The sequence below is a fragment of the Mustela putorius genome, unplaced genomic scaffold (assembly GCF_011764305.1).
Source record: "Mustela putorius furo isolate JIRA1106 unplaced genomic scaffold, ASM1176430v1.1 tig00000095_pilon_pilon_pilon, whole genome shotgun sequence".
In the NCBI taxonomy this organism is placed as follows: Eukaryota; Metazoa; Chordata; class Mammalia; order Carnivora; family Mustelidae; genus Mustela; species Mustela putorius.
This window is the reverse complement of record NW_025421280.1, coordinates 38,107,303-38,211,238: the sequence shown is the minus strand read 5'-3', so window position 1 is coordinate 38,211,238 and position 103,936 is coordinate 38,107,303. Positions and strand designations below refer to the sequence as shown.

Genomic DNA, 103,936 nt, shown 5'->3' with positions numbered 1-103,936 from the left:
ACACAGGCCACATCCAGCCTCGTGTACTCCCCACAGTAGAGACATTTAGGAGCGCCTGGCATTAAAAAGGTTTAGATAAAGGGACACTGCCAAGAACAGCAGTGGGGATAGAATAGCACCATTTTCCTGAGCATCGAGAGCGACTTTTCTATCCCACCCTGGTGCCTCCCACTCCCACCTTCAAGCAGGCCACTGTCCCTCAGCCCCAGGGGGGATGCCAGGCACGAGGAGGCTGGAGACACCTTCCACCTGCCATGCCAAGGTCTCTGGCCACATCATCTTTCCTTCCATTGCATCCTTGCACACACCGTTCTACGTCACCGCAGGACCTTTGCACATCCCCCCGCCCCACCCAGATCTCTCCTGCTTCACTCCCCCTTGTTGAACCCACACATCAGATGAATCTCAGCTTTAGCGCTGCCTTCCCTCCACACCTGTCTCCTCATCCCCGCCCACATCGGCTCTCCCTGTCAAAAGCCCTTGCCGTTCCTCGTTCTTCATCTTTTTCCTCTCTTTGGGCATAATTTTAGATTTATGGAGAAGTCACACAGGCAGCACAAAGAGCTCTCTGCTCTTCACCCAGCTTCCCCTAATGTTAGAACCTTACACAACCACAGTACATTTGTCCAGATTAAGAAACCAACCCCGGGCACGATCTTGAACTGAAATTCCAGAGCTCATGGGGATTTCTCCCATTTCCCACTAAAACCCCAGCACGGGACCTTGCGTGGCCCGAGCCCTCACTGCCTTTGGGATCATTATAATCGTAATGATTATGAGATCATTACATACAATCGTATTGATTACATGCTACAGCATTATAATTTGTAAATGATTGCAGCGGTCCTGTTTCATGGCCCCACCATGAAGGTGGTGAATTTTGTCCATTTTGCTCCCTGGTGAGGCAAAGCGTGTGCTCAGTAAACCTGTGTAGAATGCATGAAGGCCCCCCAAAGATGCCTTGGGGCATCTTTTGAGGGTGGGAGAGCCAGGAGCCCCAGCTTCTCTTTCGGGGTTCCCATTGACACCTGGTGACTTTTTTTTTTTTTAAGATTTTATTTATTTATTTGACAGGATAGAGATCACAAGTAGGCAGAGAGGCAGGCAGAGAGAGAGAGGAAGGGAAGCAGGCTCCTTATCGACCAGCAAGCCTGATGTGGGGCTCGATCCCAGGACCCTGGGATCATGATCTGAGCCCAAGGCAGAGGCTTTAACCCACTGAGCCACCCAGGCGCCCCCCCTGGTGACTTTCTATAGGGTACAGAAACAGTCCTCATGGGTGGACCCAGCCAGTCCTCTGATTCTGCACAATTCAGCGTGGAAGGGACCTCAATAGACCCGGCTGATGGAGAGAAGGAACAGACGGACAGACAGAGTCCCTCAGCCCAAGCCGGAAATGGTTCTGGGTGTGTGTGCTGGGGAGCGGAACCCGGTCCTTCACGGAGCCGTCTTGCCACCAAGTTGAGGAGGGCGAGGTGGGTTCTGCTGGCAGAGGATATGGAGGAGCCGAAAGTGTGCCAGTGCCTCCTTGAGAACCTACGAGAACACTTTGTCGGTGTGGGGGGGAGGGGAGGTCAGGCACAGGGCACCCCGCTCAGGTCTGGGGGAGCCTGTTGGAACCGCTGCAGATTTTGGAGCAGACGCTTATCTGAGCAAGGGGCTGGGACCTTGGGGGTTTCCCAGCCTCTTCCTGAGTGGGGTCAGTCTGGGCTCCGGGGGAGGGCAGCTCCTTTGGTGGGGGAGAGGGTGGTGACACAGCCCTGTAGGGAAGCAGGTGGCCTGAGGGGACCTGCCTGCAGAGACAAGGCTGCGGGTTCCCAGGGGGCCCGGTGTGAGGAGGGAGGTGGGAGAGTCACAGCTGAATCTGGCTCAACACCAGCCTTGTCCCCAACTCTGACCTTGACCCTTCTTTGCCCGTAACTTGTCCTCAACTCTGGCCATCTCCCCAGACTGCCGGCTCCCCTATCTTCCCAATGAACCCCCATGACTGTCTCCACCCCCACTACCTCTCCCAGGGAAAGGCTCCTCAGCCAGGTCATCCACACGCGGGCTCCGCCTGCTGTCCACTCTTCTCAGAACGCCAACACTTCCTGCCCCATCCTATGGGGTACAGTTGGGGCAGGGAGTCACAGGGTACCCCCTCTTTCCCTACAGCCCCTCCTCCCTGGCCTAGCGGCTCCAGTCTGGCCCACTGCTGTCCACTCCACGCTGGCTACTAGATTAATTTCCCAATACCTGAATCTCTCTCGGACTCTAACACCCTCCAAGGCTCCCCACTGCCCTCAGGATGAAGTCCGGGATTTTATCCCAGACTTTGATGTCCCGAGGGTCCCTGTGGTCTGATCAGGACACACATACTTTGCCTCCAAAACTTCCCAACCCCAGTCCCCTTGCTCAGGAGACTTCCCTTTCTGGGGAGCCTTCCGTCCATCAACACGTCTCCATCCATTCCACAATGTCTTTACGCCTCCTCCCGGCAGCCTGGCCGCTGTGGGCCAGAGCTAAACCCCTCCCCCAAACAATAATTGCTGTCCTGACGCTGGGCGCGCCCTACAGGTTAAACACTTTCCTGCAACCTCTCTGCCAACCTCTGCAACTGCCCCCAGAAGACGGATATCGTGGGTCTGACTTACAGACGAGGAAACAGAGGCTCAGAGAGGACCTGCGATTCGCCCGCAGTCTGCAAGGCAAGACTAAAACGGGCCTTCCTTCCCACCTCTCCCCCGTGGCGAACTCCCGCTCTTAAAAGTCTCAGCCTCCCCCGATCCCCAGTGGCGTCAGGTGACCAGTATGGGCTCCCCCAGCTGCCTGTGTGCTCCCCGTCACAGCCGTGTCGCTGCTGCCTGGCCTGTGGCGGAGGCACCCGGGGTGTGCACGCGTGGTGGGGGGCTCCGCGGAGCGGCCACGCGGTGTCCCCTGAGTTTTACCAACGTCTGAACCTGACGCTGCGACCGCACCCATCTTCCAGATGAAGCCCCCGAGGCCCCGAGGGCTGAAGGTTCCCCCCGCCGGGAATGACGGAGGGGCTCTCGACCCGCAGAGGCAGCGGCGGCTCAGGCCGCCCGCTTCGGGACCGCACGCACCTGCCGGCACCCGCCGTGGGTCTCCGCACCCGCGCGCCTCCCACGCGCCGGCGGCTGCCACTTGCAGATCTGGCGGCCCAGGCGCTCGCTCCTCCGCTCGGCTGCCGGCGAGGGGGCGACGCAGGCAGAGGGCTGGGATTCCTGCGGCAGCCTCCAGCCCCGCCTTCCTTCTGCCTCGGGGGAGCGGGCGCCGTGACCCCGCGCCTAGGCTGAGCCCGAGACCCGGGAGGAAGGCAGCCCCCGCCCCCGCCGCTAAGTGCCCTCGGGAAGGGTCCCAGAGACCCCCAGGCTTGGGCCGCGGTGGGGGAACCGGCAAGGGTCGCCCCCTCCTGCCCTGCCCTCCTAGGCCTGCCCACTCTGTGGGAGGGGGTCTTGCCAGGCTGGGGGCACCGATGGATCGCGGCAGGTGGGGGTAGCCTGGGCTTGGGGCGTGGGGGGCGGGGCTCCTGGTCCCCGGGTCCGGTCTCCCAAGGCACCTGGAGTTGGTGCAGAAGCCGCCAGGGGGGCGAGGAAGGCCTCCAGGAGGTTCCAGGAGCGCGGGCTCCCCCCACTCATCTCCCACGCCCCGCCACCGCGGTCCCATTGCGCAGACGTGAGACCGAGGCCCGGAGAAGCGCTTCGCTTGTTCTGGGTCACACAGCCCAGCGGGGCGTGAGTCCTGGTCTCGGGGTGCAGGTGATTCTGGTTGCGTCTAGGGAGACTTGGACCTGAGGACCCTGCCCCTGCACGCGGATGTCGCGCGCTCCGGCCACCCGTTCCCGGGAAAGGGACGGTTCGGCGGCCCGAACTGCGCGCAGAACACGCCCCCTGGCGGGCAAGGCCGGAATCTGCGCAGCCGAGACCCCGCTCCGGGACCGGCGACCGAGCGCCTCATCCCCGCTGAGCCCCCCTCCCTCCGGAGCCCGCAGCTCCGGGCGGAGCTCCGACACCCGCTGAGCGCCCGCGATCCCGGCTGAGGCCCCAGCCCCGGATGTAGCCCTTTATCCCCGGTCGAGCCTCAATTCCGAGTGGAGTCCCTGACTCCAGATAGGGCCCTTGGTTTAGTCTCTACTGGCACAGCCGCTGCTGGGGAGACCTCAGGGCTGTTGGGGCCACCCAGAGGAGCTGTACATATTACAGAAAGTTCAGACTGCCCCCGGTTCTGATCCCACTTCTGCCACGACCTGGGACAGGTCACTTGCTTCCTCTGAGCCTCAGTTTCATCATCTGTGAAATGGGATTCTTGTATCACCGGCTGGATTTGAGGTTTTGGTGAAGTGATCTATGAAGAGTGCTCAACAGGGGCGCCTGGGTGGCTCAGTCCTTAAGCATCTGCCTTGGGCTCAGGTCTTGATCCCAGGGTCCTGGGATCCAGCCCCACATTGGTCTTCTGGCTCAGCGGGGAGCCTGTTTCTCCCCCTCCTACTCCCCCTGCTTGTGTTTCCTCTCTTGCTGTCTCTCTCTCTCTCTGTCAAATAAATAAATAAATAAATAAATATATTTTTTTAAGTGATCAGGGCTCCTGGGTGGCTCAGTGGGTTAAGCCTCTGCCTTCGGCTCAGGTCATGATCCCAGGGTCCTGGGACCGAGCCTTGCATCAGGCTCTCTGCTCAGCAGGGAGCCTGCTTCCCCCCCTCTCTCTGCCTGCCTCTCTGCCTTCTAGTGATCTTTCTCTCTGTCAAATAAATAAATAAAATCTTTTTTTAAAAAGTGATCAATAAAACCCAGCTCTAATAATGTTATTACCAGGTGTGCTGTGAGGCACTTGGGAAAAAAAAAATAGTTTTAGGGGCCCCTGGCTGGCTCAGCAGGTAGAGTGTGCAACTCTTGATCTCAGGGTTGTGAGTTTGAGTCCCACTTGGGATATAGAGATTACTTAAAAATAAAATCTTTTAAAAAAATTTAAAGGGGCACATGGGTGGCTCAGTTGGTTAAGCATTGGACTCGGTCTCAGCTCAGGTCTTGATCTCAGGGTCCTGAGTTTACCCACATTGGGCTCTGCACTGGGCATGGAGCCTACTTTTTAAAAAATGAAAAATAAAATAAAATAAACCCAGATTTATGAAAAACACGTGTAATTCATATACCACACAATTCACCCATTTAAAACATACAATTCAGGGCACCTGGGGGGCTCAGTGGGTTAAGCTTCTGCCTTCAGCTCAGGATATGCTCTCAGGATCCTGGGATCGAGTCCCGCATCAGGCTCTCTGCTCAGCAGGCAGCCTGCTTCCCCCCACCTCTCTGTCTGCCTCTTTGCCTACTTGTGATCTCTCTGTCAAATAAATAAAATCTTTTAAAAAAAATAAAACATACAATTTGGCGACTTGGGTATATTACATTATTCATTTTCTCAAACTGTGATAAACATATACCATAATGTTTACCATTATAATCATTTTTTAAAAGATTTTATTTATTTATTTGAGAGAGAAAGTGAGAGAGAGCATGAGAGGGTAGAAGGTCAGAGGGAGAAGCAGACTCCCTGAGGAGCTGGAAGCCGCATGCAGGACTTGATCCTGGGACTCTGGGATCATGACCCCAGCCGAAGGCAGTGGCTTAATCAACTGAGCCACTCAGGTGTACCATTATAAACACTTCTACGTTTACAACTCAGGGGGCGTTAAGCACGCTAACATTGTCGCAAACATCCTCACCACCAACCTCAACACAACTCTGTCTGCATGAAACACTGACTAACGATTCTCCTTCCCCCAGGCCCCTGGTCACCTCTTTTCCACATTCTGTCTACAGAGTCCCCTTTTCTAGGTCCCTCAAGAAAGTGGAATCAGACAATACTTGTCCTCTTATGACTGGTGACTTAAGCTCATGTTTGCAAGGTTCATCCAGGTGGTTTGAATCAGAACTTCCCTCCTTTGGCGGCTGAATTATATTCAGTGTGTGGATGGACCACGTTTTGTTCATCTGTTTCTCTGTTGATGGACATTCGCATTGTCCCACCCCCCCTTCGGCTGCTGTGGGCAATGCTGTTATAGACATTGTGCAAATATCCGTCCAAGTCCCTGCTTTCAACCTCTCTGGGTCGGCACCTAGGAGGGGAATTGCAGGGTCACAAGGTAATTTTCCTTTCGGAGGACCCACCAAACTTCTCCACAGTGGCTGCACCTTCTTATGATCCCACGGACAATGTACAACTGGTCCAATGTCTTCGCATCCCTGTGGCCACTTTTTGTCCTCTCTGCGGACCCATAGGCCTTCCTGTTCCCATGTCAAAGATTCGGACGACTGAGGCTCAGAGAGGTGAACACTGGCGGGGAGATCAGGAAAAAGCTGGTTTTGAACCCAGCTTGGGTCACAGTCCACCCATGCCCACCCTGCACTCACGGAAACAGTCTGCTGTGGTTTGATGAGATGCTAGAAACAGTTCCCCTGCCTCTTTGGCCTCATTAGCTACCCTGACCCAAAGAAGGGTTCCTCACAGTTTGGGGCGGAGGCATGAAGAGATGGATCTCTAACAGTGGGTCTCAAAGGGCTGATTCTGCCCCCTAGGGGACACTTGGCAATGATTAGAGTTTTTTTTTTTTTTTTTTTTTTTAAGATTTTATTCATCTATCAGCAGAGGGAGAGGGAGACATTGTTGGGACCAGGAGGGGGGTGGGGGGCTGCTGGCGTCCAGTAGGTGGGGGGCCAGATATACTGCTCAACACCCCGCAGGGCCCAGGATGTGCCCCACAGCCAGAATGCAGGATCTGGATGGCAATCACGCAGAGGATAGCAGCCCTGGACTAAGAAGAGGGCAGGACTTGGCTGAAGGCGAGTACTGGGACCAGTACTCCTGGGTTTGAATCCTGGCCCTGCCACCCATGTTTGTGTGTCCTCAGCCAAGTCACTGCCCCTCTCTGGGCCTGTTTCCCTCTCCAAAATGAGATAAAGGGACATTTCATTTCTCTTTGCCTCAGGAGCAGAACTCTGTGCTGGGGCTGTGGGTGTCCCAAGTGCACACAGGAGGAATGCCACAAACACTTGTCTGGTCTGCTCTGGCCTCCCTGGGCCCCAGCTAAAACTGGGACCTAGAGCTGGGTTGCAGGGAGGAAACCGAGCAGCAGGGGAGCTGGGAGCCGCTCCTGGGCCCAGTTCCCAGGACTCACAGCTGCATCCTCCTGGGGGGGCCCCAGCTGGCCCAGCCACCTCACCCGCTGGCGGCCAGGAGGCTCCTGCGTGTTCTGCCGGCTCATTCCCACGGAAATCGAGGCTGGATCTGCGCGTCGCCCGGGGGGGGGGGGCGGAGAGTTGTCCAGGGTCTGTCCACCCAGCGACCGCCCCAAACCTCACCTGAGGATTTACCTGAGCTCAGGGAGATTTATCTTCAACCTGGCGTCAGCTCAGCCCATCGAGGGCTGCAGGACTCTGCATTTTTTAAGGGGCTCTCAGGTGATTCTGATATAAAGGGTTCCTAGGGGCTGTGCTTTAGGAAACGTGCTTCGGCCCCAGTTTCTAACACGCAGGTGGGTAAAGTGAGTCCCCGAGGGAGGAAGGGGCTTGCCGGGGCGAGTTGGTCTGTTTTCCTTTCGGGCTCTCCGTCTTTCTCCCTGCCCCCCTCCCCACCGGGTCTCTCTCTGTTTTTGATTCTGGATCTCCTTCCTCCCCTTTCTTTGGCAAACCACCCCCCTCGCCAGCCGCTCAACTCCGCATCCGGCGCGTTTCACGATTCCGGAGGAATCCCCCGGAGCCGTTCGGCCCCGCCCCAGACACCGCCCCCTTCCTGATAACTTGCTTTCATTGGGCTCTTCGTACACCGCCCGCACTGCCATTGGCTGATTCCACACCCTCGGCCCGCCCCTCCGTCGCGGGCCTTTCCGCGAGGGCGGGGGAGGGGCGGGGCCGCCGTGGTGGGCGGGGCTATGGGAGGGCGTGACCGAGCTTCCCCGCCCGCCCCGTCCAGTCCCTTCTCAGTCCTCCCGCGCGAGTCCCGCGGCAGCCCCAACGGCCCCTCAGAGGCGGCTGTACGGAGCCCCAACGGTCGGACCGACGGACAGGCCCCGGAGAGCAGGTGAGGGAGCGATGCCGGGGCGCCTCCCCATCTCGGCGCACCTCGGGGGCCACCTGGACGCCCCGTCTCTCTCGCCCCCACGCCCTTGCACTCCCTGCCTACCCCCTGCCTATCGGTATCCCTGCCTGAGTTTCCCCCTGTTTCTCCCTTTCGCTCTGGGTCCCGTCACTCTCCTGCTGTATGGGAGAAGGGGAAGACAGATCGGGTCTGAACTGCCCTCCCAAGCGTGGGGCTGTGCTCTGGGACCAGCGTCCCCGCACCCCCATGGGGACTCTGATGGACTCTGCCCCTTTCGCTGTGCAGGGTGCCAGGTGCTAGGGCCGGATTCCCAGATTCCAAAGTCGGGAGGGCATTTCAGGTAGTGGGCAGCCTGGCCAAACAAAGGTGCGGTGATGGGAATGTGTGTGGCTTCTGGCTAGTCCAGGCAGCCGGAAGAGCCATGGCCAGGCCCACCCAGACTGGCCACCTGGGAGCTTCCCAGTGGCCTGAAGCCTTGGCCTCAGTTTTGTCAGCTGTGAACTGGGACTGTAGCTGCCGAGGTAATTGGCAGGTGGCCTGACCTAGATCTGCGAGCATCACCGCCTCCTCTATCCTGGGGGGGCTCTCCTGGAGGAGGGACAGCCCCAGCTGTAAATGGGCCTCCAAGGTTGCTTCCGGAGCATATCTGCGGCCAGCTGCCGGAGCTGGATGCCCTGGGGAGGCCCACGGAGAAGTGCGGGCAGTTCAGCCTAGTGGTCGTGGAGTTCAGACCCTGGAATCAGACCGATAGGCTCCTGTTCTGCCACTCACCATGCTACCCAGCACAAGCGATTGGATTCTCTGAGCCTCAGTTTCCCGTCTGTAGAATGGGAAGGGACCAAAATCCCTGGGGAAGAGGGCTGCTTCCAGGGTCAGTGCAGGAATGTGGGCCCTGCATGTCTCCTTCTGGTCCTCTCTCTCTCCCCTTCACTTACTCTGCTCCAACCAGACCAACCTCCACGTTCCTCCAAACTCCAGACGCGGTCCTGCCCCGGGGCCTCTGCGTGGGCTGTTCCTTCAACTGCCCTGCCAGGTCCATGGGCACCGACTTTAAAACATAACAAGTTGCCTAGATGGGCTGGGCCAAGAGACTGCCAGGCGAGGGCTGGGCAGCTGGGAGGAGCAGAGCGGGGCGGCCCTGGGACGCGGTACCTATGGAAACCAGAACAAAGACTTGTCGCCCCAGCCACACAAACACCTGGGCTGTGCTTCTCCCACTTGGCAGGCCTGGTGGCCTGGGATGCTGGTAGTAGGTGAGTGCCCGGACCACTGGGGGGCTGCTAGTGGGGGGCTTGAACCCCTCTCTGATGAGGGTGGGAGGTCCCTAACTGAATAGACGAGTCAGACAGGTGCAGATTGGGAGCCCTATGGGGTCCCCTGCTGCTGCATGGATGCTCAGATGCTCTCTGAACCTGTTTCCTCATCTGAGGCCTGGGTAGGACAGGGGCCTTTTGGTTGCTTGGTGATCTGATATGGTGGGTTTAAGAGGCTTCAGTGTCCCTGTCTGTCGAATGGGGCCAGGAGACAGTGCCTGAGGACAAAGCTCCAGCTGTTGTGGCCGAAATGTCCCCGCCCAGAGTCAGAGGTTGAATAATGGCTGAGGCTCATCCAGGTACAGCCCCAGGTGTTAGAGACTTAGGGGAAGGGGTCCACAATCCCAGGTGTTAGAGACGGAGGTGGTTGTCCACGGCCCCCTGTGTTAGAGACAGGGGGTTGTCCATAGCGCCAGGTGTTAGAGATTGGGGGCTGTCCACTACCCCTGGTATTAGAGATGTAGAGGCGGGGGTCCACAGCTCCAGGTGTTAGAGACATAGAGGGGGCCGGGTCCATGGCCCCAGGTGTTAGAGACTGGGGGAGTGGGCTGTCGACGGCCCCCGGTGTAAGAGACTTAGATGTGGGGGTCCACAGCCCCAGGTGTTAGAGATGTAGGGGGGGCAGGATTGGGCCACTTACACAGCATGTGCACCTCCCCTGGGCAGCCCTTACCCCCACCCCTCCCCCACCAGATAACTCTCTGGGATCCCCCACCTGAGCTTTCCCGGAAGTTCCTCTGTCCCAGTCCTTGGGATCATCTAACACTGTTCTCCAGACCTCGACTTCCACTTCTGTCCAATGGGGTAGTGGAAGTTGGGGAGCATTTACCTGGGAGAGCCCCCACTCCACAGGAGGTTACGCAGCACTCCTATGTGACCTTGGGTTATCTCTGTCTCTCTCTGGGCCTCAGTTTCCCTGGCTGGACTGTGGGGCCTTTGGAGGAGCTCTCAGATCCTAGACCCCTCTAGAGCTGGGAGGTCATTTATTCACTCAACAGATTCTGAGCCCCTCTGTGAGCCGAAGCCTGGTACAGGGCGCCCACGGACATGGCACTGGCCAAGGCCGAGTCGGTGTCGTCCCTCACTTGGCTCACAGATGGGACTTGGGAAACACAGGTGATCATCCAGAAATCTCATTCCGCTTCCCTGTAACTGCATGAACTCAATGGAGACAGAGGGATGTGGAAGTTAGTTTAAATGGGGCATCTGAGAGGGACCCCTGAGAAGGGGACATCTGAGCTGAGGCCTGAATCCTAAGAAAAAAACAGCCACGTGGAGACCTGAGAGCCTTCCAGTTAGAGGACGCAGCCCGTGCAAAGGCCCTAGGGCAGGCCTGGACCGGGAGTGTTGGAGGGACAGTGAGGAGACCCATGGGACTGGAACAGAGCGAGTGAGGGGAAGAGAGGGGGGGAAGGGGGTGAGGTCATGGTCCTGTGGACTATGGGAAGAACTGGGGCTTTTACCTCCAAAAGGGGAGCTGTGGAGGGCTGTGGGCAGAGGAAGTGGGTCCCGATTCTGGCGATCACCGGCGCCCTCTGGTGGCCTCTTTGGGGAGGACGGATGGGGAGGCGAGAGAGTTTGAGCCCGAAGGAGGGCCCAGGGTTCAGGGAACTAGGATTCAGGCAGCAGAGAGGGGAGAGGTGGGTGGAGCTGGGACTCCCCTAGGGGCTGCAGACACACTGGTGCCCCATGCGGGCCTCCTCCACTTGCTGTGAAACATCTTTTGCTGGGCCTGAGCCGCCGCCTGGCCTGGTCTTTTCTGTAGGGGGTGGGCTGTGCTCTCCTGTCATTCCTGCTCGGTGCCCAAGCTCTGCTTCCGTGGAAGTCTGACCATCGCTGGCAGTGTCCCGGCTCCCCCGGCCGCCCGGCAGGTGGCCAGACCCGGCTCATCCTTGGGAGGAGCCCTGCCAGGGCTCTAGAGAACCTGTTTGAGAACCACTGAGGCCCCCAAGCCCCTCAGATGAGCAGATTTCTCTCTTCCTTTTGCCATATCCAAATTGGGCATCAACTGTGAGTTCTGAGCGGTGATTGGTAACAGCCCGACACCGCGGGGCCCTGGTGTCTCATGCGGCACAAGGACAGTGGGGGCATTTGCTGCTGTGGACGGAGGCCCTCCCGGGCCACCGCAGCCAGGGCTCGGAGAGGTGAGATGGAGAGGCCGGCCCGGCCCTGCTGAGCTGGTCCATCAATTATTGATGCCCTTTGTGTGGGACATGAAGAATTCATGCGGCAGGGATGGGCTCCCCGTGGCCCCGGGGCCTGCTGTCCTGGCCCAGCCTGGCTCACAAGAGCCCCTGCTGTCTCATCTTGCGGATTTTTTATGGCTGGGTTGTTAAACACAACCATTATTAAAAATGACAGACTATGAGCTTACATTGTATTTAAAATGAGGGTATAGAATAGTATTTGGCAATAAAAAGGAGGGAAGCGTTGACATGCGCAGCCCCGTGGACGGACCCCGAGCCCACAACACGCAGGGAGGGAACCAGACAGGAGGCCACACAGGGAGTGAGTCCATGCGTGTGACACGTCCAGACCAGGCTCCTCCACGGACGGGAAGGGGGTTCGTGGGGGCCAGGGGCTGGGGAGTGACCGCTGATGGGGGCAGGGTTGATTTTTGGGGTGGCGGAATGTTCTGGAGCTAGATAATGGCAATAGTTGCACAACTCTGTGTATATATGTAAAAACCACTGAGTTGTACACTTGAAAGGACGTGTTTTATGGTGTGTGAATCATAGGTTGATAAAAGTCATAAAAAAGCAAATGTTATAGTCAAAAATCATAACTTCCTACTTATTCTACCGTATTTTACTACGATCTGTACTCTTGAGGTCGTTTTTGTCTCTCGGATGTGGCTGGTGGAAATGGTGAGCAGCTCTTCCCAGTTCCACCTTTGCTGACATCAAGTTGGAAGCTTGAAATTGGCCCCTGCGGGGGGAGCACGTACACCGTGGAAATTGGCAACTACTACACATCGGGGTTTGCTTTATTGTCCTGTTGATGGTCTAGACCAGGGGCTGGCATACTTTTTCTATGAAGGCCCGAGAATAAATGTTTTCAGCTCTGTTAAGCCACACAGTCTCTGTTCCATCTACCCAAGGCTGCCCTTATGGTACGGAAACGGCCCTAGATGGTATAGAAGGATTGGCTGCGGCCATGTGCCAATAAAACTTTATTTACAAAAATGAGCAGTGGGCCATGGTTTGCCAGCTCCTGGCAGAACTCAAGAAAGTGATGAAGAGAATGCCAGGGATGAGAATTAAACTCAACAGTGTGTCGGGTCCACAGTGGTTTCCTTGTGAAAAGCACAAGAGACTTGAGGAGACGCTCTCCGGCCCCAGGGTCGCCTGCCATCTGGCTCGGCACGGACTGTTGCTCTCGTTGCTGATGAATGCAGTTTTCGTTCCCCTTGTTTCACGTTTGTCTGGATTGTTCCCATAAAGGAGAATGTCAGGTGACACCCCATGCCCAGAACTGCACATGTTTGTCAACCGCATCTGAAAGCCCAACGATGGATCCCAGTTTGGCGAAACTTACGGAGAGCGTTTTGCGAGAATCGATTTGGCCGTGGGACTCAACCCGGGGTTGCAGTGTGCTCAGTCCCAGTAGGATAGGGGAGGGCCGGGAGGAGTCTCCCCACTCCCAACCTCCAGGGCCTCCCAGCAAGCAGGGCCCGGGCAGCTTTCCAACCTCATTTCCCGCCCGTATTACCTGGGCTTCGGTTTGCATTCATTCATCAGTTAGTCATTCAACAATCCTCTGATGACGATCCACTGCCTGCCCAGGGCTCGGTACTGGGGACCCTGCCAGGACTAAGACAGACCCATTACCCACCCTCATGGCCTCGAGCCTAGCATAGGAACCCTGAGTCATGAATCCAGTACAATGAACTGTCACAAATAAGCAGGGTGAGGTAGAGACCGGGGGTGAATGATTCAGGAAAGCCTCTCTGAGCAGCGGGACCCTTATGCTGAGAACGCCCCCCGCTCCCCAGCCCTGGGAGAGGCACAGCGTGTGCACGGAGGGGATGGGTGAGGCTGGAGCCCACTGAGCAATGGAGAGACAGAGGGGGTTGTGGCTGTAACGGGATAGACACTGGCCTGGGTTTGGAAACTGAAGGGACTGGAGGGAACAGGGTCCACTGGGAGGACGCCATTCCCCGGTGTGTGCCCCTCACCTCTCGGGAGGCTCAGGGACAGTCCTGCCTCCTGTCTTTGCCTCTGCAGGTAAGCGATGTTAGAGCAGCCCAGAGGTTCAAGATCAGGGTCCATGGCCAGTTTGCAGGGTGTTTGGGAGCTGGAGTGCCCAAACTGGGGAACAGGACAAAGTTCCGAGTCCAGAAGGCCTTTGCCTGGGGTTGGCAGGAGAGGTATGGGCTGGACTCCACAGCTCTGGGGAAGAATGTGGACCAAGGACTCTGAACATGGACACCCATTTCATAGATGGGAAAGCTGCCCCCAAGGCCATGGGGCCTGTCTGGGGTCCCTGTGGGGAGATATCAGGGCTGTGGGAGGACCCAGACAGCGGCCTTCACTATCGTCACCGCTCCTCTAATCCACCAGGCACAGTCCTGCCCCAGGGCCTTTGCAACAGCTGTTTCCTCTGCCGGGCTCACCTTTCCGCCAGACCTTGTCTTTCCATTCCCAGCTTTGGCAGCTCCACCGCAGAGAGGCCTTCCTGACCGTCCTGGCCAAGGTCACCTGCGGTCCCCAGCCACCGCTTCCCTGTCGTCCTCGCCTCTTATCTCTCCCTGAGATGTCCCTGTTTGTATTTGTGTTCACTGGTTACTGCTGTCTCCTTTCAGCAAGGTCCCCCTCTTAGGGGACTATTTTGGAAATTTGGAGGGCTTTCTTGTTGCTTGCGGGGCTAACAGGACATTCTGGCTTTGGGGGGCAGGGAGCCGTGTGCCTTGAGTAGCCCCCTGACGCTCACAGCTTCCTCATGTTCTGCTGGAACCAGACCGGTAAGTGGGCTTTTGCAAGGTTTTAGTCCTCAGTGACTGTCCCCGAATTGCAGCTCCTGGGTAAATTTAGGGTAGGGTGGAGCTCGTTTCGAGAGGAATCTGTAGCTACAAGTTCACTGCCGTGCCCCGTAGGCAGATCTCCGAGAGATGTGCTCTATCCTCAAGCGTGGAGGGCCTGAGTTTCAAAGGTGGGGAATTCTTGTTGGGCAGCCCTGCGGTGCTAGCTGCCTACTGTGTGCCCGGCAAGGCAGAAGCGACTTACAAACCTTAACTCGTGTGACCCTTTTATTTCTCTTTGTACTACACTATGGGCCAAATACTGATTTTTCTTTTCTTTTTAATTATGGCTTTTTATTTTTTAAAATTTTTTTATTTTTTTAAGATTTGATTTATTGATTTGACAGAGAGAGAGAGACAGCGAGAGAGAGAACACAAGCAGATGGATGGGAGAGGGAGAGGCAGGCTTTCCGCAGAGCAGAGAGCCCGATGTGGGATTCGATCCCAGGACCCCAGGATCGTGACCTGAACCGGAGGCAGGTGCCCAATGACTGAACCACCCAGGCACCCCAAACCCTGATTTGTCAAATGTTCAATTTATTTAACATTTTAAACATGAGGCATAAAACATACATAGTAAGGGGCAGAGAGCTATAAAATATATATACTTGGTTTTTGTGTTTTTTTTTTTTTTAAGATTTTATTTATTTATTTGTCAGAGAGACCATAGGCAGAGTGGCAGGCAGAGGCAGAGGGAGATGCAGGCTTCCCACCAAGGAAGGAGCCCAATGTGAGACTCGATCTCAGGATGTTGGGATCATGACCTGAGCCAAAGGCAGCTGCTTAACTGACTGAGCCACCCAGGTGTCCCTAAAATATACACACTTAATATATATAGTAAGTGTTCAGTTTGATGAGGTATAACCCACATACCATAAAATTCACCACTTTAAAGTGCTCAACTTCCAGAACATTCCCTCTCCCCAAAAAGAAACCCCATCCCCATCAATAGTCACACATACCCCTGCCCCACTGACCATTGTCTGCCTTCAGCTCCTGTCCCCACAAGCCCCCTTCCGGTCCATGGAGGAGCCTGTTCTGGGCGTGTCACATGCGTGGACTCACACCCCATGTGGCCCTCTATGTCTGGTTGCCTCCCTACGGGTTGTGAGTTTGCGATCCATCCCTGGGGCTGCACATGGGGGCGTCTTGCTCCTTCTCGTGGCTGTGGGACATGCACGTAGGGGGTGCACATGCTGTGTGTGTCCTTTCACCCATTGAGGGACACGTGATTGGCCCCACTGTTTGGCTGTATGAATCATGCTGCTGTGCACGGGCGCGTGCAAGCTTGCGTGTTTCATATGTTCTCATTGCTTTTGGGGAGCTACCTAGGAGCGGAATTGCTGGGTCGCTTGGTAAGGCTGTGTTTGAGGAGCAGCCAAAACGTGGGTTTTCACAGCAGCCGCCCCATTTCTCACTGCCCCCAGCCTTAGTTTCTCATGACGGCCTGTTGCTGTAGTCACAGCCCCCCCACCGGCGGGGGGGGTGGGAGGCGGTGACAATTTTGACAGGCATCTCCCTAGCAGCCAGTGAGGTTGAGCAACTTTCCAGCTGCTGGTTGGCCATTGATGTTTCTTCTTTAGAGTAAGACTAGATTTTTTTTTTTATTGAGATATAAATTCACATGCCATAACCCATCCCTGGAAAGTGTACACTTAGATGCGTGTTAACAAAATCACAGAGTTTTATGACCATCAAGCTTGATGGCTTTTTAAAGACCATCTGTAAAGACCCAGATGGAGGTCCTAGACCCTTCCCCAATCAGTCTGACTCAGAATACCACCTTTAGGGGCACCCGGGTGGCTCAGTAGGCTAAGCCTCTGCCTTCAGCTCGGGTCATGATCTCAGGGTCCTGGGATGGAGCCCCACATTGGGCTCTCTGCTCAGCAGGGAGCCTGCTGACCCCTGCCCCCTCCTGCCTCTCTGCCTACTTGTGATCTCTGTCTGTCAAATAAATAAATAAATCTTAAAAAAAAAAAAAGAATACCACCTTTATACCATCAGTTTATGTTTTTAAAGATTTAATTTTTTAAAGATTTTATTTATTTTTGAGAGAGAGAGAGAGAAAGGGTATGCATGAGTTTCGGGGAGGGGCAGAGGGAGAAGGAGAAGCAGGCTCCCGCTGAGAAAGGAGCCCAATGCAGGGCTTGATCCCAGGACCCTGAACTGAAGGTAGATGCTTAACTGACTGAGCCAGCCAGGCGCCCCCTATTTTGTTTTTAAGCTGGCAGGTACAGGTAGGGAGTGGTGTCTGCAGACTCCATTCCAGGGAAATGGGGGACCTGAATTATTTTGTAATAAGGTGGCCAGCATCTTAAAAGCTGGAGTCCCCCAGAAGGCAGGGACGAGATCTCATTTGGTCGTCCCGATATCCCCAGTGCCTGGCACACAGTTGGTGCTCCCTAAATGCTCGCTGGCGACTGAATGAGTGTTCAGCCGAGCCCTCCATCCTCTAGCAGGCTTATTTAGCTTTAACAAAAATGGAATGCTCGGGCCCTTGGTGGCCAGACCAGGCACACTGACCATCTGGCCCTGGAGCCCCTCGGTAGTTCCTGGGAAGGCATTGCCCCAGAAGGGCCGAAATGGCTCAGCCTGGCCGCCTCCTGGCTTGCCCGCCCGCGGACCTGGGGGAGTGTGCAGGAAGGAAGGAAGGCCGGGGTTTATTTTCGTCCGTGGCCTGCTCCCCTGGGATTGTAGTCATCTCCTTGTCTGCCTGCTTGGATCGGGGGTTTCTAGCAGAACAATGGGTCAGGGAGAAGGGGTCACGCAGCTGGGCTGGCCCAGGTGTGAGCAGGTCTGGGGGCTGGCTGGAGGGGTTAGGAGTGTGGAGGCCCGGATGGAGACTGCAGCTGCCTCGGCCCACCCCCTTTTCCTTCTGAGCTTAGGAGGAAGGTCCTGCTCGGGGGCCCAACTCCCCTCCAGAACCAACACGCTCAACCAGCACGTGCAGATTGGACCAGAGAGGGACAGAGCCCCTCCACCCTGCCCCCGAGGGTCACACAGCAACCAATAGGCAGCAAGGCCTGGGCTCCAGGTGCCTGGGCCTCCTCCCTGGACTCAGGGAAAGTCCTTTCCCTCTCTGAGCCTGTTTGTCCATCAGTAAGCTGGGGAGACTGAACCCAAGGCCTTAGGGGTCCCTTCTCATTTCTGATGTTCATGGATGTCCTTTCCTTCATGCATTCAGTAAACACTTATGGGGTGCCTGCTGTGTACCAGGCCCTGGGCTGAGCATGGGAGGTACTGTGTGAACAAGGGAGTGCTGGCCCCTGGCTGCACTGTCAGGCCAGGGAGACGAACTGTGAAATCAAGGTGTGCAAGGCCAAAATGGGAGCATGCCTGGGGTGCTATGGGAGGCTTCCAGGAGGAGGTGACTCTGACACTGAGACTTAGCTGAGCAGTTTACAGGATGAGTAACAGGGAGAGGAGTGGTCCCGGTGCAGGGAACGGAATAGAACATTCTAGAGAAACCAGTGGGAGGGCATCTGGGAGGCACAGGTACTCCTTTGGCAGCCTGAAGCTGCTGGGGTCCTTTTCCCAGAGAATGTCACAGATAAGTGGGGCTACGCCTTCAGGGAGCTGAATGGCAGAATTCTAGCCAGTGGCATCCAGCCCCTGGCCCAGGGGAAGCTCACAGCCTGGGGTGGGCATTGGGGTTGGCCACAATCTTCTGCCCTAGGACAGAGTTAGTTCAGTCTTTCCCATTTTGCAGATGGGAAACTGAGGCACAAGGCAGTTATGTTGCTTGACTACACAGTCAGATCTGGGAGCAGGTCCTAAATAGTGGGGCTAGATTTGTCAGTAAAACAGCTCCTGGCCCTTGAAAACTCGAGGTGATCTGCAGGCACCAAGTGGGGAAGGTGGAAAAGAGTAGGCCTGCAGAGGCGGTCATTTGCTGTATTGCTGTGTGGCCTCGAGGAAGTGGCTAAGCCTCTCTGAGCCTGTGTAATTTCTTCAGCAAACTGGCAACCAGCCTACTGCCTGGTGGAAATGATGAAACGGGCACATGCTGTGGGCTCAGGGCCCACCACGTGGTGCTGAGTCTGCAGCGCCCCCCCCCCCGCCCGCTCTGGCCCAGGCCTGCGTAACCCCACATGCTGGGGACGCTGTGGGGGGCAGGGAAGGCAGTCCTGCCATTCCCTGTGCCCACCCTGACCTCTGAGGGCAGGCGAGGGGGCAGCCCAGGGGGTGGGACTTCTCTCAGGGTGTGAGCTCACACAAAGACAGGCTTTGTGGGGGCTCTGGGGGCTGAGCAAGCACCCCCGCAGCCTCCCTGGTCTGGCCGCCTGGGGCCAGGGTGGAAGTGCATTTCTATCAGGGTCTGGGACACTGGGTGAGGGCTGGGGGTGGGTCTCCGGCTCGCCTCATTCATTTTTCTGGAGTCTCCAAAGACACAGCGGGTAAGGAAGCAAGCCCCTCGCCTCCCCTGTTGGTTGGGGTGAGGCTGGCCAGCTGGGGAGTGAAGGCAGGCGGGGTGGGGCAGGGCAGTGTTGGAGGAGTCCCTGGGGCACTGCGTGGCCCAGAGGAGGTGCCTCACCATCAGTGTGGTTGTTCGGGGATGGCTTCCAAGCTGAGCTGAGGGATGAAACTTCAGGAAGGCGGGGGCCTGGGAGCCAGGGCTCCAGGGGCATGAATAGGAGTTCACTGGGGAGGGTACAGCACCTGAGGCGTGGGGCCGGGTCTCGGGAGCCATGGGAGCTGCTGGCTGGTCCTCGGAAGGGAAGGGTCATGCCCAGATATTCAGGTTGGGAAGAACTCTGGCCCCCAGAGCTTCAGAGCTCAGGGCATCTGGAAGTCAGCCATGGGAACAGGTGTGAGGAACAGACAGAGATTGTAGTCAGAGGCCTGGTCACTGTGCCCTAAGCGCTGGCCTGCCATTCTTCTTGGCCATTGTCCCGGCCCTTTCCTGAGTGGAAGTGGTCTCAAGTCAGTGTGTCTAGATCAGAGGTGTCACTAGAACAATGTGTTTCTAGAAACCTCACACATGGCCCTCACCCCTGGTCCCAGAGCCCAGGCTGCTGTCCACCTGACTCATTCCTCGCTGGAGGAGGGCCTCAGGGCTGTCTGCTGTAAACATGCCAGGACAGTAAGGCTGGGGAATTGGTAGTAACTGGGCTCCTCCACCCTAAACAGCCCAGGGCTTGGGGCCTGGGGCCGCCATCCTACTGAACTGCAGGATAGGGTGGGGAATGACAAGCTGGACTGGGGGAGAGGGGATGGAATCGGCCTGTGATAACTCACCTTGAGCCTCTCCTCAGCCCACAGGGAGGATATGTTGAGTCTGTGGACTGGAGAACATCCTGTCCAGATTTCACCATTATGCATTCACTCTTTTGACTTTACCCTTCCTTCCTCCTCCTCCCTCCCTCTTGTCCTTCCTTCCTTTATTTTTATTTATTTTTAGATTTTATTTATTTGAGAGAGAGAGCACAAGCAGGGGGAGTGGCAGAGGAAGAAGCAGACTCCCCAAAGAGTAGGGAGCCCTATGCGGGGGCTCGATCCCAGGACTCTGTGATCATGACCCAAGCCAAAGGCAGACACCTAACCAACAGAGCCACCCAGGTGCCCCTCTTTCTCTTTTTAGAAACGAATTCCCTTAGATCCCTTAGTGTCCTCTGGGTCCCCATCTTTTCAGTGTGACTGCTTGTTTTCAAGGGCTTTTCTGTGTAGGTATCCTGCCTGTTCTTGTGCTCTATGCTCTAGCTCCTCTGGGCTGCAGAGTGTGAGGTCTGCCGTCCCTCTGCCCACCTTCTCACCTGTCCCTCCCTCCTCCAGGAGGCCTGCCTGCATCCCTGCCTCTCAGGGGAGCCCCCACAATGGCATCTTGTAGCTCCTGAGGGTGGGAAGGGCCACGTGTCCCTGACTTGCCTCCACCCCGCACCCAGCCCTGGCGCCCAGCAGGTGCTTCTGGCTGGTGTGCCAAACCGCAGGCTCCCGTGGGTGGGGCTCCCTGGGGCTGGGCCGCCCGCATGCGCCCATTTCACAGACCAGCACACCGTGGCAGCAAACACAAGGGGCCTTCCGGGAAGGTCCTGGAAGGGCTGGGGGCCATGGGGACTGACATCCGTGTGCCTCTCCTCCCAGCAGGGCTGATGGACGCCTTCAGCACCAAGAGCCTGGCCCTGCAGGCCCAGAAGAAGCTCCTGAGCAAGATGGCGTCCAAGGCCACGGTGGCCGTGTTCATCGACGACACGAGCAGCGAGGTGCTGGACGAGCTGTACCGCGCCACCAAGGAGTTCACCCGCAGCCGCAAGGAGGCCCAGAAGGTGCTCAAGAACCTGGTCAAGGTGGCGGTGAAGCTGGGCGTGTTGCTGCGCGGCGGCCGGCTGGGCGGCGAGGAGCTGGCGCTGCTGCAGCGCTTCCGCCAGAGGGCGCGCTGCGCGGCCATGACCGCCGTCAGCTTCCGCCAGGTGGAGTTCACCTTTGACCGGCGCGTGCTGGCCGCCGCCCTGCACGAGTGCCGGGACCTGCTGCACCAGGCCGTGGGCGCGCACCTGACCGCCAAGTCCCACGGCCGCATCAACCACGTCTTCGGCCACTTGGCCGACTGCGACTTCCTGGCGGCGCTCTACGGCCCCGCCGAGCCCTACCGCTCGCACCTGCGCCGCATCTGCGAGGGCCTCACCAGGATGCTGGACGAGGGCAGCATATGACCTATGACCTCAGCGCTGGGTTTCCTGCGGGGCGACGCCAGAACCTCCTTTCTCCCATCCAGTTCTGGCCAAACCGCCCCTTTGGAGAGGATGCTAATCTGTGGGAGGCAGTGGCTTTAAGGACTCTTGTCGCCTCCCCATCCACCCCGTCTCCGTCTCCGGGGGAGAAAAGCTCAGCCAGCCAGCCTGCGGCCTCCCCGGGCACCCCAAGACTGCTGCCTGCCGTAACCCACCTGACCTGACCTGACTGGCACCACCCCTCCAGCCACCAAAGGCCCCAGAAGTTGGCACTTGTCACTTAATGACATGAAGGGTCGTGGGGAACCAGAAGGGAGTGTTACAGGGTGAGTGGCATCTCCCCACATTCTTTGAAGTTGTAGCCCCCAGGACCTTTGAATGGGACCTTCCTGAGGAATAGGGTCATTGCAGATATCATTAGTCAAGATGAGGTCACACTGGTATATGGCTGGGCCCCCGGTCCTTGTAGGAAGGGGAACTTTTGAAACTCGGGGGGGGGGCCGCCTGGAACGGCCCAGCTGACACCCAGATCACAGGCTTCTGGCCTCCAGAACAAGAGGGAACACCTTGCCGTTGCTGCCACAGCTGGGCCGGGGGGCCCTCAGTTCCAGCAGCCCCAGGAGCACCAGGAGCCCAGGAGACTGTTGAGGGGGGTCTGCTGTCAGCAAGGATGCCTTGATGGGGCTGGAATCGCAGCCCAGACTCCCACGTGGGAGGGGACAGTGCATGTCCCTGACTCGGGGATCCAGGGTAAAGCCATCTGTGACGCATGCCCATTTGAAGACGATTATCTCACATGTTTGGCAGACCAGCGGCAGCTGTGACCAGACCTCATAGGCAACGCTCAACGGATTTGGGCTTTGGCGACACCGAGAGGATGCAGTGATGCTTCGCTCAGGGTGCAGATGGACGGGGGGTTGGGGGGTGAGGGGGCGTGGGAGTGTAGCGGCGTCCTAGCGGGCAGCAGGTGCGCCCTGGCAGGCCTGGGGAGGGGGACGAGGCCTGCACACCTGAGAAGACCAGTGTGGTGGGCCCCATCCGTTGTTCGAGACACCAGGCATTAAGGAAAGTGCACGTAACCATCTAGACGTGCGATTTTAACCCCGACACTTGCCTGAGCCCGCACTGGCCGTGGGTGCGCTGCGTCAACCTCGCCCCTCCGCCCGCCAGTCCCCACCACGCCCTTCCACCTCCCCCTGGCCCCCTGCCCGGGCTAACAGAGCACCATTGCTCCAGGTGCGCCACAGCCTTTCTCTGGTTGGGTGTCTGCTTCCCTGAGAAAGCCAAGGTTCTCCCGCCGGGACCCAGCTGTTCCCACCCCTACCCCACCCCCTAAGGCAAACTGGTACTCCCATCTTCCGTTCGAGACCAAACGTGTGTCCTGAGCACCCGAGAAGCCCCAGCAGAAGGCAAGCCTTTGTCCTGGGCTTTGCACCCTGAATGCATCCACGTGCACACCGCTTTGTGACTGGTGCCCCGCGGGGCTGTCCGGCCTGTCCTGACTCTTTGTAAAATTTTGAGGTTTAATTTAGAAAAACCAAAGAGCACTACAGAACTGTTTCAATAAAAGCACGCAACTGTTTGCATTATGTGGGACTAGCGAGTAAATTGCTGTTGCTAACAGCTTGCTTTTGCCCTCCAAGGGCTCCTGCTTTTCAAACCGCGCACGCGTGTAACGTCACACGCGTCACAGGCGGAGGTCCTTGCTGAGAGGTTCAAGGTCCACTCCCCCGGGGCCTGGGAGGGAGGAAGTGTGGGCCTGCAGAGCTTGGCACGCAAACGAGGGAGGGTTTGGCTTAGCTCAGTGAACAAAGACCCCAAGGCCAGGGTGGGTTCCCTTTTGAGTCCAGCAGAAAGATCTAGAAAGATGCCTGCAAATGGCTGGTGGGGGCGAGGATGACTAGTTTGCATCCGGATGTCCTGCCGTGTCCCAGGACCCAGGAGCCACCGCTATGCAACCTCGATGAGTCCCCGGGATTCAGAAGCGGTCAGTGATTCCAGGCTGACCGTGGTGGACGTATCCGTCTCTCCTGCCGGGGTCAGGCCCACAGGACTTGCAGGGATCCCAGGGGCCATGTCACTCCTGCCAGTTTCCTGCTGCCTTGTTTCTGCAGGTGGCCCTGGGCAGCCCGCCATCTACGGTGTGCTGTGGTGACACACCCTTCGGTTTTCCGTCCACTGAACCCCAAAACCGGAGTGACAAAGGCTTCAGACCCTCCCTGAGGTCCCCATACCTGCCAGACCTCAAAGTACATCCGTTCTTGAGTGGGGCGAACCCCCTGTGGATGCATGTGCCCTTGAGCTGGACAGTGAGTGATGGGGGGGGGTCTTCCTCCCGAGTATCTCCGGGGCTTCGGGGGCCCCTGCCACTGCCACACGCTGTGATCACCGCTGTCCTTCACGCTCCCGTGCACGTCTACGGGACACAGTCCCACTCTGCTCCCCACAGGTGTGCGAACTGGGGCAGGAACCCTCACACCTGCTTCTCTGGCAAGTGGGGTCATGCCGCGCCCAGGTCCTCGTGCTGGCATGAAGGAGGTGGCCAGGCGAGTGAAAGGGGAGGGGCCCCTCCGTCGATCCCAAGTTGTGATTCCGATGAGCCAGGATTCCGATTCGCAGCCCACGGCTTCTTTTCCGTCCGTTTGCTTGCGAGAAGGCTTGGTCGGAGGGCAGGCGGAGGGGCAAGCTGGGGTCAGGCTCCCAGGCCCCGCTGCTGGGGGGGCAGGACCTTCTGAGCAGCTGGGGCATCTCGGGGTTTTATCTGTTTGCCCGTGGGTGTTTGTGGTTGCTGCTGTTTTAAGTTGCAACCTGCAATCCGACTTCAGAAAGAGAAAACCAAGCAGCCGGGTGCAGGAGAGGTCTGTCCCCCGCACTCCCCGCCCCCCATGGGGGGTGACCTGCGGGGTGGGGCTAGGGCTGCCCCATGAGCTTGGGGAGATCCAGGTTCACAGCCAACCGCCTTGGGACCCCGTGCATTTGCGCCTTCAGAGGCATCGTGCCTGGAGATTCCAGGGGCCTGTGGCGACATCCGTCACCGTCCCCAGCAGGGCACGCGGCTGCGGATGGCCAGACCCTGCTGCTGCCTCCGGGCCCCAGCCCCAAGCACGCAGACAGGCTGGCACCAGTGCCAGTTGCCACGGTGGCTGCTTTTCAACCATCTGATTTATTTAAATACGAAGAACATTTCATTTCTCCCCAGTTAGCCTGGAAGAAGGTCCCCTGGGAAAACTGTAAGAAAACAGCTGGTTCGGGCTCAGGGCAGCAGGATCGCTGTCCCTGGGAGTGATCCAGAGCCCGGCCTGACCCATGGAGAGACCCGCACAGGCTTCAGGAAAGCCGCGATTCCCCGGGGGACCCCTTCACGTTCCCCAGTGCCTTTTTTGATAAGAAAGACGGGCAGAGGGTCTCAGACCCCCGCTCCATGTTCAGAGGACATCACCCAACAGCCCCCCTAGAGAACCAGTAATGCGCCAGCTCTCCCAGAGCCCAGCTCCTTCAGCAGAAACGAGGAAAAGCCGCCCCCACGATGGGGCTCCTGGTCACAGCTCACTGCGGGATGCCTTGGCCACAATCACCAGCTTGGACAGCTCGGCCTTGAACGCCCCGGGCCTGTGGGACACTGCAAGAGAAGCACGTGGTTGGGCCCCACCACTCCAGACACTTTGCATCCTGGGCGGGGTAGGAGCACAGCCCCCGGAAGTGAACTCGACATGGAAAGGCCCCCAGCCCTGAAAGTGTTATGGGTGAGGAACCAAAGAAAGGAGAGAGAGGCTGGTGGGCTAGTCCTGAGGGCAGCAGGAGGCCTCAGGAACATTCAGGGTGGGAAGAGCCATGGTCATTTCTGCCACAGCCAGGATGGATGGGGGTCGGGGGTGGGCTGCGTCACCTCCCGCTGGCACTGGTGAACTTGTCTAAGGCCCAATGGTACCTTTCAAGCAGGACCTGGGACTGTGGCCTCCACCGGCTCGTCCCCAGTGGCTCAGCCCTGCCCTTCTGCTGTGTACCCAGAGGTCAACGTTCTGCTGGCCGCCCCGTCTCCTGTCCTGGACCTCTACCTGGAACTGGCCCACACCCTCCAGGACCTGCAGGTGGGGCAGGGCTCCTTCCAGACCCAAGGCCCCTCCTCTGAAAGCCCCACTCTCCGCGCCCCCCGCCACTCCCATGCCTGGTGATCCCCACAACTGTAAGGATCCTTCTCCTCACCTCTGGTGTCCCTCGGGACACTCAGGGCTCCCTACGACACGGTTCTACTCCCGCGTCCTTTGTCATCATCGCTCACCCCCGTGTTCTCACACACGGAGCCCCAACTCCGGAGCTTCCCTCCCCTCTTTCTGCTCAGCATCTGCCCCTGAGGGCTGAACACAGCTCAGGACACCCAGGGGCCCCCCCGCCAGACCTTAGGGGTTCCTAACCCCACTGCCCAGGCATCGAAGCTGTTCCTAGTCACAGAACCCAGGACAGGTTGTGGGGATGTCGCAGGGGTCCCCTTCTGCGCAGCAATCTCACTGAACGTCCTCAAAGGCCCCAGTAGATTTTCAGGCCCCAAGTAGGGCTCGGCCTGTCCCATGAGCTAAGGCTGGTTTTTACGTTTACGTAGCGTCAGCCGAAATCAAAGGAAAATGGTGTTTTGTGATCTGTAATTCACATTTCCGTGTTCTTAAGTCGAGTTTTATTAGGACGCAGCCGTGCCCGTTCGGTGCCCTGTGGCTCATGGCTCCGCTCACCCGGGTTGAGTGGTCTCCGCAGAGCCCTTTACAGAAACGGGGTGCAGACACTGGGCCGTCACCTGTTCCTCTGATGGGGGTGCTGCCCCCCCTTCTGTGCCTGAACCCGGGCTCCATCTCCACAAACCACCTTACGTACCTGCCGTCTTGGTCACTTCAAATTCCTCGCTTTTCAGGGGGACGTCGCTTTCTCGCTCAAATGCAGCCTTCGACTGAAAGAGCAAACGGAAGCGTCCCCACCGGGAAGGCAGGCCACTCCTCTGGCTCCTCCCGCTCCCGAGGGCAGTGCGGACTAAAGCACTAGCACCGGGCTCTGCCGCTGACTGCAGGGCCGCGGGCACCGCTCTCTGAAGCACGTGAGAGAAGCCCCAGGGGCGGCAGTTAATCCGCTTAAGAGATGGTCAAGCGGCTTCAAACTTGTGCCTTTGCTGCCGATCGGAGGAAGGTACTTTCCCCTTTGGGGAACAGAGGCAAACCCGGAAGTGGCACAGCCTCCCGACTGCAACTGCACAATCAGACTCTTTCTCTCTTTCTCTGGGCTCAGTGAGTTTCCCGGCCCGGCGGGAGCTCGGGCGCGCAGCGAACAGCGCTCCGCGGTGGGACAGCTGACAGCGGCCCGCTCCGTGCGCCCCGTGTGCCACCAACCACAAGGCACCTGAGCCGCGGCGCACCAGGCCCTCCCCACACAGGCAAGCAGGCTGCCCCTGCCTCGGGTGCTCCTGACCTTGCTGTCCCCTCAAGGGTCTGGGCCCCTCCCTGCTGGCTTCCCCGGGCCGCGCCAGCAGGGGCACTGGCGGGAGATGGCGGGGGAGGGGTGCTAGGAGAGGGAGGCCCGGCGGCCGGTTCCCGCGGAGGGTCTCTAGGGGTCAGCAGGGTCCCACTCTGGGCCCCGCGCCCCGTCCCTGGCACGTCCGGGCCCGGGGGTCTGCGTGGTGTCCCACACCTCACGGCCCGTGCCTGTCCCCGCACTGCCCCGCAGCCCCGGCGGGACGCCCCGGGACGCGGCCCCGCGCGGTACTCACGTAGGCCATGCCGTACTCGATCTCGGCGCCCCGCACCTCTGCCCTGAACTGTGTGAAGTATAAGTAGGACTTGCCCTGGGGCCTGCAAAGGAAGGGCAGGCAAGGGGGTCAGCCCCGGCCTCCTCAACGTCATCTCTTCGTTCCTGTTTACTAGAACATTCTTTTGGCTCATTTACTGACAAGTCTGGCTCTCCTTCTGGGTCCAAGCTGTTTTACGACAGAACGAGCGCTTTTTCATCGAGTGCCAGGAACCAGGGCGTGGCGACATCCCGGGCAACAAGCAGCACAGGAGTTAACTGGGCAGAGGAGGGAGCGAGCAGAGGGCAGGGGTCCCGGTGGGTGCAAACGGGGGCATTTCTAGAACGACCAGGTCAGCATGGCCAGAGCAGAGAGGAGCTGCAAGGGGGGATGCGGGCAGCGAGGGGGCCACAGGGTAGAGCCCCGCGTCGCCGCGGACAGGGATGGGGTGAGGGGCAGCGGTGGGGGGGCCAGGAGAGTCCTGCTGGGGGCGCGTCAGCAGGGAGCCTCCCGCACCCTCCACGCCCCAGCAGCTGCGCCAGGCCTGCTCCGCTGCCGTGTGAAGCTGGAACAACAGCCCGTTCAGCAGGTCCTCTCGCCAAGCGGGCGGCCCCCCAGTCAGGGGGGCCCAGTTAACTCCCAGTTAACTTCTGGGGCCGAGCGTATCCACAGGCCTCTGTGGCTCGGCGCCGGTGCCCACACGCCATCATCAGGATGGCCCCGGGGGGCTCCTCTGCCTGCTGCCAACAGGGGCCGGTCCACAGAGTGGGTGAGACCGTCTCCAGCACTGCCTAGAAGCTCCTGCTTCAGACAGCAGCAGGCAGGGGACTGTGGGGTGCTACCCGCAAGCAGAACTCGAACACGGGTGTTCTGCCACGGCCTTCCATGTGATCTGCGCCCCTCTGCCGACCCCCAGGGGGCAGGACTAGGGCTTAGACGTCTGTGAGTCTCCCAGAATTCATGCACTACACCAGCCCTACAAGCATCGCTGGCAGAACCGGATCCAGGCCACAGAGACCCGGGGAGCAGGGCCAGGATGTTATGCCTCTCCAGCACCCGCCCCCACAGGGCTGAGCACCCCGTTCCCTCTGTCCCTTCTCAGGGCCACCGCTCACTCATGTTGTAGTACAGGGCAGGGAGACAGAGGGGGACGGTGTGGGGAAGCCTGGCCCCAGCCTCCCCACCCCCTCTGGGCCCCGTGTCCACGAGCTTCCCTGGGGGGCCGTCCCCAGCAGTGTCACCACGCCTCTCCTGCCTGCACGTGGGTGACCACTGCCCCCAGTCCACGCCCCGCAGGGGTGACAGCTCCTGCACCTAGAGTCACCGCAGGCACCCACCCTCTGCAGCCCCAGAGAGGCGCCTCCTGCAGGGGAGACACACATACACCCCCCACAGGGACCCCGGGCTCACCTCCAGATGGTGCAGGTGAAGTGCTGGTGGTCCTCGCTGATCCCCAGGCTCATCTGCCACTTCTGGGGAGAGAGGGAAGACACAGGTCAGTCCAGGACGCCCTCCAGTTCTGCAAAGGCAGCCAACCTTCCCTGGGCCTCCTGGCTGCCGCCTGGCTCGGGGGCAGGCAGACGCCTCCGGGCGAGACCACAGGGGTGGGTACGTGTCCTCAGGCGCCTGTCCACACCCACAGGAGATGCAGCACTGAGCCTGAGCTGGACTGTCAGCTACGGGCCGGGGTGGGCTCAGCAACGGTCACAAGCGTCCCATTCTCAGTGGCAGCCATCAATGACCGGGGAGGCCATCGGTGGGGGGGAGCCGGAGGCACAAATCTGTGCCTTGGGCTCACTTTTGCTATGAACCTAAAAGGCTCTAAAAAATAAAGCCTATCAAAAAAAAAAACCAAACCCTAAAGTAAAAGGAGACCCTATATCCATGCTTGCTGGATCGGGACCAAGTCCTCGGAGCAGACACGAGACTGCAGTGCTCACGGGGTGGGACCCGGTGACTTGAGGCACCAGGAAGCTTTCTACGCAATCTTCTTTTGGAAGGGTGTGAAAGTGTTAGCTTTTTTAAAAAAAAATCAAGAAAGATTAAGAGTCAGACACTCAGCTGACTGAGCAACCCCAGCGTCCCTGAAAATTCGAATTTTTAAATGACTCTCAAACACACCACTACCAGCTTTTTCTGATTTTCATGGCGCCTGCAAACCTGGCGGGTGGACACGGGCAGTCCCTGTGGGCTCTGGGGTGCCAAAGGCGCCTGTATGTTTTGCTAGTAAAATGGGACTTTGCGGTCCCCTGCCTGGAGTACTAAGATACTGGTACTCCTGGTTCAACATCAGAGTTTCTTCACAAACAAAAAAGACCATTTTTAGGTTCATTATGACTGGAATAAACAGTCCCCCAGATGCCGTCTGCCCACAGCAGGGAAACGGGAACCAGGGACTCTGGCTCGGCAAAGGGACGGCTGCCGGCCACACCTACGGACGTGGCGATTTTTCTCCCTCCTATCTAAAAACACCTGTCTATGGCTCGAAGGCCTGTGAGCACCTGCAAACGGTTTTTAAAGATTTTATTTATTTATTTATTTATTTGAGAGACAGAGATCACAACTAGGCAGAGAGGCAGGCAGAGAGAGAGAGAGAGGAGAAAGCAGGCTCCCCAGGAACGGAGAGCCCGATGTGGGGCTCGATCCCAGGACCCTGGGATCCTGACCTGAGTCAAAGGCAGAGGCTTTAACCCACTGAGCCACCCAGGTGCCCCTGGAAACGGTTTTATGCAATGAAATAGATCTGAGAGGTTTTCCACAGCTCTGAAAAAGCTCTTGAAGAAGAGACAAATGTTGAAACACTGGTTAAAAAATTACAAATGCAAACAAATTTAAAACCCAGAGTTTCTTAGCAAGAGGGTCGACATCCCTCTGAGCGGCCTCCCAGTTCCATGAGCCTCGCCGCCGTCTCGGGGCTGCAGGGTGCGGTGCGCAGATGGTGAGGCTCGGGTTTGGGCGTGGAGTCATTCCTGCAAGTGTGTGTTCCGGGGACAGCCTGAGCCCCTGGGGAAGTCGGCCCAGGAGTGGCCGGGTATGACAGATGACACTTAATTGGCGGTTGTGATTAGTTTTTATTAAGATATAAACGACATATGGAGAAATGCACCCCTTTTGGTGACAGTTCTAGAAGCTCTGACAAATGCTTCCAGCTCTGTATCCACCATTAATGAAGATACAGACCAGATCTGTGTCCCTGGGTCCCCGCCCCTTCCCTCTGCAGTTAACTCACTCCCACAAATTCTTGGTAACTGCTGGCCCCATCTCAGAGTTGTGCCTCTGCAAGACCGTCCCCAGCCAAACTGGGCAGTGCGCAGTCTGACGTGGTTTCACTTAGCGTGGGACAGTGGAGAGCCTTCCACACCACCGGCCGTGTCCACGGGTCCTTTATTCAATAGCTCGACTGAGAAATATGGACACGCTACACAATTCACCCTCGGATGGTGAACGATTCTGCATTTTCTAGCACGTGCAGAGATCTGCAACCATCCCCATGATCTAGAACATTCCATCACCCCAGAAAGAAGCTCTATCCCTTCCCCGCCCACCTGAGTCCCCTTCCCATTCGTGGATGGGCCTGTTCTGGACATGTCACACACGTGGGCTCAGGGTCTGTCCCCAGGGCAGTGTGTGGGTGCCGCGCCCCTGTATACAGCAGTGACACTCCCGTGCGTGGTAGACAGACGGTGTGCCTCCGTTCATCCACGGACGGACACCATGGTTGTTTCCGCCTGTGGGCCACCGTGAACCCTGCTGCTGTGAAGGGTCGTGTACAGGGTTTTGCGTGGGTGAGTTTTCATTCCTGGAGGGCAGAGAGCTCACAGTGGGAGTGTGGGGTTCTATAGTGAGTGCACGTCGAACTCTCTAAGAGATGGCCTGTTTGTGTCCCCACCAAACACAGCCAAGCTCCCCGGCTAGACATCCTGTGCCTGCTGTCACCTGCCAGCACAGCCCTGGCCTCCCAGGTGACCCCCTGCTGAAGCCAACCATCACCGAAGGAGCAGGCGCGGGCTGTGCTCCCTCAGAGGCCCTAGCTCCACGCTCCGTGCACCCGGCGCCCCCACACACCCCCAGCCCGGCCACGGGTCCTCCCGGGCACCAACCAGACGCTGGGGCTTCCTCTCTCTGATGAGGCCTCTGCAGGAACGCCCCCGGGGCCATCCGCGGTGTCCCGCGAAAGCTACAGAACATCTAACCATGCCTGCACCTTTGCTGAGAATCCGGCCGCCATTCACTTGGGAGGCGGCCGCAGGACAGCCACCAAAGAGCCACCCCTCCGGCTCATGCAGCACCACCTGCCCAGGCGCTCGGCTCCCTGTGGTCCTGTCACCGCTCTAGATGGCCTGCAGCTGGGACAAGTCTGAGCCACGACACGTCTGCTCTGCGTAGAGCTGATTTCCTGCGGGATGTACCCCGTCTTCAAAAACGAATTCCAGCCGACTGCTGAAGTATAGTTTGTGAGCCAACCGCTACTCCAGGACAGGGCTCCGGTCTGCGGCGGCCCCGGCCAGTGTGTGTGAACTTGGCTCGCTCACCCAACGCGGCAGCGGGCTGTCCACATCTGAGAGTTTAAGTTCAGTCGGAGGAGGCAGGGCGGGGGTCCACGCACTTGATCTCTTCCAAGCTTCTGGTGACCCTGGGTCAGGAGCACAGAGCAGTGTATGGGGTCTGTGCCCCAGGGACCTCGGTCACTTCACAGCTGGGGGAGCCTGGGTCTCTGTGTCCTCGAGTGTGAAACGGGGTAACGCCAGAGCACCGCGGCCTCCTGGAGCAGTGGAGAGGGAGAAACGGGATGTGCGTGTGGCTTAGCACCGCACAGACGCCACGGGAGAGCCACTGCTTTGGGTCTAATGGGTTTTGGCTCACGATGAGGAGGAACATTCTACCACTTGGCTTCATCCCACAGTGGAGAAGACCATCTGGAGAAGCAGTGAGGCCTGGAGGTGAGGTGGGAAGGGGCGGACGATTGCAGGAAGCCTGGTGGCCGGGGGGTCACCGCTTGTTTGCTGCATTTTGTTAAAATAATGTCACCGGGAATCATTTACTTACAAACAAGACCTATCCGGAGCACCAGAAGTCGCTCTTGCCCAATGGGTTCCAACGAGGGGGAATTCTGTCCTTCACGGAACACTGGGCAATGTCTGGACATGTTTCTGGAAGTCAGGGCTGGGGGCTGGGGTGCTCCTGGGGAGGCTGCTCGGGGCCCCCGGTGCCTGGGAAAGCTCCCTCAGAGAGCGACCTGGCCCTGAATCCCAGACGTTAGCGGTGCTGTGGGGGGACAGAGCCGCCCCTGCCCATTTCAACGTGCTGTCCCGAGGGGAAGGAGAGAGGGGCTGCGAACCGGCCTGCCGTGAGTGACGCGCACAAGAGCGGCTCCCAAGCAGCCCCCATCTCTCCAACTCTGCGCTGTCAGGTGACCCAGCGCCACACACTGTTCCAGAACGACAGTACTTCCTAAAATCTGGTTGCCGGGGAGGAAAGCACAATTAGGGACAGAACGATGGAGGGGCGCCTGGGTGGCTCAGTCAGTTAAGCATCTGCCTTCAGATCAGGTCCTGATCCCAGGGTCCTGGGACTGAGCCCCGCATCGGGCTCCCTGCTCAAGGGGGAACCTGCTTCTCCCTCTGCCTCTTAACCCCGCTCGTGCTGTCTATCTCTCTATGAAATGGACAAAATCTCCAAAAAAAAGAGAAGATAGTTTTTACTGATTTTTATAGTGATGCTGAGTTCTTCCTTTTCATTTTTCTTTTATTCTTTCCAACGACATTGAGCAGAAAGTCTGTGTCTTCCCGAATACCTGCGGCTCTCCGGCCCGACAAGACCAAGCAGCGGCATGCAGACAGCACTCCAGGCCAACACTTTATTCTCGGGGTGCCTTCTGACAGCACGTCACTGCTAGTCTGTGGCTGCGGCCACTGCTGCACGCCAACCTCACCACCTTACAACCACTACCATTTCTTCTCTGCCGGTTCTGGAGGCCGGAAGTTCAAATCAAGGTGTCCCCAGGCTAGGCTCCCTCTGAGGGCCCTGGGGCAGGAACCTTCCTGTCTCTTCCGGTTTTTGGTGGCTCCAGGTGTCCCCTGGCTTGTGGCTGCACCTCCGTCTTCACACGGCCTTTTTCTGTGTGTCTTCTCTTCTATCAAATCTCCCCTGAGTGTCTCTTGTCAGAGGAGCTGCCGCTGGATCTAGGCCCCCCTGTATAAACCAGGATGATCTCTTCATTGCAAAATCCTGAATTTACTGTGCAAATATTTTTTTTCTAATTAAAGTTACATCCATAGGTTCCAGGAATTAGGATGTGAATGTATATTTGGGGTGGGGGGTTATTCAAGTCACTACCCTGGGTGATAAATGACCACAAATTTAACAGCTTGACTGCACTCCCCACTGCTCAGCTCTCCGTCCCCGAGGCAAAGGGTGGCCACGGCGGGCCCTCTGCTCAGAGCCTCCCCAGACTGGACTCACGGTACCAGCAGACTGTACCCCTGACTGAGGCTCAGAGTCCTCTTCAAACTCATGTGCTTATGGTGGAATTGAGTTCCTGCAGAGGTAAAACTGCTGTCATGCCGCCTGCCAGGGGCTGCCCTCAGCTCCTAAGGGCCACCTGCCCTCCCGGCCCTGCGCTCCCCTCACAGCCAGCAATGGTGAGTCACTTTCTTCTTACGCTTCAGATCTCTTATTATTTCTCGGCTGCCAGCTGCTGGAGAAAACAGCCACCAAGAAATGGGGACCTCAGTCCTACATGGCAAGGAACTAAATTCTACCAACAGCTTGAACGAGCCTGTAGATAAGACCCCGCCAGCTGACAACTTGATTTGGGCTTTATGAAGCACCCAGCTGAGCTGACCGTGGCTTCTGACCTCCAGAATTATGAGATAATAAATGGGTGTTGTTTTAAGTTGCTAAGTCTGTCATGATTTGTCACGCAGCACAGAAGGCAAATAAAATACTCCTAAGAGAGGCTCATGGGCACGGCATGTCCATATCTCCCAGGCCTATTTCTACCCTGACACTTGTTCACTCTGGAATTACAGGGGCAATCTGCCATCACTTGTTACCTTGAGCATTATCTTTTATTGGTGAGACAAGCATAGTTCAATGAGTGTAAGTTAATTAAGGTATGACCCAATCCCACTGCTTCTTGGAGAGCATCTCTCCGTGACAGTGGATACTGCCGTACAAAAGCACGTGGAGTTTTGAACAACTCACCTCGTTGGTCCCTCCTTGAGAAGCGTAGGTGAACGCACAAGTGTATTTGTCCTGGAAAATGGAAGGTGGAGAAAAGCTTGTTAGGAGGTGATCCTTAGTGCTTATGATGCAGGATGCCCTTCTGAGATCCAAAGTCAAGACAATCCGTCTTTTAAGCATCTGCACCAAGCGAAAGGAGGCAGCGCAAGATTCCTGGCTGATGTCCCAGGAGGCCCGCCCCGCAAGTCCTCCAGTGTCTACCGACATAGAACTCCCCTACCTGCTCCCCTGTTCGGGCGCTCCTGAGTCAGGACAAACAACTCAGGTGGCTTCTGGGGGATGAAGAACAGGAAAAGGGGTAGGGGGAGGTCCTACACCCTCCAAGCACCCACCCATCTAGACACATGGACTTTGGAAGCAGGTTGTGGACACCAGAAAACCCATCTCTGCCCTGTTGTGGGCCTCAGACAAGGGAAAGCTTTTCTGAGCCTGTTTCCCTCAACCGTGAAATGGTCCTAGCAAATCAAACACTTGGCACAGTATCTGGCTATAAGGAAGTACTCAATGAACAGCATCAGTGGGCATCCCTTACAGACAGGGAACGCGGAGGTGGGAGGGGAAGCTAGGGGGAGGGCGGGGCTAGACCCAGGCCCGCAGACCTCCAGATGAGGTCTTGCCTCACCCCTCACTGAAAGAGAGGGAGGGCCTCGTGCAATGGAGAAAAAGAGCAACGTCCGTCCACTTCCTCCCTCGTCAGAGCTGCAGCGGGACTGACCTTCGGCAGAGCCTGGAGGCGAACTACCCCTCGGCCTCCTCTCTCCCCACCTCGGGGAGCGGCTCAGCCCTCCAGTGGCCGGGGGATCGCCTGGTCTGGGAGCGAGGGCTGCCTGGGCACGCTGGGCATGGGAGAGGAAACAGGCACAGAGGCTGGGGACCCACCCCCTCCGAGTCCCCGCACACCAGGACTGCCGGCTCCCCTAAGCTCAGACGCGCCACAGTGGTGACCGCGCCCTCCAGACCCCCTTCTCAAGTCAGTCTCCGCCCCCCGAACGTCCGGGTCCCCTTCTCAGGACCCGCCCCCACGGGCGCCACCGCTCAAGCCCCCGGGGCGGCAGCGCTACGTACCCCCGGGCCGACGTTCTGGGAAAAGGAGTGCACGACGCCGCCGGGCCGCACGTCAAACGCTACCGTCGTGGGCTCGGACACCGCCTCCGCCGGCCTCAACGCAGCGGCCGCCAGCAGCAACGCAGCCCACAAGCTCGCGCCTCCGCCGTTCCTCCTTTCGCTGGGCGCCGCCATCTTGGGATCGGGTCCGCAGGGCTGGGGCGGCGACGGGACGCCGCGAGGGACACGTGGGGCATCCGCTCGAGGCCACGTCGGCGGCGTCGCAGCCACGTGACCTGGCGCGCCCCGCCTCCCCCTCCCCCCGGACCGGGCCTGCCATGTTGGGGCGGGGCTTGGACTTCTGGGAGGAGACCCTGGGGTGAGTGGGCCTGGAGACCAACCGTGCTGCAGACTGAGCCCACAGCTCTTCCACTTAGTAAATGTAGTAAGTTCCATCTGGAATGAGGGAAATGGACGATGACCTCAGTTGTTGCCCCCAAGATCCCTGGGTGGATCTGAAAATTAGAGGAACCCTCGTTTAGGATGGAGTGGAGAGGCCGGCAGGGAAAGCTCTGCACCCTGTGAGTCAGTTACAGATCCAACAGGAAGGCCAGCCCCTTGCAAGTCCATAGTATGTTAACCACTACCTTACGGCCCTTGCAGGAGGAAGGGAATTTTCCCCTGCCCTGGCAACAACCCAGCCAATGAGAGACAGCCACAGCCCAGCCAATTAGAGGCAGCCAATGAGAGAGAATCACAGCACTGCTAATGAAACACAACCAGAGCCCAGCCAATGAAAGACAGCCACAGCCTAGCCAATGAGAGATAGTGACAGTACAGCCAATAAGAGACGGCCACAGCACAGCCAATGATAGGCAGCCACAGCCCAGCCCCGCCCAGCCCAGCCAATGAGAAGTCACCACTCCTGGCACTGAGGGCAGGGGACTTTTTGATTATAATAGCCCCTCCCCACTTGCTCTTTCTTCCGTTTAAGAGTAGTCGTTTCTTTTGTTCTGCAGATTTGCCTCCTGTTTTCGCTGTAGCTCGCTGGTCGTGGGTTGCAATTCCTTACTATTCCTGAATAACCCTATTTTTACTGGTAAACTAACTGGCAGTTTTATTTTTTTAAGGTTAACAGATCTAAGAGCTGGTGGGGGAAAGGATGATGAAAAACGGGATTTTTCTATAGGCTCAAAGTATTTCTCCCCAAGGTGCTTATTAGTTATAAATGGAAAAATAAGTCATTTTATAATGAAGACACCATCTTTAACCCAGTGTCACCAATGAGACTTCAACAACTGAAAAGACATTTTCAGCTGCAGCTCTAGACTTCCTGCCCCAAGTGCATGAATGACTTCAATCTAATTATAAGCAAATATCCTACAGGATCCCAAGCTGAGGGACATCCCGCAAGATAACAGGGCAGTACTCTTCGAAAACATCATGAAAGACGCTTGAGGCACCATCACAGAGTGAAGAGACCAAGACAAGAAAACACAGTATGGGATCCTGGATAGGGTCCTTGTCTGAGTTCAGTCTGTTGTAACAAAAGTACAGCAGACCGGGACAAACAAACACAGATCTAATTTCTCATAGTTCTGGAAGCTGGGAGTTCAAGATCAAGGCGAGTATCTAGCAGGCATGGTGTTTATAGGCATCCCTATGCTCCTCTTCCCACTGTCCTCACGGGGTGGAAGGGATGGGAAGCCCTCTAGGGCCTCTCTCGCGAAGGCACTCATCCCATTCGTGGGGGTCCACCCTCATGAGCTAACCCCTCCCAAAGGCCCCACCTCTCCATGCCATCACATTGGGTGTTAGCTTTCAACATACGTATTTCGGATGGACGTGTTCGGTCCGCAACAATCCTGGACCAGAAAAATGGCCTCTACGTAGTAGAAAATAGGATTGTATTGATGCTAATTTTCTAGCCAGAAAATTAGCATCAATACAATCCTATTATCTATTATCCTTAACCTGATTGCACCATGGTTATGTGGTGATGTGACCATTAGGGGAGGCTGGGTGAAGGGTCTCCAGGAGCTCCGCACTATTTCTGCAGCTTTTCTGTGAGCCTAAAATTGTTTCAAAATAAACTAAAAAGAAAATAATCCGTACATTGGGGGTTGTCAGGAAAATTAGCTGAGGAAATGCAGGTGAAATTTCTAAAAATAAGAATTCTTAATACAAGCTCCCTCCTGCCCAGACACATAACTTTTTTGTCACAAATTGCTTAAATTTTCAAGAATACAAGAATGATGAGGTCTGTAGTGTCTGGAATTAAGCTTGTTTTCTTAGTCCTTCGTTTTTTGTTTTTTGTTTTTTTTTTTAAAGATTTATTTATTTATTTGACACACAGAGAGAGATCACAAGTAGGCAGAGAGGCAGGCAGAGAGAGAGGCAAAAGCAAGCTCCCTGCTGAGCAGAGAGCCCGATGCGGGGCTCAATCCCAGGACCCTGAGATCATGACCTGAGCTGAAGGCAGAGGTTTAACCCACTGAGCCACCCAGGTGCCCCTTTCCTCATCCTTCTTGACTTGAAAAGATAGAATCCAGAAAGAAATTAGCAGAGGTAACCCCTAAGCATGGCTCTATCAAAAAACCTTTCAGGTTCTCAAATCCCTTTAACTCCCTCAGACACAGAATGAAGGTCAGTTTCAGGGAGGTCTGGAGGGTCTTCCAGCAGGCTAACGGCTCCGCAGCTAACACTAATTCCAATACTGATGTCCTTCTGGTATGGGCAGCCTGTCCTAAATTGGCCTATCTGCTCACATTAAGGAATTTCTTTCTCCTTGCAACTGCCTGCTCTGGACCCATTAGAAAATGGCTCCATAAACTGGATGATGACAGTCTTATTCTGTGTTTCACACAGCATGGTCCTGTTGGATGTCTTTCCCATTACCTCACCTGCTGTGTTTGACCTTCAGTCCATCACTCTGAAGGATTCAGTTAGTGGCCAAGAGCTGTTACTAACAAGATACTTCAGTTGTGAGCTGTATGAGTCTCCCACTGAAGATAGGGAGGGCTGTGTGTGCATGTTTTCTTTTCAGAAAGACTGAGCCCAAACCTCTTTTGTTTTTCGTTTTTTGCCTCAAAGGGAAAAAAAATCACAATGGAGAGATTAAAAGTAAAAAAAGTACAACTGCAACAACAAACAAAAACCACAAACCATTATTCCAAAGACCCTGCTTTTTAATCATGACATGAAAACTAGCAGTCCTTAAGGAAACCATTCAGGGACACAAATATCCATGGACATCTCTCTCTGTGTTCAGGGCACCATAAGTGGGATAGGTGTGGATATAACGGGATTGCACGGAGGAACTCCTTTCTTGAGAATAAACGGTTCTATATTATGTCTGTGGTGTTGGTTACAGGAATCTATACAGGTGACAAAAAGGAACAGACACACAGTCACCAGTGAGCACATGCAAATGCTGGTAAAATCCATATAAGGTATGGAGTCTAGTTAATTGCACTGCACTCGTGTTGGTTTCCTGATATTGACAACATACTGTGCTTAGGTAAGATGTAAGATGTAAGATGTAAGCTGCGTGAAGGGTCCGTGGGACTCTTTACTATTCTGCAACCTCCTACATGTCCACAGTTTTTGTTTGTTTGTGCTGAAATACCATAAACATGTTGGCAGACAAAGGCCAAACTGGGAAGTCTCTGCATCCAATATGACACAGGCTTTGATGTCCATCACATATGGGTTCTTGCCAATTATGGAAGAGATGAGCTTTTCCAATAGGAAAGCATATGCACAGGCAGCCTCAAACAGTGCCGGGGACCCCCCCACCACTGACGAATCAGATTCCCCCACCAGTGGAGGAGAAAAGTGGCCCACAAAATAGTCTGGAAGAATCAAATGTCTCTACCTGCCACCTCTGAGACCTTGACCTTCTGCCAAAGGACACTTGTCCTTTTGTAGCTGCCCATTATCCATCGTCCTTCCTGTTGGCGCCCCACTTCCTTTTCCAGACCCCTTGTCAGGTAGGAAGGTGAATGACTGAAGCTATGCCAACAGGTGCTGTTTCATGGCAATCTGAATACCGACTGAGTGAGGCAGAAGTAGAAGGTTCTCAGGAAGAGTTCCTGCTTGGAAACAAGTGCAGGTTTCCAGCTGCCAAGGCTCCTGAAGCAAGCCCAGTGCCCTTTGCCACAGGTTTCTGTCCTTCTGTGATTTGTGACCAGTCCCCTCCTCCACTTTGTTGCACAGAGGTTTAAGCGAAAGGCATCTTATTCTCAAGACTGGGATTTTAGGCATGCCTGAGTGGCTCAATTGGTTAAGCAGTTGCCTTTGGCTCAGGTCATGATCCCTGCGTCCTGGGATTGAGTCCCACATCGGGCTCCTTGCTCAGCAGGAAGCCTGCTTCTCCCTCTGCCTCTGCCTGCCACTCTGTCTGCCTGTGCTCACTCTCTCTGACCAAAAAAAAAAAAAGTTTAAAAGACTGGGATTTTAAACATTTCATTGGCTGAGCTCCCTACCCATAAAACACATTGAGATTGACAACATTGTTGTTTCCAATATGGATGACAAGGGACTGATTTCCTTCATATGTAAAGAGAGTCCACAAATCAATGAATCCAATAGATCAAACGATCTATTGATCTATAGCAATGATTGCTAGTCAACAAGTGTCTTAAAACATGAAAACATCCCCACACTTAAAAGAAAGGTGAGTTCAGATTACAGCGAGATACCACGTTTCACTCCTAAGATCAGTGAAGATAAAAATATCTGATAGCAGGTACTACTGGCGAAGGAGTGGGGAAGAGGCACACTTCACCCTTCTTGGAGCGGTTTACATTGAGGTGTTCTCTTTGGAAGGCAGCCTGGCAGTACTCTGTCAAACTAAAGAGTATGCCTTTTGATAATTCTAGGAATTTACCCTATGAACTCAAACATATGCCCAAAATATGTGCAAGACTATTTGTTACAGTATCACCTATACTGGGGGTTGATCAATAACAGCCTGTGGGTTAGATCTGGTCTGCTGCCTGGTTTTGTAAATAGTTTTATTGGCACCAGCCAAACACTCCTTTACAGATCATTGGAGGCTGCTTTTGAACTAGGAGGGCAGAGTTGAGTAGTTGTACCCCAGGCTGTCTGGCCCACAAGGCCTAAAATATTTACTCTCTGGCCTTTTGCAGAGTAAGTCCACTGACCCCTAAATCAGACCAGAATAACTGATTATCCCTTAACATGTGCCTGGTAAAATAAATTCTGGCACATTCAGAGGGAGGAAGAGAATTCGGGTGTTAATAATAGAGACCTGGAGGTGATCGCCTCTCTGGAGGGAAGGCGTCTTTTCTCTGTGTATCCTTTTGTGCTACAGTTTAACTTGTTAAGCCATTAAAAATAAAAGCAGGACTTCTCCAAGTCCGGGGAGGGTGAAGGTGCCAGGAGAGGCCATCCTGCTTTTGGGAACTCAGGTTACCAGTGTGCAGCCGGCCTCAGCTCTCCCTAGGTCTTGGCTGCTGGGACAGATGGGAAGAGGGGAATGGCCTGCCCTCCTGAGCCCAGAACCATGCAGTCGAGCCTCTGGTCAGATACTAGGTAAGTGAAGGCATCCAGGGCTGGGTAACGCCAGAAGGCTGTGCACCATGGCTGGAGCTGTTAGGAGGAAGCCTGTGGGCTGGACCGCTGCCCAGGACATCCCGGGCTGGGTCCCTAGGGGGACAGAGCGGGGCTGCATCCCAGAACGGTCCTCCCTGGCACCCTCTGATGAGGGGCAGGCCCTCTCCGGGACCTGGCGCCTCCCAGGACCCCGGCGGGTGGGAGGAACCCCCAGTCCCAGCCCCAGGCTTGGAAGGAACCTCAGGCAGGCCTCGGCGTGTCCATCTGGAATCGTTTACTGAGTCCACTTCTTACACGCATAATTATAAAAGAATAAGAATCGACAAAAATATTTTCTTTCCATAATATGTAGAGGTGGTTCGTTTCAGGTGGGGTTTTTTTGTTTTTGCTTCTTTTCTGTTTTTCTTTTCGCCCGCCCCGCAGAACGCTTGGCAGGGAGGAAGAGGCAGGAGTAAGGATAACCCTGAGGCGGGGAAGGGTCCACTGCCAAGGCCGAGCCCCGGGATCGGGCGGGACCCGCGCTTCAAAGCCCGCTGAACGCTCAGGGGCAGGCGGGCGGCTCGCGGCCCGCTGCGCACCGCCCCGGCCGCACTTGGAAGAAGGGTCGCCCCCGCTCCCACATGTGCCGGCGGCTGGCTGGGACTCTGGGCCGGCGGCGGACCCCACGGCAGGTTCAGGCCCCCCTTGCTTTGTCTTTTAAATAATCATCAAAAACGCCCCCCCCCCAACAAAACACACTCGGACCGGGGCGGGTCTGGACGGAAAGGCGAACGCATGCTTCTGTGCGGGCCTCTGTGCGGCCGCGGCGGGGAGAGGGCCCGGCCCCGCCCAGTGTCCTCGGGGTCCCCGCCCCCCCGGGGTTCGCGGTGGAGTTGAGGCTCCAGCTCCCGGACGACGTGGAGGGGAGGACGATGGCCTGAGGAAGTGCCTCTTGGATGCGGGGCTCGTCTCTCCGTCTTGGCAGCCGAGAAGCAGCAGGCGAAAAACCCAGGAGCGTTACAAAAAGGAGAAGAGGCGTGGGGGCAGCGAAGGCAGAGGCTGGGTTTGGGGGGCGGTCCAGCGGGGGCGGTGGGAGGGGGCGCCGCGCCGGGGGGCGGGGCTGCGGGGGCCACTGGGGCCCTCCCGCTGGCTCCCGGGTGGCGGCAGCGGCAAAGCCATTGTGCTCTGAATGTGCGGCCGGCGGCGAGGGCTCAGAGGTGTTCCTGTAGAAAGTGCAGCAGTGTGACTTCGTAGTGCTCGCCGGACTCAGGGCAGCGAATGCTGTGTCTCTCGTTGGGGTAGATCTGGGTGGACAGAGAAGGCAGGGCTGGTGACACAGAGGGACCCTGCCCCAGGCGATCGCTGCGGGGCATCCTGCCCCTGCCCCCCACCAGTCCCCAGCTCAGGGCGGCTCCTGGGGGGGCTGTGGAAAGAGCAGGCACCCTGGACTGATGGACCTGGGTTCCATACTCCCTCTGCCCCTGCTTCCCCCAACTCGCTTGCTGTGTACTCTGGGCAAGTGACGACCTCCCCGACCACAGCCACCAGCCTGGAAAACCGGATGAAGACTGTGGACCTCTCCAGGGCTTTTCCAGGGCTGGCCAAGCTAGTCCCCGGAACACAGAGCCCGGGCATATTAGGAATGGCGCATCCGGGAGCCCACCTCTCTGCCCCAGGCTAGGAGCTGTCCCCAGACCTGGGGAGGTACAGTGAACCCACCTCAGCAGGGAGTGGGGGGGGCATCAAGTCTTTGAGACCCTTGGTGCTGTTCTTTGGAGCCACCTGCATTGGACCCAAAGGCCGAGGGAGGACCGCACCTGCCGTGCCCCACCTCCCACGGCAGGCCCTCCGCCCCAGGCTCTGCCAAGTGTTTCCTGGGTCCTCCCTCACCACCTGAGGGGGCACCGTCCCCAGAGGGGAGCCCAGGACTTGATGCCAAGGGCCACCCCCAAGGAATCACCCAGTCCCCGAGACCTGGCTGAGCAAATGTCCAGGCTCAGTGACGGTGGGTGACAGTGACAGGAACTTTTTAGATCTTGCCTCTGACCCTCGTCTCAAGCTGGGTGGGACTGGCTGGTACCAGGGCCAGGGAGCCCGTTCCTCACCTCTCCCTGCCAGCAAGATGGGTTTGTGAACCAAACCATTCCTTCCCCTCCAGGCCCACAGCCACTGTTCCAGTTCGCTACTCTGGAATACAGCCAAGGGCCCAGAGGCCTCTCTTCCTCCTCCCTTGCCTCCTTTAATCCATCCCCAGATGAAGTACAAGTCTGATCATACTGCCCCCAGCTCAGACCTCTGCAAGGACTTGCCAGTCTGGCATCAAGACCCAGTCTCCTGGGTCCTGCTGGGTCCTGGCTGCCCTGCAGCCTCCCGAGCTTCACGCCTCCCGAACTCGGGCACCAGCACTGTCTGGGACAGAGACCCTTCACACCACCCTGGGTCTGGCTGCCTGGTTACTTCTTCCTCCTTTTGGCTGTGAGGAAAGGGAGAGGCTCTGTGTGGTTTCCTGCTGTGCTCTCAACCCTCAGGCCAGGGCCTGGTCTACAACAAATGTGATGTGGGAACCAGGAGGACCCGGGACCATCAGCCTCCCAGACGTCTGTTCCAGGATACCTGGAACCAAAGGGGGTTGGTTTGGGGTCTGCCCCACCTCCCTCACCCGCTGCCCTGCTCCGGCCCCAGCGTAGTGTCTCATGTCACCTCCAGCTCCTCACAGGGAGGCAGGGGCACAGGACTCCTGTTCCACCCTGCGTGCTAAATGCTCTCCCAAGAGAACCCACAGTTTCTCCATCTGTCAAACCGAGATATTGCACTCCCCTGAGGGCAGTGTGGGAGGCTTCTGAGAGGCAGACACACTGGCCCTGGCGCAAGTGATAAAATCTGCCCCTCTCACCTCTCCTGCTTGGCCAGCCCCTTTCCTGCCAGGGCGACTGAATATGGCTCACATCCCAGTGGGTCTCATGGGCCTCTGTCTGGAGAGGGCTACAAGGGAGCTGGGCTCATCACCAAGGTCCCGTGTCTCACGGACCAGCCCCACCTGGGTACTGCAGAAGCCCCGCCCCTCACTCCAACCTCGGCCGCCTCCCAAGGTCCCAGGTCTGACGGACAAGACCGGCCCCTATGGTGGAAGCCCCGCCCCTTGCCCACCCCACCCCCATGCCGTGTCCTGGCCATCCCCGTGCCTTGGCCCCCAACTCCGTTCTGCTTACTCCATCCACCCTGGTCTCCAGCCCCAGGGGAGGCCTCCGACACTTTGCCGTGCCAGGTGTTGAACCCCCGGCCTCCCTTCCCAGGGCTGAGCCAGTGACCCTGAGATGCTCTCAGTGCCCTGTACCGTTCCTTCCAGGCAAATTTCTCAGGTTAAGGTAAAATGGTGTCGGCTAATTTCTGTAACACTGACCTTCCTCCACCAGACTGAGCTGGGAGGGGGGCAGGCGCTGGCCTGTCCCCTCAGTGTGCCCGGCGTTGAGGCACCACCAGTGACCAGTACATGATCGCTGACTACATGTGGGGACATGGGGGGGGGACCCTGCCTTGGGGGGCGGCGCAGCGGCAGGTGACACCGCCCCTCCCCACCTGCGGGCTCCTGGAGAGGCGCCACCTACCTGGAGCTGGTAAGGTTTTCCCGCCCGGATCAGCTGGGAGACGAGGAAGTTTGTGTGGAAAAAGTGCACGTTCTCATCCAGGAAGCCGTGCAGGATGAGCAGGCGGTTGGGCCTGGAAGACAAGGCTGGGTGAGGGTCTGAGGCAGGGCCCTTTGCTCGCGCCCAGCCCTAGCGGCAGGCGGGACCGCAGCTCTGCAGCTCGCGGTGGGCAGAACTGAAAGCCTCAAAGCTGGGGGTGTGGCAAGCAGGGCTGAAGACCCCCCCACTTCCTTCCAGGCAAGGAGCAGAGCGGCGTGGGAAGGTTTCTAGAACAGTGCCGCCCCACAGCACTGCAGGGCGATGGAATGTTCTGGACCTGCCCTACCCATTGCATTCACCACCATCATCACCACATGCAGCTACTGAGCACTGAAAATGTGGCAGGTGTGGCCAAGAGCCTGTCATTTAAAAAAATTAGATTTTTTTTTTCCCAGCGAGGAGGGGGAGGGGCGGAGGGAGAGGAAGAGCGAGCCCCGAGTGGGCTCTCCGAGACCTCCCGAGCCTGGGGATCATGACCTGAGCTGAAATCAAGAGTCGGACACTTAACCGACTGAGCCAGCCAGGCGCCCGTACAAGTTTGATTTTTAAACATAATTTATTGAGGGGAAATCTACAAAACTTCAAACTCCCTCATGTCCAACTGAATGCTTCCGGGGCATTTGGTGGATTCACAATGTTGGGGAGCAGCAGGTCTATTCAGCTCCAGCAGAGACCCCCGACCTTAGCGGTCTCCCCCGACCCCCTGCCAACCAGACAGTCCGCGTCTGTCCCATTGAGAGTTACTCTGTCAGTGGCTGTGAACCCACGTGAACTGACATTCCGGGGGAACATGGGGGCTCCTGGCTCCCGGACTGGATGGCACAGGCTCAGAGCTCTGGGTTTTCGAGCTCAGCTGTCCCCAGGCGTCTCCGGAGAGCCTGGGCCGCACTCCAGCCCACGGAGAGCGGCCTCACTGGGAGAGGGGGAGAGGGGCCCAGGCGGCGCCGGCCTGCACGGAGAGCCCAGCACGGAGGGCAGAGGCCCAGGGAAGTGGTTCACCAGACGGAGCCACACCAGACGGCGGCAATACCATGCTTCCCTTCAGAGAAAGAGGCCGATGGCGAAGCATGACATGGTATATGCCTCAGCCAGTCCCATGGCCCCAGATGACCGTGGGGACCCGTGTCCCGAGCCACTGCATGTCAAAGTCCACAATACAGGCCGATCTGGTTCAAGACCAGGCAACAGCCCCACAGCTCGCCCCGTGCTTGGGGAGTGAGGGAGGCCTGCGTGTGCAAAGCAGCACGACTCTAGACCCTTCTTTCCATCATTCTGAGGGCAGGCCCGAGCCTCCTCCCTCCCAGGGCACCCTGGGCGCCGGCCTGCTTCCGTGAGCAGCAGTGACACGGGGAAGGCTCACGGGGGTGTGAGGCGGCCGCAGAGAGGGAGGCCTAGGGCCCGCCAGAGAACAGCTCGGATGTGGGAGACGCCGCGGCCGGTCTGCCCCAGCAAGGGCAGGGGCCAGGGAGGGGCGGCAGGAGGAATGGGGGGCCTTGGCGCCCGCCAGGCTTGGGCGGTGGGGGCCTTACTCGTTGGGCAGCTTCTCCACGTGCAGAGCTACAGAACCCGCCTCGTAGCCCAGCTGGTTGTTCTCCGGGACGTCCATGTAGCGCTCGGTGTAGCCTGTGTCATAGGCCATCCACACCGTGACCGGGGCGCCCGCGATGGCCACCTGAGGGCCACAGTGGACAGAGCGGGGTCAGGGAGCCAGAGACAGAGAGAGAAGCAGAGGGAGAGGACAGGAGAGGAGAGAGAGAGACACACACACACGGGTCAGGTCTCAGGAGCCCTCGCTCGCCTGCCGGCGGTCCTGGGGCCTCCCCCGAAGGACGTGAGGAGCGGGCATGCACACGGGGGGCTGGCGGGGAGGGGCCCTCAGACTGTGCGTCCCCCGCGGATCGTGCGTTGCCGAGGGAGGGCGGGTGAGCTGAACGAGTGCGCTCAGGCCGGGATCGGCCCCTCCCTGGTCCCACTGCCTTCCTGCCTCCTCCTCCTCATCGCCGCCCCGCGGTGCCCGGACAGTGCTGCCGGCCTGGGCCCCTCCCCCGACGCTCTTCACACCGTGCCCCACCTCTGCCCATCCGAGGCCGGGGTCCCGGGCTCAGCCTCCCACAGAGAGCTGCTGGCGGGGTTTTGTGCAGCCGGACGCCATCCTGGGGTCAGCAGTGGCGGGCAATGAGGAGGGGGGCTCGGCCCCATGGGGCTGCTGCGGGGAGAAACAGCCACGTGGCAAGGCCCCTGCCGAGACGCCTCTCCGGGGGGGCGGGCTCCGAGGGGGCACAGGCGGGTGCCCGCAACCAGGAGGGGGACGGGGCGGGACCCACCTTGAACACTTGGGGCTTATGGATCAGCCCCATGAGCGAGAGGAAGCCTCCGTACGACCACCCGTGGATGGCAACTCGGCTCAGGTCGATGAAGCCGTACTTCTCGGCCACAAACTGCAAGCCCTCCACCTGGTCCTCGATCTCCACCTGGCCCTGGGGGACGAGGCCGGGCACCTCTCAGAGGCCTCCTTCCGGGTGTGTGCCCTGCTGTCCCACCTCTGTCCCGTGTGGACCAGCAGCAGCTCCAGAAGCTACTCCTTTCTCCAGACCCTGTTCCAGCCTGCTCTCGGGGGTGGGGCGGGGGTCAGAGGGGCCCGGCTTCAGTCCTGCCCTGTCACCTCCTGGCTGACCCGGAGAGGATCCCATCTCCCCTTCTGGGCCTCAGTTTCCTCATCCCAAAGCTAGGACGTCAACGCGAATAGGACCACTTTGCAGTGGGCGTGAGGAGGAAACGAGGTGGTGAGCGTCCTGCGCTCGGAGGCCTTGGACATGCTAAGGCTTGACGGACAGCAGCTGTCATCACCGTCGTCATCCTCATCACCATGACCGCCATCCTCACCGCTGTCACCACCCTCCACCATTGTCTCCATCCTCACCACCCCCACCACCATCATTCCCACCATCACCGCTGTCTCCATCACAATCCCCAGTATTCCCACCCACCAGTATTCCCACCGTGAGCACCGGCGGCTCCACCCTCCTCGCCTCCGCCACCGACACCACCATCGTCTCCATCCTCACCACCATCACCACCACTCCCCTCAACGCTACTGTCTCCATTTTCCTCACCACCATCATTCCCATCATGCCCACCGTCTTCTCATCACCCCCACCACCATCTCCATCCTCACCACCACCATCATCACCACCACCACCATATCATCATCATCACCATCATCATCACCATCACCACCATCACCATCACCGCCACCACCACCATCACCACCATCACCACCACTTCTATATCCACTAGTCCCCGGCTGGTCCAGCCACTGGGACTTCCTGCTGACGGGGCCTACACTGCTATGTTTGGCTCATCTGGGCCTCGGGCACCAGGACGGGTGCGTCTCTGTCTCCCCATGGGGTGCGGCTCAAAGCACAGCATCAGAGTGGACATTCTCCTTGGTTCCAAAAGGCTTCCCGACTAATCCTGGCATCCTGGCTGGGACTGCCCCGAGGAGGTGTTCCAGAGCTGCCCCCGGGCCCCAGGGCTCCCCTCACCACACAGGGAAGGCCCCGAGAAACTGTGAAGACATGTTACCATTTGGTTTTTCAGGGCCCCTTCGAACCGAAGCCCTCGCTGACACGAGCCCCTGCCATCGATCACAACCACGGCGTAGCCCAGGGACGCCAGCGTGTTGAGCCGCAAATACTTGATTCCTTTGAAGGAGTTATTCACCAGCTGCACCTGGGAGGGGAGAGCGGGCAGGGGCCGTGGAGCTTTAGGGTGAGTGGCAAGGACTCCAGGGTGACAAGCCAGGCAGGAAGGGCTGCATGGGCCAGAGGGCACGGGGCCGGGGCTGGGGTCTCACAGCCTCATCAGGGCTGCCACGCTTTGCTGTGAAGGCTGTGGGCGGCCCCAGAGAGCTTCTAGCCACGGGGGAGCAGAAGCCCAGGTGGGGGCCCCTCCACCGAGCCTGCGCTCCGGACGGACCCCTCCCCAGCCCTTCCCTGGGCTCAGTCCCTGATTTTTTCAGCCCCGTTCTGCCTCCCCTCTATCTGCAGTTTTCTCCAAAAACAGACAAACCCCGATGCTGTTCTCAGGCTAACTTGACGTAAAACAGTCTCTCACTTTGGCACTACTGATGTTGGCTGCCTTATCAGCCCCTGGCCTGGGGGGGGCCGCGTCGCCTCCTGCGGGGCACGGACCGTCCCAGGCCCCCACCATAGCTCTGATGACTACACCTGTCCCTGGGGATCCCCAAATGTTCCCTGGGGGACAGAACCCCCCCAGCTGAGGAACCGCCATCTCACACAGACCCAAATGCCAGTCTGCCTGCCTGGACCTGTCTCGTCCCCTTCTCAGAGAACAGGGCCCAGGGTCCATGGTCACCTCTGTCCCCAAGTATGTGACCAGGGGTGACAGTGGGTCACTGCTGGGCAGGTGGGCCAGACAGACACCTGGGGACTGGGGGGGGGGGGTTCCCAGAGGGACAAGGGAGCACCAGCAGGTGAAAAGGGAAGGGAGCTACGGGAGAAGGTGGGGCGCACAGACGCCCAAAGGCAGGGGAGCGAGGGCCCCCCCAAGGACCCTGTGTGCTCAGTGGGGCTGCGGCCCCTCACACGAACCCTCCTTCTGGCCTGGCTGGCACCTGAGTCCTGGCACGAAGGAGGGGGGGTGTGGGCGGCAGGGCTGACACCAACCTGGGGGCCTCCGTACACAAAGAGGACCGTGGGGTGCTTCTTCCCAGGCTGCACAGCGTGGGGCTTGTAGATCATGCCGTAGAGCCGCACGTCTGACCGCGTGTGGAAATGGAAGATTTCCGGGGGCACGTAATCCGGGGGGCAGCCTGCGGAGACAGAGCAGCTGTGGCTTCGCGGGCCGGAGGGCACCAGGGAGACACAGGTGGCAGAAACCCACACTCTGCGGCCCCCCGGCCCTTGGCTGTGGTGGGGGATGGGGGGCACCCCGTCTTCTGTGCTTCGTGATGGTTTAAATCAGAATCCGAGGGCCCCAAAGGACTCTGGGCAGGCTGTGGTCCCCCATGACACTTGCTGATCTGATCTCCAATGGGGGTGGCCACGCCTCTGGGGTCTGAGCGACAGCCAGTGCTATTGTCTGCTTCTGACTGTCCCCTTCAGTGCTGCCAAGCGACCCTGGTTTTCCGATCACGACAGTGAGGCCATTGTCCTTCTTCATGATTACCTTGACAGTTTATTTCGGTAAACAGAGAAAGTCAACTAAACAGAAATACGTCAACGGTCATGGAGGCTGAAGACAGCAAGTGCTTTCTGTAAAGGCTCAGACGATGAGTACTTCTGTCTCTGTGTCTTAACTACGCGGCTTGGCTGTCACAGCCCTAGCGTGGTTATGGACAGTCCCTAAATGCCCGGGAGTGGATGGGCTTGGGGCGCAGGCCATGTTTGCCCACTTCTCATGGAGGTGAGCTACACGCATGGCAAGACCGGCAATTTCTGGACGTGGGACCTCATTCCACCTGCCCAGAAGCCCAGGGCTGGGCACCAGGACGCAGGACTTCCCACTGTTGTCCCCCTTGCCGGGCTGGGCGTCCTGGTAATAAGACTCACCCTTCCCTCAGTGTCCTCTCTAACCCCCGGCCCAACACCCGGCCCGGGGTTCCTGTGCGGTCCCATTCTGCGGTAACATGGGGAGAGTCAGACTGAGTGAGCTACTGGCTGGAGCCTTCTCACCGGGTCCCGGAGGGTGACGACCTAACAAGACGCCTCCCAGCCCACAAAACATCCCACAAACGCCAGGGATCCTTGCTTCCTACAATGTTCTAGTAATCTAACAAGTGGCCAATCTGGGGTCAGGGAAGGGTGTCCCTTTTAGTGTGTGATCCCCGTGAGCTAGGCGCTGTCCAGAGTGTCTGGTTTTCATCCTACAGACTGCCTGCCGTGGGACCGTTTCAAAGAGAAGGGCCACATTTGAGGGAGACTGACTACAGTTCTGCAGCCAGCAAACAATCTGGGGTCACCTAAACAGAGTCTGGGCCACCCCTTAAGCTCCTGGGCAAATGGGTAAGTTGCCTCCTGTCCCGCAAGGCCGAAGGCCACGCTCTTGCCCAACCCCCAGCTCCTTGCAAAGGCATCGGGACGTGTGCCCTGCGCAGACACCCTTGGAGACAGCAGCCCGAGGGGATGAGGATGCCCCACACGGGGACCCCCAGGTCTGGCAGCTGGTCGCTCTGTGCCATGTTAACCACAGTGCACAAACTAGAGACTGGCCCAAGTGGCAGGGCGCACAGGACAGGTGGGGTCACTGGTAATGGTCAGTGATGAGCTCTCAGGGCCCCTGGGCCCCTTGCTGCCTCGAAGCTGCCGGAACAGCCCTCCCTCGCCAGGGTCACTTCACAGGGCTGCATCCCATTTTACAGACAGGCAAGCGGAGGCTCCCGGGGATGGCAGGTACAGGGAGACTTGGCCAGGGTCCCCAGGGATGTGGGGGCTACTCACTGGCCGCCTCCATCATGCTGGCCCAGAAGTGGGGCTGCTTGTGCAGAGGGTCGTCGTCGGGGCCGCTGAGCTTATAGACGTGCACGCAGGGCGGGGTGCCCACGCTGCTGTAGTGGCTGACGAACATGTCGAAGTTCTGCAGGCAGGACGGGGCGCTGAGCACCGCAACACGCGCGTCCTTCCCGACCCCCTGGCCGCTTTGGCTCCCCCTGCCCCCATCAGCCGCCAACCTATTTACTGTCTTTGCCCTGCGCGCTCACTCCTTTAAACTTCGAAACTTCTCCTCACATGAGGTGGGCGCTAGTACCATCGCCCCCATTTCACAGATATGCCAACTGAGGAATCTGTCCCCTGGCCGGGGACCCCCAACACCCAGACCCCAGTGGTAACTGACAGACCCAGGCTCATACCCAGACCCTTCTGACGCCAGAGCCTGCTCATGGTGCTGGTTCTACAACACCTGGACCGGAAGCAGCCCTGGGCACGGTCACTGCCTGATCATCTAGAACGTTCTGACAGGCTAAGGATGGGTGCCAGAGTGGTGCCCTCAGGCACATCGAGGGAGGGCCCACCTGGCTCATGGAGCAGCTGTGGGAGAAGCCGGGAGTGGTGAGGCGCACGATCTCGCCCGCGGTCTCGTAGCTGACCACGTAGAGGTGGTGCTCCAGGGGCGTGTCCTTCGTACCTTGGAAGTACACCAGCTTCGTCTGCTCGTTGACCCAGATCTGTGGGGGCACAGGGGCTCCTCGTGAAGCAGCCCCAGTCCGGGCCTCGGACTTCCCGGGCCTTTGCCGCTGCGGGGGCTGGGGCAGGGACGCAGGCCCTTCTCCTGCCCCCACAGGGAGGGCCCCGAGCTCTGTGGCGGGGACATGTGTTCTCTCCCCAGTGGGCTGTAGCGCACCGGCCGGAGAGGAGCTCGCTGGGAGAGAAGCGCCTCTCGGACCTGGAGGGGAAGGGGTGGACTGTGCGTCCCCAGGGAGACTTGAAATTGGAACCGTGACCCCAGGCAGCCCCTTCTGGGCTCGCCCAGAGCTGCAAGGGCGGAGCCGAGGGCACAGCGACTAGGACAGAGGCCGAGGGACGGGCTGGCCTGTGCCCTCGGGCCCATCTGTCCCCGGAGCCCTGGTCCCCAAGGGGTCAGCCCACCCCTCTGACCCAGGCGCTAGGGGCTAAGAAGCGGCACCTGCCTCCTGGGTGAACCCGCCTCAGACCCCGGTGTGATGTGTAGGTGCGGAGGCCTCGGGGAGAGCGAGAAGGAATCCTGCTCTGGGGATCGGAAGAGCCACTTGCGGCCTCTCTGGGGCTAACCTGGCAACACGGGGGTCAAACACTTAATGGTGTGTTCTCCGAGGCACAAACTCTGCTCTGGGGACCTGCCCCCGAGGGCTCCGCCTGGGGATGACTTCAAGGGGGAGGACGGACGCGCTGTGTTCTTAACGTTAAAAAAGGAAGATGACTTGAATGTCCAAAATGACAGATGGGTTTCAAAATGATGGCGCACTTCTCTGCAGCCACATAAAACCATATTTTCTTAAAGAAAACAAAAACACCCCAACTCCTCCAGATCCTCTAAAACGCTGTCCCGTGGAGGGGCGTGCGGCTGTCGGAGCAATGTGCCACTCGCGATCTGGGGTTGTGCGTTCGAGTCCATGCCGGGAGCAGAGATGGCTTAAGTAAGTCTTTAAAGAACAAAACAGGGGCGCCTGGGTGGCTCAGTTGGTTGAGCGGCTGCCTTCGGCTCAGGTCGTGATCCCAGCGTCCTGGGATCGAGTCCCACATCGGGCTCCTTGCTCGGCAGGGACCCTGCTTCTCCCTCTGCCTCTAGCCTGCCACTCTGTCTGCCTGTGCTTGCACTCTGCATCTTTTTTTTTCTTCTAACAAATAAATAAAAATCTTTAAAAATAAATAAATAAATAAATAAAAAGAACAAAACAAAAAACCCTAGTGTCTCGTGGACATGTGCGCACACACAAACGCTCCGCTGGGGTTTTCGCCCTGGTCGGCCACCTCCGAGGGGACAAAGCTTCAGGAGCCTGGGTGGGGCGGGGCGTGAGAGGATCCCTAATGTCGGGTTACTTAGAACGGTTCAGTTTGTGCAACAGACACTGATGTATGCTTTGTTGCCGTCCCTTTCAAATGAACGCAGGTTTTCTAGAAACAGAGCATGTCTCTGGAAAACCCCCAGCCATGCGCAGTCACCGGCCAGTTTTGTCCCCGGGACCAGGGGAGAAGATGCACATAGGGAAGGGGGCGCTCCCCGGGCGCCTGGATCTCCCCCACCCCTGAGGCCCCCAAATAGTGCAGACGGCTCAGACCCACGCCCTGCCGGTGCGCACAGCCTCTGGAGGGGATGTGAGTGGCCCGTCTTTCCCTCTGTAACCTTGAACATGCTGCTGTGGTGTCAGCGAGATGTCCGTTAACAATAAAAATTAAAAAAAAAAAGCTGCCATAGCTTTTTTTTTTTTTTAAACCATCTGGGTAAAAACCCAGGCATGCCAGGCCCGCAAGGCCTACGGGGTGGCAAAAGGGGAAAGTTCCAGCTGGCAGGTCTGCCAGACGCTATGCTGGGGGCTTTGGGTTACTTTAAAGCAGGGTCCTCATCAGAGCGGTCCTGCCCCCTCCTCCCGGGGACATGTAGCAACATCCGGGGACATCTGTGGCTGTCACAGCTGGGATGAATGGGGCCAGGGAGGCTCTTGCCGCCCCACGGTGCCCAGGACGCCTCAATGTGAGCAGTCCCGAGCGGGAGGGACTGGGGGTGCAGGGGCGCCTCTTAGCAAGAATCCACTAGAGCAGAGCGAACGAGGAGGCAACCTTCAACCCTCTGGTACCCTAACCTCCAACTCGCCTCACATACGGGAGGTGAGTGTGAGATCGGACCCCTGCTTCTGGTCTGAGTCAGGCGTGCCACCTGGACCTACCGCTGTCCCTCCTCATGGGCTCACTCAAGTGTGTACTGACCACTACTTCCCCTGCACGAGCAGCTCTGGGACGCACGCATGACTGGACGCATGCTAACGTCTCTCATGTCTGTCTTTGGTCCAGGAGGCATTTATGCTGGTGTGAGGTAGGGATCCGGGAAGTCTGATTAAGAGCTCACGCCATAAAATTTGGAATTTTGTAGAATTGGACCCTGGTGAAGAAGCTCTCATCAGAGGCAAGTCTTGCCGTGTTTTTATGCTTGTTCACTTGGGCGAGTGGAAGATACACCACTTGTCTCTGCAGCTGTGTCTTTGTCCCCAAACCTCCCAAGGACAGACACTGGGGCAGGGCCCACTGGATGCCACAGGACAATCCCACGGTAGGCAAAGTGTCTCATCAACTGCTCTCCCAGGGAGAGGTGATTTCATGGAGCAGGAGAAGGCTACAGGAATGCAGCAGGTGCACAGAGGAGCCCCCACGTCCTGGACTGGGCTTGTCTCCAGCTGGCCAGAGCCCTGTGGCCCTGGGCGTGCTGGAGCAGTGGACGGAGCTGAGTGGAGCAGAGCAGGAGGCAGGCGCAGCCAGGAGGGAAGAGAGAAGCCACAGGCACACGGGTCTGCAGGGAAGCTGGAGCGAGGGTATGCAAGTGTCTATGCATGTGTGCATACAAGCGTGCGTGCGGGGCAGGTGGGGAGGGTTGCAAAGAGATTCTGGTACCTTGGAGCCGTGCCTTGCCAAAACCTCCCATTCACCGCTAGTCAGCGCGATCTCCTCCTTGATGGGGCATTTAAATTCATCTGGAAGTAAGGAAAGGAAGAGATGAAGGGGGCCCCAGGCAGGCGTGAAGGGGACTCAAAGGCCCTGAGGCTAAATTCCACTTGAGCGAACTTGTCCCAGAGCCCCGTGCAAGCCGGGCCAGGTGGGAGACGAGAGTGAGCTGCCTGAGCCCCAGCCACGGGACAGAGCAGGGACCCGCCACGGAGGCTGTGTGCAGGTTCCGGCCTCTCCCAGGGAAAACCAGACAGCTGTGTTCATATTGGAAGCACGGGTATTAGAACCCTGCAGAGGCCAAACCATCAACTTCAGGGCTTGCGACCTGTGACCTCTCAGCACAAGTCTGAACTGTGGAAAACCAGATCCTGGTTAAAACCACTATGGCTAAGGGGTGCCTGGGTGGCTCAGTGGGTTAAGCGTCTGCCTTCGGCTCAGGTCATGATCTCAGGGTCCTGGGATTGGGTCCCGCATCCGGCTCCCTGCTTCTCCCTCTGCTGCTCCCCGCTTGTGCGCACACACTTTCTCTAACAAATTTTAAAAATCTTTAAAAACAAACAAATAAAAAAACCCCACTTTGGCTAATCAAAGTCTCGGCTGAGTTCTTACAACATACTTTTTGGATTTTGGGGGGTAGATCTGTTTTGAATTTCCACCAGGTAAATAATTACGGGAAGCCTGCTGGCACACATTCCACATTTATTGAGACAGTTTACGAGTGATGGCTGTTTCATTCTGGACAGCTGGGTCTGGGAGGGAGAAAAGGCTCCACCTGTGTCCCTCACTCCCATGGAGGCCGGACACGGCCGACTGGTCACTCGTCCAGATCTTTTGTTTTAACCTGGAAAGCTCCGCCAGTTTGCGTGTCGCCCTCGCGCAGAGGCCACGCTCCTCTTCTCTGTATCCGTCCAGCTCTAGCGCGCGCTGCTGCGGAGGGCGCGCATGCAAATCCTATCGGTGGTGCCTACAGAAGGGGCAGGGGCAGCAGAGCCGCAGGGCACTACCGTTAAGAGCCCTGCTTCTGCTCCGTCCTCCTGCCCCACTGGGAGGACCCGGGGCGCTCCCCGCTTGCGGCCACGGTCCCTCAGTCCTCCGGGTACAAGCCGGCACCTTTCTGTGGAGGGGCTGCCGACCATGCCCACTCGGCACCCCCCACCCCCCCCCTTCTCTCTCTCTCAAGGGGCCCTCCGCTGCAAAGGACACCCCGTGTGGCCCGGACACACCGCTCCTGCCGGTGCTGTTCCCACGTCTTGCCGGTCCTCCAGGATCCTGACCCTCCTCCTCCCCCAGGCCCGCCCATGGCACCTCTAACGAACTCGTGCCTTTTGGTCCAAAGTGACCAAGGTCTCGCCTACTCGGCTGTCCAGTTGGCACCTGGCAGGCCTGAGCCACATGCCAGGAAGTGCAAGCGGGGAGGGCAGGTGGGAAACCTGGGGCGCCTACCACAGAGGCCGGAGGGGCACCTGCCACGAGCCCCAGCCCGCGGCCACAGAGGCTGTGACGAGGCTATGCCCAGTGAGGTCTCCCGAAGTAAGATCAGGTGGTCCGGCCAAGTCAGACAGACAAATGGGAAAGCACAATACCGGAGAGCCACAGAGAAAGCCGCCTTGGAGATGGCCTAGCCAGCCTGTGCTGACTGCAGTACACCCCAGGTGACGGCGGTGGCAACACCCAGAGAGGGCAGTCGCTCTTCTGTCCCTGTCTTACTCGACCCCCATCAGCTTGTGGCTTTGCCTGTTCCTGCCCCTGGCTCGGCTCCCCTGGGGAGATCTGGCCCCGGGGGACACAGGGCGATGTCTGGGGACATCTGGGGCTGTCACGATCCTGGGTGCTCCTGGCACCGAGTGGGTGGGGGTCAGGGAGTACTGCTCAGAGCCCGGGACGCCCCCACTGAGGACAAGCTGGCCCGGGGTCCGTAGCACTCGTGGGGGAGAACCTGAGGGGCCCTGGGCTGGCTCGCAGCCCACACTGCTTCCCCGCCCAGACCTGGCCTTTTGCTGCTCCATCCTGTCCCAAGGCCGAGACGCCGTCTGTGTGAGGACGCCCACATGCCCACTGCACATGCATCTGCTCCCCAGAACTTCAGGCATGTGGACCCGCCCTCGCAGCACAGCCACTTCTGGGCACTGCCACGTGAACATGTCCAAACCCCAACTAGACATTTCTCTCCGAAAACTGTCCCCCCCAGGTCTCCCTGTCTTACACGGACCCTCCCAAATCCCTCCAGGCACCTGCGTCTTTCCCCCTTCTCTCTCTCCGTCGGATCCACCACCGTACCACAGGGACTCGGAGGTCGAAGTTCATCCAGCATCAAAGCCACCTGCGTCAGTCCAGCCTGCTGCCATGACCCATCCCTGTCATCTCCCCTTGCCCCTCAGCTGTACCCCACACGGCAACCCCAGCGATGGCTTTAAATTGATATAAGATCAATGGTAAAAGCCCAAGTCCTCCCTGAGGACCCGACCCCGCACCAGCTGCCCCGTCTCCTCTCTGCCCTCCCCTCCTCCGTCTCTGCCCCTCACTCACTCTGCTCCAGCCACAACAGTCTCCTCTCAGCTCTTCCAACACGTCAGGCAGCTACTGCCCCAGGACCTTTGCACAGGCTGTGCCCTCAACCTGGAATGATCTGTGGGGCTGCCTCTGCCACCTGTTCTAGGTCTCTGCTTCGTAACACTATCCACAGATGTCGCCTGACCTCCCATCCTAGAAAGAAGGCCCCTCACTCTCCAGCCTCTTGTCCTGGGGCATCTGCCACCACGCTCATTACTCTCAATTGTTTTTGGATTCTTGCCCATGTCTTCCACTAGAGAGCTCTGTAAGAGCAGGGATTTTCCCTTCTCTCTGAGTAATCACACCCCTGGCACCTAGAGCAGGGGTTGGCCACATTCTCTATAAAGGGCCAGACAGCCAACATTTTCAGCTTTGCAAGCTAGATGTCACACTGCTGTCACACTACTCAACTCTGTCATTGTGGCATGAAATCAGCCACAGACACTCTGTAAAAGAATGAGCGTGACCATGTGCCAATAAAACTTTATTTACAAAAGTAAATGGGGGGCCGGATTTGATCCGTGGCAGTGGTGGGCTAACCCCTGGTGCGTAGCAGGTGCTACACAGATAACACTGACTGAATGAACGGTTGCCTCTAGTAACCTCGCCAGGCAGTGAGGGATGTTCGGGAAAGGCGGGCTTTTTCCTCATCCTGCCCCTCCCTCATGGAACTGGTCACAAGGTGGGGTCAGTGAGTAAGCAGTGCCCTGAGCCCCAGACAGCTGCCTGGGTGATCGGTGGTGTTAGTCAGGCTTTGCTCACCTTCCCCAGGGCTGAGAGGCTCACTCCAGTCGTAGCCACTGGGCTTTAAGATGGCGGTGACCTTGTACAAGTGGCAGAAGCCAGTCTTGCACTCGTTGGCACGAATGAAGCACAGCTCATCCTCTCCCTCGGACTGGGGGAAGGGATAGAAGATGTCATGAACCTGTCCGGGAAGGAGAGAGAAGAGGCATGAGAAGGTGAGGCTCTGAGGGTTGGCTGGTCTCGTGTAGAGGACAAGCCTGGTCCCCCAGAGACCCCCGCCTGCCCCAGCCCTGCCCCACTGGGGATCTGGGGGCCCGGGCGGGGTGCACACCCGGCAGCTCCCCACCCTTACGTTGATCCACACATCGGTGACCTCCTCATACACGACGTGAGGCTGGACGTTCCTGGGCACTGCTCTGGCGAAGGCCAACCGCTCCTCCGCGTTCTCGGTAACGGGGATGAACAGGGCCGGGGGCAGCAGGACGAGCTGAAGCCGCTGCTGGGGCCGGTCCAGGAACATAGCCCAGGCGCTGAGAGAGCAAGAGGGAGAGACGGTGAAGGCCTCAGGGCCCAGCAGGGGGAAGCTGGGTGACAGACGCCTCCCCCCCCAAACTTATGTGGGCCCAGAGCCGTTCCTCCTTTGCTAACATATTGTGCCCTTGATCTAGTGAGCCCGCAGCACACAGAGGTTTCCTGGCCAGCACATGCCCTCAGGGGAGCCTGGGGGGTGACAGGGCCCTATAACCCGAGTATTCTGGAAACATGCTGTGTCATCAGACCTTAGAGCAGCATTTCAAAAACGTGTGCCCATTTCTGCCACATACATGGTTCTTTACTGCCCGTTTTGCTCCGAACGAACAATGTTCTTTTGTTCTTTCTCTTTGGGAGAAATAAATTGTTTATTCTGTTGAATAACATGAATCTTTAAGGACCTGAGATGGAAGCGAACGGCAACTTTAAAAAAATCCTGTTGGTTGGGGTTCGGGCAGCTGGCTGGCTCGGCCGGTGGAGAGGGCAGCTCTTCATCTCGGGGTCAGGACTTCGAGCCCGTGCTGGTGTAGACTGCTTAAAAAAATCTGGTTTGGGAGCTCCTTTGTCATTATGTTCTATCCTCAGAATAGCTGCTTTGCTGGGGCGGGGCGCCTGGGTGGCCCAGTGGGTTAAGCCTCTGCCTTCGGCTCAGGTCATGGTTTCAGGGTCCTGGGATCGAGCCCCGCAACGGGCTCCCTGCTCAGCGGGGAGCCTGCTTCCCCTCTCTCTCTGCCTGCCTCTCTGCCTACTTGTGATCTCTCTGTCAAATAAATAAATAAAATCTTTAAAAAAGAAAAAAAAAAGCGGCTTTGGAAGAGACTTTGAAAAACCGTTTTCTGTGCTCTTTCCAACTGTAAATGGACAGGTCTGCAACGGCGGCTTGTTAGTCCCGCAGGTGGGAAACCTGGACCCCGGTGTGGAAAATCAGCAACAGAGATCACGCCGGCGAAGGACGCCACGGGCACGTGCGTGGCCACGGGCACGTGCACGCCCACGAGAGCCTGCAGCCTGCCACGGGCGCGGAGCCTCCGTCCAGGCTCTGAGCCGCACGTGCGGCCGGAGGAGCGTGCTCTGTCTGGCAAAGGGCCACCGGGCGGACGGCTCCGCTGGGCCACGCGCTTCCTCGGGCACCGGCCAGCCTCGCCGACCGAGCGTGAAAGCCGCAGCAGACGATCCGTACACAAAGGAGTGTGGCCACGTGCCCAGAAAACCTGATTTATGGGCACTGAAACGTGCCGTTCGTATCCCCTTCGTGTGCGATGAAATGCTCTCTGCCTTCGGATTTTTTTTTAACCCTGTTCATTCAGAAGCATGAAAGCTGTTCTCGACTCATGCGCCGAAAACCAGGCGCGGGGCAGATGGGGCCGCAGGCAGCGGTCTGCGGCCCTGTTTAGAGAGGCGTGTCCTCGCCATGGCAGGACAGTCACCACGTGGCGGCAGGGAGAGCCCTCTGTGCCCTGCTGGCGACACTCACTACTTGCCGTCCCGGGTCCACCCGGCCCTGGCGATGTACTCCACCCTGGGGAAGAGCGTGCTGAACGGCTGCACCAGCTCCTTCTCCTGCGTGGCCACGATCTAAAGGGCAAGCAGAGTCGGGTCACACTCTGACCTGCCCACACGCTGCCCAGATGGACGCGGGCGCTTCTGGAGCGGACACGGTGTCCCCCGAGCCCCTGTGCTGGAGTCCTGACTCCTGGCACCTCCGAATGGGGCCGGCTTCCGAAAGAGGGTGGTTGCCGCGGTCATCGGTCTAAGTGGTACCGGAATAGGGTGGCCCCAATCCCAAAAAAGGGGTGGTCTTTAAGTGGGAGGTATGGGCTCCCGGCCGCACAGGATGGCTCCTGCAGGGAGAAGGCGGCCGTCTACAAGGCAAGGAGGGAGGCTGGGAACAGCCTCTTCCTCATCGCCTCGGGAGGAGCCAGCCCTGCCCACATCACCCTATCAGACTTTCAGCCTCCAGAGCTGGGAGACCATGCACTTTTGTTAAGCCCCCAGGACGCGGTACTCGGTTAACCACAGCCAGTGGGCTGGAACCAAAGGGGCTCTGGTCTGGACTGTGACCGCAGAGCCGGGCAGCCCTGGGTGACAGGGACCTGCAGATGTTGCAGCTTCCTGGGGGCTCGGGGTGGGGGTGGGGGACATGGCCTCCAGACGGCCTAGGGGAGAAAGGCAGGCAGGGCCTCGGCGTGGCCCCTGCCCCTGCATCTTCCCAGCGCCTGGTCCCCAGGGGGCACCAACCACGCCCACCTCAGGACCCAGCTCGCTTGCCGGGCCAGGCACCCCTGCAAGAGCTGGGAGAGGTTCCACCAAGCCAGCTGGTGTCAGGTGTGTGTCCCATCTGCCATAATGTTCAGAGGAAGGGTTGGGTTAGGGCCGCATCATTCCAAAACCAAATCATGAAAATAAGGGTAGCTTCCAGTTTGTTCTGAAACCTCACATGAGAAGTCATTCTGACAGGGCGCCTGGTAGGTTAAGTGGCTGCCTTCAGCTCAGGTCACGATCCCAGGGTCCTGGGATCGAGCCCCGCTTCAGGCTTTCTGCTCAGCGGGAATCCTGCTTCCCCCTCTCTCTCTCCCTGCCTCTCTGCCTACTTGTGATCTCTGTCAAATAAATAAATAAAATCTTTAAAAAAAACAAACAGGGGCGCCTGGGTGGCTCGGTGGGTTGGGCCGCTGCCTTCGGCTCAGGTCATGATCTTAGGGTCCTGGGATCGAGGCCCGCATCGGGCTCTCTGCTCAGCAGGGAGCCTGCTTCCTCCTCTCTCTCTGCCTGCCTCTCTGCCTGCTTGTGATCTCTCTCTGTCAAATAAATAAATAAATAATCTTTAAAAAAACAAACAAACAAACAAACAGAAGTCATTCTGACTAAAGTGTTCAAGAGTGTCCTCAGCTTGTCTACGTGCTCTAAACACCAGAGATGTTTCCCTTTCCAGGCCCCTCATCCTTCACAGTCATGGCCTCTCCCGCCCTCCAGACTGTGGGGTCCTGACCAAGTGCTCCCTGGGTGATGCAAACACTTGTCCCGACCCCAGGTGACAGAGAGAAGCACACGGAGCACTGACAGGTCCCATTGAGTTCTACGTGAGGATCTGCCCAAACGCTGGGGGTTGGGTAGGGGAGTGGCCCGGGTCAGAGCTCGAGTCCCCCAGATGACCACCCAACGGAGCTCTCTGTTCTGGAAACCCTCACGGGATCTTCTGCTCAAAGAAGCTCATCAGCACGGCCGCCTCGAGTGGAGACGGGGGAGGCCGGGCTCACCGCTCCTGAAACGGAGGCTCAGTTGGCCACGGAGAGTACCTGCCCTCGGAAAGGGGGTAGTGGCCTTGCTGATGCCGCCCAACTGTCCACCCATGTCCAACACCTCCCCCGACCCCTCCTCTCCTCAACCCAGAAGCTTCTCCTGGGCACCCTGTCCACTCTCACCTTGCCCCGGCCATCAGTCTGAAACTCGGCCAGCTTCAAGGCGATCTTGGGATTCTTGCTGCCTACAGAAATGAGAGGGAGGTGAGCCCGCCAGGCGTCGCCCGCAAGGGCTCAGAGCAGGTATCTGGCGAGGAGGTGCAGGGCGGTGCCCCAGCAAGGCCACAAAGCCCATGTGGAAGGGAGGGGTAGAGGGGACTGGGTGTCCAAAGGTCCCTATGTGGGTGTGTGTCACCCCTCTCGTCCAGGCACAAAGTCCCTCAGGCAGTCCCCTCTGACTTTGGACCTGGACCTTGTTCCCGACAGCACTGTGACAACTGTCTTTCCCACTTAAGAACCTGAGCCTGTGCAGGGGTGGGGAAGGCGGGTCGTGCGGAGACAGGGCATAAGGAGTGCACCTCCCTGCCTCGGAGAGCTTGACAGTTGGTGGCCGAGACAGGACACAATCGCAACAGAACCATCAATGACGCAGTGATGTGGCCTGTCCCCCACGAGCGGTCGGGAGGCAGGTGACTGACGGGTTGGGATGACCGAACGGCACTTTCCAGAGGTGCGCTGGGGCCAGGCTCCAGCTGTTTCTGCGGCCAGTCCCAAGTCTGGCCTGCATGGCCCCAGCACCTGGCCGGGGGCATCTGAGTGTCTGCTCTCCCGTCGGCCCCGTGGTGGGAGGGGGAGCGGGAAGCTGCTGACTCCCACTTACGGCAGGGGTTGCAGACGCCACTGGAAGGCTCTCTTGGGCACGACACGTAACAAGTGCTTGCCGCATGCTTCCAGGGAGGTCAAAACCAACCTGAACCTGGCCCCATGTATGTGCTGTGTGCAAATCACTCCGTATTTTTAAAGAATTCAAAGAATGTTTAAGGGGTAGGATGTTTGCTGGAGAAATCGGGACTTTTGGCCTCTTGAGAAATGGGGCAGACTCGAATCTGTGTTCTCACGATGTGACAAGGGTCTGACACGACCTTGGACAGGGCCTGCACACCACCCCCCACCACTCCCCAGTCTCCTGAGCACCGAGGCAAAGAACAGGTACCATCTATTGTGGCCCTGGTCCCGCCATCATTCTCGACCCGGCCTGCTTCTCTGGGTCCCGTGGGGCATCCCGGTTGGGGCACGCCTCCTTTGCGAGGCTCAGACCACTGCCCCACGCCCTCACCTGTCCTGGGGTATCGGTAGGAATCTGTCTTCCTTTCTTCTAGCGCAGGTGAAGGGACGTGGATGATCTCCACCTCGGACTCATCAACCTCCTCGTACAGGATCCGGAGCGTCTTGCCGCCGTCTGAACCTGGGAAGGGGTAGCAGAGGCTGCTGGGGGTGCCCCGCACCGTGGCTGCCGTCCCCCGCCCTACTCCTCCACCTTTGGGCCACTCAGCTCCACCACGGCAGGGCCCAGACCGAGACCATGAGTTTTAGGTCTAGGACCCTGGGTCCCTGGCTTACTAGACCATAACTCGTCACGTCTCCTCCAGGAGCCCGTTTCCTGACCCTGACAAAGGGGATGACAAGGGAGCCGGTACCAGCACAGTGGCATGGCAGGTGGCCCTACAGGGGTCTTAAAGGCTGAACCACGTCTGCACTGAAGTCCTGCACTGGGAGCCCCCAGAACCTCAGAATGGGGCTGGACTGGGGGACAGGGCTTTAGAGAGGCGATCAAGTTAAGATGAGGTCGTCAGGATGGCCCCGAACCAAGAGGACTGGTGACATCGTAACAAGGGATGAGGCCACAGTCACGCACGCAGAGGGACCAGCATGTAGGGACGCAGGGAGAAGATGCCGTGTGCTCGCCAAGCAGGGCGGCCTCGGGAGAAGCCGGCCCTGCCCACGCCCTGACCCCCAGCCCCCACCTCCAGGACCGGGACAGTAAAGGCTATTGCTGAGCTGGCCCGGCTGTGGGGCTTTGCTCCGGCAGCCCACGCAGGGCAGCACGTGGGGCACAGCTCCAAAAGGCTTAGGATAAAAACCATGACAAGAAGCGCATGAATCACCGGATGGTGACAGCTCAGACTGGAATGCGGGCCTGGGTGCTGACATCACGGGGAGGGGGCCCGTGGCCATTCCTTCCGTGGCTTTGGCAAATGGGTCCCTGTCTACAGTTTCCGGTACCCTCACCTACGACTCCCAACAGATGGACCAGCGACGCCTCCAGAACCAGTGGCCCGGCCCCACCCAGTGGAGCCCCAGAGGGGTTGCAGGGCTGGCCTGAGGCCGCGTGGTTTGGGAACAGCAGCTCAAAGCCAGGGTCCAGGACTTCTTTGTCCGCTCCGCAGGGAGGATTCCTGGCCCTCAAACTCAGGCACTCTTGTGCTGCCGTGGCCTAAGAAAAGCCCTGTTCCTCCATGTAAGAGAGAACGGGGGTCACCGTGGCTGTGGGGTCTGGCAGAGGGACACGCCGGGGGTTGCTGATGGCTGTAGCATTTGGGGGGCTCCCTCAAAAACGTTCTTGAGCTCCGCCAGCAGAGCAGTGAGGGGACCTGTGAGACCTTCGAGGCCAGTGGATCTCAGCTAGGAGCCGTCCTGCATGGTTGTCGCAGAACGCTGAACTCGAGTGACATGTCAGGTAGAGGCCAGGTACACTGCTTAACACGCCACAGTGGCCCGGACGGCCCTGGTGACAGGAGCGCGAGGGAGAGAGCCTGCTCTCAGCAAGCGGCCTTGTCTCACTGCCCAGGAGAAAGCAGTACCAGGCTTCCGGCCCGCAGGGAGTCAGGCTGAATGACTAAGCGCAGGGCCCTTGTTCCAGAGGCACGGGCCACAGAGGCGTGTGACTACCGCAGGCCGGGCGGAAGGAGAGGGCATGGCGTTGGCCCCAATAGCGGCGAGCCCGCCCGGCTCCCTGTGGTCTCTGCACACCTCTGGTGCCTCTCTGACGCCAGTGACCCCTCCTTTTCCTGGGAGCCGACTTCAATTTGCATGGTGGTGGCTGCTTTCCAGCATGGGATTCAGTGTCTTGCTTCTACTGACGCTTAGGACTGTGAAGTCTTCCTTTTCAGTCAGCGTAAGGATGAGGTGAGCTGAACCCAGGGCAGCAGAGTGTGGCGGACAGGGCTGTCACGGCCGTGCGCCCCGCTGAACCTCCCTGAGGCTCCAAGGCCACGGAGAAGTCAACCAGCAGTACACCCGGGTCTGACGCTACTGGCACACATCCCAGAAACAGGTCCCCCACCCTCAGAAGACCGGTCTTGCTTGACTGAATACCAGTAACGAGACAGCCCCACAGTGCATGGACAGAGAAAGACAGACACTAGGACCTGGGATCTGGCTTCCTCCAGAAGCTGCTGGCAAAACCCATCAAGCTGAGCCCAGGCTCAGCTCTCTCACTGCCGGACCTCTCTCACAGGCAGGATCTGGGATTCTCGGCGCAGCTGACATCGGGGGCCAGATCGGTCTCGGTGGGCACGGCTGACCTGGCCACTGTAGGACGCTGAGCAGCAGCCCCAGCCCCTCTCTACTCGAAACCCGCAGCCCCCGGGCAGGACAGTGACAAACGTCCCCAGACGCCACCCAGCGTCTCCTGGGAGAACTATGGTTAAGAACCACTGAGAACCTCCCAGAAGGTCAGGAGAGATATATCAAGATGTTCATTGTGGTGCTGTTTAGAACACAAAGCAAAATAAAAACCAAAACCTCGAAACAACCGAAGGGTCTGTCCATGTAGAACTAATTTAAACCTACGGTGACCCATCCATGCCCCAGGGACAGTTACCATCATGCTCGTCCCCCGTGTGCAGACTGCATTGCCCCCCGAATTCAAATGTCAAATCCTATCCCAAGGTGATGAGCCACTTGGGGCCATGGGGTCCAATCGGACCTAGGACGCTAACACTGCTAGGAAAGCAGCTAAGGTTTGTTCTAGGCGACAAGAGCAGAGAACAGACAAGCAGGCAGACAGGGAAGTAGGTACCTACCCTCCCAGGAGGCCGCAGGGCACCACCAGTAGCCAGTGAACCGGTCGAATTCTTCCTGGATGACAAAGGTGGCCACGCCTGCAGACCTGGGGTCATCGAGGACGCTTGGCGAGCCTGCACGGGGAGGGAGCCACATGGGGTAAGAACATAGGGCAGAGCAGGCCTTTGCCCCCAAGCACTGTGGATGTCTGGGGCCGGAACATCCTACAGGTGAGGGCGTCAGGCGCACTGAGGGGTTGACCTACATCCCCAGCCCCCATCCGCTCCATTCCAGAAGCATCCTCAACCAGCTGGGACAGCAAACGTTGTCTCTAGACGTGACCAGTGTCCAAGCTGCCTGGGCTGAGCAGCTTCGGTTTAGAGAGAGGGCGCTGGGGCTGTGGGGGCAGGATGGGGGCCATGTGACTGGAGGCCACAGCCAGTGCAGAGCCCCACACATGTGTGCTGGGGGATGCAGTCACTCCTGGGGAGCAGGAGGTGAGGGGAAAATCCAGGGAGCACATGAGGTCTGAGCCGGACCGGGCGGTGTCAAACGGGAGGGAGGAGGCAGGAGGCCCACATGAGCAGAGAGGCAGAACAAGCGCCTGGTGGGGGCCACAGGCCACTGGGACTGACTGCTGCAGAGGAAGCCACAAGCCAAGCAGGTGGGCTTCCCGTGGGGCCAGAGCGGGCTGCAGCAGGACCACACAGGAGGGCGAACTGGGCCGGCAGGGTCCATGCTGCTTGGGGCACGGGGATGATGGGTGGGAACGGGGGCCGCTCTAGGAGCTGTGCCAGTGGCCATGACGGCCATCCACACGGGTGCTCTGGGTCCCCGCCACCTCCCCAACCCTGGCCCGGAGCGCGCCCCCTGTCCTGGCCTCACCTCTGTGGCAGAAGGTCAGCCGCCGCTCCTCGCCTGTCTCGATGTTGGCCACCCACAGGTCATTGCTGTTGATGAAGGAGAAGAAGGCGGGGTCGGCAGGGCAGATCTTGGGGTCCATCCGGGGCCCGGTGCATTGGGTCTTGATTTCCAGGGGCTTCATGGGGGACACCTGGGGACACAGAGGCCTGGCTCAGGGGAACAGGAGGTCGCCCAGCCCCCGACCCGCCCACGGCCAGCGGCCAGGGCTCACCATGAACCCGTTCTTGCCCCCGTCCCGGCAGTGGAAGAGGCTGTTGCTGGCCTGGAAGAGGAAGAGGCCGCTCTCGCCGTGGAAGTCGTAGGAAGTGATGCCAAAGACCCCCAGGCGCTTCCGCTCCCGAAGGAGCTCCTCCTCCCGAGAGTAGACCCCGTGGTGGGGCGTGGCCTGGGGACACACAGGGACAGCGCTGCGTCAGCCAGGGACCCCAGCATCCTGGCCGCAGATCCTCCGGCCTGGACATTCCTGGGAGGAGTCTGCCAATCTGCCTGCGGTTCATGCCAGAGAGGGCCCAAGCCCGGAGGCCATGAGGGCACGCAGCAGGCATGGGGTGACGAGGCAGACTGACTTCTGGGCGCACTGGAGACTTCCTCCTCTCTGGTCCCATCTCTAGGATTCCTCAGCCCATGTCTGTCCCCAGAGCCTCTCCAAGACAGACAGAGCTCTCCCCACCCACCGGCACGGAGGGCCACCCAAGGGGTACTGTTTCCTGGTCTCCAGTGCCAAGCCCGCAGACGCACTCCCTCCTGCCCCCATCACCATCCTGTCCACCAGAACTTGCCCACCAGAACTGAGCCCACCCACTGACACCCGTTCCTGCTCTCTGCATGCGGGGAGCCGGGCAAATCCAGGACCACCGGCCCGCCCATATGCCTAAACCTGGGAGGCCTAGGGAGATAGACTACTGCGGACACCAAGCAGCCTCCCTGAGAATTCTGAACACGATGGGGAGGTGCGAGGAACGCTGACACCCAGAAAGGCGTCTCTGAAAAGCAGAAGCCAAAGCACAACGCAGCCCGTCCTTGGTCGGCCTGGGGCGGACCAGGGACAGCAGGAGTAAGAGCTGCCATATGGGCGCAGGGAAACCCAAACTACGCCTCCGCCCGCTCCCCAGCAAGGAAACCCAGACTGCGCCTCCGCCGCCCCCCACCACGGGCCGCTGCGCTGCTTTCCCAACCAGAAAGAAGTCAACCTCCCTGGACACAAAGCGGGCCGCGGCACTCCCCAGCCATCTCCCCAGCCCCCCAAGCCAGCCGACTGCAGATGATGTTAATTATTAGCCCAGTTAAAGGACCTCAGTCTTTGGTGAGGCCTCAAAAAGGAAGAGATGCTTCTGGTAAGAGCTCTTATGGGAGCACCCTCTCTGGGCCTGCAGAGTGCCGGGAGGAGTCTGCCCCGGCCATCGGGCAGCCCCCCTCCCCACTGCCAGGCAGACTGTCCCCCACAAGGCCCGTGGAAATGAACGGGCCACACAAGCACCATTTCCGTCACCGGGCACTGTGGCCTCGGGAACCAGCCTGATGGACACGTGACTCACGCTGCGCCCGGGCTCTCCTCTAGGTCACAAGGACACGAGAGGCCTCTCTTCCTTCTCAGGGACTCCCCGAGCTGTTCCTGAGTCCAGGGCGGCTCACCTGGAAGTGATCCAGCATCTGCTTCCAGGACAGGAGCAGCAGGGCCTCTTTCCGGACCTTCCTGGGTATCTCTGAGTAGAGGAGCGAGTTCTCGCGGCTGCCATAAGGCATCCCTTAGGGAGGGGTGGGGGGAGAAAAACCAGAATGGGGGACCTTGCCCAGGACAAGAAGAGGGTCTTGGGCCAGGGCCCTGGTTCCCCATGGCTTGGCCTGGCTGGTTCTGCTTCGACCTCCTCTGGCGCGTCCCGGAGGCACAGCCCTCCCCGTGGACCTTCCGACCCCGGGTGCGAGTATGTTCGTGACAGTGACGGGTCTTCTGCGCGACAGTGACAGAGACGTCTGCGCGAGGACCCAGTGCAGTTACTGAGGCAGCAGTGTGCAAGAGAACGGAAGCAAGCCCCGGGCACCCCAGCTCTCGAGGGCGAGGCTGTGGTCTTGGGTGTCCTCCTCCGTGAAAGGCTTTTGCGGGGGCCGAGAGCCGGCGCAGGTTAGAGGGACAGCACGTGCGCACTGGGGAGCTAGGAAACCGGCGTCTGACCAGCGCCTCTCTCCACGGCCGCGGGGCAGGGCGCTCTCCGGGGGGCACCGAGCAGCCCCTCCAGCCCCACCCACGCCTCGTCGGGAGCACCTCGGTGGGGAAAACCACAGATGTCCCCAGACAGCACCCACGGAGCTGACCCGACCTCGGACACGAGGACAGGAGCCACCTGGCCAAGACTCTACAGGAATGCAGCCAGCGGGGAACGACGCCGTCACACGGTGCCCGAGGTGCGTCACTCGGGAGAGGCCTGGACCTACGTTGCCAGTAAATGGCCGCGTCTCGAGGTCCTCCCTCTCTCGGGTGTGTCTTGTTGACACAGGTGCTGTCGTATCCCTAGTGGCAAATAAAAGCTGGTAGCGTTGCTGACTCAAGGAGATGACAGAGGACGGAGGGCTGTCGTTCACGGCCAACAGCAGACTGAGGGAGCAGGTCCCGAGCCTCTCCGGGAGGAAGGCCACGTGAGGCCAGCCTCACTTCAGGACCGCCACCTCGCCCACGCTCTCACGCTCCGACTGGGGGCCAGGGAGGCCCCAGGCTCGGTGCCCCCAGGGCCAGAGCCGGACTGATGACATCGGCTCCCATGACGGTGAGCTCGACGGGCAGCTCCTCCGCGACAAGCCACGTGGCGTCCCCACTCCTGACGCTACTGGCACGTGAAGTAGAATCGGAGAAAGAACGTATTGAAGGGAAAATACAAGATCAATACAACTTCCTTTGGAAACCGATTCAGGGAAGATGCAGAGGTTACGCAGACCTGTGGGGGGGCGATGCTTACGGTCCCCCATCAAGGGGCCCCGGACACCGGATGGTCCCCTTCCCCCATCCCCAGCTGGAGATGCAGGTGCATGACCCACCCATCCAGGCCACCCACGAGGCGTCCTTCCCTCTCCAGTTCGCACGACTCGTGGGGACGAGAATCACGTGCTGCGTGACCCCGTTTGTGTGCATTGCCCAGAACAGGCAACTCCGGGGAGACAGGACGTGGACTCATGGTTGCAGGAGAGAGGCAGGCAGAAGGGAGCGATGCCTCATGGGTCCTGAATCTCTTTCTGGGGTGATGGAATGTTCTGGAATTAGGCAGTGGTGACGTATGAGAAACCACTGAGTGGTCCACTTTTAAAAGAGTGAGCTTTCGGCTCCATGAATCAGACCTCATGAGAGAGAGTGGTCCCGGAGCGGGGTGCAAGCCAGGAAGGCAGCAGCTGGCAGTCAGCAACCAGCAGCAGGAGCTCTGGACACCCCCTGCCCCTGGGGCTCTCAGGGAGAGCCAGAGCTGTCCAAACAGGAAGTCAACAGTGCAGCCTTGCCAAGGACATTGGAGCCGCCGCCTCTGTCCAGCGGCTGAGTAAGTGATGGCACCAAATGGCACATGCGAGCGAATTCCGTGTGTCGTATCGGTGACACTGGGTGCACAAAGCTCGGGTCTGACTTCTGCTGGCCCTGCCCGACAGGGTCCCGGCCCCCAACATCCACCGGGGTGGCAGGTGGCCCGGGGCCACACAAGCACCATTTCCGTCACCCTGCACTGTGGCCTCGGGAACCAGCCTGATGGGACACGTGACTCACGCTGCGCCCGGGCTCTCCTCTAGGTCACAAGGACACGAGAGGCCTCTCTTCCTTCTCAGGGACTCCCCGAGCTGTTCCTGAGTCCTCTGTCCTACACGAGACACCATGTGCAGGGGACTGGCTGACCCCCATGGAGCAGGGAGCCGCCACCATCCCATCTTCCTGGCGACAGAAGTCCTCTGTTCACATCCTTAGCGTGAACATCTGGGAGAGCCTTTCGAGAGCCCGGGCCGGCTGGCTCCCCGCAGAACGGCAAGCTGGTGCCTGCTGAGAAGGCAGGGGCTGCCAGGGGCAGCACAGGGGGCAGGCTGCGTGTCTCAGGGCACCCGGAAGGCACTGAGGGACACGGACGGGTGACCAATGTCACCTAAAAGAGGCAGGATGGCTCCGAGATGTCCTAGGAAGGTTCTGGGGTCTCAGCCAAGCCCACAGCAGTCTCGAGCTGCCCACACCCAGTGTGGCAGGCCTCCCGCAGTCTGCAGGGACCCACTCACCCCAACACCCCCCCCAACCACGGACTGCAGACAGTCTGCTCTACGCTGAATCCATTGGTTCCCCGCCGCCGACATTCGGGAGCTCATCCGTCTCTGCTGGCGGCTGCAGCCCAGCAGGAGGCAAGCGGGCAGCAAGGAGCGTGTGTGGAGAGGAGCACGTGCCGAGCAGATGCCCGGGCCCCACGCGGCTCCAAGGTTCTCGGGGCCAGGACACAAGGCCCGGGGTGGGGGCTCTCTGGCACCCGCCGTGTCCTTCCTATGAGGTGCCCCCGGTGGCTCAAACTGGCTCCGGGGGCTGCTGTCCCTTTCAGCGGCGCTGCGGGTGGCTGGACAACGGCCCCCAAGTGCTCTGGTCCTCGTCGCCAGAGCCTGTGATTACGTTACATCCTGCGGCGAGAGGGACCCCGCAGACGGGATGAAGCAGAAGGTCCGAGCTGGGGAGAGCGGCCTGGACAACCCAGTTGGGCCTGATATGGGGTCACGAGTCCCCACCACGGAGCTGGGGGGGTTTCAGAGCCCAGCGGCCAAGAACAGCAGGGCAGCCACGGGCCAAGGAGCACAGGAACCTCCAGAGCTCAGAGGAGGCAAGGAGCCGATTGTCCCCCAGCCCCTGGAGGGAGCACAGTGTGGCCTTCCACACGCCTTGATTTGGGCCCCGACAAACTGATTTGGGGCTCCCGGTCTCCAGCACAGAAGCAGCAGCCACTGCAGCCCACAAGACCTGGCCCCGTGTAACCCCGGGAGCCACGCCCCCTCAGGTAACAACGTGGGAAGCCCGCTCCATCGGCGGCTCCCAGGCCAGAGTGGGCAAGCCCTTTCCTGTAACACGCGCGTCTTCGACTCTGGGGGCCACACAACGCCCAGAGAGCCACCACACACTGAGCCCTGTTCTAGATCCCTCCTTTCCAAACTCCGTGCCCGCCAGGCCACCGTGTGGCCTCCACATGCCTCCCTACGAAGAGGGGCTGCATCCACTCTGGGAAGGGGAGAGCCGGGCAGCACCCACGGCGGTCACTACTGGCGCCCTCGGGCGGAGGACAGCCTGCATTCACGACCGCGTGCCACCCCTCACCCAAACCCTGCCAGGAACCAGGCTGGCGCGAGGCCTCCCTGGTGCCCTGAAGCTCTTACCCAGCTGGCAGGGAACACAAACCCGCCAATGATCACAGGCGGCGTGTGAAGGGCCGCAGCCAGGGCACACACCCGACAAGGGTGTCAGCGGCCAGGGCACATGCCCAACGAGGATGTCACTAGCAGTCTGTGTGCTTGTGCCAGTATATAGGGCGGGGTGGCAACCGCGTGGCCAGCCACCCTCTGTTATTAGCTCGCGGCACGCACAGTACACAACCATGGCACCCTTCTTTGAGCCTCAGGGCCCCTCTTAGCACCCTGGCCCATGGCGAGTGCACACTGGACTTACTGGTGACCCCACCGCTAGGAGTCGTTCACTGGCCCGGCCCAGCCGGCTGGAACCGGAGACAACCTCAGGGGCTCAGAGCCACATGCAAGGCCTAACCACAGCGCTGCTGCAACCGGGGGGCCGGCCCTGCTCCGCTCCCCTCACACCTGGCCCTGCGGGCGCGCTGCACCAGATCGTCACCGTAAACGGAGAGCTTACCTAGGTAGTAGAGGCGGTGGGAGTGCGGGCTCGACTCGTCTGTCTTCTGCACGAACTGGAAGTCATGCGGGGCCTTGTTGACAATGAGGCCCGAGTTCTTGCGGCTGCCGTGGATGATGCTCCGGAGCCCGTCCCACGAGTGCTTCTGCACCTGGAAGCGGGATGCCGGGTCGTCCATCTCGACCGTGTCACCCCGCTCGGACACCGGTGCCCCGGTGGCCATCCTCTCTGTCCCCTCGGAGTTCAGCGAGAAGCTAGAAGCAGGAGGGGACAGGGTGGGAAGAGGGTGATGCACAAGTTTCGATTACAAGCTGGCCCCTCGCCAGACACTCCTGGCCGCCGCCCAAGACAAGCCCCCACCCGTGTACCCCTTGCCAGCCCGCCTAAATATGTCCCAAATTACTGTCTCTTTCCAGCGACCACAAACGCTTCTAAGATCCAAGCCGTGGTCACCTCTGATTTTAAGAGACCCAAACATTCAATGCAAATCTGATCTCATCACTTAAAGTTCTTCCTTAGTTTTACCACGACCCCTGGGGTAAAAACCAGTCCTTGTCATAGGCTTCAAGGCTCTCTGCCCTCTGGCCCCTGCCAGCCTCTCAAACCTCAACCCCCTTTATCAGTCCTCCCGCCAAAACCAGCCTTGCCTCTGTGCCGCAAACAGGGCAGATCCCTTCCTACCCCCAGGGCCTTTGCATGTGCCACTTCTGCGCAAAACACTTTTCTCCTCTCTTTGCTTGACTAACTTCTAATCAGATCTCAGGGTAAACATCTCTTGGGTCCTCAGAAACCTTTGAGAACCACCTGTGCCAAAGCTGGTCTCTCCAATAGTCTTTCACACATCGCACCCCAACTCTGTTACCCCTGCCCTCAGGGCATTTGTCATAATGGTTGGTTGTTGATCTCTTGTCCCATTCGCAGGAGTGTCCCCAAAGTCCGCACGAGGGCCTGACTCCCAGCAGGCATTCCACAGAGGGCCGTGGAAGGACTCTCTTGCATTAAGCCTGCTGGGAAACACTCACGTGCAGAGGACTGAGCATAAAGAATTGACCGGTAAAGCTTGTCACCCGCGCCATCCCACTGGGGGTCCGGCGCGGCAAACTCTCGTGCCCCGCCGGAGGGGCTCAGGGCAACAGGTGGCTGTGAGCAGGGAATATGCAAACCAGGTGAGGGCGTGGGCGTCCTGGCCTCTCTCGTCCGGCTCCCCGAGCGGCTGCGGCCGAGGCGCGCTCGCTCCCTTCTCCCACCCTTGCTGCTGAGCACATTTCTTGACCGGACTGGCCTGGCCAGGCAAATATTTGTCTTAGGGAAATCTAAACACAGCCGGTGACCCGGTTCTGGAAGAGCTGGGTCTCCAGTGAGGCCAAAGTGAGCAGGGCAGCCTCCCTTTCCTCCACGGCCACAGAATGGTCGAAAGCCTTGCTGGATGCTGGGTCTCCTCGTGTTCCAGGATTAGCAGCTTTGCTTGGCGGGCAGAGTTTGGGGTTCCCTGGCCGGAAGTGGGAGTTGCTACTTCCAGACCCCGGGCAGGGACAGCACAAGTCAAGGGCTCTTAGAGAGGCCCCAGGCAGGGCTGTGTCCCCCTTCACACGGGTGCCCGCCAGTTCCCAGAAGGCCTCGCCCCCTGCCAGGAAGAGTCCGCCACTGCCCCCTACCAACCCCAGACCAAAGTCACCATCACAGGAGAAAGACCCCTGTCTGCTACCACGAGAGGGAGCAGGAGAGAGACATGGCCTCTGTGGGCCGATCTTCTAAGCATGGCCTCTGTGGGCCGATCTTCAGAGTCCCCTTTCCAGGCCGACCCTGTATCAGAGAAGAGCCAGAAACGCCTCCCTCGCTCCATCCTCCGTGACCCGGCCAGGGCTGGGGTGGGGGCAGCAGAGCAAGCCAGGCCTTCTTGCCCGCCAGCCACGAAAAAGCACATTCAGTCCAGTACTTCCTACGGTGGCTTTGAAGACACAGATGACAGGTCATAGGAGCTTTCAGGGCCCTCGGGTCAAATAAGGAGAGCCAGGGAAGACAGGAGACTCCCCGAGGATCAAATTTGGTGCTAGGGCGGTGCTGGGCACGGGGAGTGCTAGGCAGGGGCCAGGACGGGCTGAGCACTCCAGGACCCACACGGCCCCAAGCGCTATTGGCAGCAAGCCCGGCCCCCCACCCCACCCCCGAACCTGCTGCCACAATCCAAGCCTTGCTCACAGCAGAAAAACAGATCACGACCTCCAGGGCTCCCACAGGGGACCCCACAAGCTAAGGGCCTGGCAGGGGCACTCACACAATCACAGGGCTAATCTCCATAGCGAAGAACAATTAAAAAAAAAAAAGATCTTGCCTCCGATCACTGCAGAGAGCCCAGGGAGCAAGAATATGATCCAGGAGATGAGAAATGAAATGAAACATCGGGAGAAACTTCTAGGAATCTTCTAGCTGCGGCCAGGCGGCCTGAGCTCCCAGACAGGCCAAGGCTTGGTGCTACGCCCGGGGCCTCCACTGACCTCCCTCCTCCCCAGAAGCAGAGAGAGACTGCCGAGGAGGCGGGGGACGAGGAAGAGGTTAAGTAACCGCGGCCCTTCCTAGGCCGGCCTGCGCCGGGCTTCTCCACTCAAGAGTTTACACAGCTGGGGAAACGAAAGTGGATTCCAAGCCACTCGGGCCGGTCCACCTCGCTTCCTTCTGTGGGTCAGCGGGACACCAGCATGCAGCCCGGGAGCTCTGGTGCGGGACGGTCAAGGCCCCAGGGGAGTTCAGAGACCTATCAGCCGTAAGTGGGCACTCCAAGAGCCAGGACCACACCGCCCCCCCCCACCCCAGCATGGCCCCAGGGCAGCCACCGGAGACCCAGGCGGGGCCTGAGACCAGGGAAGCAGTCGGAAAGCAAGAAGGAACTGCGCACTCTGTGCTGGGAGCATTCAGCTGACCGCAGAGTGATGCGACAGGAAGGAAGGCGGGCGACCTAGCTCGGGAGGAAATGCCCGAGCAGCCCTGGGACACGCGCTGAGCCCCCGCAGGTGGGGGTTCCCCAGAAACAGCAGGCCATCCTCTGCCCTACCAGGGTTGCCCCGGGCACCATGTCGGCCCTCCACAGTCACAACCAGCCGTACAGACTCCGCATGCAGCCCGGCCTGTACCCGCCAGGGACCTGCTGCACTCGACAATGGGGACTCGGGTCTCCAATGCTAACTGACCTCCTGACATGTCTACTACTCACTGGACACTGGGAGCCTGCATCTGGGGAACGAATCGCTGTACTCAGCATCACCCCTGTCTTCCAGAACCTCTCAAATTCCCTTCCTGCCTCATGGCTTGTACTTGCTAAAAGGAAATGAATCCAGGAGGGGCAGAAACCGACGGTGAGGCAGGCCCGCTCCACAGGGACTTGCTATGGTCTTCCTCTCACGCAAGGCCCCAGGCACGGGATTCACCAAGTGCCCGAGCCTCACGGGTCCAACTATAATTACTTCCAACTACAACCTTGATGACTGAGCTCAGGGGTCATGCCGCATTTGGGAGGCCGCAAAGTAGGCTCAGGTCAAATGACCTGCCCAACGTCACCCCCACAAGGAAGCAGAAGGGACCCCACGGCTATTGGACACAAAACCCACATCCTAACCACCAGGCCACTGGTTCTCAGCTGGGGCTGATCCCGCCCGAGGAGGCACCAGGCAATGTCTGGGGTGCTAACGTCGAGGGGGCCGGGGCCAGGGGTGCTGCTCCACCTCCTACAGAGAATGACTTGGGCCCTGTGACAGCAGTGACCGGCTGAGAAACCCTACAGCAGCCCACATGGCCTCCTCAAGCAAAACAGCCAGAGGCTTGGGGACACGCAGAAAGGAAGGGGTGGCAGGGCATGATGGGTATCCTCCCAGACCTATGACATCGTCAGAAATTTGGGAACCTCTGAAACGTGCTCAAAGATCAGGGCTTCCGAGGCCACACCCCTTACCTTCTCCAACCTTGTGTGTTCTCGTGGTCCAGGCGGAGCTTCTTAACCTTCCGCATCAACCACCCGGCTGACCTCAGGAGGGTGGGGGAGCCTACGGGAAGAGAGCCCCAGGGCGGTAACTCCAGGCAGTCTGGGAACGCACACTCTCAGCCCTCCTCCCCTGCCCATTTCTCTCGGGACACCCAATGCCAAGGGCATCCTGATAAGGCCCTGCCCAGAAATTCTAGAAGGCGCCTGGCATTTGCCAGAAACCAGCATCTTTTCTGCCACGCAGGTGCAGTCCTCCCAAGGCCAGCAGTCCCTGAGAAGAGGCCAGTTTCAAATGACGCCAGGGACGGCACCCTTGGTGCTCACCAGAAACCGACTCATCCCTCCGCTGTGGCCACTCTCTGACGGCCTTCCCGACCTCAGCTCCTTCCTTTGCCCTGGACCACAATCTCCAGCCATGCTGGCCTCGCTCTCCCCTACGTACTCGGACCCTTTCTCACCTTAGAGCCTTTGTTCTTGCCAGTCCTGCTGCCTGCGGTGCCCTCCCCTGCTTTCCCGACCACCTGCCCCTCCTCTCCTCCACGCCTCAGTCTCGCCCCTTCCAAGGTCTTTCCTGGTACCCGATCTAAAGTCGCTAACCCACAGGGTGCCTGGGTGCCTGGCTGGCTCAGTGGGTTAAGCCTCTGCCTTCGGCTCAGGTCATGATCCCAGAGTCCCAGGATCGAGCCCCACATCGGGCTCTCCCCTCAGCAGAGCCTGCTTCCTCTCTCTCCCCACTTGTAATCTCTATCTGTCAAGTAAATAAATAAAATCTTTAAAAAAAAATAAATGAAGTCGCTAATCCAACACACATAACACCTGGTCCTCAGTGTGCCAAGGATGGGGGAAAAGTTGAGTAAGATCCTCAGGCCGTCACTAGGCACTCGCATAAGTCTCTGATGGGTCAGATGTTACGACCGCGGCACCTGTGGGCCACCTCCTCGCTCCCTCCCACTTAGTTCACGGATCTCAATGGTGCAACACCCTAGGACCTCAGTAAGTCAAATGATTACGGAATACAGAGTCTCTCGGGGATCAACTGATTCCCCTAACCTAATTCCCCTATTCCACAAACAGGGCCAGTTCTGCTCCCAGGAGCCATTTCCAGGTGTCACGACCAGGAGGCATGGTACCAGCTCGTTGGCCAGGGAGGGTAAGCGTCACAGGGCATACAGGACACTCGCCTCCACTCCCCACTGCAAAGATGGCTGTGGGTGCTGAGGCTGAACCCCGGCTCCAGCAGAGTGAGCACTCTTCACCGGGATGTCAGCTCCGGGGCTGGGGGGTGTGGGGAGCAGGCCTACGTCGGTCCTGTCTCCTCTACTTCTCTGAGCCCAGCACCATGCCTGGCACACACGAAGCATTTTTGGCCAAATTATCGAGACCCTGTCCTTCCCCGAATGCTGTCTGAAGTCAAAGGGAGCCCTGGTTTGGTCAGCAACCAAGCCCCTTCTCGAGGAGAAGCCAGGCCCCCCAGTAGGCAGGTGCCCTGATGCTTCAAGAAGAAAGCAGCACATGGCCCCGGGACAGAGGCTGGAGGGGACAGATGAAGCCAAATGTCACCTTAAGCAGCACTGGTCTCACTCGCAGTCCTGTGGCGAAAAGAGGGGTCGCTGTTGTCAGAGATTGGGGTTCAAAGCCTGGCTCTACAACTTCTGGTCTCTGTGACCTTGAGATGCTGCTTAACCTTTCAGTTAATTTAGGTTAAGTTTAACCTCTCGGTTAAATTGTGTCTCAATTTCCCCAGCTACTGAAGACATTACCTACGCCAAGGGCTGCTGTCAGAATTAGGTGCTCAAGTAAAATCCTAGATGTGGCAGAATCTAGATGTCAGCTAATCCCGTCAACGAAACAGGTCGCTGAAAATCCCAACACGGGGAGAATTGGACCAAAGCTCCTTTTAGAGCCAAGATCCCGGCAGCACACCCTGGGTTAGGTGTGGGGGGGGACAGAGCCACACCTCCACCGTTCTGGCTGCCGTCAGCATTCCCCCCGATTCTCCCACAATCTTCCAGGGGGTTCTTCCTGGGTAGCCGCTGGAGATGCTGGATGGAAAGAAAAGTCTCCAGCAAGGGCCCACAAAAACCACAGCCACTGGCCTGGGTCCCAGCCAACCGCCTAGGAGGGCAATGACCGCAGGGTTGTAGAAAACCACTTCCTGCAGCCTTCTGTATCCTGGAGCACGAAAATGAATCCCACCAGCCCACATACCCGCCATCACGGTCACCCCACCCCACCCCAACTGACCTTCTAGAGGGTCCAGAAAGCCTCCATTTCAGCTGCAGGCGTGGGACTCAGACCTGGATGGAACCAACGGGTCATTAATGCAGCAGGTTAATGGAGGGGCGGGCTATCAACTCGCTCTCCCTGCAGGCGGGAGTCCTGACCGGCGGCCCAATCCTCTCTACCTGAACAGGCTCTAGAGATGCCTCGGGACCCGGCAGTGCTGTCTGCGGGCCCGAGCTGCCCTCGGGAGAAAAGACCTCCCACCTGGCCCAATTTTCCCGGGAATCAGCCAGGGACTACACCGCAGTGCACACCTCCAGGGCTTCAGTCCCAGCTCCTGGAAAGCGCGTTGGTTCTTGCCACCGAGACAAGGGACTCCCTCACGGCGGGGCGGGCGGGGGAGCGCCAGCGGGCGGGGGGCCAAGGGAACGGGGCCCTTCTGATGGCTCCGCTGCAGCAAGGATGGGGAAGGGTCAAGTCCGGTCTAAAGCTGCGTGGGAAGACGGTGGGCGGCGGGACCCGGCCGGGGGGGAGGCTGAGAGAAGGGGCTGGCTGGCCCCTGTCGGGGTGTGGGCTGGGGGAGGCCACGCGCTGGGGCGGGGTGCGGCGGGGCGGGCAGGAAGCAGGTCCGGGAGGCGGCCTCCGCTCCCTTACGGGGAACGTGTGTTTGCTTGGGGAGGGGACCTCCAGAGCCCGCGGGGAAGGAGCGCGCGGCGGGTGCGGCCACGCCCGGAAGGGGCCGCGGCCGGTGGCTTGGGCAGCGACCCGACGAGCGCGGAGGCTGGGTCGGGGAGGGACGGAGAGGTGGCCCGGCCGCCGCAGCAGGCGGGAGGGGAAGAAGGGCTGACGAGGGCCCCGCGCTGAGGGGAAACCGAGGCGGGGGCTGTTAGAACGGGGAGTCGGGTCCGCGGCAGGGCCGGGGTGCGGGGAGGCCGGGGCGGAGGGCACCCGAGAGGCGGGTCAATGGCGGGTCCACGGTCAGGGCTGAGGGGGGGCCGGTCGATGGCGGGTTCGGGGTCGCGGCCGAGGCCGGACGGGCGCGCGTGCGCTGCTCACCGGGCTCGGGGCCGGCGCGGAGTGGCGGCCGGGCTGGGCAGGGCGTCCCGGGGCCGGAGGGGCCTCACACTAGAGGCTCCATGCCCGGGACTGCGGCCCCGGAAGTGGCGGGCGCGGGGGACAGCAGCAGCGGCGGACACGGGGGAGCCGGCGGCTCGGGCCCCTTTGACCCGGAAGTTGAGCTGCCCAGGCGGCGGCCTACAATTGGCCCGCGCCCGGGCGGTACCAAGAGGCCCACGGCGCTAGGGGGGGATGCGCCTGTTCGGTTCCTGCGGGCAGAGGCTTGGAATTTCCCTGGGGCGGCATCTTCCGGCGCGGGGAGGGACGCTGAAGAGGGACACCCCCATGCAGCTTGGTATCATCCAGCCAGACCCATAATACTTCTACTAATAGCGTCTGGAAAAGGTATAGCCCGCCGGAGCGTTGGTGGTATAGTGGTTAGCATAGCTGCCTTCCAAGCAGTTGACCCGGGTTCGATTCCCGGCCAACGCAAACAAAACGGTTGAGTTTTCTTTACTTTTACCATAACTTATTTAAATTTTGTTACTAAAAGCGCCCAATTGGAGCTTTTCTTTTTTTTTTTTTTTTCCCCAATTACCCTGAAGTAACTTTTAAAACGACGGGAGAAATCTAAAAACCACGGGTCAGGAATAATCGGTGCCACTTTACGATGCTACAGCGAGCGAAAACGCAAGTGTGTTCCCGCCCGGGATCGAACCGGGGACCTTTCGCGTGTGAGGCGAACGTGATAACCGCTACACTACGGAAACCGGCAAGGGGAAGGGCCCCGGGGGCTTTCATTGAGCGCGCGGTTTCGAGGATTCCGGCTCTTCCCTAGCTCCGGGCTCTCCGGCTGGGGCGGTGCGCGCTGGGTCTGTCCGAGCTGCCCTCGGAGCTCTGCTTTTGGGTTTTTGTTTGTTTGTTTGTTTGTGTTTGTTTTTGTTTTTTGTTGTTTGCTTTTTTTAAGCTAGGAGGAGGACCGAGGATAAAGGCAAGAATTTAGGGTCACATTGCTGAATAATCTGCCCCCCAGCCCTCCACCCCAAGACCGGGATTAGAGTGCCGGGAGCGAGGCAGTGGCTTCAGCTTCAGCCAAAAAAAAACTCAAGAATCAAGGTAAATGATGTTTGAATGCACGATACCAAGAGACCCTATGAGTGGCCGCATAATTCCGTAAGGAACAATATATCAAAACTAGAACTCGAGACAGGTTTTGGCACTGCCTTGCCGAGAAGTCCTAATGGGGTCCGAGGCAAGTGCAAGAACGTGTGCCCCTCTGTATCTGTTCTCGTGCATTCTTGAAAGGCAATTCCCCCTTCCCCCCAAAAGCATCTTCTGGGAAATACTGAAACTTAAAAGTAGGTGCTTTATGATTCAAAACATGAAGAACTTTTCGTCATGTCACTTTTCTGCGTTTAATGGAACAAACACATGGATCCCATTTGCAACATTTACTTCTGGGGAAAGATTAACCATTGGAAGTTACGTAAGACAGTTTTTCGGGATGCCTCAGAGCCTGGTAGGGCAAGCACTGTCCTGGCCACAGAGCACAAAGACCCTTCTATATTCTTTTCCTGCTGCTGCTGTGACTTAAGACCACAGACAGTGGTTGCAAAAAACCACAAGCTTATTACATATGGTTCTGGAAACGGGAGTCTAAACCCTGATCTGGAGTGACTAGAACCCAGATGTGGGCACGGTTGGCGCCGGAGGCTCTAGGGACAATGGCTTAGCCGGACTTTCCCAGCCTCTGGAGCCCTGATGGCCCCAATCCTCTGTTTCTGTTGGTGCCCCGCCTTCTTTAATTTGGAACTTCTTGCCTCTCTCTTGTATGTGACTCCATGAAGTCCCCCCACACACACACATATGAAAAATAAGCTTCCCATCTTGAGATTCTTACTGCGTTTGCAAGGTCTCTTTTGCTGTGTGGGGGAGCCTAGTCACAGGTTCTGGGGGTTAAGATGTGGCCTTTGCAGAGGATTATTCTTCTCTCCTTATTGGACATCGTTCCCTAACATCCTTTTTGATGGCAGTATAGTAGTTCATTCATTCATTCATTCATTCAACAATGATTTACTGACCACCTACTATGCGAAGGGGACAGCGCAGCAGTCCCAGCTGTCCTGGGGGTGGTGATGAGGGGGCTAATTTGAGGGAAACTTAGACCCTCCTTATGCTGCCCTGCCCACAGCTTCCAACCCTCCTCTCCAGATGCCTCCTCTGCCTCCCCTTCCCTCCCTGGTTGCCCAGTCTGGGCCTTGGCCCTCTTCCCTCCACACCCGCACCCCTCCCAGGCCACCTTGTCCTCTTTCAGAGTTCAAACCTGGTGGACACCCATAGTCCTGACTCCCCCCAGGGCCTCCCCTGAGCTCCAAACTGGGATCCAGCTGACCCTCAGTGTCTCCATGCAGGGCGTGTGTGGGGGGGTCATGGCTGTCCCAAACTTATCATGGTCCAAACTGAACTCCCTGCCTTTCCGGAACCTGCTTGCTATGGACTGAACATGGTGCCCCCCGCCAATCCCTATGTTGAAACCGACCCCCAAGGTGATGGTATTGGGGAGGTGGGGTCTTGGGGAAGGGGTTAGGCCCTGGGGATAGAGTCCCCATGAATGGCATGAGTGCCCTCATGAGAGAGGCTCCAGAGGGCTCCCTGCCCCTTCTGCCCTGTGAGCCCACGGGGAGAGGACAGTGGTCATCGCCCAGGAAGAGACCCTCACCAGACATGGAACCTGCCGGCGCCAATCTAAGACGTTGCTCCTTCCTCCATCCCCCGAATGAGCTGAGGACGGGTGGTCTCCTTCTTTCCAGATGCTCAGCAGAACCTGGGAGCTGCCCCGGCCTCCTGGCTTCCCCACCCATATCCAATCACTCAACAAATCCAGTTAGGGCTGCTTTCAAACCACACCCAAAATCAGATCACGGCTTCCCCTGGACGGCCATCTCCCTGGTCCACCCAACCATCATTGTCCTGTACCCCTCCCTTCTGTCCTGTGCCCTGGCTCATGGCCTCGCCCTCACAGTCCATCCTCCCTGTGGCGGCCACCTGTGAGCGCCCGTGAGCACCTGAGTCAGGTCCTGTCCTCCTCTGCCCACAGCCCGCCAGGGCTCCCACCTTCCTGCGGTAAAGTGGACATCGTCGCTGAGGCCCACCCAGCCCTTGCAGGAAGACCTGTGCTGGTCCCCTTTCTGCGCTCACTTCTTTCCCCTTCACCCAGCCTGCTCCAGCCACATAGGCCTCCTCACTGGTTCCTCCAACTGCCAGGCAGTGCCCTGCCCCAGGACCTTTGCACAGGCTGTGCCCTCTGGCACAAGCATTTTCAGAACTCACTACCTCTCCTCCTTCAATTCTTGATTTCAATGTTACCCCCTCAGAGGAGACTTCCCTGAGTTCCCCCCAACTCGGCACCCACAAATTGAGTGTCTGTCACTTCATCGTGTTCTTTCGGTGGCTTATTTGTCTCTGAAAAAAATCACATTTGTGGATTTGTTTGCTTGTCTGTCTTCTGTCTCCTCCACTGGAATATGAACTCCACCAGCTTTTGCGGGCTTTGCTTGCTTGTTGCTTTGTTTGAATCTGTTTTCGTACGTATGTGTCACTGTGGGGTCAGCAAAAGTTTCTCGAAATTATGAGCACATAAGGGTTGGCCAGAGTAGAGAAGACCTGGGAATGGGAATGAAGTAATACAGGTGGGCTTCCCGGTGGAGGGGAAGTAGCTCAGAAAACATGTCATCTCCCCTGTGAACCCCATCAAGGTCTGAGAGCTCATTCATCTGCCAAAACAAAACCAAACAAAACACAAACAAACGAAAACTTTAAAATGATTTCTTGGGTCATTCAAACCCACGTGGGGCAACTGATGTGTTGGGTGACATCCCATCGCCCCTCCTCTCAGCCTGGGTTTGCCAGCAGGGTCAGAGAGGTGCCCAGGCTGAAAAGGACGCTACTTCCTTCTTTCCACCAGGTGTCAGCAGGAACACGACCGCCAGGCATCATCCAGCGTCCTCTGCCTCCCAACACGGCCCCTCCCGCTGCCCTTCCAGCCCCGCTCTGAGCCCCAGACCTCAGCATCTCCAAGTCAGACACTCCACTCCCCCAACACACACACCCAACACACATTTGCTGGAGTGTCCCTGTCCCCAAGCAGGTCACCGCGGCAGGCAGGATTGCTGGCCTGTCCTACCAGGCGTCTACCCATTCCGGAGGTTGGAGAGAGGAAGTGGAAGGAGAAAATAGAGAAAAGAAGCAGAGAGGGATTCAGTATTTCCAGTCTGGGAAAAGTCTGTTGCAAAGGCTGGCGTCAGATCCCTTTGGATGTCTGAGAATAACACACACGAAGTAACAGAAATAGATACTAGGAAACATCCTAAGAGAATGTCACACTTTAAACTCATTTACACTGCTAGCCACCCCATGCTACGGGCACTCTCAGCAGCATCATCGCTCTTTTAATGTTGAGGAAACAGGCACAGAGAGGTTAAGTAACTTGCCCAAGATCACACAGCTTGTAATAATGAGTCGAGATCCAGAGGCCCCATCCTGAGACTAAGCCATCTTCTACAAAGACGAAGTTCAAGGTAATCAGATACCTGAAAAGAAAAGCCTGTTGAATCTGAACCAGCCATTAGAAGATCTGCTCTGAGCCTCGTCAGGGTCGTGCATATATTAAGACAGAGTGGTCTGGTGGGTTTCCAGGCAAAAGAACAGAGACAGCCCAAATGTGCTCCCACAGTTTCATGAACGAGGAGGCACTCTGTCTTCTGAGCTGGGGCAATGTGGGGAGTTGTGTGTCCTAACCTGCCATGTACGGAGATCACTGCCCGAAAAGGGTACAGATAGAAACACGTCCGGGCCTATGCACAGAATATCCCCGGATGGAATCTGTAAAATGCCGCCAGAACGGCTGGCTGTGGCCTTTGGGAGAGCACAGGGGTTGGGAGCGGGGCTGTTGAGGGGTGGGAGGCTGCTGGGGACCAACTTTCCACTCACACACTTTTATTCAAGTTGAGTTTCTATTTCAAACATACAGAAAAGCATGTAGGGCAATAGAATAATGGCTTTCGAACAACATCCTCTTTTTTTTTTTTTTTTTTTTTTTTTAAACAACACATTTAGATAAAGAATGCTCCCCAGCATACAATTTGGCAGCGCTAGGGAGAGAGCCGGGGGACTGAGCTCGGGGGAAGAGCCCTCCTCTGCAGCATTACAGTTAAAAAGGGTTGACACCACATGCCTCTGGCTGTTCGTGGCTTCGGGCCGTCCCCGGACCAGATCAGCTTGCGCAGAAGTGAAGTTCAAGGGAACCGAGGTAACTGAAAATAAATGCCACCGGACCTTTCCAAATGGGTGGGAGAAAAGCTTCTCCTACACTCTTTGGTCCTGTCAAATTACAATAAACCAAGTGTTAATTTCATAACAAAAACCCAGTAAAAATGCTAAGAATATAGACTACAAGCTTCGAGTTGTTTAAAGATTTTTTTTTAAAGATTTTATTTATTTATTTGACAGAGAGAGATCACAAGTAGGCAGAGAGGCAGGCAGAGAGAGAGAGAGAGGGGGAAGCAGGCTCCCCGCTGAGCAGAGAGCTGATGCGGGGCTCGATCCCAGGACCCCGAGATCATGACCTGAGCTGAAGGCAGAGGCTTCAACCACTGAGCCACCCAGGTGCCCCCTAAAGATTTTTTATTTATTTGACAGACAGATCACAAGTAGGCAGAGAGAGAGAGGAGGAGGCAGGCTCCCCACCAAGCAGAGAGCCCGGTGTGAGGATCGATCCCAGGACCCTGGGATCATGACCTGAGCCGAAGGCAGAGGCTTCAACCATTGAGCCACCCAAGCACCCCAGCTTTGACTTGTTTAAAAGACATATTGAGCCATTTCTGAGAGAGTCAACTCCCTCTGTGAGCTGGCACTTTTTCAATGAAAGATTAGTAAAGAAACAATGATAGTTAGCAGGTTAATTAAATAATGGTAGTTAAGGGGCCAGGTCCCAAACGAGGTGTTTCAGTCCCTCCTTTATCAGATCTGACCCGATGGGAGTCGAGAGTCCCATGATGCCCATTTCACGGATGGGGAGAGTAAGGCTCAGCCGTCCACGTGACTGAAGGAGCAGTTCATAAACAACCTCACTCGCCTCACCCCCACCGCCGCCTCTGCCATTGCACTTTTTCAATAAGAGGAGTCTTTGCTATTGACAAACACTTTAAATTATTTGTTTCTTCAGTGTTGGAACGGCAGTCATCCTGTTTATTCTCCAGACCCCCCTGGTGCTGCTTTGACTCCCCCAGGAGCTTTGCAGTAGCTGAGAATTTCCACTCCACTTCACAGTGGCAATCTTCATCGATTTATGAAATGATGCCTTTTGTCTGCAATCCATCACATTTCCTGCCACCTCCGGGGGTCCCTTAAATCCCGCCTCGCGCACCATCCCTGTAGGTAATAACCTGCTGGGCACTGGGCACTCTTCCAATGGCTACCATCGTCCCACAGCACTGTGAGGTGGGACTACCGATCCCATTTGACAGGTAGAGAAACTGAGGCCCAAAGAGATGAGTCATGTGGTTGGCCAGCAGGGAGTGGGGGGGGGGGATTTTAACCCTGGCATTCTGATTCCAGAACTCACCTTCTGGACTGTGAACCCAGTGCCCGTAAATATAGAAACCAGTCCCGAAATGGCGACAAAGCAGGCTTGTTATTTCTGCGGTGGGGATACAGGGACAGTAGGCAGAGAGGCAGAAGCCCTGAGCGGTGGGCAGGGGCTGCCGAGGGGAGAGACTGGAGGACTCCGGGGGGTGAGGCTTTCCTCCCCGCCTCCTTCCTTCCATCGCCGCCCCTCACCCCCCTGCATCTCGAGGCGACTGCATCGTTCCGGGATGTTCTTAGTTCTGTACGATGAAACCAGCGCAGTCTGAAGGCTAATGTGGGGAGAGGTCGGAGGTCAGCGCGGGAGTGACGGAGACACTTGAGAAAGATCCTCGGTCTCCCACGTCTGTCTCTCCGCGTCCCACCCCCACGAATCTGCTAGAATTTCCCCAAGACTGGGTTTCTTGTTCATTCTCTCTTGAGGAGCCTGGTAACCTCAACCTCACTGTGTAAGCCTGGGCAGGTGGCTTTCCCTCCCTGAGCCTCAACTTCCTCATCTGTGAAATGGGGTTGATAATAGCGCCATCTCCTGGAGGGTAACGGGAGGGACGACATAAACGAAGGGCAAACCCTGCGGCTTGGCACATCGTAGATGCTCAATCCAGAGTGTCCGTGGCCATTTTTATTTGGCCCCCTGGCTCCACTGCACGCTCTCCGTGCACCAGATCTACTCATCACCCAGCTCACTCCCGGAGGGTCCATAACAAAAAAAGAGCACTGGTGAGCCAACAAGCTCGGCTTGTCTGCAGCCACTTGCAAGATCAGGCAAGACAGGTCTTCCCCTGACCTTGGTTCTCTCATCTGAGTAACAGGGGTCGCAGCCTGTGGTGCTCAGGAAAGACATTAATTCTATGAATGAATGAACTCCCTTCTAGAAACTTCTCTCCTTTTGAGGAAATAAAGCGGACTTGCCCAAGAGAACCCTGCTTTTGCTCTCTCTGCTCCCTCCGTCCCCCCCCCCGACACCTGTGACAACCCTCGTGCTGGTCCCTTGACAACGGCCCACATGCACAGCTCTGCAAATCAGGGAGCCCCGCGTGTTATCCCCGTCAGGTCCCCCTTGCAGAGCCCCAGCTCTGTCAGCAGGACTCTGAAGCACCTGGAATACATCCCCAAACCCCACCACAAAACTTGACCTTGAATTTGGGGCAGAGTGAGGAGACAGAGTGGGAGAGGAAGGCAGGGTGACCGGAGGGTGGCATGGCACTGGTGGGTATCTCGGGTCACTGGGGAGGGGTCAGTTTGAGCAGGGGACACAGGGGGACACCAGATCCTGGTTCTGGGTTACATAACCTCTTCCTCAATGGCAAGACAGGCTCATGGGTCTTTCTGCTCTTTCATGCCCTCTGCTGGCGGGGTGGGGTGGGGGGGACCGGAGCCCTCCAGAGCAGACCCGGGCTCTACAGAGGGGGAGTGAGGAAGCAGGGGTGGAGGAGGCTGAGAGGAAGCAGGGTGAGGGTCTGTTTATTGGCTCTAGTCCCTGTCTCCCAATTAGACCAAATGACAGTAGCCCGCCCTTAAGGACAGCAGGCTCCTCGGGGCATTGTCTCCAGAGCGAGCTGGCGGCAGCAGGAAGTGGGCCGAGGGCTGGGGGGGCCCCTCTCAATAAAGGAGCCTCCCCAGCTAGCCAGGCGGGAAGGCAGGGTTGCTGCGGGCCTGGGCTGAACAGAGCTCCAATGAATTCAGCTCCACGAAAACCAATTAAAGCCAGCGGGGGACCAATGGGAGACCCAGGAGGAAGAGGGGGAGGAGACCCCCACTGGGAGCACATGGAGAGAGACCTGTGTGCAGAGACACATGATGGGGGCATCTGGAACCCCCAAAACACAGAAGGGACAAAGTTCTGTCCTTGTCCACGCCCTGCCCCCAGGGCTCCCACCAGCTCCTGATCAGGAAGACAGGGAAGCCAAGGAGGCCCAGAGGGTGACAGGGCCCCTTAGGGATAAGAAATGTGAGGGACAGCTGCGAGGCACCCCCTTGCCCTGTGCCGCGCGGCCACCCAGAGTGCTGAACAAGTGGCTGCATCTCCTTGATCAACAAGGGTCAGCTGGCCTGTCCCTCGGTCAGCAACTCCTCTGGGGTCCACTCCTCCAGGCAGCAGGTGGGGAGGGAGAGGGACCCTCCCTGAGGAAAGCAGGCCAGGCCTCCTGGAAGCCTTCCAGGAATGCTACAGGCCCGGGGCTGGGGATGCCCCCATGCCCAAGTGCGCTCCCCTCCTGCTCCGTTCTCTGACTCCCCCAGCCCCGTAGGGCGCTCCCTCCCCTCCCTGAGCCCCACCTCTGACACCTCCTTTCCTTGGGCCTCTTCTCTTCTCTGAGCATACTCAGACTCCCCTTTCCCCTGCCTTTCCCCCTCCCCCTTTCACCTGTGGGGGTCCCCTGACCCCCCTCTTGAGACCTCTTGGGCCCCCCCCATCCCTTGGACTTGGGCCTGGAAGTCCTCAATGGGGCCTGGCTTGAGAGGCTGCATGATTCTTACCCAGCCCGGTTTCTGGGGTTGGGGGGGAGGGGCAGGAAAGATTTCCCATCCAGCTGTCCTTCTCAGCACCCGAGCAGGGGGTTTGTGGGCCCACAGTCAACATTTCCTGGGTGACATAGGATAAGGACCACAATTTGGGACCGGTCTGAGGCTGCCAGCTGTGGGGAGGTACACCTGGGGATCTGGTGCACGGAGGTGGGGAGCATAGCTTGTGTGTGTGTGTGTGTGTGTGTGTGCCCCCACTCACAGGAGCTGCCATCTGCACACACACACACACACACACACTTTTGCCCACAGCATTGGTGGCTAGGGAGACCCAGAGACTCAATGATGAGAGCTAGACAGATTTGGGGAAAAGTTGAGAGCTGATGCCTGTGTAACAAGAAGACAGCCCTGTGAACATGCTGCAGGAGGGAGAAGCAGGTGCAAAGGCCCTGAGGCAGAAACAAGCTGGCTGGTGGGACATGAGCCAAGTGATGGCAATGCTGAGTGGGGGAGGCCTGAGGCGTGCCTGAGCTGCGGAGTGGCCACAGGGCTTAAGAAAGCGCATTCTGGAGCCATGCTATGTGCCTTCCAAGTCAGCTGGCTGAATTGGGCCTCAAGTGACTTTCATGCTGCATGCCTTATTTTGCCCACCTATAAAATGGGTATAAAAGAGTATCTGTTTCCAAAGGACTGCAGGAGGGAAAAGGAGTCAAACAAACTCCCGGGGCCAGATCCGGGAGCTGGTGTACAGTGAACGCTCACCCCATGTTCGCGGCTGGGGCTGTCGCCACTAGCGTTACAGGTTTGACTTTCTCCACGATGGGACTCATGACAAAATTGTAGGTGAGAGAGGACAGAGGCAGATTTCCCATTGGAAAGACTTCCCTGGAGCTCTCTGGGGAGCCCAGAATGTTCCGTGCAAGCAGCTGGATAGTGTTACACGGTCCACACATACCTATGAAACTCACTGAACTGAACACAGAAGACTGGTCTGCTTCACCATGTGCGAACAATGTCTCAATCAAAAATAAAGAAACGCCAGAAAATTCTCCCCACGGGGAGCGCGGGGTAGAAGCCTGGGGTGAGGGAGGGGGCAGCACAGCAAAGAGGTTTCTTTGAACCCTGATATCGATGCCTTTCCTGGCCATCTCTGTGCCCCCATCCTGAGCTTGGCCGGGGGTCCGAAGTGTCAGAAACCCATAGCACAGAGGCCTGGAAGCCTGAAACCCTGAAGGCTGGCTCTCTCCCTGGCCGTGTCAGCCATGACCGAGGCCAGCTGTGTGTCATCGGGGCCAGGAGACGCAGGCACGGGTACGAGGGGGCCGCCTTCCTGCCTTTGTGAGTCTAAAAAGGGATCCTTATGTCGTGGGTTCAGCGTGTTCAGGGAACCCCCACGTGTGACCTGAGTTGGGACTAGGATCTTTGCCGATGTCATTAGTTAAGATGAGGTCATCCTGTATGTGAGGGAAGAAATTCCTCTGACTTTAACCCCCTGAGTTCGGGGTGCTCTGTTACAGTGGCTACATACCAACTCAGTAAGACAAACCACAGAAAGCACTTGGCACTGAGGACACCGCTGTTCGGCTGGTGAAGCCGCTGGATGTCATTTGACATTTTTTTAAGAAGATTTTATTTACTTCTTTGTCAGAGAGAGAGCATGAGAGGACGAACAGGAGAAGCCTCAGGCAGAAGGAGAACCAGATGTCCCCGCCGAGCCGAGAGCTGGAAGCGGGACCTGATCCAGAGGATCCTGGGGTCATGACCTGAACCAAAGGCAGATGCTTAACCGACTGAGCCACCCAGGCCGAGATCATTTGACATCTTAAACATACATTTTAGCTATCATCATTATCATCGATAAATAGAAGAAAACAGCAGCCACTCATCATCTCACTCCCCACTGGTAACTTTTGGGGAATGTCCTTTTAGATTAAAAAAAGAAAAAAGAAAGAAAAGAAACATGTATTTGGGCACCACGTATGGGCTATTTAAACAAACCAGTTGTGAAAAGACCTTGATGAGTTATTAAGGTGGGTTATTAAGTGGTTATTGCTAAGTTTGGGGGGTTTTTTAGAGTAGTTGTGATGTTGGCATTATGCTTTTTAAGAAGAGTCCTTATTTTTGGAGACTATTGAAATATTTCTGACTGAGATGCCATGTCTGGAATGGGCCACAAAACAGGGCCTTGGGGATGGGGGGGATGGGGACTCACTGTTCTGCTTTTCTTCCCTTTGTGTGTGTTTTGAAAACTCCCATAATCCATTGATTATAAAACCTTATGGCCGGGGCACCTGGGTGGCTCAGTGGGTTAAGCCTCTGCCTTTGGCTCAGCTCATGGTCCCAGAGTCCTGGGATCGAGCCCTGCATCGGGCTCTCTGCTGAGCAGGGAGCCTGCTTCCCCTTCTCTCTCTGCCTGCCTCTCTGCCTACTTGTGATCTCTATCTGTTAAATAAATTTTTAAAAAATTTTAAAAATTAAAAAAAAAAAAAACAACCTTATGACCCAGCCATTCTACTCCTGCGTACTTGCCTCAGAGAAAAGGGAATGTGTATTCATGTAAGGGCTTATTTTGCATTAATGTTCATAGCAGCTTTGTTTAGCATCAACTGCTACATAATTATGTATGTGGTCTTTATCCCAGGTCCCTGAGGCATAACCTCTAAAACCCGATGTCTCCCCAGTGACAGGAGAGTCTGGTTTTCACCCCAGGGCTGGGCCACACCCAAGGCTGGGGGCTACTCCTGCAGGAAGCACTGACCGTTCAGTAAGATGTCAGCCTGACCTGGGGGGGACGGTTGGGGCTGCTGCAGACTGAGCAAATGTCACGGCCAATGACTGCATCCGTCAGACAGATGACATGAAACACCAGTAGAAACACTGGATGTCTGGGCACCTGGGTGGCTCAGTGGATTAGATGTCTGCCTTCAGCTCAGGTCATGATACCAGGGTCCTGGGATCGAGCCCCATATCGGGGTCCCTGCTCAACAAGGAGTCAGTGTCTCCCTCTCCCTCTGCTCCTCCCCCCGACTGTTTTCTCTCTCTCTCTCTCTCTCTCTCAAATAAAACCTTAAACAATAACAACAACAACAAACCTCTTGACGCCGGAGAACGCGCCCTTAGCTTTTGGGATTCGCAGTTATCCTGAGTGGTTAGTGTTGTAATACCACACACACACACAACTAGAAATGACCCAGATGTTATCCCAGGTGATTGGATCAACTGTGGTATGTCCACGCAATGGAGTACTACTAACCCATAGAAAGGAACCCACTCTCATAGTTACGCTGAGCCTCTAAGACAGACAAAAAAGTGCATACAATAAAATTCCATTCATAGAGAATCCCACAGGACCCCACTCCCAGGAGGTCCCCAGAGGAGTCCCGTCCACACAAGCAGAGAGGAGATGGTGGGAGCCAGGACTGGGGCAGGGGTGAGGATTCGGTGCTTCCTAGGGACAGAGTTTCCGTGTGGGGAGATGGAAAGTTCTGGAGACGGCGGGTGGGGGTGGTTGCAGGATGGTGTGAGTGTGCTTCACGCTGCTGAGCTGTGCACTTAAAAATGATCAAAATAGGTCTGGGTGGCTCAGTTGGTTAAGCTGCTGCCTTCAGCTCAGGTCATGATCCCAGGCTCCTGGGATCGAGTCCCGCATTGTGTTCCTTGCTCAGCAGGAAGCCTGCTTCTTCCTTCGACTCTGCCTGCTTGTGTGAGCTCTCTCTCTCTCTCTTTCTCTCTCTGAAAATAAATAAATAAATAAAATCTTAAAAAAAAAAAAAAAGATCAAAATAGGGGTACCTGAATGGCTTAGTCGTTAAGCATCTGCCTTTGGCTGGGGTCATCATCCCAAAGTCCTGGGATTGACCACGCATCGGGATTCCTGCTCAGCAGGAAGCCGGCTTCTCCGTCTCCTACTCCCCCTGCTTGTGCTCCCTCTCTCTCTCTGTGTCTCTCTCTGTCAAATAAATAAATAAAATCTTTTCAAAAAATGATTAAAATAGTTAATTTTATGTATTTTGCCACACTTTTTTATTTTTTAAGATTTTGTTAATTTATTTAAGAGAGGGAGAATGACAGGGGTAAGGTCAGAGGGAGAAGCAGACTCCCCCGCTGAGCTGGGAGCCCGATGTGGGACTCGATGCGGGACTCTGGGATCATGACCTGAGCTAAAGGCAATCACTTAACCAACTGGGCCACCCAGGCACCCTTGCCACAAGTTTTTAAAATGGAAACAAAGGGGCACCTGGGTGGCTCAGAGGCTTAAGCCTTTGCCTTCAGCTCAGGTCATGGTCTTAGGGTCCTGGGATTGAGCCCTGCATCAGGCTCTCTGCTCAGCGGGGAGCCTGCTTCTCCTGCTCTCTGCCTACTTGTGATTTCTGTCAAATAAATAAATAAATAAAATCTTTAAAAAAAAAAATAAAATAAAATGGAAAAGAAAAGCCATGATTTTAAATAGATAGACCAGAAAAACAACCACGGCAAAGACTGGCTTGGCTGTAAGGTGTCACCAGAAATATTGTACCCAAAGCAGTTGGCCTTTTTCTTCGTGGTTAAGTTTCAGAACCTGGGTGGGACACACATTGGTAGTTGTTGGTCTCATCTTAGCAAAAGGCCTGACTCCCCTAGAGGCCCTTGAGGTCATGACAGTGGCTGGTTTTAAATTCTGCCTGGAAATAGTTAGTTCTTAAAAGATGTTCTCCAGGCCTGACATGCAACCTCCAGTGACTCGATGAGCACTCGAGAAAGACCTTGGAGTGGCCAAAGAGAACTGTGGCAGGAGGATTAGAAAGCCACTGTCCCCAGGACCCAGAGGTCCCCTTCCAGGAACACTGTATTAACCATGCCTTTTAACTTCTGATGCTCCAATATCTGGGGCCTTGCTGACGGTGGAGATTGGCCCCTTCTTGTCCCAGGGCCAGCCTGTTCCCAGAGACAGTAAAGGACCTGCCTTGAGTAGGCTTTTCAAAGACAAATCCTGGTCTCTTGGGGGGCTCAGTCCTTAACGTCTGCCCTCGGCTCAGGTCAAAATCCCAGAGCCCTGGGATCAAACCCCGCTCTGGGCTCCTGCTTTGCAGGAAGTCTGCTTCTCCCTCTCCCACTGTGCCTGCTTGTGTTCCTTCTCTTGCTATGTCTCTCTCTGTCAAATAAATAAATTAAACAACAACAATAGCCAATCCGGAGCCCATGCCCCCAGCACCTCCCCTGCGGGGCTTTCACACCCCGGGTCACTATCTCTTGCCCAGACCCCTTGGACCGGTGCCACACAACTAGGAACAGCTGTTCTATCCTAGAGACCACTGAAGTTATCCCAACTTGCCCATCCTAAACATGCTAACCCTGCCTTACCCTTTTCTTACTGTGGAAACCACCATCAAGCCTCTTGCCCGAGTTGATGCCAAATCTCAGACGTGTCTGAATAGAGGACAGCCTAGGACAGGCCCCCACGTCTCCTGACTGTCCTGCTGCTTCCCAGTTGGGTGGCCCTGTGTGGTATGGAGAGCCCCCGCCTTTCGGAAATCCTAACAGACTCTCTCTCCAAGGGCAGTCCTCTCCTAGTCTGTTGGCTGTCATGTGCCTTAGATTTTGTTTTAATATACTATATTTAAAAACCCATTTACTTTTTTAAAAAAGATTTTATTTATTTGACAGACAGAGATCACAAGTAGGCAGAGAGGCAGGGGAAAGCAGGATCCCCACCGAGCAGAGAGCCCGATGAGGGGCACAATCCCAGGACCCTGAGATCATAACCTGAGCCGAAGGCAGTGGCTTAACCCACTGAGTCACCCAGGCACCCCCATTCACTTTTTTATAAAATTTTGGTAAAATACATGTAAAATGTATTTCTCGCTATAGCCCTAAACTTCGCGCCGCCAGGTAACCATCCCCAGCACCCATCACCGGATCTTTTTCATCTTCCCAAACAGAAACTCTGTCCCCAGGAAACTCGAACTCTCCATTCCCACCCTCCCTCTGGCCAATCAAAACAGTGTGTTTTGAAACATGCGCGCTGCAGAATTCTCCCACGCTCGTGTGCAGCCGTGGTACCTAGGATGTCCTTAGGGCATCATTCAAAAGCCACCAATATGTTCCCTAATAGGAAACTGGCTCAATCAATGATACATCTGTAATCTAGAATGCCAGGGGAAAGAAATATAGGATCTGTGAAATGGGGCGCTGGAGGTTCTCACTGAATGGGTCTGGAAAAAATCTCCAAGATGGAATGCTAAGTAAAAAAAGAAAAAAAAAAAAAAAAAAAAAAAAAAAAAAAAAAAAAAGCAGGACACTTAGGTGGCTCAGTCGGTTAGGCATCTGCCTTTGGCTCAGGTCATTATCGCAGGGTGGTCATGGGATCGAGCCCGCATCCATCAGGCTCCCTACTCAGCGGGGAGCCTGCTTCTCCCTCTCCCTCTGCCTGCAGCTCCCCCTTGTGCACTCTCTCTGTGTCACAGAAATAAATAAAATGTTTAAACAAACAAACCAAAAAAAGCAGGGTACAGACCTCACAGAGGCATAGAGCAGGCGCACAGCATGTTACCTTTTCTGTAAAAGGGTGGAAATACTGTATCATATTTTGAAACTTGCTAAGAGAGTCGATTTTAAAAGTTCTCATCACAAGGGGGAAACTTTGTAACTATGTGAGGGGAGGCTGTTAGCTACAGTTACTGTGGTTATCATGTTGCAATGTATACAAACATAGAATCTTAGATTGTACACTTTATATCGATACAATATTATTTAAATGTTAATATATTTATAAAATATATTTATGAAATATATATTTATATTAATACAATGTTATAAGTTAATTATATCTCAGTAAAAGTGGGGGGAAGCAAAGGGTATTATACATACACATACCCCCAAAAAGGATACTTATTCTTACTATTCTTACTTACTTATTACTATTTAGTAATTAGTAATTACTAAAATAGTAATTACTATTACTATTACTTACTTACTTATTCTTACTATATTCTTACTCCTCAGTAAGAATATATCTTTCTAGGGGTGCCTGGGTGTCTCTCTCAGCAGAGCATGTGACTCTTGGTCTTGGGGTTGTGAGTTCAAGCCCCATGTTGGGCATAGAGCTTAGCAGAGTCTGCTTCTCTCCCTCTGGCCCTCCCTGTGCTGTCTCTCTCTCTCTCTTTCTCTCAAATAAACAAGTAAATTTTTAAAAAATGTTTTCTAAGAGAAAAGAAAAAGCGCTAGTCTGTGGATTTGGGCAAACGGGAAAGAACTTTAAGGCTTGTCACACATGGTTCATCTCTGTACATTTTTCTATGTGTAGGTACATTACACATTTTTTTTTTAAAGATTTTATTTATTTATTTGTCAGAGAGAGAGTGAGCGAGAGCGAGCACAGGCAGACAGAATGGCAGGCAGAGTCAGAGGGAGAAGCAGGCTCCCTGCGGAGGGCAAGGAGCCCGATGTGGGACTCGATCCCAGGACCCTGGGATCATGACCTGAGCCGAAGGCAGCTGCTTAACCAACTGAGCCACCCAGGCGTCCCTCATTACACATTTTATATAAAATTCTTTGTTACAGGGCACCTGGGTGGCTCAGTTGGTTGAGCGGCTGCCTTCGGCTCGGGTCGTGGTCCTGGAGTCCTGGGATCGAGTCCTGCATCGGGCTTCCTGCTCCGCGGGGAGTCTGCTTCTCCCGCTGACCTCTCTCCTCTCATGCTCTCTCTCTCTCTCTCTCAAATAAATAAATAAAATCCTTAAAAATAATTAAAAAAAATTCTTTGTTACAGATTATGTACATATATGTATATATTATGTTATATATATTATTTGTATATATACTATATACATATATAGTATATAATCTGTAACAAAGAATTTTTAACATATAATATATAACTATATCTTACATATTATGTGTTATATATATTATATAGTATATATATATATAGTATAATACATAGTAAGTAGCATCCGTATGTATCACATAATACACACACACACACACACACACACATGCCAAAGTATAGATTTGCATATGTATATTTGCCCCAATAAGACTAACATCTAGAAAACCAAAGAAACCAGTAGCCGTGGTCCCACTGGGAGAGGCATCTGGGTGACCAGGGAGACACTTTTCAACATAAACTCTTGTGTCTCTGGAATTTGGCTCCAAATGCCTGAATGCCTTCTGCAACAATAGAGCCTATTTTTAAAAAGTAAAAGCGGTAGATTTACAGGCTCCGATCTGGAGTGATGTGGGAGATGGGGTCGTTGAAAAATCGGTGAAATGATGTTTAGTACATCTTTGTAAACTCAGTAAAGCAAGTCTGGAGGAGGCGCGGGCAGGGAGGAGGGAGAGGCAGAGAGAGAGGTCCAGCCCGAATTCTCAGAAAGTGTCCGCCACACTGTTCGCTGAGGCCGGATGTCTAGAAAGTTCCTGGCATGGGTGGAGAGAGGGGCCCGCGCTCCTTAATGAGCGCTTTAAACAATAAGAGCATACGGTGACCTTATGGCTAATCTCTCCCCTCTGTGTTCCAAATCTTTGCTAATGAACATGCATTGCTTCTGTGAACTGTGTTTACAGGGATCCTAGGGTCCCCGGCAAGTGTCCCCAGGTGACACAGATCAGGCTGCAGTGAACTGCGTGTGCGAGCTTCCGTTCTCCTGAGGAGGCGCCGACCGTTTATTGACGGTCTGTGCCTTTCCTTGGGGATACGTCTATTCCAATCATTGGCTTTTAAAACTCTTTCTTCCTTGAATTATTCTTTTTGTCAGCTCTGGTAGAGCTCCCAATCCCCCTGCCTGGCAAGGAGCTGTTCTCCCCACTTCCCAGACGAGGAAGCAGGCTCAGCATCTTGGCCAGAGTCACAGAACAAGACAAGTCATAACCAGGTTGGCGTAACCCTGGCGACAGGACGGAGGTGGCAGGGCGCCTGGGTGGGTGGATGGAGGGGCTTGTATCGCAGCTCAGTGCAGAAGGAAGTGCCCTGGGGAATTGGAGAAAAATAGAGAGGGAGATGGGGATTCTCTCTGGGGAGGCAGAGGCTGGTGCAGAGGGCAGACCCCTCCCCAGACCGGCCTTACCCCCACCGATCCCCTAACATCCACCAAGTGCACACACACAGGCATGCACCCACATGTTAACTCATGGGCCACACTGGACACAGGCAAAGTTTTGCGTGCAAAGGCTGGCACACGCAGGCCCCCACAGGCACACGCAAACACGCCCAGCCACATGCAAGCGTCCACACTCTGCTTCTGAGTCTTCTAAAAATCAAAGCTTTGGTCAGATTCTAGCTCAGGCAACTGTCTCCTTCTGGCTGGGCCCCCAGGGCACTTGTGTGTGTGTGTGTGTGTGTGTGTGTGTGTGTGTGTGTGTGTGTGTGTGTATGCACGCGCATGAGAGAGAGAGACAGAGACAGAAACGTGGAGATGGTGTAAGACCACAGGACAGAGAAATCCAGGGACAGTGACAGACAGCAGCGGGCGGACAAGGGGGAGATGGAGATAATAGGACGCCCTCCCCCTGTTCGCTGGCTGAGCAGGCCTCCTACTGCAGTCCTCAAAATAGGCCCTTGAGATGAGGACTGTTTTGACTGAATTTTCCAGAAGAGAAGGTGGAGGCTTGGAGAAGCCAAGCCCAACTCTTAGTGCCGTGACCGGGATCCCACTGCAAGTCGGAGGCTCGGGTCTAGACCAGTAGCTCCACTGGGCTGGGCTGCACACCTTTGTCTTGCTTTCACTCACGCGGTCTCACGTAACAAGCCAGGTCGCCAGCTTCTCCGGGGACAATCCCGCAGACAAGGCCGGGCGGGGTTTGCTTTCCTGCCAGGGGACGGCTATGTGGCCGGGCGCTGCTGTGTGTGTCGTTTGCGATGGTCGCATCCGTTTCTGCACGTGCCTGCATATTTGTGACTGTGAGTCTGTGTGCGTCCCGGTGACAGGTGGCCCCTGACTGTGGGTGTGAGTGTGTGTGAGGGTGAACGCACAGCCCACACATGTTGGTATGTGGTGGCCCCATCCTGGGGGGCATTTTTGCAGGCTGTGAGGGTGCAGGGGACTGTTTATTCATTTGGGGGGAGCTTGCCCTGGTAGTTCCCTGTGTCCCTGTGTTGTGCAGGGAAAATACAGTTTGTTTGCACCATGGTGTGGCAGGATCACTTGTGCCCGCGCCGTGTGTGAAGACTCTGTGCCGATCTCCTGGTGCGTGGCCATGTTGGAGAGATTTGTGATGATGTGTGTGCACGTGACTAGGTGTGCCCAGGTGTGCATGAGCATGGACATGTGGATCTGTGAGCCTGTCCCCAGGCGTGCGCCCCCATGTGCACTTGCGATGTGTCTGAGCACGTGTGTGGACACGTGTGCCAGCGCTGCTGTCTGTGCGTGCGTGTCCTGTGAGCGTGCATGAGGCCGTAAGTACATAAGCCCATGTCTGTGCAAATATGCGTGTTTGTGTGTACATGTGCCTGTGGCTGAGGGAGTGTGCGTGCGGACATACGCCTGCACACGTGTCTCCTGGGCTTGGGTGTGAATATGTGTGCACATGCGTCTGTAAGTGGGTGTGTGTTGGTGCATCTGTGGCGGTCTGCGTGTATGCACGTCTGTGTGGACGTGAGTGTGGACTCTGACTGCAGGTGTGTGCTTGGCTGAGCTTGTGCCACTGTGTGTTGCATCGCTGGGCCATCCTGTGCAAAGACCTTTGTCCTTGGCCTTGGGCACTCTTCCTGCTATGACTGTGTCCGAGGCCTTCTGCCAGCCTGTTGTGGCTCTGAGGGCACACCCGTGTCCCAGGGACCTGGGGGGATGTCCCAGGAACCACCTGAGCAGCAGAAGGGTGCCTGTGCCCACGGGCACGTGTAGCTCCGGGGTGACTCTGAGTGGGAATGTGGGGGTGGTGCTCTCTGAGGTGTGCAAGTGTGTGTGCAAGGGATCCAGTCCAGTCTCCTAGCCCCTCCCAAACAACCCAGTGCATTTTCCCAGGACACTCCAGGCCTGCAAGGGAGGTGGATGCTCCTCCCACTTTACCCGCCCCCCTCCCCCCCTCCTGCTCCTTCCCCTCCTCCCCGCCCCCTTCTCCCATCCCCCTCCACTCCCCTCTCTCCTTCTCCCCCCTCTCTTCCCACTCCCAGCTCCGGGAGGAAAGCAGTGGGGAGAAGTGGCCGCAGGCTGCCATCAGCTCCAACAGGCTTAAGTGGCCCATTTCCTGGGCTGCCTGGCACCCTCCGAAGACACCATTAGGGTAATGAGCTCTCAGCCCCTCCCAGCCCCAGTGCCTGGCAACCAAGGAGGGGGTGTCCCAAGCCCACTGGGCTGCTTCCCTTCCGCCTGCACTTCAACTTGGGGGGGGGACAGGGAGCAGGGAGCCAGGAGGGAGAGCTGCAGAGATGCACACAGGGTCAGCTGGGGCAAGAGAGACTGAGAGACACAGAGAGACAGAGACACAGAGAGATAGAGACACAGAGAGATAGAGACACAGAAGGACAAAGATGGAGAGACAGAGACAGACCAGAAGTCCAGCGAGGAGGGGAAGGGGACTGAGACAGAAAGGGAAACATGGTAGACGAAGAAGAGACCATAAGTGGGACAGGCACAGAGTCAGGGAGGGCCAAGAGAGATAAAGAGATAAGACAGAGAAAGGGAGAAATGGAGACACATGGAGACAACCGCATGTCCGAGCACACACACACACACACACACACACCAAACAAGGTGGAAGACACTATCTTTCATATGTTTTTCCAAGATTTTATTTTATTTTTTTAAAGATTTTATTTATTTATTTGACAGACAGAGATCACAAGTAGGCAGAGAGGCAGGCAGAGAGAGAGGAGGAAGCAGGCTCCCCTCTGAGCAGAGAGCCCGATGTGGGGCTCAATCCCAGGACCCTGAGATCAGGACCTGAGCCGAAGGCAGAGGCTTAACCCACTGAGCCACCCGGGTGCCCCCAAGATCTTCTTTTTAAGTGATCTCTACACCCAACATGGGGTTCAAACCTACACCCCCGAGATCAAGAGTTGTGTGCTCTGCCGACTGAGCCAGCCGGGGCCCCAAGACGCTGGCTTTATAACCCAGTCTCGGAAATGACAATCATCACCACTGTGTGACCACATGTACGGGTCACACAGACCGACCCTGAAACAGGGAGGGAGAAGCCTACCCGAGGTGTAAATATCAAGAGGTCAGCTTCACACCCACTGAACTGGATTTGAGTTCCCTCCTCTGAGGCACGGGCTCACCAGCATCCACAGCACAGCAAAGACATGCTCATCATCCAGGGTCCCCTCATTTAAAAAAAAAAAAATTTATTTTTCTATTTATTTGAGAGAAAGAGAGAACATGTGAGCTGGGAGAGGGCAGAGGAGGAGGCGGAAATAATCAGCAGGCTCCTGGCTGAGCGTGGAGCCCGATGCAGGGCATGATTTTAGGACCCTGAGATCATGACCTGAGCTGAGGACGCTTAACCGACTGCGCCACCCAGGGGCCCCCCAGTCTCTTCATTTTGAGCCAGCTCTCCAGGGGTCCACAGATGGATACTTGCATTCTTTAGGGATTTTTTGGTTACAGGGGAAAGGTACTCAATTCAAGCTGCCTTGAAAAAGATATGTAATAAAGGGGCCTTGCTGGTTCGTGGAAGTGTGAAGTACAGGTTTAATCTCACGAGCTTCAGACATGGCTGGATCCAGGGGCTCAAACATGATCATCTCTATCTATTCTAAGATCTGATATGATTTAATTAATTTAATCCTCAGAACAGTGCCATGGGATATGTGACAAAACCAAACACAGAAACTTAGGTATGTATATTTTCCAAGAACCCACAACCCTGAAGCAGCAGAGGGAAAGATTTGATCCTAGGCAATGTGGCTCTAAATTGAGTGCATTTAAACACTATAGTATAATGCCTCAAACCCAGAGAAGCCTCCAGAAAAAAAAAAAAAAAAGGACCAAGAAATGTCTATGGTTGTTGGACCATGTTGGAGCCCCTAAGGACTCTCCAAGTGAAAACCACTTCAACGTCAAGGCAAGCACACTTGATAATGTTAAAACAAGCTCTGGGAATACTGAAAACTTTCCGAGCCATGCAGCCACAGGAAAGCTGTAAAAAGATACCTGTGCTCTGAGATGTGGAAGACATTGGTGTAGAGGCTATGGGCCAAGAGAACTTTGAGCACGAGGCTGACTCAGGGGCTCCAGACTGCACTGCCTGGACTCAAACCTTGGCTCATCTGCCTCCTGGCTGTGTGACTCTAGGAGAGCAACCTACCCTTTCTGTGCCTCAGTTTTCTCACCTGTAAAATGGGAAGGATAATAGCACATTGCATTGATTCTGAGTCTCACGTTTTTTTTTTTAACATCAGTGAGAGCAAGGTCTGCTCTATAATCAGTAGCACATCAAGGTTTCACTGGAATGTTATTATTTTGGGGGGGTATCTGGTTTCAGATGGGGGGCCTGTTATTTAAGATGCTCCTCCCTCTCAGGACCACAGGGCTGGACATGTGATCCAGTCTGGCCAATCATAGCATTCCATCCAGTCGGCCACAGGGATGGATTCAGGGATGGGCAGGTGATCCAGGCTGAACCAATCAGATACTTCCCTGGGACTCTCCTGTTGGATCTAGTGCCCACTGGCAGTAGATAGAGCTTGCCTTGACTAATGTTCTGGCATTTTGTTTTCATCTGGTGTGAGTTTCATTTCTAGAGAACCTCCCCCTTCCCCCACCCCCTAAGTTAACCACCGAAGATTCCCGTTCTTCTCCTGGCTGACTTACACTTTCCTGCTCCCCATGAAGTCAGACAGGGGCCCTGAGATTTGCTCTGACCAATTAATGTGAGCTGAAGTGACATGTACTCCTGCAGGTGGAAACTTTCACAGCCAAGGGACAACTTGTCACATTGTCTCTTTCCTTAGCTACAGTGACCAGCAAGCAAATTTGAGATCGTGCTGACTCCACCAACCTGTAGTGTAGGAGGGATACACATTTAGTCCTCAGCCAAACCCCATCAGAGGGACGAGCACAAGCAAGAGATGCATCTTGGGGTTTTGAGCCACTGAAATTGGGGGGATGTTTGTTACTCTATGCAACCTTAGCCTCCCCTAACGGATACAGTCCTCAGCTTCTGAGATCTCATTGTTTCCACCAGAGATATAACCAGAGATTTCACACAACCTGGTCCAGTGTGACATAGCCAAACTATTCGTAGGTCCACAACTAGGACAGTAGAGTTAATCTGTGTTCCCCATGACCTTGACAACACCAGCCACTGTGTGCTCTTCATTCAGAAATTCAGAGACCGAGTTGAGGGCTGGAAAAAAGCGTCGTCCATGACACAATCTCCCTGATGTCTGTACATCTCTCCGTCCTTTCTCAGAGCTGGCTCTTCCCAGACCAGAGATATTTTAAAGCTCTGCCTCTCAACCATTTTGCCGATGACTCATTTTTATTCCTATTCTAGTAGCAATCCTGCACACAGAGAAATGTTCTCCCTTTCCCTCCTACACCTTTCCCCTCCCCCCCAGGCACCAGCAGGAAAAGAGCTTCATCTGGCATCCTTGTGTAGGCAAGCGCTCTGTCTCTGATGGACTCAGTTTACCTCACTGTAATTCAAAAGTAGTTTTTTTGTTGTTGTTTTGGTTTGTTTTTTGTTTGTTTGTTTGTTTGTTTGTTTTTGAGGCCCATTCCAGCTCATCTGTCCCATTTGGCTCCAGAATTACTGTGTTTTGCTTTGGTCAAGCTGGGAACCTGATGTTATGGGAATCATTTTCTTTAAACTAAACTCTCTGCTTCATTCTGTGTAAAGCAGCCATCTGCGCAGACCTCACCTGCCTTACTCACTGGCTAAGATTCTGCGGGTTGCAAGTGACAGAAAACCCATCTCAAACAGGTTTCACTGGTCAACCACAGTCAACCACAAAAGCAGCAAAAATGATTCCTCTGCCCTTCCTTTTGTTGCCCACAGGAAAATGGTACCTGGGCCCTCACGCCTCTGTTCTTACCGTATCACTATGCTCAGCAAGAAATATATCATGGACGTGGCAGAAACACAGCCTCTGCAGAGAATATCGCATGACTATATTCCATCAACAGAACGGGACTGTGTCCAGAGCTCAGCTGCAAGGGATTCTGGGAACTGTAGTTTCTGGCCTTCTGGCCACAGCAGGGCAGCAAGTAGAA

General features: G+C 57.0%; 3 protein-coding genes and 2 non-coding genes across 15 annotated transcripts; 2 read left to right on the top strand and 3 right to left on the bottom strand.

Annotated features, from left to right (window-relative positions):
* Positions 1 to 7,915: 7,915 nt before the first annotated feature.
* TNFAIP8L1 (TNF alpha induced protein 8 like 1) lies at positions 7,916 to 22,681 on the top strand. Of its 4 annotated transcripts, none has more exons than XM_004771470.3 (2): positions 7,916 to 8,073; positions 20,509 to 22,681. In XM_004771470.3, the coding sequence occupies exon 2, from the start codon at positions 20,514 to 20,516 to the stop codon at positions 21,072 to 21,074; it is 561 nt and encodes a 186-aa protein (XP_004771527.1). In that variant the 5' UTR covers positions 7,916 to 8,073; positions 20,509 to 20,513; the 3' UTR covers positions 21,075 to 22,681. The 4 variants fall into 4 exon arrangements, with proteins under 4 accessions (XP_004771527.1, XP_004771526.1, XP_012900703.1 ...); XM_004771469.3 differs by having other exon boundaries at positions 7,917 to 8,073; positions 20,506 to 22,681; XM_013045249.2 differs by lacking the exon at positions 7,916 to 8,073 and adding an exon at positions 9,129 to 9,344.
* Positions 22,682 to 24,236: 1,555 nt separating this feature from the next.
* Positions 24,237 to 35,390, bottom strand: MYDGF (myeloid derived growth factor). The gene is made up of 6 exons (XM_004771471.3): positions 35,167 to 35,390; positions 34,063 to 34,113; positions 28,267 to 28,328; positions 26,839 to 26,920; positions 25,956 to 26,028; positions 24,237 to 24,711 (listed from the first exon to the last, which is right to left on the bottom strand). Exons 1-6 carry the CDS (start codon positions 35,338 to 35,340, stop codon positions 24,632 to 24,634), a joined length of 522 nt encoding a protein of 173 aa, XP_004771528.1. The 5' UTR covers positions 35,341 to 35,390; the 3' UTR covers positions 24,237 to 24,631.
* A 5,594-nt stretch (positions 35,391 to 40,984) lies between these two features.
* On the bottom strand, positions 40,985 to 79,880 carry DPP9 (dipeptidyl peptidase 9). Of its 8 annotated transcripts, none has more exons than XM_004771472.3 (22): positions 79,698 to 79,880; positions 78,663 to 78,715; positions 76,389 to 76,479; positions 72,446 to 72,699; positions 68,227 to 68,339; positions 66,806 to 66,979; positions 66,556 to 66,724; positions 65,691 to 65,804; positions 62,942 to 63,070; positions 61,789 to 61,850; positions 59,841 to 59,941; positions 58,188 to 58,365; positions 57,854 to 58,016; positions 54,488 to 54,567; positions 51,421 to 51,573; positions 50,849 to 50,984; positions 49,076 to 49,221; positions 47,973 to 48,119; positions 46,712 to 46,864; positions 45,917 to 46,059; positions 44,310 to 44,421; positions 40,985 to 42,008 (listed from the first exon to the last, which is right to left on the bottom strand). In XM_004771472.3, the coding sequence occupies exons 3-22, from the start codon at positions 76,442 to 76,444 to the stop codon at positions 41,916 to 41,918; spliced, it is 2,676 nt and encodes an 891-aa protein (XP_004771529.1). In that variant the 5' UTR covers positions 76,445 to 76,479; positions 78,663 to 78,715; positions 79,698 to 79,880; the 3' UTR covers positions 40,985 to 41,915. The 8 variants fall into 8 exon arrangements, with proteins under 8 accessions (XP_004771529.1, XP_012900687.1, XP_012900686.1 ...); XM_013045233.2 differs by lacking the exon at positions 79,698 to 79,880 and adding an exon at positions 78,956 to 79,043; XM_013045232.2 differs by lacking the exons at positions 76,389 to 76,479; positions 78,663 to 78,715; positions 79,698 to 79,880 and adding an exon at positions 74,778 to 74,959.
* A 237-nt stretch (positions 79,881 to 80,117) lies between these two features.
* Positions 80,118 to 80,189, top strand: TRNAG-UCC. The gene has a single exon. It is a non-coding gene; the product is annotated as a tRNA-Gly (tRNA).
* Positions 80,190 to 80,394: 205 nt separating this feature from the next.
* Positions 80,395 to 80,467, bottom strand: TRNAV-CAC. Its single transcript has one exon. It is a non-coding gene; the product is annotated as a tRNA-Val (tRNA).
* Positions 80,468 to 103,936: the final 23,469 nt, after the last annotated feature.

Coding starts and splice junctions, on each gene's coding strand:
- DPP9 (XM_013045232.2), bottom strand. CDS start 74,845: ATGTTTCATTTCATTTCTCATCTCCTGGATCATATTCTTGCTCCCTGG. Junction 72,700..74,777: donor GCTCTCTGCAGTGATCGGAG/GCAAGATCTTTT, acceptor TCCTGCTTCTAG/CTTCTCGCTGAACTCCGAGG. Junction 49,222..50,848: donor CAGCATGATGGAGGCGGCCA/GTGAGTAGCCCC, acceptor CTGTCTCCGCAG/GCTGCCCCCCGGATTACGTG.
- MYDGF (XM_004771471.3), bottom strand. CDS start 35,340: ATGGCGGCGCCCAGCGAAAGGAGGAACGGCGGAGGCGCGAGCTTGTGG. Junction 28,329..34,062: donor CTCAAGGAGGGACCAACGAG/GTGAGTTGTTCA, acceptor CTCTCTCCCCAG/AAGTGGCAGATGAGCCTGGG. Junction 26,029..26,838: donor TCGAGTACGGCATGGCCTAC/GTGAGTACCGCG, acceptor TTGCTCTTTCAG/TCGAAGGCTGCATTTGAGCG.